The sequence below is a fragment of the Trichogramma pretiosum genome, unplaced genomic scaffold, assembly GCF_000599845.2.
Source record: "Trichogramma pretiosum strain Unisexual culture from Peru unplaced genomic scaffold, Tpre_2.0 scaffold43, whole genome shotgun sequence".
In the NCBI taxonomy this organism is placed as follows: domain Eukaryota; kingdom Metazoa; phylum Arthropoda; class Insecta; order Hymenoptera; family Trichogrammatidae; genus Trichogramma; species Trichogramma pretiosum.
Window position 1 is genome coordinate 1,342,174 of NW_019640864.1, and position 144,179 is coordinate 1,486,352.

A 144,179-nucleotide genomic window follows, 5' to 3' on the forward strand; every position below is an offset into this window, starting at 1 on the left:
TTCATTAATACGTGCGCCACATTGAATATATCTCGGAAATCATTGATTTCCAAAAAATCGCATCCCCAAGAGACAACACACTGCATTTTGTATAACACTCGTAAGCAGACCTTCGAATAACGTTTTTTTTCTTCGAGACTTTCCTCGTAATTATATGTAAAACTTGGGAGCTGTCACTAGCTAAACACGCACACTACCAAAATTACAATATTATTAACCTAAAAGTGAAGGAAATTTTTGGTCCTCCTAGAATTTGGTCATCAGTTTCAATATCTTTTTTGTATATTTTTATCTAATACCTATATTATATAGTATAAAAGCTATAGCTTTGACTTATACAATTATTTTCACTTAGTCACTTGCAGATTTACAGATATATAGATATTCGCCATCTAGCGGCGAAGACTAGCTTTAATTTTGAACAAATTTTTTTTAGTAGTTAGTGCAAAAAAATAAGTCTGTATAAAAAATATAATTTCCATTTTCAATCAAAATAATTAAAATGGAGTGTGAACTGCAATTTTCCATACACATATAGATTTTTTAAAAAGATTTCATGGAAAATTACTAAAATTCAGTATACTGATTACTTTAATTTCAATGTCCGATTTTACATTTAAATGTGCATTAAAATAGAAGTTTTTTAACGTATAACCGCAAAGTACGCCACACAGTCATCGTGAAGATCTCTCGCAAGCACATTGGCCGGGAGCTTCTTTCGCTCGACGCCGCCCTCTCTTGTCTTTCTATTTTCTTCTGAATTACTATGCATACCCTTTTTACGCGGAAATTTTAATCATTCTCGTGTACTATATAGCCAGCGCAGATCTGCATATACATAATATATTTTAAGAGTCCGTTGTTGTGTTAGGATTAAACATGGCTCGTGTTATATACGTCATCGTTCGTATAATATGCTTGTGTGAGTGTCTACGAGAATAAACAACTCATTGTGCAACATAGCAAGGCAGGCGCACTCGGTGAAAGAGAGACAGAGGGACTTTACTTTGATGAGATTAACTTTGAAGTTGTCGTTGTTGTCTTTACTCGAGGCTCGTACGTAGTTTTTTGTATTATATATACGGCCGGGAGTTATTCTTTCTCTTTGCGACTCTCCGAGCTTCAACCCTGGAAAAAGACACTCGTGTCGAGGATTTTTCCATATTATTATAAGCGACGCGCGCGAACATGAAAATGTATAATATACATACAAAGTTGAAAAATTGTTGTTGCTTTTTTTTCTTTGATGCCTGCGTATATCCAAGCACAGCCGCACGACGCAATACGTATACACCGTCGAGCTTGCGCAAGCTGAGCTTTTGATCTTTGTTACACGCTCGCACACGCGTGCGCACCGGGCATTTAATTTACGAATTATGAGACGAGGGGTCGTCGAATGATGTGCTTTGAAAATCGAAATCGCGAGTAATTATTCCGTTGACACTTTTCAAGCAGCCGCGTAATTATATTCGTACTCGGGGATTGTGATATCTTTGTCCTGCAGTAAAACGAGGGAAGAACGCCGGAAGAAAAGCGTATGGGTGGCGCCGATAAGCCATCTCTAACGAAGAGAAAGAAAGAGAGAGACGGAGCGAGAAAGGAGAAGAAAAAGTAGCCCTCGAGCGAATAAAACCACGTAGACACGCGTAAAAGCTGCCGTTAATCGCGCGAGCGAGGGTAGAAGAGCTTGCGTTGACCCAGCCTTTAATCTCGAATTCCAGAAACAAGAAACGCGCAGCAGCGTGCAGCAAGCAGATTGTTCGCCATTAAATGAGAGAGAGAGAGACGCGACACAAGGGGGCTGCGTGGGAGGAAGAGAGAGAGAGCAAAAAAACGTCGGTGCAGAGAGAGAAAAAAAACAAAACGAGGAGGAAACAATATAAATTATATCGCAAAAGTAAATTCAATTAGCGGCCTGCAGCTAACACTACTATATTATACTCGATGCAGCATAAAATACCTATGTATGCCGCGCTTTGAAGCCTGTAGCGTCATTAGTGTAATGCACTTTTCGCGAGGGGTGAGTTTCCCGAAACGGGTGTATAAACTCGTTCCGCTTAATCATTAATTTGATTAATTGATAATTAAATTAATTACTCGAGTTTGATGCGCGACGTTCCGAAGTACGCGAGGGAAACAAAAGGTCGTATTACGTCCACTGCACTGGCTCTATACTACTTTTAGCACTGATGCGACGACAATACTTTTTGATCGTCTATAATAATCCACGCAGGAAGCGATTATACTCAAGAAAAATGTCAATCATGGTATATTTTCAGCCTTTGAATGCAAAATTGTTCCTCGTCATTGATAAAAATACCGATGAACGGTCTATTTGTAACCGTACTTCAATCACGATCCGAAGCACGAGAAAATTGACACTCGAATTAATAATTATATTTATCTCTCATATCCCATACATCCTGGTTCGATCGCCCTGAGTACCAAAAGAATTTCTCTAAAATATCTCGTACGGTTTTAAAAATGTATTTTCAATCGCGTGTGCAACCAAAATATAACGAAGACAAAAAAAAAGCGAAGAAGACACTTTTCCGCGATCGATCGGCCCAAACATGAAAGCTCGTTAACCTTATTATCCTGAAATAAAGCCTGCTCATGGACCGATTTAATACGCTCATTAATAAGCTTCTCGAATGCAACCGCAAGCCATCGATCAGCTCCTCGTATAGCAGCATGGCTCCGATCTAAAACAGAAGTAAAAAAAAAGGAAGGGGAGAGAAAGCCGATGTTGGGTGAGGTTTTTTCCTCCCCCTTGGCCATAACAAATTAGTCGGATCTTTCATGGCTTTCGCGAAGGTATTTATTAGTTTAAAGGAAAATTCAAAGCACCGTCCAGCGTCCATCGTATGCTGATCGTGTACCACTGCGTATGTCGAAAAGAAGCTGCCTCGAGTGTGCGATAACCTGCTTAAACGTAAGCTGCAGCGGTGCACAATAGGAGTATACACGCATGCACTCATATAAATTACGGCAAAGATGGATCAGATTGGAAGATGAGCCAGGACACGGCTACCGTGCTGGGCGTCGAGCGACCTCCGTCGCGACCACCACCGACGGCGAGAGAGAGAAAGAGAGAAAACAGCTATAGCTGCACGCAGGCCAGATTAATCCTCCGCAAGGAGTAATTCACACTGCCGACCGACCGGCCGGCGAGATTACCAGGAAGAAAAAAAACACGCCCGCACGGCAGCAGCAGCGATTGTGTTGAATGTATAGCAGTACCAGTGTATATAAGGGTTTGATAATTCTATTTTATATAGCATGCACACAAGAGTCTGCGCGCCGGCAGAAGTTGATCGTTTAATCACTGTAAAAAACATATTAGCTCTCCTTTGCCCTCGCGCGCGAGGAGAGAGCTTCCGAGAAAAAACCAGAAGCCGAAAACACCCGAGGGTAAATACACTTTGTATATTATAAGGACGTATCATACTTATATGTATGCTACCGCTGAAAAAGCTCGCTCAGGATTGAGCTTCTAAAGTTACACTGCACGAACGCATTATGTGCACACTCACAAACATACGTATCCACAATCGGCCTTTTAGCTAATAATAATCTCGAGCAGTAGCTCGAAAGTACAGCAAGATCTCTCGGATACTTGCGTGCCTCTTCTTTTTCCGATCCTTCTCTCCTAAAGGAGTATCAGGTTTAACAAAAGAGGAGAGCGTCATAACCCACACACGTACACATATGTACGCGCAGACGTACAGCCATGCGGTCTGTTTAACGCTGAGCAACAAAAGCGCGGATCGCATCATATCACGGCATCGGGATCAAAACAAGAAGCTATGCTCATAACTCACCGATATATGCGCTATATATAAGGCTGATGTACTATATATGTTGTAGTTCTATCTCTCGTGACCTAGCAGCAACAGTAACAACAACAACAACAACAACAACAGCAGCAGCAGCAACAACAAAAACATCGCTGCAAAAATACAGCTTTGGTTTACATTATGCCGTTGCTGCCACTGCTGTTCGGCAAGTCGAGAAATAGATGTCGAGATTCTTTTGACAGGACTGTGTATATATATATGCGGGAGCAGAAGAGCATAAAAGGCGGCCGCGCGATGTGTATTATGAATAAAAAAAAAAAAAAAAAAAAGAAAGAAGAAAATTCTGCTCCGCGCAGTGTATTTTATGTAGAGCTCTGGACTGCGCGCACCGAACAGCGCGTGGATGCACATAATGCTCTCGACCAGAAGAGCAGCTAGAGCTCGCCTTGCGAACAATGTGCTGCTGCTGCTGCTCGCATGGGCGATCGTGCGCCGCGACCTTCTTGTAAGTCTCTCTCTGCATACAGACGTATAACGTACACGTATATGTACGATACAGATATTTAAAAGGTAATAATCGGTCAGCTGCACATACGTGTGGGTATATGAAATTGTCGAAAAGAGTACGTGCACAATGATTTTTTTCTCTTTCACGTTTATAATCGCATTAGGCGTGCGTTCCCGATTATGCTCACCTAAAAAAGGCCAAATGAATTATGAGCTTCTGCCCGATGTCTCTCTCTCTCTCTCTCTCTTTAGCTGTTAGCAGACATAAATTTCGCCAGAAGAAGCTGGTGCGCATATATTTCTCGAGCCACCCATGCACTCGAGGCACGAATTATAGGGAATTAGTCGCCGAAGGAAGACTATTATGATACGTCCGGCCAAACCTGATTAACGTTTCAATCGTATAATAATGTGCTACTGCTGCTGCTGGTGCGCGCCTCGAGCTCGTAAATATTCCAGCGTGCGCGCGTCGCGGCGAGGAAAATTTCAGTTCCAGAGTAGCATAAGGTGTAGGTATGTTGTACGGTCGTGAATCACTTGCGCGCGCTCGCATGGGTGGATGCCTCGAGCGGGTTAGAGCGCGCGCAAGCTCCTTCAGGTGTACCCAGTAGGTCCTTTTTAAAGGATCAGCTTTGAGTGACTGAGCTTTAATTTTTCACTGCTAATCTTGCTTGATATACTTTATTTAGTTTTTTTTTCATTCATTAGCTGCAAGCTCGAAAACGACACGTACACCAACACGAATTTTTTTTCAAAGTCGAGCACGTGTACAACCCGCTCATATTTACAAGACGTATTCTCTCCTTTTTACAAGAATATACTGTACGAGGCATGAGATTCCTCGTAACCCGCGCTCGTATTTCAAGATTAAGACGAGTCGCAAAAATATGTATATTATACACGTGGTTATGTGTCTGTGTGTGTGTGTAAGAAGTGCGCGAGAAGATATTGGCTTCTTTGAAACGCCTTGTTATATACTACACCAGCCCCAGCTGTGCGCGAAAGCAACAACGCGCCACGCGTCGGAATATATTAATTTGTCGCCACGAGACGTATAGAAAAGTGTATACATGTACATTTGAAAGCCGGAGAGAGAGGACGACTTTGACGATGCCCCCGCGCGTAAAGGACTCGCATATATAGGGCCAGCGTATATGTTTATAAGCAATCCGATCAGTTGTACAGACGTTTGCACACACACCCACACAGCGTACACGTGTGTGTGTGTGTGTGTGTGCGAGTGTATATTTCTACTAAGCTCACTCGAACGAAATGAGACTACGCCGGAATAGGTTGATAAAAGCATGTAGGGGGGGTACATATAGAGAGAAAGAGAGAGAGAGAGATACTCGAGAGTAGCAAACAACATCGGCACATCGCTTGGCAGTCTCTCTCTTTCTCTCGAACACGACACAGACATCGCTTATATACCAGGGCGCGCGCGCACGAGCATGTCTATATAGCCGAGCTGCAATATAGCCAATCTAAAAGCAGTAAGAGAGACGAATCCCTTGTCCGCTAGTGCGAGGTTTAATTAACTCCGGACTGACTCTCAATGTCAATATTTTCACCACCCCGAAGACTCTTCTCTCTCTCGCTCACTCACTCGCTCACTCCCTCGCGTACGTACATACACGTGTGTGCCATACATGGCGCAGGGCATACATGTGCAATACTCGGAACGTAGCTACGTATCTGTATGTACAATACAAGCGCATGTATACCTCCAACATCGATACGCATCGTATCTCTCTTGCTCTCTTTCTCTCGTGTCGCGCTGATATTCCTATATAGTATTCCAGCAGAGTGTTGTGCCCGGTATTGTACTGCCCAGTACTGCGCCTGCACCGCTGCACATACACACACGACGCGAGTAGAACGTATTTGTAATAAGCTTGTGCCATTGCTCGTGAGTCCGCGCACAAAGTCGTGTATAACGTGTATGTATATCGAAACAGCCGAGAGAGAGAGAAGAGATATATATGCAGCAAGATGAATTTATAAACCGACTCGGAAGTTGGAGAACACTCGCTAAAATGGAATTGACATGTATGTGAATGGAAATCATAGTTGGCTTTATATGCGGCTGCTACACAGTGGCGATGTTCCCGTATATATATGATGATATGAATGAACTTGTACAATGCAGCGGGCTCGTTTTAGATCATGACCAATCGATGTCAATTCGACGAGCGATACGTACACCAGGACTGCATCGCAAAGTACAGTGGGAGTTATGTAAAAAAAAAAAATGTTGTTTGCACATACTGAAGCAAACTATTTTCATGAACCGCAACCGATTCATTGCCGAGAGCTGCCTTCTAAACATGTGTTTCGTCCTATTTAGAGGAAAGAGAAATCTATTAATTAACATGGTAATCAGTGGTAATTAGTAGTAATCTTTAAAAAAAACTCATTGACGGCCGGTCCGGAAAATTTTAATGAAATTTGGGGGCATGTTCGATACGTTAAGAAGAAAGACTTTTTATCCAAAAAATTGTGGCCATTAGATTTCACTGATAATTGTCCATATACGTGTATAAATTAGAAACTGCACCGGAGTATACTTACCTACGCTAGTTTTGCGTATGCATCAGTTGTGAGGAAGAAAGGCAGAAGGTTAAGAATAATACTTGCTTCAACTCGAGGATTAACTAAATATGCTCATATTTTAGTGCATGAAAGGCGAGCAGAAGGTTTTTCACTATCACGAAAAAAATAATAACAGTTTTTAATTTTTTATTGTTTTATGCAAAACTGCAAGGTATTTATTTGAAAGATTTTTTAACATTTTGTAGCAAGCTTATGTAACTGCAGAAGACTTCAATATGCTCAAATGTCTCTAGACATGGCACACGCTCTCAGAATTATCTCACATAGGCCAGTCAAATTAGCGAAAAAATAGGTGATTTTTGTCACGAAAAATAGCAGCAAACGGGTTGTGCCATTCGTTTCTAGGGTTAATAAGGATGAAAAAAAACAAAAATGCCCCCTCGAGAAATTGTCCCATTTTGTTTAAACAATGATTATATGCAAAAAATTAGCGCATGTTTTCGTTTTTCATGAATAACTTTGAAACGAAGACAGCTACAGAAATGCCCCCGGGAGATAAAATTTAGAGAATTTAATTACCTTTAATTTGAATTTTTAAGCGACCCGATCGGATAAATATTTTCCGAGAAAAATGCAAAAAACCCATGAAAAACGTGGTTTTTGCCTCAAACTTCAAAAATTCATAACTCCCTTAGTTTTAACATTTAAGAGCTGAAATTTTGCAAGAAAGTAGTGTTTATTATATACAATAACTGTGCGAAACCCGAATTCTGTGCGACTTATACTTTACAAATTATTGCAATTAACATTTTCGCAAGCGATTTTGCGAATTTTAGTGTATCGAGTACAGCAGGCGAACCGATGAAGTTATCGACTCGTTTTCAACGGATTTAGAAAGTTTAAATAATTATCTTGAAAACGTATATCGCATTTCTTTGTTTACGATAAATTTACTATGATAAAAACTCGATCGAAAGTCACGCAAATATTGCAAAAACTCGCCCACATGCCGCGCGCGGTCGGAGTGGGGGAAGCCTGCGGCAGGAAGGGGAAGCATGTGGGCGAGTTTTTGCAATATTTGCGTGACTTTCGATCGAGTTTTTATCATAGTAAATTTATCGTAAACAAAGAAATGCGATATACGTTTTCAAGATAATTATTTAAACTTTCTAAATCCGTTGAAAACGAGTCGATAACTTCATCGGTTCGCCTGCTGTACTCGATACACTAAAATTCGCAAAATCGCTTGCGAAAATGTTAATTGCAATAATTTGTAAAGTATTAGTCGCACAGAATTTGGGTTTCGCACAGTTATTGTATATAATAAACACTACTTTCTTGCAAAATTTCAGCTCTTAAATGTTAAAACTAAGGGAGTTATGAATTTTTGAAGTTTGAGGCAAAAACCACGTTTTTCATGGGTTTTTCGCATTTTTCTCGGAAAATATTTATCCGATCGGGTCGCTTAAAAATTCAAATTAAAGGCAATTAAATTCTCTAAATTTTATCTCCCAGGGGCATTTCTGTAGCTGTCTTCGTTTCAAAGTTATTCATGAAAAACGAAAACATGCGCTAATTTTTTGCATATAATCATTGTTTAAACAAAATGGGACAATTTCTCGAGGGGGCATTTTTGTTTTTTTTCATCCTTATTAACCCTAGAAACGAATGGCACAACCCGTTTGCTGCTATTTTTCATGTCATCAAAAAAACTAAATTGACTGGCCTAACATGCTTACTGTTCTGTTTATGTATTTTCTTTATGTGAATTTAGAGAGTATATGCTTGCGACCATCAGATTAATGACCCATATCATACTCGAAGAATTTGTTTCGATATTGTACTCCAAGCGAGTTTTGAGGTTTTTTTGTCCAAATTATTCGTCACAATTGCGACCATCGTTTATTGCGACCATTTATGGCTTTTATGTGAGATTTTAATTTATCCTTGCAGCTGTATGACTTCTGACATATCTAGCACTCGAAGACTTTTTTACAATCATGTACTGAGTTACTGTGTTTATCGAGGTTACTCTTTTATCTAAATGATTTCCGATAAATGTCACATTCAAACGACCGGCTTTACAATTGTTATGATTACTGACTAGCCACCTTAATTGTGTACTGTATCTATGTGAGTTATGAGGTAATTTTTGTATCCGAGTGCTCTCCCCCCCTTTTTTATGAGGTGAAAGGGAAATGAAAATAAAAGTAAAAATGAAAATGTATTCATCATTATAAGATATGCTCGATCCAGATCAAATGGTCAGTCGTGTCTAGTCTTTCAGTGGCAACAGCTCACACTGTTTTCTTAAGAATTAAGTATTATTTAATTGTGATTATAAAATAAGTCAAGAAAACGAAAAACAAGTTTGTAAATCGATAAAATAGAGAAAACCTACAGGTGTACCAGGAAGGTAAGTTTAAATAATTCAAATAATTAACATTGTGGCTATTTAGGTTAGGTTTAAAGTATCATTTTTCTTAGCTCTATTCTAAAATATGCTACTTGATCGCTACTTTTAGGCTTTCAGAAAAAAACTAGTATTATCAACTGGTGCATAAATGTTTATTCATGCTATCCCGTCCAAAATTAAGTTTTTTATGGTCACGCGACTGAACAAAAAAGTTAATTTGTGCTAGAGGACTGATGAAAAATAATATCCATGAAGCGAAAAAAAACTCAGAGCACATGTCAGTGTAAACAAGCTGTAAAACACATGGCCCAAGCGATGCCGAAGCCGATAAACACGTGCTCTGAGGCTTTTTTTCACGGCATACGCTCGTGCGCTAACCTCGCTTTGCGGTACCAGAAAGTGCGACTCGTGGCTCGAAAAAAAGGACATAATTGTAAACTTAGCACAATGCTATAAAATGTTGTACGATACTCTTACCATGGGGACACTTTTCGGCACGGCGTAGTTTAGGGCCCGAGCGCAGCGAGTACTTATGGCACTCATATCGTAAATTAATATTTCATATCCAGAGGCCCGAAAATCGCTATTCCCGCTTTGCGCAGTGGCAGGGAAGTAGTCATTTTCAGGCCGCTGGTATGAAAAATAGTATATTTCTCAAAGGGTGCCCATAATTTCTAAATTTCAGCCTCAGTGGCAAAAATAAACATGTTCCTATCCAACGATATGGCCAATATTGTAATATGTTCATCGATACGCCAAAATACAACTTCTGATAAATTTTTATCATCGGTAGACAAACAGACTTCATTATTGACCTTCATATGTGTCAATAAAACATGATTTTTCTCTAGATTTCCTCTATTTTTGACACATATGAAGGTCAATAATGAAGTCTGTTTGTCTGCCGAAGACAAAAGTTTATCAGAAGTTGTATTTTGGTGTATCGATGAACATATTACAATATTGGCCATATCGCTGGATACGAACATGTTTATTTTTGCCACTGAGGCTGAAAGTTAGAAATTAAGGTACTTGGAGTTTATGAATATGATTTTTGACATCAAATTTGAATTCCTTATCAAATTTTCATAAAAAATCATGTTTCAATCATTTTTTCATATTCACTCTTGGAAAGCAGAATAAAATATGAAAAATCAAATTACATCTCTGATCCAGGGGGGGGGGGGGNGGGGGGGGGGGGGGGGGGAAGTTGACGCGATATAGCCCATATACCCATGAAGACAAAAATGAAAATTTCAAAACACATGTTGGTGCCATATGCTGTGAGATTTTTTAGTTTTTTCGCTTTCTAGGCACCCAATTTCTATTTCCGCTTCGTATGGAAGTACGGATCCCAAAACTTTTGCTGTATAATTGTTACAAATTATTAATCCCCTTAGTCAGATAATCTTTCAACAATATAAAATCCAGAAACTAATTTCTTTGCATTGAGTCGTTAAAAATTCTCGGTACGCAACTTATACGAACGGCATGACATTAACCCATTAACGCGCAAAAGTGCAATTTTGTGCATGAATTTTCCGTTGTAAAAAAATTATGGATAAAGTTGAAATATTTTCTTGAAAATCCATACCCAGGGGTTTTTGGGTATGCTCTTTCAGTATCCGGTGTTATTTTTGCGATAAATAAACATTATCATCGTTTATTTTGCCATTAAAAACAAAAAACGTGATTTTTTGACTCACAATTTTTTTTCAAAGTCGATTTTCTACCTTGCCTTGCCTTCCGAGGGTTCCCATAACACCAGAAATCGTGCACTTTTTCTCTGAACCTTCAAAAAATGCGCTGCCGCGATTTTTATCTTGCCCCTATATTTCTAAAATGGCTAATTTATACTGAGCAGCGATATGAAAATTGCCTTATTTTTTATTTGTAAATTATTGACTTTATAAAAGAAAGTCATACAATGAAAAGCGTTCAAATTTGTTCAAAGAATACATGTGAATTTTTTTCAGAATTTTTTAATAATTTTTTTCAGAATTTGTCAGATTTTTTTGGAACATTTTGGATTTTTTCGACAGGCCGGGAAATGGTTGTATTTTGCAAAATTTTCAAAGTGTTCTGAAAAATTCTGAAAAAAACACACGTATTCTCTAAACGATTTCAAATAAGTTTTCACACTCCAAATTGTACTTTTGAGTTCATATTTAGCGCATGTAAAATAGGTTCTGAGTAAAAAATGAGTGAATTTTTATACCACTGACCGGTATAAATTAGCCATTTTAGAAATATAGGGGCATGATAAAAATTGCGGCAGCGCATTTTTTGAAGGTTCAGAGAAAAAGTGCACGATTTCTGGTGTTATGGGAACCCTCCGAAGGCAAAGCAAGGTAGAAAATCGACTTTGAAAAAAAATTGTGAGTCAAAAAATCACGTTTTTTTGTTTTTAATGGCAAAATAAACGATGATAATGTTTATTTATCGCAAAAATAATACCGGATACTGAAAGAGCATACCCAGAAACCCCTGGGTATGGATTTTCAAGAAAATATTTTAACTTTATCCATAATTTTTTTACAACGGAAAATTCATGCACAAAATTGCACTTTTGCGCGTTAATGGGTTAAGAGAAAATAAACGCTTGGGTATAATATTATGATTACATGTATATTATGTATTTATAGTGAGCTACTTGCCTAACTCTGCAATTGTATTTTATAAATCTTATCAAGTATAAAATGAAGATAAGATTAATTATAATATAAATTATAAAACCATAAAAATTTCAGATACATTGAAGCAAGATGCAGGACCAAAAACAGCAGCGATATATGAAGAGTTTTAATGCTTTGAAAAAAAAACTTGATGAAATTTTTGAGGAAAAATCACATTCTGGATTAGAGAAAAAACCAAAAAAAGTCCTCGATTGTCTTAAACCAGAAAAAACACTGAAATTTATGAATTCTGAAAAAAAATCTGATGTTGAATGTAAAAATTTTGAAGAGTTGCAAAGGCGAATTCAGGAATTACAGTTGCAATACGCTATCCAGAGGCAAAATGAACGTCAGCAAAAAATACAGAATCAGCATCCGCCTGGTCTGTTACAATCAGAGTCGCTTACTCCGAACAATGAACGAGTTCAACTACAAAGTTCGGATGTATTGCAGTTACATATTCAGGAATTACAGCGGCAGCATATGGCACAGAGACAAAACCAACATCAGCAACAGTTACAAAGTCAACATCAACTCGACCTGTTACAATTGGAGGGTTTCACACCAAACAATGAACAAATTCTATTAAAAAGAATAAAACAGACACAGTTACAAGTTCAGAACTTACAGCGACAGCATATGACACAGAGGCAAAACCAAAACCTGCAACATTTACAGAGTAAGCAACATCTAGATTCGTTACAATCAGGGTCGTTTATTCCGAACTACGAACGTCAACAAAACATACAGTATCAGCGTCCACCTGGCCTGTTACAATCAGGGTCGTTTATTCCGAACTACGAACGTCAACAAAACATACAGTATCAGCGTCCACCTGGCCTGTTACAATCAGGGACGTTTATTCATAACTACGAACATCAGCAAAAATTACAGAATCAGCGTCCACCTGGCCTGTTACAATCAGGGTCGTTTATTCCGAACTACGAACGTCAACAAAACATACAGTATCAGCGTCCACCTGGCCTGTTACAATCAGGGACGTTTATTCCGAACTACGAACATCAGCAAAAATTACAGAATCAGCGTCCACCTGGCCTGTTGCAATCAGGGTCGTTAACTCCGAACTATGAACGAGTTCAATTACCAAGTCTGGATTCATTGCAGTTACAAGTTCAGGAATTAAAACGGGAGCATTCGAGACAGAAGCAAAAGCAATTCAGGCAAGAATTACGGAGCAAGCTTCAACTTCATCAGTTGCAATTGGAGTCGCTCATTTTAGCCCATTAAAAATTTTATGTAAAAATATTATAATTTTAATTTAAAGAAATACCAATAAATGAAAAAAATTTGATGTCGTTTTATCTCAACTGCGTCTTAATATATGTTAATCTAGCCTAATTTTCCATCCGTCTGTATCACTTAGCTTATTATCTACTTATTCTCTTTGTAAATTGTTATTACTATTGTTGTAACCTTTACTGCTAATTGCCATGCGGTCCTTCGACCTTGGCAAATAAACTGTTTAAATCAAATCTCATGCAGTGTAAGAAAGTTTAACCGAATGTATATGAAAAGACTATGAGGAAGAAGAAATTTATCTTCGAAGCTGAATCAAACTGGGTAGAGGAATTGTCATGTCCCTCTAACGGATTTGTATCTATTTAAATTGTATGGTGAGTATGTTAAAGTAGCACTTGCTATTTCGGCCTCTGATGGCGCTTCCCAATACTTTTTTATTTTCAAGTTTATGATTTCAACTGTTTCGAGTCAAAATTCTGTTGAGCAATCAGGAAACAGTTTTTAATTGCGTGTTGTATCATGCCATGAAAATTTAACAAATACAGATGGTCACGCACTAAGATTCATACTATTAGATGAGTTGAAATTTCACAGCTTACATCACACATGGTATTATTGTCTTTCTTCGTCGATGCGTAAGGTGCTAGAGAGTCTCTAAAATTGACGTATACTTCGGTACATAGATACGCGCGGAACCAATGGGAACTAGTTTTGCGGTTTCGAGGACACTGGTGTTCAACCCTTCTGTTTCTTCTTCGTTCTTCGTGTGGCATCTATATGGTCGTCGGTCACAGAGCGTCGAGACTGACCACACCTTCTCGACGCGCATAATAGCAGCGAACGCCTGGACGAGGCAAGTTGTTCGCGAATAGTGGCTTGTTTTCAGACGAGCGAATTAGATGTAGAGGTCTTGTCTGAGTCAATGCCACCCGACGACGTTGTCTCTCGGCCACCGTTATATACGGCTCGTGTGTCCATTATTAACTCACCTCCACCTCCTTCTCCTACATACGTGTTCTTGCGTCGTTCGAATTTCAAATCAGTCTCTTCGGCGTGAGCGTGAACAAAAAAAAAAAAACAAAAAGAATAAATTTCGTTGTGTATCCTACTTCAATTAAATGCAAAACAACATACTAGAGAGAGCTCTGCGCGCGCAAGGCATACGGATGACAAAAAAAATTTCTGAAACATAGTTGAAAAAGAAAAAAAAATCGATAAGTCAGCGTTTACCGCGCGTTGAATAATTCAAAAGGGCCTATATTTGCGAAAAAAAAGGAAGCCCCGTCATCAAAGCACAAGGGGGGGCTCGCTTTTTTTTCATTACTCGCGAGTAGCACATTCGATTCTTATTGCATACGGAAATCAGGATGGCAATAATTGCGATATTGCTTCTCGAAAACGCGCTCGTCTCGATATTGCGCACGGGCATTCGTACATAGACGAGCGAGCGAGCAAGTAAGCGCATATAGACACGTTCTTCTCTCTCCTTCTCGCTTTAACAATGCATTAACATGCATGAGGCTTGCTCTATATACGGGGGTTGATTGTTTTATCCTATATAGAATTCTCGCCCGGTTAAATTCCTTGCTAATCTGCGGCTCGAGACGGAGATTTTCTTCGCGCGTGAGCTTCCACGAATCGGCGCGATTGTACGAGGACCGATCGTACTTGTGCGTGTGTGTGTTTACGTGGATGCGAGAGTTCTGTGCCGATGTATAGGAAGATCGAGATATTTCTGGGGTATTGAAGCCGCGAAGGGTGCCTGGCTGCTTTTTTTGCATACATAGCAGGCCGCGTACGCTTTTCTCTATATTATACGGCTATGTATTGATTACAATCTCATTGATTTTGTTTGCGTGATATTTAAATTTATATGAATGAGACGTCCGCGAGTGAGATATCAATTTTTGCCGCTTATGGTTTTATGCGATAGTATACATGAATTATAAAAAATGTGACTCTGCATATGCACGATTATAAAGTATTCAAAACGTCTATCTATCTGTTTTTTTCTCTCTCTCTCTCTTTTGCTGGTACGGAGAGACTTTTTCGCTACGTGAGTGAGTGTGTGTTTGTTTGCAGCAGTGGTAGGCAATGTCCAGCTACGGCGATGCAAATTTAATGCCGAATAACGGACAGTGGCAGTAGATGCGGCTCCTCTTCTTTTTTGTCACTCAGCTCTGTAATGCTCTCTGTGTATGTATATCTGTATATCTCGCTCTCACTTTGTTCGTATGTGTGTGCGCACACGCATCTCTGTTTTTCTTTTTTCTTTTTTTTTATTGCAAAGCCTCTCGCATGTCTGGCGATTTTCCCGTTCGACGCGTTTGTGTTTCGAAACGAATGAAATTTTCAGGCAGCCTCGCGTGCGTCGATTTTCGGTGTGCTGCGGCCGAGGCTACTTCGACAGCTGCAGTCAATCTCGAGAGCGAGAGAGAGAAATGCTCTTTGCGCGCGGAATACGGGGGGTGTGCTTGTACGGATGAAATTGAGAGGATGCCTCTATGTACGGAATTGAATTTTTATTTCACCGATAGAGACAATTGTCCGTCAAGCTTTAGATAGAAAACTGAATTTTTGTACTTGGTTACACATATCTATTTTTTATTTTTTTACTTTTTAAACCAAGTGGCAATTGAGATTTGTCAATATTAATGCTTTTTTGAATTAGATGCATTTCATTGAAATAGTAAATTGATTTTGAAATTATTTAATCCCAAATGAAATCTCTACGTACAGGTAAGTAAATTATAATTTTGTCGAGTTCATCACTCGAATGGAGTGACGATAAAAAACTAATTAACCTACAGTGTAGCGATACATCGACTCCAAGCAGATAGACATATGCTTCAAACGAGTACACAACTTCAGCAGTAAGGCTATAACAATTAACGGATCGGCTACCAGAGAAATATACAAAGATTAGACATATGAGTATGATGTACATGCAAAACGACACTAATTACGAGCAATACATTTAAATAATTTAATTTTGTCGAGTAAATATCCAGCATCGAATGAATCGACGCAGATTTTCATCTCGAAAACGCTTCGGACGAGATTCGATCAGCGTATTAATTCTTATCAATGATTTTATCTCAGATTAATCGACGAATACACGTCTCTTGACATACGATAAATGTGTGAAATTTTCGACGAATAAACCTTCGATTTTTCTCCTGCCTGCGAGTACGCGCTGCGCGAGGAGAGCCTCGAGATAAAATAAAAATAAAATTTACCTTTCGAATCGGTCGCCCAGACGCGCGGAGGATTTCTTCACGCAAGCCACACACTTGCGGGCTCGTTTATCGGATCATATTAAATGATTCCACGTGTGTTTGTGCACTGCTTACTGTTTTTTTGTTGTTTTTATTTTTTTTTTTGTTTTTCGTCTCTTTTTTTCACTTCCAAAACTTTTGAGCGTTCGAAGTTTCATCGGTAATGACTTTGACGTTCGGAGGCAAGGCGTACACATTGGGCATACGTCGTTGCTCCTTTGATCCACACCGCGAGAGGATTTTTTTCGGTCTCCTTGTAAAAAAAAAGAACAACAACGAAGAGCAGAAAAAGAAAATGTATATACTGTCTTCTGGGCCAACGCCACGAAACTCTGTTACTCCTTTCCTGTGTGTCTTGTCGCGCGCGCGCGCGAGTGAATAAATATTTGACATGTTTAACAGGGTTCTTTAATGCTCGTATATAAACTTTTTAAGTATAAACCTCTTTTTTTCGACGTTAAACTATGTAGACGCATATTTTTGGAGTAATTTCCGTAGCAACCGAGATCTCCTTTTCTCTCTCTTTCTCTCTTTCTTGCTCAAGTGTACCAGTTACGTATATTAAAATGTGTCGTAGGCTCTTTGATATATGCTTCTAGTATGTACTTCAGATGATGTGTTCGACGATTAGATGTCAAATATTTGTAGTTCAATAAATCATCTCTACATTAATATGTTTACTGGAAAGTATAAATTTGTTCTTGAAATGCGTCAAAGCGCAACCGCGTTCACACTTTCGATGATCTAATTCACGTGAATTAGTCTCGTAACTACCATAAAAAAAAATTATTACCTTTTACATTCCGCAGCATATACCGCATAACGACATCGCGCAGCGACTCTAATTCCATCATCGAGATGAGACGTGCCAAGTGTTTTCATATACGAAAGCGTCAAAGCAAATACTTTTTCCTCGGCATTCGTATGTGATAAAATAAACAAGCCAAGTGCGACGTACTGTAACGTGGCTGAAAAAACATCGCATCTGCAGAAGCAGCATCGGCAGAAGCAGCCACCGCAAAGGAATTAAAAATTCTATTGTCAATTTTCAACAGGGTATTAGGCCGCGCCATCGCTAACGATATATACTTACGTCATAATATTACGAAGAGTAAATCTTGTATATTACCGGGGCGTCGGCTGGAGCGTATACCTACTTCTTCGGGCTCGCGCGCTCGACGTTCCTTTTGTCAAATTAGTCATGTGGCTCGGGCTTTTAAAAAGCCCTGCAAAATACCGTAGCAGAGCTGGAGCAGTCGAGAGAGAAAGAGAGAAAAAATAACAACTTCATTCCGGTCGATCTCGTCGAGGTGTGTGTATGTACGAGATAGAGAGAGACAGAGAAACGCATCCGATTTGTTAGCTGGCACTTATACATAACCAGACGCGAGGTACGATTCGGTTTTTCGACGTTTAGCGTCTATCGCTTGTATGAAAAGTGTTTATACATCGTATATATATACGCGTATATATGTACGAATGACGTATGTATTCGCATTGTATAATAAGCCAGTTTCCGCAACATACTTTGGCTCGAGAGGGAGACACATAGATACAGAGACAGAGATAAAGTAAGGAGGGGCAACACCCATCGTGTATGCGTACGTTAAATACAATGTCGTGTTATATATAGCATTGTTAGCGAGCGCATCGCGTTTAGCCAAGAGTCTAGCCGTTCATTGGTGCACACGTGGGCCAATTTTCACACGGATGTTGAACAGCGCAACAAGCGCGACACCGGTATATAGGTATACGTGTACGTACCTACCGAACGATGAAAGAAGATTTCGGGGACGGGATCATGCAAAAAGGGGAGTGGTAAGCGGCTAGATACAAGCGCACGCATATAGATGTACAGATATATAAGCAGACGCGCGCGCGCATCGAGGCACAATTAAAAATCATCGAGAGCACGAGCAGGCCGAGGGGAGGGGAGCGCGTTAAACTGGATTTTTAGATTAGAAGTTGGACAGGGCGTGGTAGTGCGCGCGGCTCGTCGCGATGATGTCTCTTTTGTCGTATCCATGTGTACGATTGCGTGTTGCACGGTGGTTTCGGTCGTTTAGTACTCAGCGTTTGCCCCTTACTCGGTGCTATCGATCATTTTTTTTTCTTTCAATGTTTTAATGTCACATTTCTTTGTACTGGAATATGGCCTGTACAATGTTCATTGTTAATTAGTATTGTAAAATGACATGATTTTGATTCTTTTGGTGTGTAGCATAATTTACAGAGAAATTAGTCGTTAATCAGATTCGAATTGTAAGGAAATGCTATCGAGTAATACTTTTAACTAGGACATCACGTAATTTTTATTTTATCGCGCTCCCACTATCCGCGAAATTTGCATATACGCGATTAGTCGAATGCAACACCCCTCTGTATTCGTGATTTTAAAACTCGCGCAATCATGATTTATATCCGACGATGTTCACGCCATAAATTGTTATAAATGTTTGGTTACAACATTTTTGTAAATTTTTAAATTTTTTAGTAGTGTATAACTTACATTTTAAGTCATGGCTCCTGAGAATAAAACTATTCCATGCAAAAAACGTAAGAAAAAGTTATGGATGGCGCTAAAAAATTGATAATCCTGAATGTAGGTATAAGATCTTTGAGAAGTGGTATCTGCCGTCGCTAAAAGATTTCAGGTTAACGAGTCGACGATTACATCAATTCGAACAAATTATATCTATCTATGAAAGTTGCAAACTGATGAGTTCGCACCCAAAAGTTTGTAATATTTTTGGACCAGATAATTTAATACAAATGGAAACTATGTTGATTATTGGGATACAAGATCTTATTCAGAATATCCCTCAGAATGTATAGTATTTCAGAACAAACCAGAATACTTCAATTTCATCTCTTGACGACCGATCAAAATACTTTTATGAAAACTGAATTAAAATGCTAACTATTATACAATCAGTGATCTACAAAATTATTCATTTGACGGGGGCACTTTACAACCAATCAAGTCGTTTTAAAACTGCTCGCATTAAAAGCTTGTCACACTTGTATACGAAGACTGTAAAAAAATGAATTTTTACTCGTCGCGATCGTCGGTGGGAAAAGTTTCGGATAATCTCAAGAGTTGATAAATTATGCGATACGAAATCAATTGCATACCGTATACATTTCGCCTCATATGGTTTTAATCCAAATCTCATCTCGCACCAAACGATCGGATCTCGCGATGGGCGCCCTATTATATGCGCACGCGGCCCAATTATGACTTTACCTTTTGGATGTCACACACATGTACGAGTATATGCGTGTGTTTGTACACACATGAATGCTAACTCTACGTACGTACGTACACGCTCAGCCTTTTGGACGATCGCCTCGATTATTTTGTGTATAAGGCCAACATAATGGCCATTGCGAGGATACACTAAGTAGGTAGCAATGAGCGTTGCACGAGACAATGAGCGTAGAGTGAGAGAGAAGGATAGAGATCGAGATATAGAAAGAGAGAGAGAGAGAGAGAGAGAGAAAAGGAGACGACCCCCGGTATACATATAATAATATATATATTTTGACTTTTTGACAGATGGCACAGCAGCTACACAATCGAGCTTGGAGAGTATCCCGCTGCTACCCGAGCAAGAGCCTTGAGTCGAATTGAATCCTCTTTTTCTATCTTTCGAATACGTACTGTATAAGAGCATGGGATCAGGTATAAACACAGTGTGTGTGTATGTGTTTTGACCGTCAGTCACAATAAGCATCGATGATGACTTTTTCCTTTAGCGAGGCCCTTTCAGGGGTGTCGCGCAGCAGCAGCAGCAGCTCCAGCGTAAACGTCTCATTTTAAAAGTACTTTCGACGAGAGAAAGAGAGCCCGTGCGCACCATCGCCACCATTTACCTTCTATATAAATTCACGCAATGGCATAGGTCATACGAAATAAATACGACAATCATGACTTCGGAGAATTTCGAAATTGGATTTGATATATATAATAACGTGAGCAGTCGAGATATGATACATGGTGTACGCGCGCGCGAGTTAGGAGGTATATGTATAGCCGTGTGGGCCTTGTGTTATATATGATCGCTGCTAAGATGTGGGCGATTTTGGGTCTTGATAGATGCAATGCGAGCATTGAATCTAGACGACGACGACGACTACGACGATGAATATCGCCCGCGAGGCCTTTCATTCGCCAAGCATCCCCTTGTACGTATCGCAATGACTATTTTTGACAAAGAGACTATAAATGCGCGGACAATTTATAAAAAGAAAATCCCATAAATGCATCCGTACGTAATATAAAATATTTCAATGCGCACCCGCGACTGTGTAGACACGCGAAACGATCCGATGTTTTACTCTCTCGTTAAGCTGCACGTATACGCGATGCAGCGAAAAATATATATTTACAATCGTCCGCATTCTCACGCTGTTATAAAATTATATTATTAAGAAGATCAAAAAATTTAAACCCGCATAAATGCTGTATCGGTATAATCGTGAAAATTCGAATCGCCGTGATTCAGACCTCGAAACGTTACGTACCTCGGATCGTAAAAAGTGCCGCCCGGAGAACTCGAGACAAGCCTCAGCAGTGTATATAAAATCGAGCCGTCCATGCTGTCCATTTAAAAGGTCGTCATCGCAGGACAATGAAAATCTCAACCGCAAGTTAAATAATGCCACTAACGAAAAGGTAAATAGCCACACATCGTCGTCATCATCTGCTCATCTCTGACTGCCCATCAAGGCCCATACCCACACACACACACACACACACACACACACACACACACACACGTATACTGATGATTTTATAAATGTGTATACAATATATTACGCATATATAACACTGCTCCGGAGTGTTGGTCTTTTGCCTGGCGTGATCGATGCCGCTCGAGCGCCTAAGAATGAGAGAGAGAGAGAGAGAGAGTCTCAAGCGAGAAGAAAAAAGCCTCGAAGATTCGTCGTCGTCTACGAAGTCGTCCCCCGACCCTTCTGCGTGTGTCTGTGTCTGTGTTTGTACGTGGGGGGATAAAAGGCGCAAAGACAGGCTCGCCCGCTGCGTGCGAAGGAACTTTTCGCACTCTGATGAATAGGTTTTGAGAGGTAGCTCTGCTTCTGCTGCTGCTGCTGTTTGCTGCACGGAGCATCATGACCACCGTCGCTGCCGCCGTCGCCGCTACTGGGCCGTGATTTATGAGCCACACAGTTCGTTGGTGTAAAAGAAAGCCTTTCATTCCGTGAGGATGCCCGGCAGTGGACCTATATATACACGGTATATAACCAAAGACGAGGCCATAATGGTTATAGAGTGACCGAAAAATTGCGTGCGACTCAGCGAGGATGCGGGTGATGGTGAATGCAATTCCTCGATAGGTTTCGATTTCTGGATTTCGCCAATATATTATTTATGTATATGGGACGGTTCGCCGGCACACCTGCCGTGCCGGGACTGGCTTTGCTCGAGATGATGTCTCGATCTGTAATACGTGTTGACGCTGCTGGCCGCGGGGAGCTGAACGGCTAGTTTGCACCCCGCGTAGATGTATACGTTCGACGATCAGCGATCAAAATGCGCTCGTATACTTTTAAATTATTAGAAAATTGGATTCGTATGTATACAGATGTGCCATAACCGCAGAAACATATTATTGTGTCATACGAAAATACGCATGGGTCTACGTGTCTACAGGAAGAGCATCCCTCCTCCTGCGTATGCGCAGGGAATAGAGTATAATAACGCGCGACGGTAAGCGATCACACTTGGAAAAGCTCGCGCCAACTATGTGCGAGTGTGTGTATACGATAATCGCATCCCTTTCTAAGGATACGCCACGTTTCGTCTCAATATAATACATAATAAAGCATCATATGCACAATCTAGCAGGGAGAGAGAGAAAGAAAAAAGAGCAAAAGTCAAAGCTTACACCTCTTGTGCTGCTGCTGTTGCATGTATATATAGCACTTATAATGCGTTCATACAAAAAGCATCTCTCTCTCTCTCTCTCTCTCTCGGGCGTGCGCACATAAATTCCCCGATGCCTATCGCAGACCAGAGTGAGAGAGAAAACGCTTCTGCACAGCAGCTCTTTCTATTCAAAAGATTTCGCGCGCGGGTGGCATCTCACTCATTGCCGAGCTCTCGCCTCGCGTCTCTATGTGTGTAGTGTATATATGTGTATATAAATGTATATAGGAAGCTCTCGTTGGTCCCCGAACGAGCAGCAGCTCTCCTTAAAATCGCATTTGCCCCCGCGATTCCCATTGAGACGTCAGTCAGCGGCAGCAACGTTACGAGCCGCACACCACCGTCTTTTCGCTCGCTCGCGCGACGCGGCTTTTCACGCGTTGTTCCCTTATATACGTCCTCTATTGTAGCCCCCCAGCTAGAGGTACCTTATATAGTTTATGTATTATATACGAGGCCCCGAGCCTCGCCCGCGTTTCAGAATAAGGCTCGAGCTTTGAAAAAGAGATTAGTGCGACGACGACTTTTTTTCGCGTCAACTCCGCGCGCGACCAAGACGACGACGACGACGATGACGCGCGAAAGAAAATTTTCCGGTTGTAGATCGCTGCCACGTACACAAAGACGGTTTATAAGAATTATATTTTCTGCGCCTTCGAGGGCTGCGAGAGTAGAGAGAGAGAGAGAGAGAGAGAGAGAGAGTGAGACGATTTTCATTGTCGTGTGTATAATGTAAGCTTCCGTCAAATTTTAATGCTCGCGCGTCTGGCACGCTGTTAAAAGAGCGAGAGGGAAGGAGAGCGGATCGTAAGACATTATTATTGGACGTTTCCTAGGTTGCTCCTGCTTGCCTATATATACAATATATATGGATGCTCTCGCGCGCGATTACGAAGACATTTACGAAGCGCGAGTGAAATACATATTATCAAGAGTCTCGCGCTCGTGACGCGTTCTATAAATTAACGCAAAATTTCATGGGAAAATTTCATTATCTCATAAACTTTATGAATATTGATTTTTCTAAACTGAGCATTGAATTGTAACAAAGGGCTACAAGTGAGCATTGGATAGAATCAATCAGAATCAGTACTGGCATGCTGACCCTACTCGTCTAGCCTCTACAGCGTTATAAACTTATTTTGATTTTGCTACTTACAGATTTATAGGCAATGGTACTCGCCATCTAACGGTGGAAGCTGGCTTTTACAATTTGAGCATAGCACCATACGTAATTTTCTTTAAAACCATGCGTTACTTATACAAATGTATTTACTTTGCCACTTGCAGTTTTGCAGTTTATCAGTTGGAAGTATTCGCCATCTAGCGTTGAATACTGAAAATAATATGACCAAATTGGAAGTGATTGAAAACTGGTCTGAATTTTTCGATCATCAAACCATTATCAATGTTGACGTTTCTACTTGGGTAATAACCTGTATGAATATCTGTATGAAGTTTTTTGCATTTCACTATAAACTGAGATGCTTATAACAACGGAAAAAATAAATAAATGAGCAATATTTACACAATTAAAAATTAATAATAAAATTATATGCAAAAAAACTGACGCCTTTTCAAATCCTAAAAATGGGAAACAAATAGCGTTGAAAAATAATTAATCTTCTGCGTATGTACCGTCAAGCGCAGCTTTTATTTTGGCAAAAGTAAAAACTGCCAGGCGAATTCGATTTAAGTGCTACAAACGCATACTTGGCCTCTAGCTACGAGCACGCGCGCGAGAGAGGGAAAGAGATTGGTCCCTTTCCAAGAGATGATGAAAATCCGCGCACTCGCAACGTCCGACGAAAAAAAAGGGAATAATATCGAAAACAAATACGCACTATACCCTGCGTACGCCGCTTCTATGGCTGCACGCGCGATAATCGTCGAGTTGAGCCTATATATGCTATATGGTATCCAGCAGGAGCAGCAGCAGCATCCGTCGGCACTGCAGCAGCAACATTTGACGTTGTATATATACAGGAGAGCTCGAGAGCGTCAAGCCAAAGAGAAAGAGAGAGAGAGAGAGACAGACGGATGGACAGCTTTGACTTTGCATGAATGCGCAGATACGGGTGCAACAGCTTGCGTAACGCGCTAGACACTCTTTCGCTCACTCACACCCACCTACGCATCTCTCTCTATACATATACGTCTATGACGAGCAGAGGGAGACAGAGAGAAGGGGCTATAAGGCCATATTGCAGCCTGTCAATCACAGTAGCGCGTCACTGGCCCGTCATATTCCTAAAGCACCGCTGCTGCTACTGCTGCTGCGCCCATGACGAGGGGTGCAATTAAACCGTATATGGATACATAGCGCGCGTACACACACTCACGCACCACCGAGAGAGAAATAGAGAAAGAATTTTTCAGCTACACATATAACGTACGCACACTTGCCCAGAGGCCCCGTGACTTTTTGCACACACAAATGCTTTTTCGACTTTTGGTCCTCTTTTTTTTTTTGTTTTTGGGGGCAACTCGCTGCAGCACCAGCAGCCGTCGCCAAGCGCAAATAGTATATAGTACATATATACAGTAGACGCGATGCGCTACTGCTGCGCGTGGGGATATGGTCGACGAGCTAGCTGGTGACGGCAATTTCGCACCGACTAAATTTCGCTACACGCGTGAAAGGATTGAAGCTCTTAGGCTTACAATTTTTACCTTTTTAGATCGTCAATTTTTAAATGCGCGCCGCCAGTTTTCTCGCTGCGAAGCGTTGGCGCGCAAGCTTCATATTATCTCTTTCTCTCTCTCGGACGAGCTGAAAAATTCCGAGTTTGCATTATTTCCGACGTGGATGTTGAAAAAAACAATAAATAAATAAAATGAAAATCTGCATTATTATTACACCTCTGAAGAATATACACACGCTATATATTATATACTCTCTTGGATTACACGTATCGTAGACGAGCTCGTCGCCAGGCATTTTGTACCTAGCGAGTCATGAATATATCGAGCCTGCAGTTGCTTGCGTTTATTTATACATCGATATATATGTATAGGCAAAAGTGCGGGAGAGATATAGGTTTCTGTGTGCGCGCGCGCGCGCGAGAAAAGCGTCGACTACAGAGACTCGAGCTTGCGCGCGCGCGCTAACCGCAAATACACCCCTTTTCTCGAATAAATACGAATGTGTTCCAGCCGCTACTTGCTAAAGGCTCCTCGTTTGATAATATATTGCATCGTTTTCTCCCTCCGCTTTCCCACTAACTCGCATGAAAAGGACTCTCTATACGTATATATATAACACGGAGACAAGCGCTGTGCGCGACCGGGAGGACGAGGAGAGGACTGTATACGGCATTTAGTCACGATAGTTTGGCGAATAAATCCTCCAGAGGGTCGATTCTCGAGGCTTCTTCTTTTAGGCTGTTTAACGGGGGAGGGTGAGAGAGAGAGATCGTATATATTATATGTACGCCGTAGTTTTACGAGAAAAATCCCTACCACGCGACTCCGAGAACTCGATCGAGATTTTCTATTTTATACGTAAAATAATTTCATTTTCTCGTCGAATATCTTATCCCAACGCATGGACGTAAAAATATTTATACGCGGTCGCTCCAGATGTAGTTTATAACGCAAAAAAGGCCATAAAGGTATTGAGAGGAAAAACAAAGAGAAATCTTACGGGGACGCGGCCGTTTATATGTATTATACAGCGAGCGTAGCGCACAATGAGCTATTGAATGGAAAGAATCGGAGCTTTACAAGCCGATCGCGGGTATGCGACCAGTGAGAGAGAGAGAGCGTAAGAGAGCCGCTTAATTACACGAATACCGCAGAGAGGCAAGATTGGTGCGCGCTGCTGCACCGCCGCTTAAATATATATATATAGCAGCTTATAGTGCATGTACATTTACAAACCAGTTCGTCTTTCGGTCGACGAATAGAGCCACGCGGGCAGTCCCACGATGTCACTCGATTGCCATCGATACAGCCAATGGCGCGACGACGACGACGACGACGACGCGCGGCATAGAGAGGACTTCTTCGTTTCTTATTCTTCTGTGCTTTTTTTTTGTCTGTTCAACCCGTTCGTTCACGACGATCAAGACGACGACGGCATGAGGCTCTCGAGAAATCGGTAGAAGGAGTAGGGGGAGGAGGAGACGGATGATCAAACGAAATCATCGACGTATATATATAGCTCGCGCGACAACAACGACGCGAGATGCACTCGGGGGAACGAGGCGATTTATCGTTCATAAGCTATGCTTTATTTACGCTCGAGCACGAAATGATCAACCTCGAGTCTTTGATGTCAACGACGAAGACGACCACGATGACAAAGATGATATGTTTACCTATAATCTAGCTCGTTTCGCGCTTGTATTTATTATTAAAATAAATGTTTTCACAGATGCGCTCTTGCTCTTGTGGACCGCGGCCATTACTTTTACGGAATATAATTATCGAAGACTGCTACGCGCGCTGCAAAGCTCGAAACGTATTATACGGGTGAAAATATAATAAAGATGACAAGCTCGCGATCAGCACGGGGCCAAGGCTGTAATATCGATGTGCATCTCTTTCGAATATAAAGTACTTTATCGTGTTTATTATTTTGCTTAGAAATATTTTGCCTAGCGTGCGAGCGCTCGATTATAATTGCATATATGCGTTTGCACGGATATCGTCGATAATCCCAGCGTCCAGGCAATTATTCATTGAGATGCATTGCGACGATAAATAGATTATGGCTTCCGTCCAGCTGATGGAATCTTCTTTGAAAAACTTTTTGGATATGATATTTATCGCCACAGAGTATAGTGGCGAGTGCTCGATTTTTGAAGTATATTCGTATATTGATTTATGGTTAACACGATCGCTACGTGTGCTCCCATATAAGAATGAACAGATTTGATTTGAAAAAAAACTCGTACTTATATAATTATTTTCATTTATTTTGTTACTTGCATGTTTACAGATAAGGGTACTCGCCATCTAACGATGAAGGCTTAAATTGATATCATATTCAAAGAAGGATATAATCGAAAAATTGCCAAAACAATTTTTTTAAACTTTTATTTTCTTTTAAAAAATTGACCACTTATTTATGCACTGCTCGATCATCAGTTTGTTCCCTATGATTAATTATAAGCACATGAATTATTTCATTAAAATTTCATTTATAATAACTTCCAAATATGTACCTCGCTGAAACCTTTTTTGTCAAACTTTTTCTTGAGATGATAAGTCCGTAATTCTATTATTTACCGTAAACACTTCCGGGCACAAATTGACAACGCCCACCCGAACATACTCTTCGATTTTCTCTTTGTCCATAGGTTTCAGCAACAAAAACCAAAGCGACAAAAATTAAAAGTACGAACTTCATCTTTTATTCGATTAACTATTTTTGCGCAGAGAATCGCGGTCGATCGCAGTTTTAAATGATTTGCCATTGCACGTTTATAACCATTTTTTAATTAAAATTTTTCTTCTCCTTATCAATCAGTTTTATTGAAAGAATTAATCGTCAATTTTAATTAACCATGACCGGTGTTGACTATAAATGAATCATTAAATGAATTATAATTACAAGTATTTTACCATATCCTACAAGATAACTTGAAATAAATTTACTCAACACCTTTAAAAAAAATTGCATTTCATGTGCCGATAAAATCGTAATTAAATTTTACATTACAAAGGAATAATGCAAGTGACGAGAAATTTGATTTTTATGAATTTTTCGTCCTCATGATAAATCAAACGTCAAAGTCTTCTTGATTGGGTACACCTTGAGATTTATTTTCATTATTAATTTTGTAAGTTATCACTAAAAAAAAAAAAAAAAGAAAAAAAAAGATTACAGCATAAAAATTTTACCACAATTTCACTCGACAAAAATCAGATTTTTTAACTCACGCAATCTCTTATACAAATGTAAGCATTACATTTACGATATTGAACGTGTCCGATCATACCAAAACAAACATGTCTCTCTTCTTCTTCATACGTTTTGTCTTGTTTCACATAACAATTTTCATGCTTTGACAAAAATCTTATCAATCCGGCTTCGTTGAGTCTCGGGCGAATTATGTAAGAAAATTAATCTTTTTATCTCGAGTTGTACCAAGAGTGTTGCGTTGTCGATCCATCATCGTAGCACGATGATAAATGTCCGATGCACGAGACAGCTCTCTCTCTCTCTCTCTCTCTCTCTCGACTTCCCTCCGAAAATGACGAAACGTGAGAAAAGAGCTGATAATTCCTAGACACGCTCGCGCGTAACGCAACGATGTGTACCGAGATCTTGGTGCACACTTGGGCCTCTGCTGGGTGTTCTTGCGAGAACGAGCGGCCGTCGCAAGCAACGATCGTACCAGTGAGCTCCTATAGCTTATAACCCAAGCAAGAGGCAGAAGAGGAAGAAGAAAGAGATTATACAACATCGTGTCCGTATACCTCGCGGGTGCCGTTAATCATCGCTTGGGCCGAGAGTCGCAGTTATATATACGCATAGCTTGACACATGTGGCTCGACGACGAAACGATATATAGACCAAGGGGGTGATATGCGCGAAAACCAGTGGAATTCAAATCTATAAATGCAGTTATTTTACGTGTGTCCACAGTCGAGGTGTCTATCTCCAGAAATACGATATGAATTAGTAATTTTGAACGATAGCCCACGACGTTCATGTTTAACGTTATCGCGTATAAGAGAGGTATCCTTCCAAGGCGATCTTTGGCGTTTTTCTTTTTACGCGCATGACTCGTGTGCATATTTTATTATCTTTCGACAGATATACAGGCGCACTCACAGGCAGTCCTGCATCTCGTCGCTCTTCTCGTGCGGTGCGCCCGCACAGACGACGACGACGGCGACGACGAGAAATCCCTCGAGTAACCAGATGACGGACACGTTGACTTCATCTTCTCCATTTCTGCGTCTTTTTTTTTCTTCCTTTGCTGTATAGTATATATGATAAATAATCGCGAATACGGATCAACCAAAATACCTCCCGACGGGCGTGAATGACAGAAATTCTCTCTTCTCTCTGCGGCCAGTGCTCTCGCGCGACAAAGACGAATAATTTTTTTTCTCTTTAGTATGTTTGTTTTATGTATTATTTTGATTCGTTAGTTTTAATTGATCTTGAAGTAAAAGCGTGTATTTTAATATTATATCGAACGCACCATATATACGTATCATTGCACGCGAATCATTAAAGCTCTCCCGTGTACACGTATGCAGCGGGCATCGAACAACGAAGCCAAAGCAAGCGCAATGACTGCCCGAACGAAATGACCTAACTGGCAAACCTTTCAAGTACCTTATACATCGGACTACAAGAGCGAACGTGACTTTGCACGTACGATTTTCCTGGTATCCGATATAAAGCCACTTATCGAAGCTAGCACGAGAGAGCCCAAACTTAGCGACGATACTTAGGTATATAACCTTAGGCCAATTATGAAATGTCGTTTATCCATTTTCAACTGATTATAAGAGGGAGCTGGAGCGAATGGAAAATAAGAGGAGAGGGAAAATTTGATTATATATACGTTGTGTTGTGTGTAGACAACGAGGAGCTGCAAAGCCAACAAATGAAATTAAAACAAAAGAGAGGAAAAAAAGGAAAAAAAACAAGACGCAAAGAAGAAGATAAAGCTCTCGCAGAGCTGGGTTGAAGAGCGCGTGTTTATATATGCTCCGCAGTCAAAGCTCTCGAAAAAGTTAATCCCATCTCTCTTTTACCTCGGCGAGGCGACGCACCGTATATATACATACGCAGAGAAGTTGCTGCAGCACGGCGGTCGCGCGCGGACACAGGGAATTTTAATCTCGAAACACGCGAGGATCGCGAGTTTTGAATAAGCCGCGAGAACGAGAGAACAGCTGAAATGTTACAAACGTCTGTTGTGCTCGTTGTGTATATGCGATATGCGGAGCTCGCGAGAGTCTGCAGCCGAGTCCAGTCGAGTCGTGTCCGAATTAGCCCCCACGAAAAAGGATTTGGTCCAACGACGACGAAGAATTACATGCATTAATTTTAACTTTTCTCTCTCTCTCTCTCTTTCTCGCGACGACGATGATTGAATTTCTCATGCTCGCGTTGCTCGATGAGTATATTATACGTAAATGGAATAAAATTATAACGATGCGGAGCGCTACGGGGTCGTACTTTTGTAATTAGGACGTCGCGTCTGTTATCACGGCTACGAGACGTCTTCGCGGTCATTTTCTAATGCTAGATTGCACGCGCGCGTCAACGAGGTATGGTGGATCGTGTGCTCGTTAAAGTCATCCGCGGACTCGGCTCTGAGTGTATCAGGTTTCTTTGGCTGCTGGCCTGTCCTCGCACACATACTTACAAGCACTTGCGCATATATTGGTAATTGGTTCCGGTGTCGAGCATCTTTGGCAATTACATTTTAAGCCGCAGCCACTCATCGAATCGTACTGCTGTTGTTGGCCTGCTGCTGCTGCCGCTGTTCAGCACTCGCGCGACAATTATATGGATTGCTTCTTTGAAAGGAATTAAATTGTATAATCGCGCTGATGCATAAGTAGCTTTGTACGTGCGGGGTAAGTTTCTCAATAACGCGATACCAAAAAAACCTAGACTGTCACTTTTTTACGAGTACGTTAAAAACCGAAAATTCTAAAAACAGATGAATTTTTAATTCGTTCATTTTCAATGAAAAGATTGTCATATTACTGTGTAAATACCATATTCGTTGAGATTATTATCGCAAATTTCGAATTTTGCGTCAAATTTATAACCATTTATAAGCTACATTTATTTAAACAAATAAACGTGATTTTTCGAAAAAAAAAAAATGTCTAACAGTCTCAAAATAAACAAAAATAAATTTAATGCGATACTTAAATTTAAACATTTTAAATTAATTTTTAAATTAATTCTTTAATAGTGATTTGGTATTTACCTTAATTGCACAAAAAATTAATCAAAATTCAATTATACTTATAAAGTCAGACTGTACCGCTACATGGCAAATACCTTTACGTGTAAATCAGCAAGTGGCAAAGTAAAAAAATTGTATAAGTACAAACAGAAGATACAATTCTGTACCCAAAGGGAAATTCATCGAAGCATTAAAAGTCCCGAGGATGCGCGCACGTTCGCAATACCAATGCCCGATGAGCGGACAATCAAGATGATGTTTCATTCTCACTCTTTTGCTCTCTCTGAGCTGTCTGTCTGTGCAGCAGCTCCCGAGGGACGAGTGTACTACCACGCCACTCGCACACGTACACACGGAGTAACACTCGACCTTTACATTTGGCTCGATCGGAAAAGGCGCGTGGACGATCCTCGAGCTGCCTTTTACCACGATCATCCACCAGGCCACACACACCACTACATACTTGGACGGAGTCGAGCGTCGTAATATACACGTCGATAATCCTCCGAGTCTAATTGGAGCGCCGCACATATATATATGCTGCGTGCGCCAGCGCCATATAGATGCTTATCCTTTATAGGTTTATACATAAGCTCGAGCGCGGCAGAGACAGCTGATGATTGCGCGTCCTCGAGTAACTTTATTGAGTCCAGGTGCTGGAGTCTTTACGGCTCTTCGGCTAATTGATTTTTCTTTCCCTCGCGGGGCAACACCTACGTACGAGAGAGAGAGAGAGAGAGAGAGATTGACTTATTAGCAAGGAGAAGGAGAGAGAGAATTTCTTGCTCAATGTGTCGTTGGCTGTCATCGAGTCGAGAGACCTAATATTTTCTATTAATAAGTTTCGTTTTGTTAACGAAAGCTCTTGGAATTGTCATCGATGGATTATAGGTAGGATTTAGGATATAAATCCGAAGGCCTGTTGACAATTAATCGATCCGAGAAAAATCGAGTGGCGGGGTTTAATCAAGCGACAAGATCGATACATACACATGCTTATACGTACGAGCTCCGAAAATTTCTACGTATAGCAGCAGAAGCCGTTCCAGATGGTCAATTACCCGTTGACAATAAAGTCAGACGTATATATGCGCGCAAACTTGACGCATATCATTCTCGTGTACGCACGTTACAATAAATACATACATACGGTCCCGAGTCTAGAATTCATTTCGCCTTTACATATTATAGCGATCTCCGGGTATACTATATGATGATATAAGCTCAACTCTCGGGATTTGCCTTGCCAAACATGGTATATACATATCAACGCACCTCGACGCCGCAGTGACAATGCGGCGAGTTCGCAGCTCGTACACGCAGGAGTCGAGTGCGAGCGTGATACAGTTGATTCTTGATTTGCGTGTATATGCATGCATATTAAATTTACGCACCTGCATGTATGACAATCATATTGTACGCCCGATCGCTGAGTATTTCCGAGTAAAGAAGAATTAAATTTATCATTGCTCTACAAAATATTTTCGTTGAAAGCTTTGAAAACCTGATTTCAAATTCAATGGAATTATACTTTTTTCTATCGCCGCAAAATGAATATGTTTCTCGTGAATCATATACGCATGATTGTACACGTACAACAATAAAATTTGGCTTAATTGAAGCTGATTCAATGGGACCCTTGGGTTTTTCATGAGAATCGAAAAACTTTATTGTTTTTTGCATAAGCGTAAACCTACGAACAATTTTGAAACATCTTCATTTGAAATATTTCGGAACCATCAGACGACTTTTCGAAATCGTCGAGTTCCGCTCTTGTACAATATTTATCGCTAAAAAGTATACGTACAGCAGAAACACTCGAGCATTTCTTCCAGCAGTCGAGCGTCGTTTTCTCCGAGAGAGAATCGCGACTTTACACGCACATGCAAGTATATATCTATAAAAGCTTATAACAGACACACACACACAGCCATTTACTTGAGTTCTTCGCGTCTTCGCGTCTGTAGCGACTTTTTCTCACCGGGTTAAAGTAGAAATAGTACGTATATATACGGTAATAAATGCATAGAGGCAGCAGCAGTAGCGAGCAGCGACGAGTCGCCGAGGGAGGCATCAGAAGAAGAAACTTGTGCAAACGAGAGCGATACGCTCGCAGCCCTCTTGGCTACTTATGTAAATATACAGCGCGCGAGCTAGCGAGTCGCGTGTTTGCCTCTTTTTTCTTTTCTCTCTAGCTACTATTGCTCTCTCTCTCTCTCTCTCTCTCTCTCTCTCTCTATCTCTCGGCAAAGTACAGTTATTATATGTATCGTATATATAGATATACACCTCCGCTCCGACTCGATGTGACGAGTTCTTAATTATTCATATTCAACTTTGCGCGTGCCAAGGCAGCGAAATTAGAGACAATGTATGCGCGAGTGTGAGTGCGAGCGAAGCGCAACGGCGATGTTATAACTTTTGACAGGTTATCCGCGCGCGCGTTCGCTTAATGCACTGAGCAAACACACATTTTGCCAGCCGTTAACGAGAGATAAGAACGAATAGAGGGCGTATTATATAAAGAAGTTGATGCAACAAATTATTCCACATCTTTCGCGTCCGCCTCTCTCTCTCTCACTCTCTTTATGATAATAAATGAGAATATTTCGATTTCACCGCGAGGACTTGCGGGTTTTGCCTTGAGACGAGACGAAAGCTCCTTCCGCGAAAACTTATAATAAATACGACGTGAAGTGTAAACGAGAAAATTCTTCGCTGACCGACTGAAACGAGTAGAATATAGGATTCACGTCGTACGGAGAACATATATAGCTCTTTGATTGCACCGAGTGAATTTTACGAGCTTATATCGAGCTTTTTTTTGGTACGCTGTTATTTTCGTGCGTGGGAGGTCCTACGTGTACGATATTTGGGTTCTACGTTCCGCAATATTCGTTATATTCAAAAAAATCAATTTGCCAGAGGCTTTCGGGAGCTCTGTATAGCCATAGCACAAAATTGAAATATCACACGCAACGGCGCGCACAATGCCGCCGCACTGCGTACCTACAGCGGGCGCATCATCGCAGCAGCAGCAGCAGCAGCAGCAGCAACAGCAGCAGCAGCAGCAGCAGCAGCAACAGCAGCAGCAGTCGTGTGTCAGTCTCAGCGCGAGATATATACACACATACACAGGCGCACAAAAGCTCCTTTTTTTCTCTCTTGCACTCTCTATCTATCTCGCCCCGCTGCTCGTCCTTTTTATTTATGACTGCGTTTAATCTCTAAACGGCGCGCGCGCGCGCGAGTTATAAGTTTCTTGTGTTATGTTTATATCTGTATTATGCTACACATTCATATATACGCACGCGCGCACGAGGCGAGAAAGGAGAATCGAGCGAGAGAGAGAAAAGATACCGGCTGGCGCGCAGCGGGATATCGCGCGAAAATAAAAAAAAATACAAAAAAAGGTGCAACAGAGAGAAAGAGAGAGATATTCGCGCCGCTCTCGGCGACGTTTCGGGGTATATCTAACGAGCTGCTGCGTGCGTCTTTATCGCTCACTAAATGGTTTTGTTAAAATGTTTTTCGACTACCGAACTTTCGTCGGTATTATAATATACAACGTTTACCGGTGCGGCTATATGAGTAAGTTTTTTTGGAAGACCTATTTATTCTGTTATTTATGTACGCAAAAACTTGGAGACGAGGAGATTAGAGACGTAGGTACGGAACGATATTTTTACTTTTGGAAAATATATGCTACCAGTACGTGGTGTGCGCGTGACGCGCGTAGGTCGTAAAATCCATCGGATGATACGATTACCATTATTATTACCTTCTTTCTTTTTCCTTTTTTTCCCCCATTTCATTCATTTCATTCGTCGGCGCGGGGCCGCGCATGGGCGCATTAGCCTCGTAAAAGCTGCTTTGCGATCTCTCTCTCTCTCTAAAGCCCGCAGTGATGCAGTAGTTAAGTATTGCATGGGCGCTTAATATTATTACACAGACCAACAGCAGCAGTAGCATCACTAGTAGTAGTAGTAGTAGCAGCAGTAGTAGTAGTATAGCAACTGCACAGCACGACGGCGCGGCAGCCGACACGCCGTGTATATAGCAGTCGAATATAATCGAATGATCAATTACGCTTCATTATTCGCCTTGGCCGACAATACAAACGAGTTTTGCCATCTCTTTTAATGCCTACATCTTTTTTACTTTCGTCGATGTTCCCCCCTCCCCTCGTCTCTCTGATCTTTTTTCCCTCCCTCCCCCTACTCTCTTTCTCTTTCGAATAAGCGAGATATTCTTCTCGTTTCGTCTTCTATTCATGATATTCAACTTTCTCTCTCTCTCGCTCGGCCCTGTCTGTGTGCTCTGTACCAACGTGCATTTATACCATGTACCAAAGTGTGTATAACCATTGGCCAAACAAAATGGCCCGCTGTTATATTTCCCATATCCTCCATTGCTTATATTCTTTCTTTCCTATTTCGACTGACTGTACTTGCACGAGCGCAGCTCCTTAACCACCGCAAGCAAGCGCCATTCTTCCTTTTCTTTTTTGCTGCTGCTGCTGCTGTAGCTTCTGCTACGCCGTTGTTGCCGTTGTTGTTGTCTGTAATAGCTCTTTGCTCGTTGCGTGTATGCGTGCAACATCATTTATCTTTCTTTCTCTGGCGCGTGAAGCGGACACGCACGCATGATCTCTTATTATTATTATTAATATTATTATTATTTTATACGTGTACGTATAAAAATGACGGTGTATTATTGTGCGAAGCTACAACCGCCACGGCCATGATAATGTATAAATATCCGTCATTTTGGTTTTTTTTTTGTAAGGGTGACTCTAAATTGCTCTGTAATAACGTCGTTAAGGGGCATTTTTTTCTATATCTGTCTATTTTTGTTTGTTTGTTTGTTTGTTTGTTTATTCGTTTATTTGGAGGAGGGATCGCTAAAGGGATTTGCAAGCTTTTTCGGGACAGTCTGAAGCTGCTATATGCTTCGAAGCTATCTCTGCCTGCCCGATCTAGGTCGGGTAGGTAATTGAGAAATGCACGGAAAAAAATCTCACGGGTAAATCCAGTAAAAGTGAACAGCTGGATCAGAAAAAGATATTTTGTTGCAACAGTAAAATAATTTTGCACAATTTAGCAGCCGAATATTCCTCTCTTAAAATAATGATAACCCTAAAAGTGAAGCCAATCTATTCGGCCTCTGATTGGTCGACTGACTTTTGACTCGAGTCGAAACGTAATAAAGTGACATCTACGGTCAAAATAGCAACTTTTTCGAAACTGGCTGAAAAATGTACGCGCGCGAAGCGCGCCTGAAAGTCACTAGTAGTCCAATAATTCTGCTGTGTCAGCAAAATATCTTTTTCTGATCCAGCTGTCCACTTTTGCTGGATTTAAACCTAAGATTTTATTCAGTGTATATTTAACTCACGCGTAAAATAGGGTTGTCAAAATTTCTATAATTTCGGTTTGTTCCATTTGTAACTGCAGCAGCTTTTACACAGGTGTGCATTTGGCATAGTACTGCGACAAAGCGACCGAGAGAAAACACCACTTCTACCAGCTATAACGAACGACGTGCGAACCAACCAAACTCCGAGTCAAAAGCTAATAATAAAAAAAAGCGACACATTGAAACGAGAAGAAAGAACGAAAGAAAGAAAGAATTAAACGCACATATCATACTGCTCATCTCGCTTCGATCGCACCTCGGTGAAAAATTATCATATACACGCATATACGTACGTACGAATTCATATCTGTATGTGTGCGCGTGCGAGCTGCCGAGTTAAAAAGGACCGCATCTCGTTTCGCACATGTAGGATACGTGTATAGTGCGAGCGACCTACCGCCGAGAGCAGTGCAGCGTGGATGCGTCGCGTATCAAGCTCTCTCTCCCGAGATATATCCCGCTGAGTCGCTTTTGCAAAAGTGGCAGTAGCAACAGCAGCAGCTGTTGGTATTTATCTCTCTCTTTCTGTATATTGCAGTTTGGATAATGTCTCTCTTTCGTTTTTACTTTTCTCATTATACATACGTACATACACACACACGCGCGCACACACAAGCCACGGAGCTTTGCCATTGGCTTTGAAAAATTTGTAACGCTTCCTCGCGCGCGCCCGCCGCAGATCACCGCATCAATGGCAATTGTCCTGTGCAGTGTGTAGCAGCACCAACTTATGTATGTATGGAGCGAGCGAGCGAGCGAGAGAGCGCCATATCGCTTTCCAATATAATTTACAACTTATATACGCGAGCATGGAGAGAGACAGAGTTTCACGCGCTCTCCTCGCGACTAGTAGTATTATAACACAATGGGCCTCGACGCGCCGCTGCTCTCTAAATGGCTTTGGGAATTATGGGTGGAGTTTTGGAGCTTGTGCTGCTGCTGTTTATATACGCAAAAGCGCGTGTATTATAATAACGCGTTGGGCTTTTTTTCCTGATTGGTCCTGCGTGTGCGTGGACATCTGCACCTCATTAAAAATTCATAATCACACAACATAGATATCGCAGAGCTCTCGATAATATATTCTGCTATTTTTCATCGATACCGGGTGCGATTGGGTACTTTACGGGTGCGATCGATGCGCAACTCGACTCGATTGAGCCCTGTATTTATATATCAGACAGGCAGAGTAGACAAGATACAGATATAACGAATGGAGATACAAGCGCAGGCAAATTAAAAGTAATGATTTGTAGAAATGTGCATATAACGCCAAGCCATGCTCCCAGGCTTTGAGAGAACAAGAAAAGAGAGAGAGAGAGAGTCAGTAGCCCATTAGTGGATACCTAATGCCTCATCTGTTACTTGGTCTGCCTGCACCCCTACAAAGAGCGAGCGAGTAAGAGAGAGAGAAAGTAAGCTCCTTTGGGGCATGCTTACATTTGCTCCATTCATTTGCCTTGGACCCTGCGTACGTACGTTATGTATACCTCGACTAACATAATATGCTCGAGTGTATGTTAGTGTGCATATGTCTATGTGTTGGAGCTCTAGACTCGTTGCTCCGTACAAACACAGTGCGCAATATTACGTGCTACATCGCGTAAGTACACGGAAAAGTTTCGCGCGCCACTTTGCAATTATGTATACCTATATGGCGTATACCTCGAGCTCGCGTGCAAGCTCTTTTATACAAAAAAATATTCGCTCGAGTGTCAACTCATCCGACCAAAAAAATTTCCTTGTATCTGACATGGTGAATGCATTGTTTGATGCGCCAGTAATCTGAAATTGTAAAGAAGTTTGTGATATTGAATTTCGGTGCTCGATGCTTGAATGTAAATCCAAGTCGTACCCTACTTTTAGATCGATATTGCAATAATTTAAAGAGAAACAATAACTTCATGAAGTACAATTTATCGTGAATTACAACAGCTTTACAAAGTCAATTATTCTTATAGTCTTTCATTATCATAAAAAATCAATTGTTATAGAAACCATTATTATTAACAACAATTGAGAATAACATACATTTCAACTTTCTATGACTATGAGGTATATTTGTTTCCTACATTCAGTCATTGTAACATTTAACGCAGAACCTTTCATAAAAGAAATACGAGTATTTTCTAAAAATCCAGAGATAAAAACGATAATGTTAAAAGTACACCAAAATATAGATGATTCAATTTTTGATAGCTCTGCGTACCATATAAATAAGAAGTACTTGATAATAGTTGGTGCCTGGCCTTACCTCACTCCAGGAAAAAGAAAACTCATGTGGCTTGCCATTAATTTGGCCTTATTTACCGTCTGGATACCTCAGGTAAATAAGGTGGCTCGCAATTGATTTATTAACTATTTGCCGTCAACAAATTTTTATGTTGTAGTTGATTCACATCATTGTCATAATCGATAGAAAGAAAGAAGTAATCTACTGTTTGATGACATATCTTTGTGCATCTATGGGTTTCAATTCATCGGTCAATGGCCTCCTGAACAATGGCGCGGTAAAAGCACAATAAAAAGATAGCGAGTATCAATGAGTAACACGAACACGACATTTTTAGCTGAAAAAATTGTTTGATTCCTTGAAAGAGAATTGGAATGATTTACAGAGCGACGATGAGAGGACAATTTTTGCGACGTATGCTAATTACGGCAAGATGTTCACCGTCGGCCTATCAAGTATAGATATATTGTCACGTTTATCGCACAATAATAACATTTTCATTTGTTAGTCAGCTACTATTTGGTTATTCTGTCTTATATCGTATCGGCATTGATGCCCTCGATGCTGCATTACTACTTCACGGGCAACTGGACTATACCCGAGAGAAATATCTTTGAGGCCGAGTTATTCGTGGATCCCGTCGAGTACTACTGGCCTCTATTTATTCACGGGATCATAATTGCCTTTGTGGCGATTTGGATACTTTTGGCTTACGACTGTTTTTTCATCATGATAGTGCTCTATTGCTGTGGAATGTTCTCTGTCTTGCTGTAAATTTTGTTTTTAACATTCTTGCATGCTCTAATGGCCTGGTGATAAAAAAATAATATTAAATTAAAATTGAAATACAGGGTTCATTAATTGGCTAATTTTTGGCGACTTTTCTATAGCAATTATGTTACAATTATTGAGCGCATTTTAAATAACTTGAAAATGACAATTTTATTGTTTTCGAAAATTTACCAAGCTTATGCTACCACTAGATAGCGAGTACCTTTTTCTGTAAATCTGCAAGTGGTTAGCAAAACATATTTGTATAATTGACAAATTTAAGTGAACGAAGATATATAAGCGATAATTCTTGCATAATATGCCATAATTTGATTCATTTCTGCGTAAACTTTTTTGATTAAAGTTAACGGTAATGTTATAACATTTGAATTAACGAATGCAGTTTAATTGACCTTGTGTAGTTTTAGTGGCTTTCTTACGTTCATGAAACTTTTTCATAGATCAAAAACTATAGCCATAAAATGTTAAGCATTTTTACCAGGGCAATGACCTTTGAATTTTTTGGGAGAATTTCAGGCACAAAATCGAGCAAATGGACACTGAACTTTATAATTATTCCTATGATCAGCAGTTGGCTTTGGAAAAAATTGAGGAAATTGTGACGTACCATCTTAAGTGTCTTGAGTAAGTTTGTTCAATTACTATACTCATGCCATTCCGAGTTTTTATCAATCCAAGCTTTTAAAACTCAGATTTGCACAAAAAGTCGAGGATTTCTTTTGCATCCAGTATGTAATACAGCTATTGATCAATACAATCGTGATAAGTGTATGCGGATCGCAGGTGAAAAATCAACGATATTGGACCAAGCATATTTTACATAATTTCTTAGCATTTCATTGCATTTGTAGGTCATAAATATTGCAGATGAGTCTCCACTAGACATATTCAGGTATACTTATGTGGCCGGTTCAGTCATCTTTCGCCTGAGTTTAACCAATGTTTGTGGACAAAGCGTACACGATCGAAGCCTTCGGGTGTATGAACAATTGTAAGTTAATCATTTCCAAATTCACACGCAATTCGAAGAATCTGTATCATTTCAGAATACACCGCAATTGGTACGAGTATCCAATACAAATAAGGAAACTATTCATAGTCCTTTACAATAGAAGCGTCGAGCCTTGCAATCTGACGGCTGGTAAAATGGTTAACCTAAATCTTGAAACTTTTTCCAAGGTATTTGAAATTTCCTATTAATCTGAGACGAATTTATTTGAATTGAAATTTTTCTTTTCAATACATTATTATTTCAGCTAATGAAAACAGCGTTATCTTATTGCATGATGATTATCCAAACTCAATAAAATTCTTTTTATCTCAAATATCTAAAACTTACGTCATTGTCATCATATAGAATAGTCAGGACCATACCAGAGTCATTGACAGTTGAAGGAAACAATAAGATCATTATAAATTCTTCTTATGCATTTGATAATAAATGAAATTTGAAATAAAAGTGTTCAATTTTTTATTGCAACAGTTTAAAAGTAGTTACAAATATGAAACGTAAATATAATAACCTGTAAAATAGCCGTGACACCTAATTAGTGGTTTTGTTTCCTTTATGATTGCCGCGTGTTATAAGATAAATTCAACAAGAAGTTGAATACAATTGTTCGATAGATTATGGATTTTTATACAGGTAAGTAATTATTATATTCACTGTAAGGACTGCGTATTCGGGTGTGACAAAAAAACAGATATAGGAGGAGAGAAGGAGAAGAAAAAAAATTATTCCAATGTGCATATCGTAGCGGGGAGCATTTGAAAAGCTCATCGATGCACATTTATACACAATGCGAATGGCAGCCTGGCGCAAGCTGCAGCACAAACTGCGTACATACATACATACGAACGAGCGGTAATCAAATAAAGGCGCGCGCGCGGCAGAGCTTTTATCCTATATACGTCGAACAATGTCTCTCTCTCTCTCTCTCGTTCGCTTGGCGAGCGCGCGCGATCCACGCCGGGAAGCTCCGACGACAGAAAGAGCGAGCGAAAGAGAGAGAGGAAGAAGCCAACTCAGCAGCGGCAACCCGCCCGTTCCTTGTCGCGGACACACCCCTGCCGTATAACCTAGCCCTCTCCCACTTCTCTCTCTCTCTCTCTCTCTCTCTCTCGTTTCGAGGAGACGAGCTATCCTCTCTCTCTTTTTTATATTTATTTTCAAGTCCGCGTGCGTGTGTACGTGCACGCCACTTTTTTCAGTAAGTTCGTATGTGCTGCAGCGCTTGTACGAGCGCGAATCGCATCCTCCGCGCGCGTACGCACTGGTTGACGATCGCGAGGTTGACTTTTTTTTTATAGGTGCGCGCTCATGGCGTACACGTATGTATACGTACGTATCTACGAGTTGCAATTCTACCCCCCAGAGCAAACGCGTATACATATAGTAGCAGGAGTATCTTTGCTGCTGCTGGTACTTCGGTCGACGATCGCTCGACATTTTAACCAGAAATCCGAGAGCTATAGCTGCTCTCGAGCTTTTTTTTATTTTTTCGCTTCGGCTTTTCGAAGATAATATTGAGATATATCTTTACATTCTTCCAAGCCGAGCAGACGCTCGTTTGTTTTTCTCCGATTTCCAGATTTTTTTTCTTGAAGCAAAAGATTGTCGAGCCTTTACGAAACCCAAAAGTTTGGCTCGTCGCAACGATCGTGTACGTAGGTTTATTATACAGTAAACTTGCGCACACGCACAGCATCGAATGAATGAAATCGTCAAGACGTTGTCTGGCAAGACGGATGTACTTTAATATCGTCGGACGACTTTTCTCGACGCGGCTCTCGCCGACATTCTCACCCTCTCTCTCTCTCTCTCTCTCTCTCTCTCTCTCTCTCAGGAGAGACAAAACGCGAGGACAGGCCGAAGCAAGAAGTTTCTCCATCACGTCCGCTTATACTAATATACTATGGCCGTTGACAAATGTCCGTCTGCTCGTATATATCCCTCTCACACGCTGGGGACTTTGAGTCGTCGTCGTCGTAGTCGACGCCGTCCAACGACGAATAAAGAGAGGGAGTGAGAGAGCTTTGACCATTATACACTCCCTCGACGAAGCCTTTTTCTCTCTCTCTTCTTCTTTCTTTTTTCTGTCGTCCGTTCTGTCTGTCTCTCTCTCTCTCTCTCGCTCGACTATGCTCGTTTGTTCTTCTGGCCCTCATACACACTCGCCGTTTTCGAAAGCTGCAGCACAGGAAATAAAAAAGAAAAGACGATCCCTTCGAAGGGCCATTTCTCCGATGTATATTATATAGATTTCATTTCCATACAAACATCGAATCACCTATGTTTAGCTGTAAAGCTTGCGTATATCTACTGAATTATCCGCAGACGACGATACTATATGCAAAACGCTATGATATCGACTCGATGTGGACTGCGTCCGGGAGATTTTTTCCAAATAATACATAATATACCGTGTGCTATGGAACCCTCCGAGAGCGAGGAGGAGAGAGAGAAAGTCAACTTTTCCCTGCGCTAGCTCCATATTCGCATAACACATGAGCATAAAATACCGAGCGAGAATAAAGTGTCTGCTTTTGGGATGAATTGTGCGAGATGGGCGCACATGCGTATTATAGCATAGCATGAAAATCTCACGCGCGACATTCGCCCTGCACAACCACCGATGCTCGACTCTCTCTCTCACTCTAACTCTCGAGTCCAGAGAGAGAAAGATATGTTTCGAACGAGAGGGTCTGAAGCGAAAAATCGAGTCGGCTTTAACGCGCCGACTGAGAAATCTATTTCTTTCGATTCGGAGACTCTTCGCTGTTGGGGGGTGGGTGGTTATAGAGGTATGTTTGTATAGGGAAAATTCGATAAGAAGCCAAGAAGCAGTTGTCCATATCGTTTTTATACGTATATAATACGCTTGAGCCTTTCCGATATCTTCGCGACTCCTATATACATAAGAGAGAAGCATCGATCCTATACTGGCTATACGCATTTTAGATGTTTCCCATTGTTTCTTCACTTCGATGTATAGAGATCTCTCGAACTCACCGAGTTTTCGAATACGCTCGGGAAATATCAATATGTTGTTTATATGAATAAACGATAATTTTATCTCTCTATCCCTTACCAAAAAAAACGTGTATAAATCATTATGCATCACATGGACCTATTATATGTACCGGCCGAGCTGTTCCATAATTGGCGCGTATACACATATGACAGCACAATTTTCCTCGGCCTGTACACGAGTGGCGGACTATAACTGGAACAATGGCTCTTCGACTGCGTGTGCGTGCGAGCGAGTACAGCCGGTCAGCCGCAATAATAGCAGATAATTAGATAATGCCGAGGGCGCATGGAGCTTGCGAGTACTCGTTTTAGTGAAATTTTGTAAAGGGCACGCAAAAAGCTCCCCCCGTCCTCCTCTATCTCTATTTAATGCGTGTGTGCTGCTCGACGACGACGACGACGACGACGAGCGTCCGACGTCCGAAAACCACAATATCACGCCGAGTCTGAGAGACTATAATATCGTAGCTATATGTAGCCGCGCTCGCGTCATGCTCACATACACGTATAATAGTAGTAACTGCGGGCCTGTGTGTGCTATATGTATACGTTTCGAGATACAACCTTGGGAACAACCTTCGGTTATAATAGTCCGGCGTTGCCGGGGCCAAAGGCTCCGAGAGTGTGAGAGAGAGAGAGAGAGAAAGAGAGCGCGCGCGGTATCCCGATAATCCGACCATCGAGCGTATAACGACCAGCTCTCTGTACTCTCAGGCTCGTGTACGTGTGTAAGCGCGTACGAGGGACTTGACAATTTTCTGTGCCTGTCTATGCGATACGGAGCAGTGCAAGCTCGAAAGAGAGAGAGAGTCAGCCGATATAAGCTCTCGAGTCCGAATTAATCGCGTTTACTTTTATACAAAATTTCCATCGCACTGCGTCGACAAATAGCTAATATGTATGTATGCACGACGCTCGCCTCTCTCTCTCCGTATATAGCGGTAGTAGCGTACACTAGACACGTATCTACGTATACATTATATCTTTCAATCTCGGAAGTCTGTTACGAGCTCGGGTGTGTGTATTTATTGTATATAAGAGAGAAAGAGAGAGAGGCGTGTCTCCATCTGGCTCGGTAATATTTTAATTAATTGCGACGTTGCGCAGACATAAACGGGGCGAGTTGCCGAGCGTCTCCTCTAACAACGAGTTAATAAGCAAATTGCCGCACACCACCACCACCACCACCACCACCGTCACTGCCGCCTCTCTCTCTCTCTCTCTCTCTTTCTCTGGGTGTACTAAACTGCCCCTAAGAATTCACTTGTACAGAGTATATATAAGAGAGGCAGCTCTTTGCCTGTGAGCACCGCGCAAGCACACACACACACACACATCAATGCCCCCTCCCTCCACCACCACCGCATCTATCCCTTTCCTTCGTGATACATTATATACTTATATACGAAGCCACAGATGTAGTTACTTTTTTTCTTATCATGAATTTTTTGTAAATCAAATTTTTAGAGTAAAAAATGTAAAAATATATGTTGAGAAAAAGAAAACCTTAAGAAGTATACAAAGTATCCATGTTCAAAAAAAATTTCGTGAAAAAGACTTGGAAGACTCTAAGAATTAAACGAATACATTTAAAATAGATTTTTCTGACAGGGAGGATAAACGAGTCGAAGTTGATTTGCCTACTTCAATTCAATAGTTTCCATTTTTGGCACATGCCAAAGAATGTCCGCTGCAATAAACTGGTATTCAATTTCCGAAATCCTGTACGTAAATGATATAAATGATTTTATTTGTGGGTATAAAATGTTATTTAGGTAATATATACACAAAATATTACGACTTTATTTTAAAAATTACTGTTTTATACAGTTGAGTATCGCAAATCGAAAAACAAATCCAGAATGGTGAAAATTCATAATACCGTGGTTATTCGCAAAAAGGATATCTCCACATCGTTGATCCATTAACAAATTCGCTCTCTTCGAAGTCCAGCGTTCCTGCGCCTCCGCCTTTCGTTGCTGCTTCGATAAAGTCCAAATAAGACGAGACTCTAGTGTATATGGACAATATTCCACACTGTTCCGTAAGAGTTGTACTGGCGACGCCAATCAGAGTATTTATTGTTTCATCAGTGAGTGGACCACCGCTGTCACCCTGATATTAGAGTAAAATTCGTATTAAATTCGAATGTATTGTTTTTCATAATTAATAAAAAGTGTAAGACCAACGTACCTGGCATACGCCACCATCCTCACCTTTCCTGTTCGGATTCCAGGGTGCGACACAGACTTCATTGGCTGTACATTGATTTCCATAACCTGTTGCCAGGGTGTTGATCTTTCCATAGCTGTACTTTAAATATGGACTAGACCCTCCTTTTGTTATCTTACCACTATATCGGTTCACAGTTTGATTGTAAACGCCGAAGCCACTCATGACGGCGAATGGGTAGTTCGGTGCCTTATATCGAGAGTCGTCTGCAGGTAAATTAATTGTCCTTATGTTTGGATGGTCAAGAGGTAAGGGCTGATACAACTATTGTTGAGAGGTAAGACGTCAAAAATTTAATATAAATTTGATGAGTATTTTTCTATGAAAATTTCAAGCGACTCACCCTCAAAATTGCTATATCGGCGTTTTGTTGTCCAAGAGGGTTACTCGTGTAAGATTTAGGTATGAAGATGTACTGGACGTCGCGATAAATGCCAGAGGTTTTGTCACGCAGATTTTGCGTACCGGCCACGACGGTAATCGGTTTATTATCTATCTTGTGCGTGACATTGTTAGTGACGCAGTGAGCGGCTGTGACGATGTGCAAATCATCGATGATGCTGCCACCGCAAAAATGATGAGTGCAATAACCGTTGAGTATTTGAAGAGATACTTGATGCAAGAATCGGTCGGGTGAAGCATAATTGCCGCGGACTATTCTTTGTACTATTTTCGCCGATACTAGATTTTTTTGGGTAGAAAACAGTTTATTCCAATGTAGCGTATAGATTAAACAGGGAAAAAAAGAAAGAAAACTCACCATCGCTCACTGCAATACTCAAAATCAGTCCTACGAGAAGACCCAACAACGATATTTTCAACATCTTGATCAAGCTTGAGAGTATTAAAACTGATACAACTAGACGGAGGCTTTGACCTGCCCCATCAAAGCTTCAGAGCCGTTATACTTTCAACAATCGTCATATTTAGTATTTATATTCTCTTTTTGTTTCAATTTTCCTTCGCGGTGGGATTTTATTTAAATAAAATGCAAGTAAAAATGAAAGAAATGTTGACAAGTATTTGTAATTAATTTTAAACAATGAAAGAAGCTTTTTTTTTAAATGAAATTTCGTACATCTGATTGAACTTCTGACAATAGTTCGCAAAAGATGAATTCAAAAATCTTGAACATAACTACTTATTGTGATCTATAATCAATTTAAATTGAAAAATGAAAAACAATTACATTAGGTGATAAGCACACCTGAACTGATGACAGTTAATTCAGTTGTACTGAAATACCTTGCACTGTGATCACGCATGAGTAAGCTTGTAAATTTTTCATTACGATTGTATTTTTCGAGCTCAACCCGTACGCAATTAAAATTTATCTTTTTATTTCGAAATCGTGATTGTGCGAAATCCATTTTAGCACGAATATTACACTTTCACACTCGCAATACCATCTTGTTTCATTAATCGTTGCCCCAGAAGGTGAGATATCATTGTTAGAGTTCAATTTGATGTTGCGTAGCAATACACGAATAATTTTAAAAGAATAATAAGATAAGAATAATTCGTTTTTACAATACACGCGTACACGCATTTTCATCCCTCGTGCGCACGAAGACAGGCGCGGCAACAGCGGTGGACTCGAGTCACGTATACGCAGTCGCGCACGAGAGAGAGAGAGAGGAGAGAAGTACTTTTTATTGAGGCTCGCGCGCACAGCTCGTAAAGTTGCTATATACGCGTATACTGGTACTACTCGACGTTTTAATGTCACTCATCCCGCAGCAACAGCAGCAGCAACAGCAGCCAAGCTTTCTCGTTATACTCTCCAAAGTTATTCACCCTTATTAAAATGTCGACGCGTTGCGCCGCCGCTGCTGCGCTCTGGGCTCGCCTAACGCGTCTCGCGCGCGGGTTACGTAGCAGTATACACGTCGAGGAAAATCCAAAGGCGTCATATTGCTACTGCCACCGCCGCCGCTGCTGCTGTGCATGCCTGGGATACTCGTAAACAACTTGTCGCAAGTGTTTTTGCGCCCGAGGCTCGAGAGCTGCTGCCTACAGCTACTACTACCTACTACCCTCTGCTACTGCTGCTGTGTTTAGTCTTGGTATTAACGTAAGAGAGAGAGAGAGCGGCTGTTGCTTATCAAATTTTCATTATTTCGCGCACTCGCGCAAAAGGGCTAATTAGAAAAGATCGCGGCGGCTGTTGCTGCTGAGCTAAAAGGGGTGCACGAGTATATCGCTCACGCGTAAGTGAGCTTCTTACGCATTGTAAAAGTCCCGCACGCGATTGACGCGCGATTAAACGATCGAAGGATCCTTAAGTACCATCGAACCACGCGTGCGTTATATATACCACGTAGACTCAATGTTTGCACGGATCACTTCTGGGTAAAAGTTATTTTATATATATATATAGTATATATAAACCGACGCATCGTTTCCCGCAAAATGATCTTTTATACATTACACCAGCCATATACGTACGTGCGTGAGCTTTCGTTGACGACGCCATTAAAATTTAACGTCGCCCTTACGGTTATTTATATACGCTCTCGATCTCTCGCCGTATTATAGCAGCAGCCTGCACGCTGCAGATTGACCACGGCCGTATATTATGTATCAGCTAGCTGTGTTCGCTCGCGCATTATCGCGCAGGACTTTCACGAGCATCGTCGTCGCCGAGAAAGCCATTGCGCGTATGCGCGATCGGTGTAGCACTTGGGAGCGCACGCGGGGCCTCGCGTCAATGAGTTGCAATTTTCCGTGTGAAAAGCATTTACGCACGCACACCTCTAGTCGATGAGCGATCGATATTTTATATATATATATAATGCGGTATTGTCGGCGCGTGGAAAGCAGAAAAAAAAGAACACCTCGCGTTCGAGGAGACCGGTACTTTCGATTCATTTAGGAATCATTACCGAGTGTGATCGCAGCACAGCGCACGCAATTTCTCAAAGTCTTCTCGAATCTTCGGAGGGTCCTTGGTAATATTTTTTGCTAATGCACGACGATATTACAATAGACACAATGGAGCGAGCGCTGATCTCTTTGACGTGTCTGTGTATACAAGGCACAATACACGAGCTAATCTATCGAATATCATACATAAACATGCGAGTTGGCGAGTCACATCGTGTATTATATAATAAAGCACCGGCAAGGCTCTCTGAGCTCTCTCTCTCTCTCTCTCTCGCACATATCATATACAAGTGCAAGTTTAATCAACAATAGGCGCTCTCTCCATACATCGAGGCTCCCGGACTATGCGCGACTATTATACGAATCGTACTCTGCACACATAGACGACACCTACTCCACGATCGTCTCCGAAATACACAAGTCGTACAACGTGCCGATGCTGTGCATGTATCACACGTAGGGCCGAGAGTAGAGCAATGTAACAATGGCTCGTGTCGCGCGCGTATCTATCTGTATGTGTGTGTGTGTGTAAAAGCCGAAGAAGCCATCGGGGAATGACAATAATATAATACACGAGCTCTCGCGAGCAGCAGCAGCACACTCGTGTGCAGATACTTCATGCAAATCCTTTAATATCCGTTGATGAAGCCACTGGATGCCTCTTGCGCGCGACGCCACCCTCCATCCCTCGAGATCTCTCGGGGGCCAAAGAGAGAGAGAGAGAGAGAGACGGTACGCGCATATCCCCCATTCGAGCGCCAGCGCACCGCCTCGCGCGCCCGTCGACACTCGCTACCGCTGCTGCTGCTGCCTGTGTGTGTACCATTCGAGCTGACACTCTTGAGAAATGATGCTCTTCATTAAAAGCCGCATACCAGCTCTTTCTCTGTCTCGCAACTGTGTGTATGTATGTATGTGTGTGTACGCCTATATCAACGCGCAGGAACTATATATTATTATACGTATGTACGCGACCGAAAGGTGACGCTTTTTTCCCCCTTCGGTTGCTCTCTGTCTGCCTAGCATACATATCTATAGACACCCACGTAGCGAACAGTAGTCAGCACGTTGGTTCTGCAGTGTTATCAGCAGCAGCAGCAGCAGCAGCATCAATGCAGTGGACAGGAATTAATGGTCGTGTCATCGTGTCGATGATGTTTACTAATTGTAAGCTCTGCCCTCCCGCTCGCTCGCGAGCTTTTTTTGTTTGCTTCCACGCGCTCAGGCTCCAGTCTCTCTATGTATGTAGGTACGTGCGTGTGCATCTGTCAGACAACGTTATAAAACATCGCTGCGCTGCGCGCATGACTTTTTGCATATACTACGCACACAAACGAACCGTATACGGACTCTTCTCTATGGGATTTATGTTATCAACAGCACACGTACACGAGCTTTCGCAGCCGCAATTATAGAGTCGCGCGCTCTGCGGCCTCGACTCTCCGTTTTGTGCGCGTACCACACGGCCGCGTGTACGTATCGATGTAATAAATTGCGAGAAATGACGATGACGCTCTCGCGAGCGCGCATGTTTTGCCGCGGTACTTTTTGTGGCTGGTGTATACCGAAAAGGCGCGCGCACAAGCCAACGTACACACCGCAGAAAAACTATATGCAGGCAGCTACGAACGACCCCCGGGTGCCACACATCGTGTACAGGTTTTTTGCATGATTTTCGGCCTCGTGCGTCCGTCAATTTCGCTCAAGTGAATTATGCTTCGAGTTTTGTTTTTTTTCTGTTCCTCTCCTGCTGGCTCTCGCTGATTCTCCGCGCGTGTTGTACGCACTATTTTCATACGGCAATAACGGTATCCGTTATTCAACGTCATCTTCGTCCACAAAACTGTGCAAATGTGCTGTTCACTTCAAAAAATATGCGCGCTCATAATGCTGCTCTCGCTGGAGACCGTGGTGCCAAAGTAAACGCCTGATTCACAAAGTACACGTGCTAACACTGCTACTACCACCAGGTACAACTACTGCTGGGCCTCGAGCGAGCATATATTATAATAATACAGAAATCCTGCTAGTCAAGATCTACGTAACACAGCTCGTACGTGGTATATGGTACATAGGTGCGCGCATCGGTGGCTTATATGCGGAAAGGCAGAAGGGGTAATTAATTAAAGCGCTGTTCGACCGTGTCAACGGGTCTAGCGAACAACGACGGTAGCAGCAGCAGCTTCTAACTCGAGAGGAGCGAGCGAGAGAAAGAGAGAGAGAGAGAGAGCTAGTACTGGGATTTGCAGTAACCCAAGAGGAAGAGCTTGTCTCGTGTATGGTGTATAGCTGCCTGTCGTCGTAGCTCGTCGTACCACGTGTAATACCTAAAACGTACATTCGTTTCTCGTTTATACATAGCTTCGACGAAAAAGATAAAACATATTGATCGTGACATTGAAAGTAACATTATGACAAAATTTAATTATGGAAAATTTAGATAAATTAGGAATACATAACCGAAGTTGATTTATAACACTTGGGGGATTTGGATACGCCGTCTGCAGTCGAGGAACTAACTATAACATCTATAGCACGATATATCGTGAAACTAGATGAGCTACGCGCATGAATATGAGCAATACTGTCAAATAATCCGTAAAGTAAAAGGCCTAAAATTACGATTGGAATTTTTGTCACTTGACGCATGTAGTGGACGTTGATAATCGTCACAGAAAAAAATGTAAAAAATGTATTGGTTTTTTTTTAATTCAAATAATTTTCATATAATGATTAACATTCAAGGAACTTATCACATAGTTACAAATGAAAATGTTTAAATTAATCTTCAGCCTCGAATTTTAAGGATTTTTTATACGATGGCTCATACATGCGTGCAGCTCAGAGATTTTTCAAGCTACAGATTTTGTAGTTAGCACATCGACTTCAGATGTCGCATCCTCAACCTCCAAGTGGCAAATCGATTTCAGTTATATAATTATTCATCGTAGATATCGAAATTTCATAATGTTTCTTCACTTCTGTTGTTCCTCAGTAGACGAGAATACGGTAGAGATATGTGATTGAGAAATTTACGAGCGGCAAACGAGAATTAATGCAAATGCGTATAACGTAATTGCGAGCATTTAAGTTAGCAGATTATACGATATAGTTGCAGCGCGAGGGTGAGATTGAATAACACAGCTAAATATATGTAGAGAGAGAGAGAGAGATGACTCGCGTAAAGGGATGCCAAGAGCATATATACACTCACACACGGACGCCTGCCAACAGCCACATGGCTACATATAGCGTATACAATATAGGCTGACTCGCGGTGAAGAGATAGATTAGGTATATAAAGGTATACGCATAGCGCGGCAGAGTCCCTTGTACGCTCTCGAGCAGCACTACTTTGCAGACACTGCTGCCTGGGCGCTCTGACTTTTTTCCCTCGATTTTCTCACTCTCCGTCTCTGTCTCTCTTGGGTGTATATAGACTCTCGTAAAGCTTAAATAAAGATAACCGAGGCTTAGAGAAAGAAAGCGAGTGAGCCTGATATCACACACACAGACCCGGAGCCCTTGGGGGGTGGTCGATGGGGTAAATGGGAGGCGTTACGGCTGGTTGACTCAACGAAATCAATTTATTCTATACGTATATGTATACTAGGCCGAGGCACTTGTATCTGCTTTTCTCTCTCTCTCTCTCTCTCTCTCTCTCTCTCCGTCTTCTTTCCCAATTCCTTTTTTTCGGCTCACGCCAACACGCGCCAGACATTGTGTTTAATACGTGTGTGCGATGAATCTAGCAATGCTTCGCTCGTATGTACTCGAACTTGATATTGTGTGATACGCTACGTCAATTCTCTAATTAAATTGCATGTATATATCGCGCAGCGCATTATATGTATCGGCAGTCGCCAAAAGAAAATCGTATATACATAGTCGTAATCGTCGAAACTCACTCGACCGCGATTCGAACGCAGTCGTTTTAAAACTCGTGGAATCCGTATCATTCACGCGAGTATAATGCGATATTTATATATGTGGTATTACGACTTACTTATTCTCTCGTGTACGTATACTTCAAGGGGATGAATCCGAAAGATTCGCACCGCGCGCACGCCAAGCAGCGATAGAAACGAAGGCACACACAGTCGAGTAGAAAAAAGTGAGCGTGTATGAGAGAGAGAGAGAGAGAGAGAAGGAAGAAATCGGAAGCGTAGAGGCAGAAGAAAAAAAGGAATAAGCCCGAGACGTGAGTGCAGGCACAGCCCGAGTCAAGCCGCGCCAGCCAGTCAGCCAGCCAGCGACTTGAAGCGCGCTGGAAGGGTGGCACGAGCTTACTTTTTTAAATGCGGGATATGCATTTAAACTTGCTCCGTGATTACATATAAATGAGTTTTCAGTTGAGCCGCTAGCAGAAGCAGTAGCGGTAGTAGCAGTAGCATGCCAAAAAGCAAAAGCCACAAGGTCTCTGTTTAATTTAGTTTTCGAAACGAGCTGGATTTCAACCCTCCTCCTTCGCTTTAGCTCTTCCCTGTTATAGCATTGCTGCTGCTACTACTTTCTTCTCTTTTCAGCACTGCGCGTGCATGATTCCCAAAGTTCATCGTGTCTCTCGCGTACACGGCTCTCTTTTTCGAGGTAAAAGAAGTACACCACGCGATCGCGATCGTTCGTTTTAATACCCGCGCATGCACGCATTGCAGAGCTTGCAGCGTATATAGGAACAATAATAAAACGAACTCGAATCGTGGCTGCGTGGCACGAGGTATTTGTACTCTCTTAGTCTGAATTATTTTCAGGAAAAATCGAGTCGATTTTAAAAGCACAAAGAAAGCCAAACGCGCTTTCTTTTGCTCGGGTGAAAAAGCTCGCGCGTGGTTTCGAAATCGCAGCTTCGAATTGCGTCGCTCGACACGTGGTATAATCATCATCTGCGGTTATACCGTATACATATAGCTCGAGAGATAGAGCCCAGAAAGTAGGAGCTTGCGCGAGCTTTGTATAATACAAACTCCTGCAGCCGCCGCGCGAATCATGTGTACCGCCAGTGGTAAACCTATATACTATATACGTACGCGCGTACAGCGTAACACACCTTTAGACCATAGCCATTTCTTTTCTCCGGGCTTGGCGGGCTGCAAGCTCTTTACGTTAAGCCTTTATCTCTTCTCGTCACTTATTTCCATTCCTTGGGCTCTTTTCCTCTCTCTCTCTCTCTCTTTTCCTCTTTTCATCGACGATGTCATTTCGCTGCTGCCATCGCCGACGACGACGACGACGACGCAGTTCCGCGTACGTAGCAGAACCAGCAGCAGCGGTGTACTCGCACTTATACCGCACACCATTACCAGCGAAAATATCGCGCGCTATCTACTGGCTAATCCCGAGCCTCGGCAAACGAGAGAGAGAGAGAGACTCTTTTCTCTTGCCCGAAGACTGTCGCGCGGATAAAAAGACCTCTCTGCGCGCGGCTGATCTCTTTCGACGCTGTGCGTGTGTATTAAGCGAAAAAGCTCGAAATCGCTCGAATCGACTAGTCACCGTTTCAACACGAGCGTGCCTATTTTATCCTCGAGCTCATATTAATAAAAATATAATTTTGATTAAAGAAAAATCGATCGTATTCTTGTATAGTTGATACACATATAACTATAATAACATACAAAGATCGACTCGTGTCCTATCCATATGTTGGAAAAGCGCGCGGGGCCAGAGCAGAAAGGAAAAATATGTCCGACGATTCGATTGACCGGAACCAGTAATCCTCTGTGCTGTGCAGCAGCAGCAGCAGTAGCAGCCCTTCGTGAGAGTACGAAACATGAAAAGGGGATCAAGGAAAAGAAGAAGTACCGGTGTCGAAGCGAAAGAGAAACGTACGTATAAAGAGCGAGAGAGAGACTGAAAAAAAAGACGGAGCAGAGAGAGAGCTTGGACCAATATGAACGTACACGTACGCGCGCGGGCATGGAGCTCACTCGCTCGTTCGGTCAATCGGATTTTGTACTCCTCCCTACTGTAAATACTCTTGTGAGCTACCCCGTATATGGCTCTCTCGACTCTGTCCACTGCTGCTGCTGCTGCTACTGCACCTTCGAATATGTTATATCCGATCTTGCACGGATATTGGCCGTCTTTTTTTCTTTCTCTTCTCTTCTCTCGTTTCTCTCGTCCACCGTCTGCTGGACACGGGCTCACGACCTTCTTTTTCTTGCTTCGCCCTCGCCAGGCTATCTATGCAGCAGCGAGTGGATTCTATATTATATCCCAATGTTATGTTCCGCAATCTTTTACGTGCGTATATATAGAGCCCTGTACGTTTCAAAGGGACACACATGCTCGGATTCGTTCGAGATTAGGCTGGACACATTTTTTTACTTATCGTCTCAAAAAGGGACATTCACCTTATACGTGCGCGGGAACAGGGAGAGAGGTAGCCTGGATTTTTCAACGGAAGTCGTATTATTGCTTTTGTAAATATAGTCTGCAGAGACAAGACGAACATCAACGAATACATAATTTTTCATTCAACTATGAACAATGTGGAATCTTTTGCATAATATGTGCATGATCAAAGTTCTGAATATGTAAACTTATGTATTTAGGATTCACGAGACCGCCTCGCCATGATATTTGAACGACCTTATTGATGAAATTTACAAAGGACGAGACTCTAGTGAACCAGGACATTTCTCCGCACCCTCTCTTAAGGGTTCGACTAGTGATACCAATCAGGGTATTCGTTGATTCATCAGTGAGTGGACCACCGCTGTCACCCTGAAATTTCAGTGAAATTTTTTGAATGAATTGTTTTTCATAATTAACGTCAATAAAAAATATAAGACCAACGTACCTGGCATATGCCACCATCCTCACCCGGCCTACGCTGGTCCAAGGCCGTAACACAGATTTGCGTAGGTAGGCAGTCGTTCCTGACCACGTTAATCCTTCCAAAGGTGTACTTTAGAGTTGGACTGGTCAAGCTTTGCTCTTTTTGGCGAGTATAAGTATTCCATCGTTCTTGGAAAACACCGAAGCCACTCGCGCTGGCATATTGTGTATTAGTATAGCCTGGCAGATATTGATTGACAGCAGGTAATTTGACTGCCCTTATTCTTTGATTACTTTGGTGTTCATCGTTGAGAGGCAACGGTTGTTTCAACTATTGTCAAAAGATTAGAAATAAATACTTTAATGCAAACTTGATAAGTTATTTTTCTTTTAAAGTTTCAGGCGACTCACCCTCAAAATTGCTATATCATGAAAAGGAGCGTTCAACTTATAAGAGGCAGGTATGTAGGTGTACTGGACGTCGCGATAAATGCCAGAGGTTTTGTTACGCAGATTTTGCGTACCAGCCACGACGGTAATTTGTTTATGGTTGAAATCGTGAGTGACTTCGTTAGTGAGGCAGTGGGCGGCTGTGACGATGTGCAAATCATCGATGATGCTGCCACCGCAAACATGAAAACTACAATCCCCGTTGAGTATTTGAAGAGACACTTGATGTAAGAAACGTCCGGGTGGAGCCTCCAGGCCGCCAACAATCCTTTGCACTATTTTCGCCGATACTAGATTTTTTTGGATATAAAACAGTTTATTCCAATGTAGCGTATAGATTAAACAGGGAAAAAAAGAAAGAAAACTCACCATCGCTCACTGCAATACTCAAAATCAGTCCTACGAGAAGACCCAACAACGATATTTTCAACATCTTGATCAAGCTTGAGAGTATTAAAACTGATACAACTAGACAGAGGCCGCGATCTGCACCATCGAAGCTTCAGAGTCGTTATACTTCCAACGATCATCATATTTAGTATTTGTATTCTCTTTTGTTTCAATTTTGCTTCACGGTGGGATTTTATTTAAATAAAATGCAAGCAAAAATGAAAGAAATGTTGACAAGTATTTGTAATTAATTTCAAACAATGAAAGAAGCTTTTTTCAAATGAAATTTCGTACATATGATTGAACTTTTGACAATAATTCCCAAAAGATGAATTCAAAAATCTTGAATATAACTACTTATTGTGATCTATAATCAGTTTAAATTGAAAAATGAAAAACAATTATATTGCTAACTCGAGGTGATAAGCACACCTGAACCGATGACAGTTAATTCAGTTGTACTAAAATACCTTGCACTGATATCACGCATATGTAAGTTTGTAAAATTTCAATTACCATTGTATTTTTCGAGCTCAAACCATGCTCACTTAAAATCAATCTTTATATTTCAAAATCATGTTTGTTTGAAATACGTCTTAGAACGGTTATACGAATTGATTTTGTAAATATAGTCTGCAGTGATAATTTATTTTAAAAAAATTCTGACGGCAATCCATGAAAAGTTTGAACAATTTTAAACAAGTACGAGAATCTGGCTCTATCTTGATGGACGCTTATAAGGGTAGATTTTCGTCTTTTGCAAAGTGGAGATCACTGTCCGAGCGGCCGAGCACATCCCCTAGACTTATGTCAACGTCTTCTCTCTCTCTCTATCTCTCCACATGTGTGACTGCGCGTGTTAGTATGTATAAGAGAGTTAGAAAATATTAGCTTGTCAGAAATAGAGAATGTCACGCTAGTAGCCAGCAGTGGTCAGTCAGTTTGCAGAAGCAGCAGCAGTACGCGAGGGAGTTACCCAGCGAATATATAACGGGGATGTAAATATTGAGAGTAGGTAGAAATTCTCGAGGGGATTTAAAAAAATCTTTGTACGACGAGGACCTTATTGATGAATTGAAAATTTTATGACTTTCTAGTTCAGAGTGTGAATTATTCATTGTCATGAAGTTATAAGAATGATGCGCTTATATTGTGCTAGCATTAAAAACTTGTCTAGAAATATCTTTACATTCATCAGAGTTTTAGGAACCTTTCGAGTCTTTGTTTTAAGACCTTTGAAGTTTAGAAAAGACGATTTATCAACATTTTAAAACTTTTTATCGTAATACCCATTACCAAATAACATGACTTTTTATGTAATGCTCATTCCTACAAATATGAACGTACATTACCAACAATGGTATTGGTTTAAAAAAATCTATCTTTTGATTCAGATATTTCATAGGATAAATTAATTTTGTATTAATTAAAAAGGTCGTGGCCAGCGGAAATCTGTATGATGGAATCTATGCTTTGAATTATACAATTATTTTACTCTGTCACTTGCAGATTTGCTTATAAAGGTACTCGCCATCTAGTGATGCTAGCTGTAATTATGACTAAATTTCATGAATTTTGTGCAAACTGAATCCAAATGTTCCAATTTGAATATAAAATCAAATATTCTTTGTTTATTTTTGCTTTCAAAAGATTGCATAATATTCGGTGGCGAATTATGGAGTACGTGATTCATGTCATGGCGTGGGCCAGCAAAAAATAGCGGCAGCAATTTTCGAATGAATTTTACAAATTTTTATCATTTATAATATATTGTGTAAAGATCTATATTGACTCGATATTATAGGAAGTTTTTTGGAAGTATACTAAGTTTTGGAAGGCTACAAAAATTCTTCAGAGAAATCATCACCAAGTTAGATTTTAAAAGTGGTTCAAATATTGTACGGACAATATATAAACAAATGAATCGGTACCTCAATTGTAAACAATATGATCATTATAACGATTTTTACATATTCCCGCGACACATTGATCGTATTGAAAGTAAAAACAAATTAGTTTGAATGTTGTCTTTCCCGATGTAACAGATCATAAATTCAAAAGATACATTACCACTCGTTCAATTACAGTGGCACTGAATACAAGAATCCATCGTTTCATTCAGGCACCAAAATGGATAAAAGCGAGGAGATATTCGAAATAGCTGTCCCTAAAGATAATTTAAGGAACTACGACATTGCAGTTTCAGACGACAAAAAAGTTATTTTCGTTGTCTTTAGAATTTTAATACCATGTAAACAGTTTTTCAAAGGAAATATTCGACAATCAAAGTGTAAACCCACCTTTAGCTTGCACATAAGTCAACTGCGCATGCCGAAACTATTCAAAAGTGTACTATTGTTATGATGATCATAGGACTTTAATTAATTTAAAACTAAAAATCTTTAGTATATTCAAGGAATATTACCATATCAGTGTATCGTGAAATAGAGTATCGCGGTTACTTTCATTTTCAAGTCTGATTTTAAATCAAATATATATTTAATTTAAAGTGTTTTAACAATATAGATAGAGTCATAGGGATTTAATAAACTCATTATAGTGTACATTTTATTCAAAAACTTACTCAATCAAATATGGACTAAATTTATTCCATCAAAATATCATAAACAATATAATGTAACAGGTAACAATATATACAAACAATTTTTAGACGGTTAAACTGTAGGCGAATCAAGGACCTTACTTTTCCGCTCATTCATATTGACATTAACATATACGTTTGATGTACACATATTTTACTCAACGTGTTAGTATAAGATATCACAGCAGATTTTTATTCAAGTTCAAGCGAGCATGCAATTCAAGCCTCATGATCCAACTGGCGTTTGGCTCGCAGCCGTTCGCTTCGCCGCAACGGATATTCTAGATGATGTTTTTCTGTCAGCTTGCACAAACGAAATAGTTCTTCGTAATCCATATTTTTGGCAACTTCGAGGCAACAATCATAGGGCAAATTCAATTTGCAATATTCCGTCATGAACAGGTCTGCGACGAACAATTCCAATTGCGGCCTTATCCAAATATTTGCAATGTGTCTTTTTACGGTTAACTGAAAGTGCTTCAAGGCGTGCAAAATTTCATTGGGAATGCACCAACTCTTTGCATTTTTTAAAATTGAATAACCCTCGTTGAAATTCATTTTACAAATTTCGTAGAGCGAGACATCTTCGACTGGAAAAATGTTACTCAATATCTCAATTTCAGTATCACATTCAGAGGCGAGATCGGGGAAGCTCTCACGCGAGAAATCCTTCGTTGGTAATATGGATGGATCTTTAAGGTGCTGCAAATATAATCTTGTCTTTGGTTCCATATAAAAACGATATTCACGAAGAATAAATACGTTGCTGGGAATAACTCGGTAAGGCGAATCCTTTTTATATTCTAAATAAGACAAAAAAAATTAGTAAAATTGAATGCAAATTGTAATGATTAAACTTGTATCATTTAATGACTTACCAACGAATTGCGTAAACAAGAGGTCGATATCGTTTGCGCGTATTCGCATCCAACATTTTAGCATCTTGAGTCGACTGTACAGGTCGAGCCTGTGGCCAGCCGCCAACAATACCCTCGTCGTCTCGATGACGTCCAGCGTGAACGGATAGTTGCGCAGTTCGAATTTCGTGAATCGCGCGTCGAAAATCCCGTCCTCGCTCAAAGCGTCCAGACTCGCGCCGTGCCTCAGTAGCGCCCCGACGAGCTCCGAGTCGAAGTGCGCCACGGCCGACTGCAGCGGCGTGTCTCCGCGACGATCGCGCGCTTCCAAGTTCGCTCCCTTCTCGACGAGCATCCCGACGATCTCGTCCACGGGTTTTCTCTCGCCGCAGTACTTCAAGTTCGTGGAGCAGTCGCACGGGCAGCGATAGGCGAGCGCGTGCAGAGGTGTCGATCGCTCGTCGCGGTCCGGCTGATTCGAATTGGCTCCGTACTCCAGCAAGACGTACACGATGTACTTGTGCCTGTAGCGGGCGGCCAGGTGCAGCGGCCAGCGCCGGTACGTATCGATGTTGGCGCATTCCGCCACGAATCGGAGAACGGTAGTTTCGTTGCCGATCATGCAAGCCGCATGAAAGTACGTGAAGCCATGCGCGTCTCGATGATTCTCGTTTGGATTTTTCAAAAGTACATCGATGAATTTCTTGGTATGTTCGTGAGAGAGATGAAATAGATCTCGGTTCTCGAATTCGTCGCATAAATAATGAATCGCCGATCTTCCATCTTCCAATGCGTACTCGTGGATATTTACGTCGTTCGCTTCGAGCAGGTACATTGTCCGAATAGATCTTTTCCTCGCTGCGTACTTAAAAAAATAATCTATATCATTTAGACTGGGAAAAAGACTTTTACAACCCATCAACTGTATGAAAACGTTCCACCAAAGAGTCGGCTCACAAAGCCTACCTCGGTGGCTCTCGCAAAATTGTTGACGCCTAGTGTCTACATTATCCATTCGTTTGAAGTAGCTTTCCCATTCTTCGAAGGAACTGCAACAGCATGGTTTGACACTGATGACATTGTTATTTCCACTCTCCATATCGGAACAAATTGTAAATAATGATATTTTTTTTATGATAAACTACAAGATCGAAACTAAACAGTAACCACGTGCGATAGAAACGAACGATGGACCAATACTAACCGTATAGGTCACATAAATGAGTATAGAAAGAAATATTTTCGATATGTGTTTTAGAAAGTAAGGAACACATGTGCACCAACCAACAGAAGAAGATTCAAATAAGTTTTTGAATGCAGGATATTTGAGACAATTTTTTTTCAACTTTACAGAGACCGAGTGTATTGATTTTATGCAGTATAAACTTTTTTTCTTTCGTTCGGTCAACGCGCATGCTCAAAATCAAAATTCAAAATTTTACTTTCACTTTTTCTACATTCAAGAACGGTCAAGTAAATGCACTCGATTACTTAGCTACGTATTCGTACATCGTGAAAACGAGAGAAAGAGAAAAAAAAAGAAATCAAGCCAGAGGTGGACGCAACAACACAACACATGGCCAGAAAAGCACGGTAGCATTACAACGCGTGTGAATGAGCTCTTGCTCTTTGCTCTCTCTCTCTCTCTCTCTCTCTCTCTCTCTCTCTCTCTCTCTCTCTATCTCTCTTTCTCTCCAATTGCGATTCTTTTGTCGTCGAGTTACGTGTGTGTGTACCGTGCTTATGCTTTGAATTCGAGGAGTCAGGCGCGTGCATGCCATTATTTATTCCGTTCTTATTTTTTTGTCAAGAGAGCTCGGGGCGAGTGTATAAGAGAGAAAGCACCACCAGCGCCACCCACTCAGCGATATGCCTTCACTTATAGTGTACGAGTGTGTGTTTGTGTTTGTGTGGGTGTTGTATATGTAAACGGACATAAGTCAGCGAGCAGCAGTAGCTGAGAGCCGTGCTACTGTCATTTTTATCGCCTCGGACTGAATTAAGAAGGTGGAGTCGTCGTCGTCGCCTTTTGCCGCCGTTAGCTAGCAAAGCCATATTCTCTGCTTTCGAGTCTCGGCTCGTGTATACGCGCGTTTGTATATGCGCGCTGTATATATACTTTGTACACCGGGAGTTCTTGGTTTTAACCCCTTTTTATTTTCATCGCCACGACAACGTTTTAAAGTTTTCGAGATCGCCCAGGCTAATAGTTTTTTTTTATTTCGGCGCTGCGACTGCGTGATTGTACGCTTATTTCGAACCTCTCTTTCGTTGTGTGCTCGCATGCGCTCTCTGGAGCGGTGCGGGTCACTGCGCACTCATGCTTCTGTTTGTAAATATGTACATATTGTTGTTAGTCCTAATTTAATTGTTGTATATAAATCTGTTGTCTTGTTGTATATATATTTAATTGTTGTTGTTGTATCTTGTATTCATCTGCTAAAACTTGCTATTATTATCAATATGTTAAATTCTATTCTTACTATCTGTATCAATCTACCTCGGGGCCGTATGGGGTTTATACCCCACGGTCCCAATAATAAACAAATTAAATAATCAAAATAATCAAATAATCTGTTTTTTCTGTTCGCCATACAGAGTCAACAGCTAGTCGTTTTCGTCGTCGTATACATATACTTATAGAAACGAGAGAACGAGCCGAAGTTGCAAAGCTTGCAGTATCATCGACGTTGCTCGTTGGCCATTACTTATCAGCCACATTCGCGTACTCCTCTTGTCTTTTGTTCTTCCTTCGAGTGAAAGAGAGAGAGAGAGAGAGAGAGAAAGAGAGAGAGAGAGAGAGAGAGAAGAGAGAATTGGCTTCTATAACGCGCTCTGCACCGCGAGCATATAAAAACCATTTCCACAAACGACGATAGAGAGGGAGATGCTGCTGCTGGTTCTCGAGCTGTGTACTCCAACTTTTCCTCCTCCCTCTTCGCCGCGTGCAGCTGCTGCAGGGGAAAAAGGCCTTGAGCTCTCTCCTCTATATAGCCAGGACGCGCTCGTATTTTTGGCCGACGCTTTACATCTTTGTTCCGCTGCCGTGTAACCGACCGTAATGGCTCGGGCGTTAACAAGTGCCCGTGCGCGCACTCGCGCTCTCGGCTCGGTGATTTAGAACATCGCCACGTAGCGTGGTACCAACGCTCTATAGCCAAACCGAAACCGAAGCAAGCTGCTGCTGCTGCACGAGAGCTTGCAAGCTCCTCGTTTATGCGCGCGTAAAAATTGTTACCAGCCGCGCGCGCGTGTGCTGTAGCTTGTTGAAAAAAAAGAGGGAGAGAAAAAAGAGAGAGAGAGAAAGAGAGGATAAATTTTCGAGCCTCGAGCAAAGGCAATATTACTTGGTTTTTCGCAATTGTCGAGCATTTCGTATTCAAACTGCGCCGAGTATAAATCGTAAACATCGAGTCTCCACTTCGACGAGCTTCAACAAAAGTCAAATCGATACGTACATGTAAAATAATATATTACGAGCCGAGCGATAAAAAAGGAAATCCAAGAACGAGTTCGATCGCCATCCTACAAGATTAAAATTTGATCGCGTTGCAAGAAAGAGCGAACGAACGCTCACAAAGCGTCGGATAGTCCCTCGCGCGCGTGTATTATAATATTTCGAGCTTTCCACAGAAAATTAAAGTACACACCCGTGTGGAGCATATTCGCACGTACGTGTTTTTACCGATTATAAATACGTTTTATAACAATGTGAGCGCGAGGTACTTTTGCGGGCTGCACTCGCTGCCGGGAATCGGTATTCGATGTACGATTTTAACGGCTTGTAAAACGCGCAACGCAATTGTATGTACGGCAATAATGTTACTCGCCGTCGAATCTACGAAAAGTCACACACATACTCGCGTATGGTACACCGAGGAAAATATCGTAGCATTTAAACGCGGGCGATCGTGTATGTATAAACTCGCTCGCTCGCTGCACTTACTGCCGCCGCTACTTCGCTGTGCGCGTGGCCCGTGATTCGCAAATCGCGTTACAGGCACGCAAAGCTCACGGCGACCAGTGCAGCACGATATTATAATATAATAATCGTTCGTCGAACTCTCGGCACTGCAGCTACGATTACGAATCGTTAATGCTCGTGTGGAATGTGAGCATGCAATACACGCACGCATGCACGCACAACGTTGTTCTCCGTGTGTTTTTGCGTGTGTATATGTGTGCGAGTGTCGTATATATGTAGAGCTAAAGCCCCGAGAATAGTCATCGCGTATGTATACACGCGTATACCATACGAGTATATAGAAACGCGCGAATCTAGCGACCGGGTCACGTATGCTTAATCCGCGCCCATCTATATACACGCACTCGGTACAATAGGCCTGGGATGTGGTACGATCTCCCCTCGCTGTATACGTATATAATGCAGCGATCGGGTCAAAAAAAGAGCATCGTCCGCGGACGCGTCTCGAATTAATAATATTATATGTATTATATTATATTCTTCCCGAATTATCGACTAATAGCTATTATCGAAGAAAATAATTTCAAACTTCTTTGAAGCGCGGGAGTGCGGCTGTTGTATTATAAGCTTCTCGATGTATAAACTGCTTATTACGGACAAGTGAAGTTTCTTGAAAATCGCGAGCTGCCTATAACTCACAATTGCCAGCGACGCGCGCACAATAGGCCGACGTTTTGTCGTTGTACAATGTGTGTACGCGTCAAAGAGCGCGTATACATAAGTAATAATACATATATCGCATTGACACGCGTCTTGGCGCAGCTCGACACCTTTTCGACACAACTATACACTATACTGCCGATGCTGCGTGTCTGCCTCGTTGCTGTTGTGACGTCTGCGCGTGTGTATATGAAATACGGTGCACGCAACCCCTCGCTCGCTCGCGCGCGTCACCGCTGTAATATTGCAACGCGAACGATGTATGCGACGCGGCGCATCATCTCGTCCTCGTCGTCATCTGGCAGCTATTGTCGGGAGCGAGCTGCTATACTACTAATCGGATTAACGCGCGTCCAATGCGTGCGCGTGTTTTGTATGTATATCGTGTGTATGTGTGGCGTATAGCACACATCGAGTTTTCGGAGCGCAGCTAAAAAGAGCAAACGCGCGAGGCGAGCCAAAATCGCATTTCGTATTAGCCCTGAGCGCTGAATGAGTCGTAAATATTTATGTTGCGGATACTCCGATCCTCTTATGTACACTCCGAGGAGGTCGCGCGTATATACTGCACGTACTGCTGCTACTACTGTCACTATACCGTACGTATACCTGCTCACGAGGATTATATACCGCGACTGATTTTTCCCTGCCGATTCTTCTCCCCGTACGTATACAATAAATAAGTGAAATATATGTTCAAGCTTCTTTATTTATTTTTTTTATTCGACCGTGACATGTAGCGCTTCGTGGTTGGACGGAAAATTGTCATTGTGTCGTCCAATGGGCTCCTTTCGTGAGAGAATCGATATTTTGCGGTGGCGAATTCGCGCCATCTCAATGCCTCAAATATGATATGATTTTGACCATGCTTTTTATTAAGGAGGCTGCAGCGAAAATAAAAAAAACTTTAGATCGAAGTGAAATTTTAACCCATGATAGTTTATCAAATTACAAAATTTTTAGTTCAAAAAAATTTTGGGGTTTTCATGCAAATGTGAGCTTTCGATTGATATAATTATATCATTGTTTCTGTTTCCAACCATTTTTAAAATATATTAAGAGTCTAACGCATTTCCCCTATGTTGTACCACGTAACGATGTGCGCTGCAACGCATTTATATAGCTTTCAATTATAGAACCACCTGGCATTGCTACAGCCGACGCCGATCACAAGAGGACCACGACCAATTCAAGGTTTATTTTACTATTAATTTGAAGCTTTTCTTTGGTAATTTTAATTTCTCCGAAATGATTTGAACATCGTGTATTGTGTATACCATGTAAACGTAGCGAAAATTGAAAAACTCACGACTGTATACGCGATCCGTCGCAGAGAACGCGCACAGGAAAGGAAACATCAACAACTTTGGTAATCCCGTTTTTTTTCGTTACTCGTGAAACAACGCACACAACGTCGCACGATCTGTGCTTTTACGACGACGACGAGCTGTTGTTCGTTTTCAACCTGCAACGTCCGAACTTTGGTACGTTGTATACAGGATCGAGCTCGAGCTCGCAAAGTCCAAAAAAAAGAGAAGAAAAGTCTGTAAAAGCCGGCTGCGCACGGTGTACGGTAAGTAGTCGCGCATATATACAGACCGGGGCGCCGCGTCGCAGAGCGAAGCAAAAGAACAACCTAGTCCCGGCGAGCCACACGGCACAAAACGAAATTTGGCCGAGCTGTATATAGCTCTACATCGACGTATATACACGCCCGTAGCGAACATCCTACTTTCGTGCTCGCTTCGTGTCGCTTCGCGTTCATTTCGTTCCCTACAGATATATAGCATTAACATACACAGGTAGTTTGGCAAAAGCTTTTCCCGTAGTACAAACGCGCGAACGAGTTGCTACTGCCGCGCGCAAGCTATAAGCTAAGCTAGAGGCAGAGAGAGAGAGAGAGAGAACACAGCTTCGAGGCATACTGCACCGTCGAAACATTATCCGAGCTGCTGCTGCTGCTACTGCTGCTGCCATCGTGTTTTATACAAAACAACCAACAAAAAAAGAGCAAAAAAAAAGAGGGAGTGAGGGAGTAGAAGAAGCCGAGAGGGAGAGAGAGGATGGAGAGGCTCGCAACAGAAAAGGGGGGTGGTTAGAGTCGCGCGGCAATCGCGACGTATATAAAAGACTCGACACCATACGTTATAATAAAGTCCACCCTTGAAGAAAAAGGCTGCCGCTGCTGCTGCTGCTGCTGCTGCTTTCGCTGTGTGCGTGTGGATACGTGTGTATAGCAGTGCCATAGAGAGACTCTTTTATTCCTTGAGCAAAAGACGACGACGACAACGGGGTGAAGGCATTACTGGCAGTCAACTTACTTTGTTCCCTGAACTTTATTAATTTTTCCTCGGTCTTACGCGAGAACAGAGGGGGTCGTCGTCGTCGTCATATAGTGCGCGTGTGGCCTAGGGGGTGGGAGTTCTGCTGGTATATATAGCTATACATTGCACCTATAACACGCAGAGAAAGAGATATCCTTTTCCTTGGCGGGCGATGGAACTTTTCAGCTACTGCGGAGTTGAATGCTGTAGTGCCACAGAATATAAGGGTTGTGCGAGCAGCAGCACACACATATACACACAGACTTTAACAACGGGAAATTTTAAAATCTGTCTACGCCGTGTCGAATCAGCTAGGGAAAACTTTATTATTAGCGGTGCCGACGACGACGACTAAGACGACGACACAGTTGCCTCGACGCGACGACTGTATAAGCGCGCGGCCAGGCGACGACCGAGCTCCGACCGAACGAAAAGTATTATAATCGTAGCTTCGGCTTTTAAAAGTCTGCGCGGAGAATAACGAGGGTAAAAAAAAAAGAAGAAGCGAAGTATTTCCCAGGCAAGATCGAGGTAGACGAGAGAAAGAAAATGCGGTCGCTTCTCTATAAAAGCAACGCCAGAGGGAGAGAGAGAGCGAGTTGAGTTGAGTCGCGCGCACAGCTGAGACGTATTAATAGACTATCCGCGCGAACGAAGCTCTCGAGCACTAGATGTTTCCGCTCTTTCATAGCTGCGTGGATCGCGCTTTTGTATAATCGATGTTCGCCTTCTACGCGTTCTTTTAATAATTTTCATCATTTTTAGCTGCGCGCGTGCAACATTAATGTGTATATTATAATATTTAACCGTATGCCAGAGCATAAGCGCGAGGCGAAAAAGTTATACGGGCGACGGTTTTCGCTATAAAAATGGTAATTTACTCATTAACGGCTCACTTTGGCAGGAAATATAACCACCGATGACAAGACATTGCCTTTATAAACTCGTTTACAGCTCACCCCTCTGATACAGGCTGATCCGATGCTGTTGCTGCTGCTGCTGCTACTGTGTATATCTATAACAAGTTGAAAAGAGAGTGAGAGAGATAGAGAGAGAGTAAGAGAGAAAAAAGTGAGCAGCAGTGGCGGCAGTGGCGCTGATGATACGCAATAAAGAGAAAAGGGGTTGCAAAAGCTGCCGGTGATTGATGCGACGACGGGCGAAGATGGCTCCTACCTAGCTCGAATGTGTATATGTGTGTGCGTGTGTATGCACGCTGCAGCCTGCAGCAGGCCGTCGTCGCCCGGCTACATGTGCGCGAGGCTCGATCGATATAAGCGGCAAATAATTAGAAGACAATCGCCGGCCCCGTCGGGTGACTCTTTTTTTTCAACTCAATTTCGCCTCGAGAGAGAAATCGATTGGCGCTGCATCGGTGCGCCTGCATTTTGCACGCTTGGCAACAAAAAACTGTACTTTATGTATCGTATTATATAGGCTGGCGCGCGCGCTGCACCGGGAGTAAAAATTCTCAAAGTAGTAAATGGCGCGTTCTGTTGTGGCAAGTGCGCGCGCCATTTCCAACGGCAGCTTTTATCTTTATCTCGCTCTGGTGCTTTCCTTTTCTCCCCCACGGGTTTTTTTTCTCTTTCGTCAAATAATTTACAATGCTCGAGGAGAATTTATATACAGTTCCGATCAACATCGATAGCTCTCCGAGCTATGTACCGCATCGTCGTCGTCGTCGTCGTCGTCGGGCGTTAATTCGTCTTGGACGAAGAGGAATTTTTTGTCGAGCGATCGTTTCTCTCGTTGCGCAGGTGCAGCTTGTGAAATTTTTCGTTATTCGCGATATCCACGTAAGCCTTGTGTATATAAATGCAGTCACCACGCACACAAACACATACATTTGCAGCTTGTCGCTTTCCGTACATCAATTCGTGATTCCTCTCGTTTCCCTCGATTCAAGCGTTCCCTCCAATGCTGCGAAGCTAACTCCTCTCTCTCTCTCTCTCTCTCTCTTTCTCTCTGTCTCATTCGGTGACGCCCGCCTCCCTTCGACTTGTCCTTCTCTCTCACTGGCGTCAGTGCCACTATGCGATGTATGCGTGTGTACGTATACGTGTGTGTATCAAGTCGAGCGCCATGCGTTTCGCGATTCAGCCAACGCTTGATGGACAGCGGCGCCAATTTGACGCTCGGTGGGCGCGTTTTTTTTTCATTTTTTTCCATCGCGTTTTTTTTCTTTTTCATTCATTTTTTCTTTTTTTTTACATATAACGTGTGTGTGCCGGTGCTATAGGTATATACGAGAGAGCCAAGCAGCGCTGAATATTGCATCGGTGGGTGGGCATCTGCTGCCGCGCTGGAATGCAGCGTCGCGAGAGTGATACGAGAAAACAACGAGCTCGAGAGCGAAAGAGAGAGAAAGAGAGACGAATCGTGACGGTCCGGGGGTGGGACGTATACTCTCTGGAGTTATGTCTGTGTGTGTGCAGGCAGCGCAAAATAAAGGAATTGATGGGAAGCGAGAGATACGCGAGCGAATCGGCTTTGAGCTTGTTTGCCGACGATGAAGCTCTACTGTCGTTGCTGCTGCTGCTACGACGTGGATTCAATTTGAGAGAGATTTTTTGGCCAACGCTCGACTCGTGTATGCCTATACATATAGAGGAGTAGTAGGAGTAGTAGTAGTGGCCGGTGGTGACTTTAGCACTGCTGCACGACGCCGATGGAATGAATACGGCCGCATACGACGATAGGATAGGTTACAGTACCTATACATAGGATGCGTTTCGTGCAATCTCCGGCTTTCCGGGCGAATTCGACATCGAGGATTAGAAAAATATGCAAATGTCCAACTGGACACGATCGCGTCGTCGCATACATATACGCATCGTGCGAGTGCAGCAGTAGCAGCTCCTCCGAATCATATCGACGCGCTTCGTATATTGACAAAGCAAATACGAATATCTCCGGGTCCTCGGCAGCGACGACGACGAAAAATATTTATAACGTAACTTTATCGGTCGACGCAGTGTGCAGCTAGTAGTGATCGAAACAATTGTGTTCGATGCCGGGATGCACGAGCAAAAACACATACACGAGACGCAGTGAAAATAAAGCTCGGTGGATGGCGGCGGGGGGGTGCTATACTTTGAGCAAAAAGTCAAAGAATACCGGCGTGCATGCATAGACGTATATGGGCGGGTGCAGCCTCGCAGAGCACTCGAAGTTAGTACGATCGCGAAACGCGAGGAAGAAAAAAAGCTCGCGAGCTTTTTCAACCATTGGCTATATGGGATCGGGGGCTGGTATATGTATGGGCTTTCGCATCCGTACGTCGGTTAAACATATCCACTCTGCAGCGCGTATATATTGGCCGTATATAGTAGTCAAGGGTCGGCGAGAGTACGAGGGATGCAACAAAATGTTCATTTCCAAAAAAGAACGCCCCGACATGCACGCGTCGCGCGATCGCCGCGAATTATTTATCTCTGAGAGCCTAGCAGCGGCGGCGGCGGCCAAGTTTCGACCCTCGCATGGACGGCCGCTGGGGCCATATTGACACGAGTTCCGCATGCGACGATTATCGGCGTTATACGTTAGCCCTCTCTCTGCGTTTTCTCCTTTTTTTTCACGTTCTGATCCTGCCTGCTACTCTTCCCTCTCTCGACGTTTTCGCTTGATTTCAAATTCATCGCGGCAGAGAGAGAGATGGGAAAAGCCTCCGCTGTCCGCAGCTCTCGTGCGGCAGCAGTATATAATATCAATTCGTACGACGAAAACAAAATTCGACCGTACGTAGGATTAATGCCTGGCTATATAAACTCGAGTTGTATAGCCGCGCATTATCTACCGCTGTATACGCCATCGAAATTTAATCAAAGAAAATTTCCGAGTATCCGCAGGATCGACGTGGCGATAGCCATCAGCCGCTTGCCGAGAGCTCAATGACGAGCTGCGAACATTAAGTCATCCTTGCCCCCGTCCGTGCTTTTGTCTAGTTAAAGCTCTCCTCTCTCTCTCTCTCTTTCTCTCCTTGCGCGAAAGGAAATAAAAGCCGGCTTCGGAACAGGACAGACTCGAACACGTCCGAATCTTCTATCCACGACACGTTTTCGTCGTTGTGCCTTAACTCGCTTGTGGCGACAACAGCAACGATATCGTGCGCTGCTGCTGCTGCTACTGCTGTAGCTAGCTCTTGCCTACAATAGCAATTCGAGCGGCGTACGACATTATAAATATAGCCGCCGTGCCAGAGATCCTTAGCTTAATTGAATCGCCTCGGCACAGGGATATATATACTCTCGGACGCGTGAGTGCGCGCGGTTTATATGCACTCGAAATTATTTTCATCGGCTTCCTTTTTCTTCCTCTTTTTCCTCTTTCTTTTTCTTTTCACGGTTGGAAATAATTGTCGAACTCGCGTGGATCACATACACACAAACACACACACACACATACATACATACGAGCGCGTTAAGTGCTATACAGATAGTTTCATTAACGATCGACACTGCGCACACACATACAGCAAGGCGAGAGGCCACAACAACATCGACTCTCGGCACCACCGCCAGCGCACGTGTAACGATCTGCTCTCCTCGGCATCCTAATCTTCTTTTCCTTTCTTCCGACACTTTTCCGCACTCACACTCGTACACGTACACACACGAGTTGAATTTCTATTCTCTCGAGAGTCAATCGGGTGCTTATCTGCTGGCGACTTATTGCCTTCCTTTTTTTCTCTCTAGCTCTCTTCCTTTTCGCCGCGCACTGAACGCTATGTGCAGATAACTATTATACAGGAGATGCGAGTATTTGCTGCTGCTGCTGCTCTGTGTTTGTGTAACGCTGAAAATATACGAGCGTGCGAGAGGCAGGAAAAAGTTTATTTTTCAAGTATATAGTAATAATAATCCGCTGTCCGCGCGGAATCAAGTATGTATTATAAAATGTATAATTATGATACTTTTTACGTTTCTGGTATTTAATTTCGAATGATAAAAAAAATGAAGTAAGAAAAAAACAACAACGAGAAGAGAAAGAGAGAGAGAACCCGTCTCGCAGGTACTTATATAGCTGATACAGAGTCCAAACGCTCGAGTCGTGAATGACAAGTTTTGCTCTCGCTTCGTGCGTGTGTGTGTTCGAGCCTCCCCAATAATCTTTCGTTCGCTAATTTATTTTATTGACCGGATTCGACCGTTATATACACGCACTAATAGGCAAGATCTGACCACCGTCGGCTTCATAATTGGGCGGAAAAGAATCGTATAAAAGAGAGAAACTTTCGTTCCGTGTTTCTCGCTCGTGCTTCTTATTTTTTTCTCTCTCTTTTTTTTTGTTTTTTGCCTCATTTTAGATCGTTTTGGCCTTTTTAAAAGAATCTTAATGAATTGGAAACTTAGTTTCGCCGCGCAATTACGCGAAGAAAGAGGAGAAAGATCGGCGAGCTTCGTGGTTCGATGTTCGTCAATCTGAATTTAATTTTTTGCCGATATCACATAATTGCGATCGTTGCGTTATCGGATCGCGTACGCTCGCCGATATATATATGAGGAAAAAAGGTGGAAAATTTCTTTTCATTAATTGTTTTTTTCTCAGCCGCGTGTTTTGCGGTGTGCAGGTATATATAATATCGTAAAAATCGCCGCGAGTAAAATGACAAAAGTCTGGGAAAAGAACAAAGAATTATTTATAAGAAAGAGTCGCAGCAGTAGTAGTAGTGGGTCACACGATTGAGAAAACGGCATCTTGTGCGCACGTCGAAGAAAAGGCCCCGCACAGACGCAGACGCGCATTGAGGTAATTTAAAGTTCAATACGATGTATCATCGTATAATCAAAAACACGACGTGTACTGTACACACACACACACACAGAGAAGACCATCCATTATGAGGGAAGAAAAGGATACAATTCTGTATCTCTCGATGCTCCCTCTGTGTGTGTGTACATAGTATAATATAATATCAGACACGGGCGATCTTGCGAATCACGTTCCCATCGACGACTCCCGTATCTTGTAAAACCAGCAGGTGTCCCACCTTTTTCTTTGCTCCAGGTCTCTATACATGCCTATAAGTACTAGCGCGCAGCGTAGGATGATTCTCTATCGCCTCGACAACGTATATAAAAATTCACCCCCTCCCGTGCAGAGTACGTACTACTACTACTACTACTACTACTACTACTACTACTACTAGCTTCACAAGCCGCCCACACGAACTGCTGCTTGCAGAATAGCTTATACATACATACGCAGCGAAGAAGAAAAAAAAGACGAAGAAGAAGAAGAAGAAGTAGAAGCGTGAAAAAGAGAGAGAGAGCAGAATCGAACACTGGTTCTGACTATATGCAATATCTAAGAACATGCTATTCGACAAAAGTCATGTGCATACAGCACACGTACCACGGTATCCAAAGATCGTACATAGACTCGATGTCGCGCGCGCGCGCGAAGAATAACACCTTCCATCGTTTTCTTCCTTCTTTCTTCGCGTTTCTTCTTCTTTTTCTCGCTCTTTTTTTTGCGTCGTCGTCGTCGTCGTACATACGCTCGTGTGTACGTATACAAATACACTCGTTACTCGTATGCATGTGTTTGTGCGATCCACACAGAGCGTCCCGCTGCACATACACACCCGCGTACGGGGGCATTTTTTTCACGCCAATTCGAGCGCGTGCTATATCAATATTTAGAAATTTCGTTCTGTATACACTGTACATCACTGGCCACAGCTTCGTCGCCACGCGCATCCATCATTTACTCTCATATAATGAGAGAAACGTTGAATTCACTTGACTGGGGGTGCATATGGAGGCATAAAACGCACGCACACCTATACAATGTATCGCGGGTATGAGAAAATTTAGACTCGAGCGCGTGCACTACTTTTTCATTTTTATTATTATTGTTGTTATTGAGATGCAGCCAAGCGAAACGATCGAGTACAAGCGCGCGTATTACACGCACACACATTCATTATTATGACCGCACAACGAGCTGTTTTGACGCAGTCGACTCGAGGCTGTACCGACTTTTAATTTACAGCCACGCCGCACATGTACCTACCCGAGACGCGCCTGATCTCTTATGGACCTCGAGATATTCGTACGTCACAGTGTTAGGAAATAATTTACCGATTTTTTTCGAGTTCAAGTGTGAAAGATCCGATGGTCACACATAATCATATCTAAATCGTTTGTCCTTTGCGGTTCGTGATCGATTCGTGGGACTCGTTTTATTAAATCCAACCTTTTTTAACCCACAGCTATCAATCGATTGTTCTCCGATAACTCGTCTCCTCTAGCTTTGAAGCAAAAATTTCCATTTTAGCGCGTTATCATACTCATCGCGTATTTGAGATTTAAGCTAATTTGAGTCTTTGCGACGCTCTGTGTATTTTCGAGTTCTGCCCCTAGATGTCATTTCCAAATCCACAGGTGAAAAATTCAAATTTCTGATTATTAAAGTTTGTTGTTACCTCGCTGGCAAACCTTTACTTTACCTGCGTGCCAAGTAACAAGCCACACGCAGTAACAGACGCACGCATATATAAGGCGACATGTCCACGTGTTTGCTCTATATATAAACCCTCGTGGCGTAATTTCGTTCCAGTTACGCCTACTCTAGACGCTACTCGTGTGTATGTATGTGTTTATAAACACACAAACGGCCTTTTTCTGTCGCGTCCAGTGCTATATGCACACATACATGACGCGACGGGCGTCGAGCGTGTAATGACGAATAATGGACCGCAGCGAGAGATGTCCCACATATAATATGGGATCGCGACAAAAGGGCAAAAGGGAGCCAGTCACCAGCAGCAGACGCGACGCAGCTCGTTGAAGAAAAGTGACTGATGAGCCTGGGAAACGGGCCCAAAATTTACTACTCCTATACTATATGTACATGCTACAATGAGCTGTGCTGCCTGGGCGAGCAACACATACACATACGCACGCGCTCGCGAGCAGGTAGATCTGCAGCGAACGAGAGAATACGCCTCGACTTTTTTTTCTCCATCACCCGTCTTTATACTCGCGTATTATGTATAGGAGTGCGTGGGAGGCTACCGTGTGGCTTGTTTTCAACTGTACGTGTATATAGCGTAATAGTGCGCGGGCCCGTGTATTCCGATCTATTCTCCCTACCATCGGCGCACGTCCTCGTTTTGTTGCCCATACACACGGACATGCTTTACAGATTATGAATTCGATTAATATCTCCCTCTCTCTTTCTCGATTAATAAAAACGAGTGAATCTTTGATTTATGTCCGTTGGCTTATTGTATGAGTTGAATCCGGGTCGCGCAAAGATACACACTTATGCGAGAAGGCAGAAAAAAATTATCGAGCAGAAGAGGAAGAATGTAAACAGTCTTTATTGTCGAAATTAACGTGTGACTGGTGACTTGGTGTGCAATGGATACTAGATAATTGAATCACTCATAATGAAACTTCAAGTAATTCATTTTTTCATCGCATAAATTTTTGTTTCTGGAACTTTATTTATTTTTTTTTTTTAACTTTTTCAATTCAATTTATAATTACTTAGATTTAAGGGAACACATACACCTTAAACTCGAAATTTTTTTATTGCTTTATTGAGTAGGATTTTTCCGTCCCTTTCCATTGCTTTTTTCGAAATTCCAAAATTTTGATTTTGCCCTGAGATACAGCTGTTTCCGTGAACCCTTTTCCTATACTTTACGTGTTAAATTTTTTCTTCTTTTGCGTTTTCTGGCGAGTAATGTTTTTGGTTTCGGTAAATGAGAAAAATGGAAAAAAATGTGTGCTTAACTGTTCAAGCAGAGCAATCTGCCCGTTCGATCGTCTCATCCGAGGTAGTGACCGTAACCATTGATGTTCTGAAGAAGTGTACGCGACCCTGGTGCAGAAAGCTCAATCGATACCCTCTGAATATTACGACAGGTGTCCAAAAACACTACTCGTCAGAAAACGCAAAAGAAGAAAAAATTTAATACGTAAAGTATAGGAAAAGGGTTCACGGAAACAGCTGTATCTCAGGGCAAAATCAAAATTTTGGAATTTCAAAAAAAGCAATGGAAAGGGACGGAAAAATCCTATTCAATAAAGCAATAAAAAAATTTTCGAGTTTAAGGTGTATGTGTCCCTTTAGATATTTTTATAATGATTTATTTTTATTACAATTACAATATATATAGCTGTTTATTGATTTTCGATTTTCATTCAAGTGAATAAATTTTAAATATAAATGATAAACTCATGGGTATGGAATTTTATTCACATAAAATATAAAAACGATATAATGAAATTTTCTCATCAATCGAACAGCAATGCCAAAATGCTACAAAATATCAACTTTTTAAATAGCAATAAAAAAATTTGATAATTCATTTCATTAAAAACACAAAAAAAATCAAAATAATATTGAAAAATCCAGGAAGATGAGAACTGACCAACACATCATTTGTTATAAAACTAAGTGCAATAAGGTAACTGCCCGACAATTTTTTCGTTATCAAAATTCTGATGAAGGATGCTAATGAAATTACGGTCCATCAATCCACCCGCCCTAACTTTGTTGATAAAGTCCAGGTAGGATGAGACTCTAGTGTATTTGGTCGTTCTTCCACACCATTTATGATTTGAATAACTGACGATGCCAATCAGGGTATTTGTAGATGGATCGATGAGTGGACCGCCACTGTCACCCTGTAATTTGAGTTAAATTAGCATTTAATTCAAATGAATTAAAAAAAAATGTCATCATTAAAAAATTCGTCAGATCAACTTACGTGACATGCTCCGTGCGAGTTATCGTTTAGGACGCAGACTTCCGCGTCTCTACAGCCGAACTGCGGTTCAATTTTGTTAATCAATCCAGTTGCAAACTTCAAACGTGGACTGAGCGGTCCTGACTCTATCTTGCCACTTTGTGCGTTCCAATTTTGTTTGAAACTGCCAAAACCACTTACGATGGCGAGTTTTGTATTCGGCGGCATATATCGATAGTCATCCGCGGGTAAATTAATGGCCCTTATTCTGCGACTTTCACTTTTGAGAGGCAAAGGGCGTTTCAACTATTTTAAAGATGTTGTAAATGAAAAATTAATTGTAAACTTAATGACATTTTCATATAATATAAAGTGTCTCACCCTCAAAATGGCTACATCGTCAACAGCACCCTTCGAAGTTTGGTAAGAGGTAGGTACGATGGTGTATTCGACGTCGCGATAAATGCCAGAGCTTTTGTTACGCAGATCTGTCATGCCAGCCATAATGGTAATATTATAATTCTGAAATTCTTGATTATCATTAATGACGCAATGGGCAGCCGTGATTATGTGGATAGCATCGATGATGCTGCCTCCGCATTGGTGAAAAGTACAATCCTGTCCAATCATTTGAAGAGACACTTGATGTTTGAATCTCCCCTGTGGAGCGTAATTGCCACCGACTATTCTTTGTACTACTTTCGCTGATGCGAGAATTTTTAGGGAAAAATAGCTCATTATAATGTGACGCTCTGATTACAAAGATGGAAAAATAAAAAACTCACCATTGCTGATTGCAATGTTCAGAATTAGTCCTACGAACAGACCCAAGAACGATTTTTTCAACATTTTGATCAAGCTTAGAAGTATTAAAACTGATGCAACTAGACAGAAGCGTTGATCTGCGCCATCAAAGCTTCAAAGTCGTTATACTTCCAGCGATTATTATATTGAATACTTATATTCTTTTTTTCGGCTTTACTTGGTTCAACATTGGATTTTTTTTAAATTAAATGCAAATATCATTGAAAGAAATGTTGACAAATAATAGTAATTATTTCCGAACAATATAAGTAATTCATTTTCAGATGAAATTTTGCACATCTCATTGAACTTTTGACAATGTCTTGGAAACGATCCAATCAAAAATCATAAACTTAAACACCTATTGCTATCTGTAATCAGTTTTAATTGAAAAAGAAAGGCCTATTATGTTATTGACTCGTAGCGATAAGCACATGAGCCGATGACAATTTAGTCCTACTGAAACAGATTTTATTGTTTTTATGCGTGAGTTATCTTTTGAATTCTGAATAATCATTACGTTAAGCAAGCTTTATTTCTATATAAACATTAAAAAAAATGACATAAAATATTTCAATTTTTTTGATTGTGCTTAATGAACTATTCTATTTTCGACCTATGACCACTTCCAAGCTAAATCATTCAAGCATATGCAAGGCGATCATTGTTATGGCCCCATTGAGAGAAGATGTACGAGGAGGCCGCGCAATAAAAATTCAAATTCGAATCGAGAAAAGAAGACTTGTGAGTACGACAGAGGGAAACAGAAACAGTGACTTTTACTAACTTCGTTGTTAAAAAAAAAACTATTCAACGATGTGGATCTTGAGTACGATGTTTATACGTATGCACTGATGTAAATTTTGTACGAATGATTCATTTGTCGAATTTCATTCCGTAGCTATCGATACTAAATCCGCACAAGCTCGCTATAAAATAGAACCAATGCGAGACAAGTTCTTCCTTGAAATTACTTACACAAAATCTGAATATTAAGGGATCGTGAGCTAGCAAGGTAAAACGCTCTTGATTGAATTAAAAAAGGTAATTAATTATTGAAAACAAGTGATAATCTAGAAATACAAATTTTGAAGAGGGTACAGGTGTATATAGATAATGTAATTTAATTTAATAAAGCCGTTTCCATGAAAACTTACAGCAAAATTTGCGCTACTATGTACTTGCGTTTGATCTTTGCGCAGTTGAATGAATCCTGTATATGAATAGTATAGGTTATTTATTCAAGGCTATAATTTTTTTCATTTGAAATATAAAAAATTAAATTTATTTCATTTCACAAATTAGCGAACAATTTGCTAATATTGTAATGCAATATTAATTCGTTTACATGAGTTGGAAACGGTAATCGAAGATTCTATAAATTCATTTTTATTAATGAAGGTACAAAACAAATTATGAAATAATATAATACAAATCCAGAACGATAAAGATTTACGAGTACATCAATATTCGGATAACTGATCACAATGAGGATACCTCTGTATAATTTGTTCATGTCTGAAATCCTGCTCCTTTTGATTCATAATAATGTCATCAGAGGAGAACCAACCACCTGCCCGTACTTTGTTGATGAAGTCTAGGTAGGACGAAACTCTAGTGTATTTGGTCGTATCTCCGCACCATGCATGACTTGAGTAACTTACAAGACCAACCAGGGTATTTTTTGATTCATCCGTGAGTGGACCACCGCTGTCGCCCTAAAATTGAGATGAAATTCGTGGTCAATTCAAAAAAAAAAATAAAAAAAAATATGTTAATTCTGAAATGGAAAAGGTAGGAGATCAACGTACATGACATGCCCCATGCGACTGAAAGTTTCGAACACAGACTTGCTTATCTGTGCAGGGAGGATAATCGTTCTGATTAATCCATCCAGCTGCGTACTTTAACTGCGGACTGTTCGATCCCGACTTTACTTTGCCATTTTCCGGGTTCTTACTTTGTGAGAAACTTCCAAAACCACTCACAGTTGCGAATCGTGTATCAGTATAGTCTGGCAGATATTGATTGACCGTAGGTAAATTGACAGCCCTTATTCTTTTGCGTTCATCGTTGAGAGGCAAAGAACGTCTTAACTATTGCCAAGAGTTAAAAAGTAAATCATTTAATAGAACTTGATGATTTTTTTTCTACTAAAGTCTCAAGCGACTTACCCTTAACAGTGCTATATCGTCATTAAACTGTCCGAGAAGGTTCTTCGTGTAAGAGGTAGGTATAATGGTGTACTCGACGTCGCGATAAATACCGGTAGTTTTGTCACGTAGATCCGTCGAACCGGCTACGACGGTAATCGATGCATCGTCTAGCTTGCGAGTGACATTGTTAGTGACGCAATGGGCGGCCGTGATAATGTAGTCCTCATCGAGTATGGCACCACCGCAAAAATGATGAGTGCAACCATAAGGGCTGATGATTTGCAGAGATACTTGATGTTTGAATCTTCCCTGTTGAGCTAAATTACCACCGACTATTCTTTGCACTATTTTCGCATTTACTAGAATTTTTGAGAAAAAACAGGTTATTAGCAATGGGGTGTTTGAATAAACCAGGTGAAAAAAAGGAACTCACCATCGCTCACTGAAATGTTCAGAATCAGTCCCACGAAAAGACCTAGCAACGATATTTTCAACATCTTGACTGAAGAAATCGTGAGTAATAAAACTGATGTAACTTGATGAAAACTTTGATTTACCACATCAAAGCTTCAGAATCGCTACACTTCCAATGATCATCAGATTAAGTACTTATATTCTTTTCTCGTATCAATTTTGGTCCAACGGTGGTATTTTTTAAAATGAAAAACAAACATAACTGAAAGGTATATTGACAAGTATTTGGAATTAATTTCAAACAATGGAAATAATTTATTTTTAGATTAAATTTTACACTACTCATTAAACTTTTGACAATGCCTTGGAAATTATCAATTCAAAGATATCAAATTTAAACACCGTGTGTCATGTGTAAAAATTTTTGATTCAAAATAAAGGTCGATCATGTTATTGACCCGCGGTGATAAACACACGTGTACCGATGACAGTTTTTTAGTTTTTTTATAATAAACCTTGTTTTTCATCGAACTAATTGACTTCAAACCCTACGTCAGCTTATCCATCGCCTCTGTTATTTGTTCAAAAACCGCGATATCAGTCGTCCCCTAAGCTGACGGTTAAATAGGAACGCCATGTTGATCCCTGGCGTACCATCAGCATAGCGATCCAGTGTACTATCGCAAGGTTGTACGCCAAGACGCAGCGTTTACAGCCTTTTCGCAACTTTTTAAAGTTGATTTGCAATTGAGCCGCCGAGCTTATGATCTGTAACACATCGCATTGAATTTTAATGATACAACGAAAAATAAAGACTAATTCAAGTTACTCGTACTCAAATTGAAATCTGTGACATCGTCGACTATGCGCGTGGAAAAACATCTCGCGAGCAGGAGCAGAAAATTTGAATTTCAAATATGCCTTTTTTGAGGCTTTTTCATAGGTCATCATTGAACTCTCAGGCGAAAAATACGTTGGATATGGTGTTTTCATGTTTACATACCCTTATTTCGCGAGATTTCTACAGGATACTATAATTTTACCCAATCCCTGGATGCAGTGAGTGATACGTTGATGTTTATACTGCTACGGACACATAATTCCTGTACTTTTCCGTCGGTATTTGGTTTATCATCGTCGTTTCCATATAAACATATCAAAAAATTTGTGCCAAGATAAACTTTTATTTTATTAAAAAAAAAGGGAAATTCAAAATTGATAATTGGATAAATCCAGCATATAAACGATACATTCAATGTGCCAAAGAGTATACAAGTTTATTTTTATAAGATATAGAGTGAAAAATATAATAAATTTATTTTCAAAAATCGGTTAGCATTGAATGAATGTTATTATACGTAATAGCCATTATTTTACACAACTAAGTATCGAAAATCGAACTATTTATAAATTCATTTTCATTATTGATAATACAAAATAAATTATTAAAATAATATCAAACAACTCTAGAAAGATGAAGGTTTACAAATACATCATTTTTCAGATTGCTGATCACAATGCGGCAATGTTGGCATAATTTGTTCATTATTGAACTTATTGTAAACGGTACTAATGTCATCAGAAGAGATCCAACCGCCTACCCGTACTTTGTTGATGAAGTCTAGGTAGGATGAAACTCTAGTGTATTTGGTAGTATCTCCACACCATTCATGATTTGAGTAACTCACAAGACCAATCAGGGTACGTCTTAATTCATCGATGAGTGGACCGCCACTGTCACCCTAAAAGATGAAAGTTGATGTTAATGCAAATGAATTCGAGAACATTTTGTTTTATGTTTTTAGTGATTGAAAAATGTATAAGATCTACATACATAGCACGATCCGTGAAAATTAGTGTTCCGCACGCAGACTTGTTTATCCGTGCAGGGGGGATTATCGTTCCGCCTGATCAATCCACTTGCGTACTTTAAACGCGGACTGGTTGGTCCTGACTCTACTTGGCCATTATATGGATTCCTATTTTGTTTGTAAGTGCCAAAACCACTCACGACGAGATTTTGTGCTCTCGCCGGCTCATATCGATTGTCGTCCCAAGGTAAATTAATTTGCTTTATTCGTGGATCTTTACCGAGAGGCAAAGGGTGTTTCAACTATTGAAGGTAAGAAATCCAAGAATTAACGTAGGCTTGATGATTTTTTTACAGTTTAAAGCTACTCACCCTCAAAATTGCTATATCGTCGTAATAATATCCAGGAAAGTTACTCGAGTAAGATTTAGGTATGTATGTGTACTCAACGTCGCGATAAATGCCGGATCTTTTGTCACGTAGATCAGTCGCACCGGCCACGATGGTAATCGGTACATTGTTTAACTGGTACGTGGATTTGTCGGTGACGCAGTGGGCGGCCGTGATGATGTGCATAGAATCGATGATGCTGCCACCGCATTGATGAAAACTACAACCCTTTCCAATCAGTTGAAGAGACACTTGATGCAAGAATCGTCGTGTTGGAGCGAATTGGCCGCCAACTATTCTCGGCGCTATTTTCGTTCTCGCCGATACTCAATTTTCCAAGAGAAAAAAATAGTTTATTGCAATGTGACGTTTGATTGAAACGGGTGAAAAAAGAAAGAAACTTACCATCGCTCACTGCAATACTCAAAATCAGTCCAAAGAACAAACTCAACAACAGTTTTTCCATATTTTGTTGGAACTTTCTAAAAATTACAGATATTATTAATACTCATAAAACTAGACAGAAGCTTTGATCTGCACTATCAAAGCTTCAGAGTCGTTATGCTTTCGACGATCATTATATTGAAGATTTATAATTTTTTTTGTTTCACTTTTGGTCAACTGGTGGGATTTACATCTCACCAAAAGTATTCTGCAACAATTAATTACACTTCAATAAAAATGTAACGTGCGCAAAATAATTTTTTTCAGAAGTGGCACAACTATGAAAAATGAAAAATGTATTAGTTACATGAAAAAATGTTTAATGAATATGTAACTTTTGCAAATTAAACTTAAAAAAAAAGGCTGAGTCGCCAATGTGTAATCGAAGCACATTACAATTTTTAAGGAATCACCATATGAACAAAAGTCGAATACGCGCACCTTACACTTTATTAATGGTGTTTTGCGTTGAATAAACTTTTCATAAAAAAACTATTTTAAAATCTAAAATAGTGCAAATGAAACACATATTTCATATAAAGAAAAAATGCTGCATAAATTTCTTTTAATACTTTCAAGAAAAAAAATTTATTGGCTTTGTCAGCAGAAAAAACACTTTATTAGACAAACAACTAATTTCCGTTAAATTAATTGCGACCGTGAATATTATAAAAAAATGTTTAAGGATATAAGCAGTGATCATTTGAATCAAATGTTTTATGTAAATGTAACTCTCACATACAATACCAGGGTTGCACAATTTTTAATTAACTCACTTTTAATTGATAATTAAAATTTAATTTTCAATTAAACTGCGTTTTAATTGAAAAATAAACTATTAACGCTCACAATGACGAAATTTTGCCTTACATTTATAGCGATTTTTTCATGTTTTGGGCCTTGAAAAATTTTGTTGATAAATATTTTGAAGTAAAGTTTAATTCCCTTTTAAAATCCTGGCTAAAATTAGAGACGTAAAAAGCAAATGTTCGTTAAACAAAAAAAAAGAAAGAAAATTGGTACAAAAAATTAACTTCAGCGTTTTCTTTCACAGTGTTACTGTAAATACGCCATCATTCATGTATAATCAAATTGTTCGGTTTCAAGAATAGTCCTCAAATTTTCAGAATTTTAAAGGACGATTTATACATTTGAAAAATAAGTAAAACGACGTTTTTTGAGTATCCCAATTTACGAATGAGCTTTTCAGATCCACTTGACTAATATTCCACAATAAGATTACCGTTGAGTTAACCCCGAAATCATATTTCATTGATTATACTAATGTAAATTGATACTTACTTTGCTTGATTGCTTTTGAGTAAAAATTGGAACGAAATAATACTTTACTACATAAGTGTCATAAGTGGCACTTCATCACCTGGTGCTTGCGCCATCCTATAAAATGGCAGTTATAACCAAAGTTTCGTATACCACCTTATATTTTGTGTGTTATTGATCCATCATTATGGTTTTTTTATAAAATTTCTTAAATAAATATCACTCGAGCGCGGCAAGGGTGACAAAAAGATTGGTTCGGGAGAAAAGGAAAGAGGAAAGAGGAGAGCTTGTGAAAAGCGAGGGAGCAGATCTAGGACTACAGGTCCTGATTGGGTTTGGGATGGAACTCGCTCACTAATAAAAATTCTATTTTTAGTTTTTTTATTTTATACAATAAATGAATAAAAATATTTCAGGTATAAAATCAAGTAATCTTCGATATTTTTGACTGCTAAATTAGCCAACTATCATTAACACATGCCTGTGGTTCTAAAAATTAATATTACTTTTGTCGCAAGATTTTCTGCCACCGACCACTTTACAATATCTAACTACATCATCAGAATTAAAGAATATGAAAGGCCAATTACTTTATTGATTCGTAGTGATTAGCACAGGAACGGATGACGGTTCAATCTTACTGATACAGATTCTACTGTTTTCACACACGAGTAAACTTATAAATTTTGAATACTACATAGCTTGAGTTTGATCTTTGTGCTGTTCAATAAATGTATATAAATGATACAGATAATTTACCGTAGGCTATATAATTTTATTCATTTAAAATTTAAAATGTAGATTTACAAATACATCATTTTTCAGATAATTGATCACAATGCTGATATCTCTGCATAATTTGTTCATGTTTAAAATCCTGTTCCTCCTGGTATACACTAATGTTATCATCAGCATAAAACCAACCACCTGCCCTTACTTTGTTGATGAAGTCTAGATAGGACGAAACTCTAGTGTATTTGGTCGTCTCTCCACACCATTCATGATCCGAGTAACTGACGATACCAATCAGGGTATTTTTAAATTCGTCTGTGAGTGGACCGCCGCTGTCACCCTGAAATTGAGGTGAAATTAATGTTTAATTTAAATGAATTCACGAAAAGAAAAATGAATAAATATTTTTTCGTGATTAAAAAATGTGTAAGATCTACGTACATGACACGCTCCATGCGACTGAAAGTTTCTGACACAGACTTGTTTATCCGTGCAGGGGGGATTATCATCTTGGTTGATCCATCCAGCTGCGAACTTTAATCGTGGATTGGTCGATCCTGTATCTACTTCGCCACTATATGGGTTCCTACTTTGGTTGAAACTACCGAAACCACTCACAGTAGCGAATCGTGTATTGGTAGAGCCTGGCAGATATTGATTGACAGCAGGTAAATTGACTGCCCTTATTTTTTGGCTTTCAACGTTCAGCGGTAACGGACGCCTCAACTATTATAAAAAATAAAAAAGTTAAAAATTAAATTAATGTAAAAACAATGATTTATCTTTCTACAGAAGTTTCAAACGACTCACTCTCAAAATTGCTATATCGTCGTAATACTGGTTGGGAGCGTTCGACTTGTGAGAAGTAGGTATCATGGTATACTCGACATCGCGATAAATGCCAGAGGTTTTGATACGCAGATCCGTCGTACCGGCCACGATGGTAATCTGTTTATAATCAAAATCGTGAGTCTCTAAATTGGTGACGCAGTGGGCAGCCGTAATGATGTGCAAATCATCGATGATGCTGCCACCGCAAAAATGATAACTACAATCCCCGTTGAGTATTTGAAGAGACACTTGATGCTTGAATCTTCCCTCTGGAGCTAAAGAGCCGCGGACTATCCTTTGCACTATTTTCGCCGATACTAAATTTTTTTGGGAGAAATCAGTTGGGCAATGTGACGTTTGAATAAAAAAGAAAAAAATAGATAAGAACTCACCATGGCTTATTGCAATACTCAGAGCAAGTCCTACGAAAAGACTCAACAACGATATTTTCAACATCTTAGCTTATAAAATTTGGAGTATTAAAACTGACGCAACACAATGAAGGCTTTGATCTTTTCAATCACAGCTTCAGAGCCGTTATACTTCCAACGATCATCATATTCAGTACTTATATCCTTTTTCATTTTTATTTTGTTCAACGGTGGAATTTTTTAAATTAAATGCAAATATGATTGAAAGAAATGTTAACAATAATTGTGATCATTTCTAAACAATGTAAGTAAATCATATTCAAATGAAATTTTACATATCTCATTGAACTTTTGACAATAGCTCGAAAACGATCAATTCAAACATATTTGAACTTAAACACTTTTTGTGATCTGTAATCAGTTTAAATTCAAAAATAAAGACCAATAATGTTATTGATGTGTAGTGATAAGCACATTTTAACCGGTTACAGTTAATTTATTTGACGACCAATAGCCGTTAGAGTTTCACATTTTAGGGAGCTTGTAGAATTGCAATTACTATCGAATTTGTCAAGATTTTTATATATAACATAACTTCAAAGCTACAGTAAACATAAAATTGATTTTCTCCCCACTCTAACCTAAAATGTGCAATTTTTCCGTAAATTTAGGCTTTCATGGAAAAAATAGCATTATCAACTAGTTTGGCTAAAAAAACCATTAATGCACTTATTGAAAAATATACTAATTTGAAATAAGAGTCAAACTTGATTTAAGGACGTTGGAGACCTTTAGGTCAAGATGGGCCACAAAGTTGATACTTCGGAATTTGATAGTTAATAACACTCATAATGTTCTCCCGAAATTTTAGCATCGATTGTCGAATGAATTTTTGTATAATTTAATTTCAAAAGTACTTTTTTTAACATGGAAATCATAGGAAAGCGCCAATTTCTCACACAATTTTAAGTGTAACTTCAGGTCAAAATGGGAGATCGTGACCAAATTTCGCATAATGAAAGATGAAATCATTACGTTTCAAATGGTATCGGTTATATTGCACATTCACGAGCTTATTTCAAAGTATTTTTATAAAAATAAAAAAATGTCGTATTTGTTCTATATGCAATCTAACTCGAGAGGTTAGCGGCAGACGAAAATACGCGTGATAACATATGTATTGGCTTCGAGCCTATGATACCATCGACCCACCTAGCCAAATCAAGTATCTACCTTCCGCTGTTTCTTGATAGTTGCTGATTTGAACTCGGTTGCGTCCCCAACGTCCTTAAATCTAATTTACGATTCAAAGCAAACTTCATAATCTTTATTTTTTCTGGGTTGTTCATACCCTACGTCGTAAAAGTAGTCCAGAATATATAAAATATTATTATGCAATACTAGGGCGAAAATATCTGTTTTCGCGAACATTTTAGTGTGCAAAGAAGGCTTTCGCACACTAGTGTACGGTAAAATGCCTTGTTTTTAATAACATCCGAAACGTCGTCAAGAACTCATTCCAGGGCTGCGACAATATTTTTTTCAATTTTTCAAACCCGAAAAATTTCTGGGTCATATGATCAAATTTTTCATAAGTATGTGTATAAGTAATATACACAATTTACTTAGGGATATAAAGTTTTATTTATATAAAATATACAAAATATAATGATTATATTTTCAAAAATAAACTAAAAATAAATCATTAACACAGACAATAAACAATTAATTACAATATTACACAACAAATTATATTTGTAGAACTAAATACAAAAAGGGGATTCCTGCATTGCTGGCCCATTAAAAAATTTGCTCTTAACAAAATCCACCTCACCAAATCCGCCTTTCGTTGCTACTTTAATGAAGTCCAAATAGGACGAGACTCTAGCGAACATAGACAATTGTCCGCACTCTTCAAGAGTTGAACTGACAATGCCAATCAGGGTATTGGTTGATTCATCAACAAGTGGACCACCGCTGTCACCCTGTAGGTCGAGTGAAATTCGTATTAAATTCGAATGCATTGTTTTTCATAATTAATGAAAAGTGTAAGACTAACGTACCTGGCATATGCCACCATCCTCACCTTCCCTGTTCGGATTCCAGGGTGTGACACAGACTTGATTGGCTCCGCATAAATGTTCATAACCTGGTAAAAGGGTGTTGATCCTTCCAAAGGTGTACTTTAATACTGGACTGGACCCCCCTTTTGTTATCTTACCACTATATGGGTTCACAGTTTGTTGATAAGTACCAAAGCCACTCATGGTGGCATATTGTGTATTAGTATAGCCTGATTGATACTGATTGGCAGCAGGTAAATTGACTGCCCTTATTCTTTGGTGTTCATCCTTGAGAGGCAATGGGTGCGTCAACTATTGTCAAGAATTAAGAAGTCAATAACTTGATGCGAACTTGATGATTTTTTTTTTCATTTTTCTTATATTAAAGTTTCAGTCGACTTACCCTCAAAATTGCTATATCGTCGAAATAAAACTTGGGATGGTTTTTCGTGTAAGAGTTAGGTATGAAGGTGAACTCAATGTCGCGATAAATACCGGAGCTTTTGTCACGCAGATCAGTTGTACCGGCAACAACGAAAATCGGTACATTATCTAACTTGTGAGTGGTAAGATCAGTGACGCAATGGGCGGCCGTGATGATATGATTTTCATCAAGTATGCTACCACCGCAATGATGATAAGCGCAGCCGTAAGGGGTGAGATATTGCAGAGATACTTGATGCAAGAAACGGCCGGGTGGAGCCTCTAGGCCGCCAACCATTCTCTTCACTATTTTCGCGGAAACTAGAATTTTCGGGAGAAAACAGTTTATTGCAATGTGACTTTCGAATAAAACAGGTCAAAAACGAGAAAACTCACCGTTGCTTAATACTATGCTTAGAATTAGACCTAAGAATAAATTGAACAATGGTCTTATCAACATTCTGATCGAGATTCTAAATTTATTATGAAAAAATATACAAGAAGATGGAGACTTCGATCTTCACCATTAAAGCGTCAGACTCATTATAATTCCATATTATCATATTCAGTACTTATATTCGTTTTTTGTTTTAATTTCGGTCCAACGGTGGGATTTTTTTTTGGAATAAAATTTGAAGATAATTGAAATAAATATTGACAAACCTTTTTCATTAATTTCAAACAATGTTAATAGTTCATTTTCAGATGAAATTTTGCGTGTCTCATTGAATTTTTTACAATGACTTGGAAACGATAAATTAAAAAATCTTAAACTCAAACACCTATTGTCATTTGTAACAAGTTTATATTGAAAATGAAAGGCCGATTATGTTACTCGTGGTGATGAGCTCACCTGTACCGACGGCAGTGTTAAGTTCTACTAAAACAGATAGTACTGTTTTCATGTGCGAGAAAGTTTGTAGAATTTTATTTATAATTACGTTTTTTGAGCTTTTTTCTACATTTACATTAAAACAAGTAAATAAAACATCTTGCTTCCTTTGGTTGACATTTAAAAATTATTTGAAATTCGATTTGTCTATATGCCCGTGATACGGTCATTGTCTTTGACCGTACGAGAGAAAATGTTTGAGGAGGAAGCGGGACGAAAATTCAAATTCAAATCGAGAAAAGAGGACATGTGCAGTGTACGTATACAAAGAGAGGCAGAAACGACGACTTTTATCGACGACGTTGACAAAAAAATAACCCTAAACGGCATGTCTCGATTTTTCGGGCACTTTTTGTTTGTACGCACAAGCATGAATCTTGCGCGAATGATTCATTTGAGGAGTTTTATTTCGTGGCTACCGATTTCCGCGTGATCGTATCAGATACTAAATTCATACAATGACGCACACGTGTGTTCTGCGTGAAGGTCGTTAAATAAAGTTGACCATGTTAAAGGTATACGCGTACATCTTGAGGACTATACCCATTGTAATTCAAATTTAACATTGTTCGTGCTCAATTGAAGACACTATTTGATAAGATATATCGACGCTAATTTTTTGGAAGATTCAAATCACAATGATTTCTTTTTGTTTCTAAACAATGAGTCAGTCTGACTAACTTATGTGCAGTTTTTGGAAGTATGCGAAAATCAATGTCATTTTCATTGCGTTTTTCCTCGCGCTATTTTCATTATATTTGAGACGGACGAAACAAAAGCCGAAACGGTAAATATAAAACCTCAAGCACACGCGTAGAAGTGTAAATACCCGTTAATCATTTCTTAAGCATACAATATGCGCATTATAAGTAACCCTCCTCCCGTCTCGTGCAAAGCAAAAGACCCAAATCACCATCGGCAGAGATCTGCGATTCTGCTGCTGCTGCGTCTGTTTGCCAACACACACAGACAAATGTACATTTATAAACGCATACACATAGTACATATGCAAGGACTAAATACGAGCAGTCACGCGGTCAACCATGGGGACCCCTCCTGTATTATGGCCATTATTCTTTCTCACGCACAATAGCACTCACTTTTGGTGCGATATATGTGTGCGTATGCGCGGGGACGATTCTCACGCTTGACATATTATAAACACACAGACGCAGGCCATATACACACGCGCCAGCGCATCAATTTCGATTTATTCGCGTTGCACAATGTGCAAACATCGAGGCGATTGGCCTTACAGCAATATATATATCGTCTCTAATTTCGTTGCTCTTTTTGGAGCCTTGATATATATATGCAACTTTACGTTATATTTTGTGTTGTTGGTTATTACAAAACGAGATTGCTAAAAAGAAGACGATATCGTGGCCCGCGAGGAGAGGTCGAGTAAACGCAAATATACGTATGTATGGTTGCGTTTTAACGTCTATTGTGTGGCATATTGTTCGCATTGCGTAACACGTACGATGTGTATCCTTTACGATTTATATAAATTTCAGTTCGACAGAATTGCCAATATGAACTTCGAGATATGACGAAGAGACTTGGCTGCAGCCGAGTCTCGACGCATTACACGACGCTCTCGCTCGATGCTAATCGTCTTTCGCCGCGAGTTCTCGAGTCCTTTTCGGGCTTGTAATACGTTTTATTCGGTATTATATGTAGCGCTTGTTTATAAGAGACGAACGAAAATACGATCGCATCTGGATTTCTTTCTTTTTTCATCTCTTTTCTACGAATTATATATATCATAATTTATTAAACGAAAATGATTTATATACGTATCCATGCGACTATGAGGCACAGCCAAAGTAGAGAAAGAGAGAGAGAATTATGCATGTTATGCAGGAGATTTAATCCAGTTTGATCGACATTAACCGTTGCTGCTCTCGTGTATAACCCTTTTCTTTCGTCGCATGTCGACATCAGGAATTATACATTTGTTATTATATACGCCGGGCGCGCACAATACACTCGCGCGCGCGCCAACAACGATGATTCCGAGGGAGAGAGGCACAGACAGAATTCGCTGTCGGATGTGCGAGATTTCGCGAATCTCACAGAATACGTACAAGGATGAATAATAATATTATATCGATCGCGTGTGTGCGTGTGCACACGAGGCCTTATTTTCCTCGTACACGCATGTCACACAGGCATAAGATATTCGGGAAAAATTAAAGGATTACGTTGCACCGGCGTACGGCGCACAATAGCGAGCTGGCAAAATAAAATCATGACCATAAGAATCGACGACAAACCTAATGCGATCTTGTTCCTCGAGCATAATACTTTTTATAGTTGCTTACATCGATGCGTGTCGCGGCTGAAATATAAGCGCGCGCGAGAAGAGATCGTGCTTGGGTCAGCGTATACTCGGCTCATCAGCAGCGGCATCATCGTCGTCATCGTGATTGAGCCGAGAAGGGTAAATATATATCACGGGGATAAGGGCGTAAATGAAAGTCAAATAGCAGCTGCCGAGGCGTGTTGTATAGAATACACGTCGCCGATGACGACGACGACGCGTGTCTACGGCCTGGATAGAAGGATTAATTAATCGAATCGGTTTTTTGTTTCTCGACCAGTTTTCACGTACAGCCTGGTGATAATGTGCCGTGGCGACGATAACGTCGAGCATCGAGGGAAAAATCAATGTTGTATTATTCAATCTGTAAGGTAAAGCGGGGGAATACGCCATAGCTAAGGAAAAAATTGGAATAAAAAAGTAATGCATGTATGATATCAAATCTTAAGCATTGAGGACAGTAAAAACACGTTCATGTATTATAAGAAAAACAAAAGCATCACTTTATATTGTTATTTTAATACATGTAGTTATAACAAATTTAGCGACTTGGTTCAAAAGTGCCGTTTTCCCCAAGCATGCAGGGAAGACGCCACCCCGATTGGAACAATATGCCCTTAATCTGAATACAATGAAAAAAATAAAATACTAATTCATTTTCGTGATCTCCTAGCGTAATACCACAGCCAAGCTTGGATGATGTATTTTCATTATCTAGATGTCGTTAACAATTTCCACTTAAACATTTCATTGAAAATTAAACGAATGTTTGCACATTGAACTTTACGAAAAATTTTGACACTTAAAAATCGACTGATAATAGCAGTAAAAAATCAGCTATTTCGTGTCGATATAATCGGATTATCATAAGGCAAATTCCAATAGGTCACTAATCTAAATTTTTTTTCTTATAACCGCGATAATATAGCAAAGTGGCGTTTTCCCCCACTTTACCTTATAATATAAATTTGATGGATTTTTACTGCATAAATGATCGTCTCCTCGTTCACTTGTACTTAAAAAAAATATTTTCAAACTAAATAAACAAGAGAAATCGTAAAGAAAATAATCAATCCGACACATCCGACTGACCATTGGTCATCGTGTTATATGGAGCATGTCATCTCGTAATACATTCATCCGACTAATGCCACTCGGCGTGCCTCGAGCTAAATACACACGCGGCACAACCCAGACGACGACGACGACATATACAAATACACGTTTCATCAAATTTTCCGGACAAACGCCAGCCCATATATGACGGCAGTTTATATAACTGTTTACAAATCTTAACCGCATTATACAGTCATCGTCGGATGTAACACCGTCGCAGCGTATATATACATAGTAGTGCGCGCGTGCGACAGCTGCTGCAACAGCAGATAATACAAGTATGCATACATATCGCGCTTATAATTCCCATACACCTTGTCTTTGCATTCACGCACCTTTCGGTTGTTGTGCACACGCGCACACGTACACGCTCGTACACATTTATGCATGGCTTGCGTATCAATTGTGGCGTTAGCATTTAAAACGTCGCTTATCGAGATGAGCAAGTTGCAAGTTGCAATCGAAAGGTTGACATTGACAGCGTCATAATTCGACTTTCCAACTTCGATGATCGAGGTATTTTTTATTTCGTAAATATAGTAAAAGGAAAAAAACTACAATCGACCTTTAATAGTACATCATTGAGATGTTGCTTCCTTCCGCATGACTTTCTTAATTTTTCTCAAGAGCTGTACAAATCTTTTCCATATACAACAATGCGCCTCCGTAGGCGCACTTCACGTGGATTAGCCCGGATATTTGTTTTTTTTTGTGCGATGTTTTCGATCCGTACAACGCCGGAAATAAATTTTTGGATAAATGGACGCGCGGATATTTACACTGACACGCTGAGGGATGAGACAAAAATCGATTCAAAAAGTGAAAATACCTCCCGCGTCGCTCTGCTCACGCTCAAGTGCATGACAGTTCCCTCCCGTGAATGATCCGTCAAGCGACAATGATCGTTGTACGTCTATTTACCGAGGAAGAGTCAAGTCGCACGCGCAGCAGGCGGAACCGATCGCGTGATTTGAAAAATAGTTCATATATCGTAGGCAAAGAAACGTCGAATGTCCCGAGCGACGACAAATTAGGCCTTGGTGCAGACGCCACGCTGAAAAGTGTCAATAGCTAAGATTGATAAAGACGAGACGATACACTTTTGTTCACATTGTTTGCTATATTTGTCTAGTGGGCGCGATTGGTTTTGTCATCGCTTCACGGCCACGATTCTCTACCTACATATGCGTTTAGCGTAAATTTGTATACCATATTTTTTCTACTAAACGACGACGGTAGAGGTGCGCGCGGCGGGACAGCAGCACAATATATACAAGTAAGAACGAGAGAGAATTCCGGTTCCGCGCGCGGTAGGCATCTCGCACGAGCAATAATAATATATATCGTGGCCAGCTTTCATTGGATCATTGTGCGCGCTGCGTCCTTCTTGGCTACTGTGCTGCGTGTGAGAATCGCTACCTGAAATATTTCCGAATACCTTCGGCCAATTATATTATAAATCCGAGCATGAAAAGCGCGTGCGGCGAGCAAAACCGGATGCTATTCACGCGATGACTAGGATGTTTGGGCCATTTAGTCAGTTCTAAACTGCTAATAGGATTCACGTAGAAATAAAAATGAGCAAAATATCGTAACAAAAGTGCTGGAAAAACTTTGATTCAATGTTGGTATTGGTGTCGGTTGTTGATTACATTAATGTGATTGATTTTCGAATAGAATGTTTACTCCGATAGAAATGCTCGGGCTGGTTTTTAGCCTACAAGAAAATTTCTTGAATTTGTATATTATATATGCGTCATTAGAACTCTACATGCATTACTAATCAAACGTTTGACCCTTTTTGTTGTTTTGGTTGAAAAGTAAGTTTTGGTGCAAAATCGAGCCGCTCACTGTTCGAATGTTCAAACTAATATTCTATGGTGTACTATCTGTTCGACTTATACAATTATTTTTTCTTTGCTACTTGTAAGATTTACAGATGAAGGTATTGACCACCTAGTGGCGGATGCTTAAAGTAGTATTATTGTATTTAACGTGATTGAAAACTGGTGTGAACTTTGCTGAAAAAATTGAAGTATTATTTAGAATACGTTTTAAAAAAATCATCCGAATTAAGTCGAATAATGGCAATGTTTTGTAAAACAAATTTAATGACGATTGTTTTGTCATTATTTAGGCCATTATTACGGTTCAACATATCTACCAAGATGATGACCTACTACAGCGCGAGTATAACTACTTCGTATTATATTTGAAAAGAGAGGATTAGGTGAACGTAACGTTTCAAAAAAAAAATTAAATACTTGAAAATAACTATTGACCAGGTCACTAGAACGTTTTCACCTGCACAATCATCAGTTCGATCCAATCTTTGGCCATATTAAAATATGCCAAATCAAAACTAAGAAACGAATACAACATATCGGTAAAGGCACGCGCGTTATCTCATTTGCACTACATTATATTATATTACAAACTCGCGCAGATGCGCCTCTCTCACTCTTACTCTCTCTATATTATAAGTATAAGTATTCGTCCGTTTGTGGGCTGCTGCTCGGCCATACAACGCAGCAAGCAAAATCGTGTCAGCTCGTTAGGAGGCTCTTTTCTCGGGTCGCGTCAGCTACTAATTCAGCTCGACATAATTGGAGGGTGTTGCTTTACCTGCAGCAGCAGCAGCAGCAGCGCGTACAGGTAGACTTTTTTTGTGTTTCTCCTTGTGTACGTGCATGTATGTGTATTTGCGTAAGTGTGTGTGCGAGTGTGTCAGTACGTGTACGTGTGTTTATAAGCTATGCCAGCGCTCTTTCACTCTTACAAGATCGTATAACGAGAGCGAGGAACACGGAAAACCTCTTCCTGAGCCGAGCGCGCGCGAACTGCGCCTCCCATCCCCCTCGATCTTTCTGGCCGATAGTCCGATGCTATCATCAACACGGGCACACAGACGCGCACACACACATAAACACACGTTTCAGAAAGGAGTGCGTCCGAAAGCTGCTTCCTTTCCTCCTTCCTCTTTTCTGCTTCTGATGCTGCTGCTGTTTCTTCTTCTTCTTCGGCTTCGTCCTCGGACCTCGTCGTCTTCTTCTTGTTCTTCTCGCCTGCTATACCTTTTTCACCTTTCTTTGGCTTTTTTTTCTTCCTTTTTTTTCCGTTACTTTATTCCGTCTGTGTATGTATGTGCTGGTGTTTGGCCTGCTGAGTAGTACTCCTTTCGCGTTGTTACTTGTGCATCATGGGTTTATATAGCCTCTCTCTCGCTCTCTCTGTCTCTGGACCAAAGCAAGAGAGATGCTGCTCTCGTGTTTTTGTATCAAGCACGTTTGCACACATATACACACTCGCTGCCATGGACTTTGAGCAACAGCAGCAGCAGGGCTTATAGTGTGAAAAATTCTTTTATTTCTTGCAGGCCCTCGACTCACTCCTACTGCAGTCGCGTCGGGATCGGTGTAAGAGAGAGAAAGAGGCCGATTTTTAATCCTCTTTGTTGCGCGATGTTGAGTGCAACTTGTTTTAGATGGCAATGTATGTGTTCTCGCTGCTCGCTGCCGATCGTATGTTTTTCTGCATGTTGCCAATGGGCCTATACACGTCCGATGGATACAGTATCTTACCGAGACCATTTGGTTCATTATTTTACCCGGTCGGCTCGTTTGAAAATAAAAATTGAAAAATTCTGGATACAATTTTTATTCGAACTTTTTTAGTAATATCGAGTTCTGAAAAATCAGCAACGTACAATACTGCCAACAAAAAAAATTACAAAAAGTATTATTTACGGACAAATTGGTAAATTTCAGCTCAACCTAGAGCAAGTTTTGAAAAATTAACTCCGCACGAGTGTAGCGATTGAACGTGAAAAATATACTTACTGTACAGCCGATTGAGCAATACTCCTTTCATATGATATCTCGAGTGTCTTTTGACTTGTCTTAGTTTGTGTGTCTGTTAGGGGTGCGCGCGGAAATATTATTCACAAGTATTCTACAAAAAGCCACCTAAAAAGATAATCTACAAGGCAGAAAACATATATTATAAATAAATTTTCTCAATCAGCTCGTCGACGTTTCTCTCTATCTCGTGTATTTATAAAGGTATTATGAAAGAAACTTCAGGCCCGCACCAAATGAAAAAAAGGCAATATCGAGATCCGCAGGACGGATTATGAGCCCAGCATCGAGTCTACGATCTCGACTCTCGCAGCACACACACACACACACACACAGACGCACATGGTACATACTTATATGACGTTTTTCGCGAGCCGCATGACGTCTCACATTGCGTAAGTATATAATATTATTTATAGAAAATAAATTCCCTTTTTGTAGCGGTACATACGAACGTATGTACGCACACATACTCCAGTGCGACGATCGAGCAAATATTAAACAAACAGAAAAAAAAAACAATATATCATGACATTATGCACGCGCGCCGCGCGCAACGGCACACAAGACGTTGTGCTTATGCTCGAAGCTCATAAATCCAAACGTTTCTTGGCGATCTTGATCGATCGGCGCGGCTCTCGAGCGAGGATCGCGACTCTACGTTTATGCACTGACACACACACATTTCCCAAGTGCATATCTATGTGTATTTTAACAACAATAACTACAACAGCTATTGTCAGTTTGTTATTATGATATGCTCGATGAGCATATTTAATATTAAGCTTGTAAATGTCTTCTTTTTTTCCTAAGCTTTGCCATCCGCAAACATACTTATATCAGACAGAATTAATTGTTGCAAAAGAAGAAAAGGATTTTCCACTTGACAAGGCCCGTTTTTATCTGTAGACTATATTTTCCAACCGCACCTTCGTCAGCAAACACGTCATCAGGCAGTTCCTTCGATTGGGGATTTTTTCGCGCTCGTTATATTATATGCCACGAAGCGTATAACACGCGTGTATATAATATAAACGCGGCATGCAAAAGTCTCTCTCTCACTCGATGTTAAGCGCCTAAAGAGATTTATTTACGCGGCCACGCGTGTGTACACGGCTCGCGTGTACGACAAGAAATTACCAGGCTCTGCGTAAAACTATTTCGAGAGGCCTAAGTGATTCGCCTTTTTACGACGTTGCAGCCGCAGCAGCAGCAGTGCGACCGAAGTGCATTTACGAGAGACGTTGATTTTTTCCACTCGGTGAATTTTTCGTTGTTGTTTCGTTTATTCGCGCGAAACTCGATATATTTGTATTTGGGATTTTTAATTCAGGAATTAATGATCATAGCCGAGCGAGAGAGAAAGAAAAGCATCGTGTAAATCGTCGTAAAAGCTTGAGTAAAATTACTCGTTATACGCGTGTCGCGTCGAGCCACTAAACCTTCAACATGGTAAAAAATCGCTATTATATACACCTCAGCCGGCAGGCTTAATCAGGCTTCAAACATTCAGCTGTGTAGTATTTAAAAAAACCTTAAAGTAAATGCAAATTCAAAATTAGTTATGATTGAATTTTTCACATAAACTGCACAAAAAATGTAAATGTAATTGCATACATTATTAATAATGCAAAATAAACGAAAAGGATTTAATTCTTTGATCAAATTTAAACATATTCTGATAAAATATCACTGTTTCTATTACACTGACTCATTTTTGAGTTGATCTGCGAATATAATCATGAGATTCATTCAAAGTTAAAGACATACCTTCACCGCTAGGTGGCATATACCTTAATCTGTAAATCTAAAAGTGGTAGAGGACAGATAATAGACTAAATTTATTGTTTTTATTTGAAGTGTACTGTACGTTTCTAGCTGCGATACCAAGTAAACAATATTATAGCCCCCATTGTCGCGTTGTTAAAATAATTTTTCATCATCTCGATCGACTAATACGCATGCATACGCACCTGCAAACAAGGTAAACACGTAGACACCTGATCGTTCCATGAACGATCGTCGATCTTCTGTACTGCACATAAGCGAAGTTTTTCGATATATTATATTCCACAAAAAATTACGATCGTTCGAGTGCGCGAATTGTCAGAAAAAAATACATATACGCACACGATTTCAAGGAGCTGCTCGAACGGCCCTCGTTTTTTCTCGCTGTCCCCGATAAATTATATATTATTATACGTGTCGTTGGGCTATTACAGAACTTCTCCAAGAGATTGACAATAATGCCAGCGACATGTTTTTACGTCTAGCCCCCGCTATTATTGCTCGACGAAAAAAAAAGATACCTTCCAACTTTCTTCGATGAACTTGTGCGTCTGCAACGAGCCTGGGAACCACCCACTGTGAGCGCGCGGGTACACACAGTACACATACACTTTATTGGATCGCGCGACCACTCGAGAAGAAGAAAAGAAAAAAGAAAAGACAGAAAATCTTCGATCAAGCACTCGTATACATCATGTGTGCTGTTGCTGTATGCTGCATAGAAAGATGCATTTGACATTACCCCACATAAGCAGCGATGTGTGTACGCTGTATAATACGTTCCACATTATTTAGCCCGTATTGGCGTGGATGCATTAGAAATATCCAGGCTCTGAATTCTTCCGAGAACGCGCCTGAGATAAGTACGCGGCTACTCGACTTCCAATGTAGTCGCGCACGCCGGGGGTGAGAAAAAAAAGGATCATCTCTTCATTGTCGAATCGGTCGTTTTTCCTTTGTTAGGCGTGTTTTTGGGCATCGATCGCATATATAACATCGAAAAAAAGATCGAGTAAGTATAAACCACTCGACTTTTTCGAGTGACTCCAATGTCTCTCTCTTTCTCTCCATATAATACACGAGTCGAGTATTATGTTTGTTTGCGTTCATATAAGTATACTTGTTTGTGTGTATGCTAACATAAGAGAAGCGATGTCGCTACACATGCTTCGTCGACGCAAGCATAAACTCTAACTCGCGCTTTATTATACATACGCACAAGCTCCGGCACTTCCTAGAAAACACACGTAAGAGCTGCGCGCGGCCGCACGCGTAAAAGGGGTATGCGGAGCACACACACACACACACACACACACACAATATATATTATACGCTGTTCGCGCACGTCTGTCATTGCTACTTGGGGTATATAAAACGTCTTTGCTACAGTACAGGGACACGAAGGAGAGAAAGATAGAGATGAATATCGGAAGTTGCGTGTATTTCGTCGGCAGTGTCTCCGGGCCGAAGCGACGATTGACCCAAGCCAAGGCTTGTCGTGCTATAGACCTTTGAATTGCACAATGGGTGGCTTTCTCTCGCCCATGCCCTTCAACGCGCCTGAGAGACAGAGAGAAAGATATAGCTATAGCAAGAGCTCGAAGCTGAGAAAATAACGTATCGCTCGCCTCGCTGGTGCAAAGTGTAGCGTCGTTGCGTTATGTATACACGACAGCTAGCTATCCAACGACAACAAACAACAACAACAGCAACTAGCCAACAACAACAAGCCAAAACGTCGTGGGTGGGTGACATATTCGAGCTCCGAGTCCCCGATTCGATCAAAATATCATTTCGTACTTTTTGACAAGGTGAGAATACTGCACCGAAAGCTCGGATTCTAGTAATAAGTTTTGCCCAATTCTTAAGTCTCGGTATTTATATGCAGTCAGTGCGTAGAAATAATAATATTATTGCTCTCTCTCTCTCTCTCACACACACACGAGTGCAAACTTTTACGCGAGACTAGTTCGAGAGATTTTAAAATTAGACACGGGTATATGCTTAGCCCGACTGCATTGCCCCGAGTATCCCTTTCGCAGCTCACTCGAACTGTGCTTCTTTCTGTCTCTCACTATTTTCGGAAGCTTTATAAGCTGGCCGTGCGCGAATACGCGCGGTCGCACGCGCGTCTATCTCTTTTTGAAATTCTGCTTGTAATATAAGGTGTGAAAGCGATTTTCGAATGTAAATTTGATGAATGATATATAGCTGTGAGTACGCGTGTGTGCGTATGTGCACGCGTGCTCGAAACTTATGCCAGCCAGCACACGCGTACACACACGCGCGAAACCGTATACGTATATCCCCGAGCTTAATTACTTGATGGCGTGTAATTTTATAGCCAGTAAAGGTCGTTGTTTTCCTCTCTTTTCCCGACTGGAGCGCAAGTATAGCCGACTTATACGCGCACGCGTCTGTAGCGGCAACACGTGTTGCGCGAGAGCGAATTATATACAGTTAATGCCGTAAAACACAGCGTTAAAACGTTGGAAAAATTCTAACGCTTTTATGAATTTATATCGATTAAAATTTGTAATTTCAATTGACGCGACAAGTCGGGACAGGAAATGGCTATAACTGCACATCAAATACAAATTTTAGTCGATACGAGCATAAATGATTAAAATTTATTAATATGGCTAATGGCAGTCAAAGTGGCTTGATTTAGTACACCGACGTTAAACAGAACAGAACAGGACAGAACCAGAGTATGATTCAAGTCAAACACAATATCGTTTTTCACCTCTTGTTGTTGTGTGCCGATTGTAAAAGAAACCGAAAATACTACTTTGCTAATTGGTATATAAATCTTTATAAAAGTAGTACAAAAGAAGACGACAAGGTGAGTGATAAGTGCCTCAAGTTTTTCCGCGAATATTTCCCGCGCTCGTAACGGTACACGTGTACGTACAACGTGACTCGCATCTGACGTTTTGAATTTACACGCTTTGGTTGAGCTTTGCAATATCGCGTTGCTTAGATTTACGCCTCAAAGATTTACAACATTGTACGATCCAGTTACGTAAACTTCAACCTTCGAAATTAGAAGAAATTTAACAAAGATGGAAAAACTTAGAACTCGTAAAGTCGTGGAGTCGAATGATTTGACACTAAACACCAAACAAGGGGGCCTCAATACAAACGGAATTTCCACTCTTATTAGTCTTATTATTTATGAAACTCGTATGTTTTGATTGCAATGTTTACAATATAGTTCACATAAGCCATCTCCTGGCTAGCATGTGAATCTACCGCTCGATCACAATTTGCCGGATCGTTTCCAAGTTCAGCAATCTTTCTACGACTTTTCTACGCATAGCATTAGAAAGGCCTTACGGATATCATTCATTGTTACAGCTAGGAGTTTACGCTGTTGCTATCGGGTGATTCTGGTTTCTGGAGCTTTTTTTAAAATTTTTCAATTACATTTATAATCGCTTGGATTTAATTTCTTCCATGAGGATTTATTGAAGTTCCAATTGAAATTGCTGTTCTTAAATAGCTGCTAATTGATTTTTGATTTTCATTCAAGTGGTTAAATCTTATACAAAAATAATAAACCTATGGATGTGCAATTTTATTCACATAAAATTTAACAAACAACCAATAAGGCATTAAAAAGTCCAAGAAGATAAAAATTTACATAGACATTAATTTTTATATAACTGATTGCAATGCGGATATTTCTGCATAATTTGTTCATGTTTAAAATCCTGATCCTGCTGATGGACATTGATATCACCGTTAGGATAAACCCAACGTCCTGCCCTTACTTTGCCGATGAAGTCTAGATAGGACGAAACTCTAGTGTACTTGGTCGTCTTTCCGCACCATTCATGATCCGAGTAACTGACAATGCCAATCAGGGTATTTGTTGATTCATCGATTAGTGGACCGCCACTGTCACCCTGTAATTTAAGTTAAATTAGCATTTAATTCAAATGGATTAAAAAAAAAATTTCATCATTAAAAAATTCTTGAGATCAACTTACGTTGCATGCTCCGTGCGAGTTATCGTTTAGGACGCAGACTTCCGTGTCTCTACAGCCGAACTGCGGTTCGATTTTATTGATCAATCCAGTTGCGAACTTCAAACGTAGACTGTATGTTCCTAACTCTATTTTGCCATTTTGAGGGTTCCATTTTTGTTTGTACACGCCAAAACCGCTTACAATGGCAACTTGTATATTCGGCGGTTTATATCGATAGTCGTCCCTGGGTAGGTTAATTGCCCTTATTCTGTGACTTTCGCTTTTGAGAGGCAAAGGGCGTTTCAACTATTTTAAAGATGTAAGAAGTTAAAAATTAATTGTAAACTTAATAACTTTTTCATATAGTATAAAGCGGCTCACCCTCAAAATTGCTATATCATCAACAACACTGTTCAACTTGAAAGAGGTGGGTATGATGGTGTACTCGACATCACGATAAATGCCGGAGCTTGTATTACGCAGATTCGTCGTACCGGCCATGACGGTAATCCGTAAATTTTTTATTTTGCGAAAGTATTTGTCATAGACGCAGTGGGCGGCTGTGATGATGTGCACATCATCGAGTATGCTGCCACCGCAAAAATGACGAGTGCAACGGTTTTGGAAGATGATTTGCAGAGACACTTGATGCTTGAACTTCCCCTCTGGAGCTAAAGAGCCGCCGACTATTCTCTGCACTACTTTCGCTGATGCGAGAATTTTTGAGAGAAAACAACTCAATATCATGTGGCGTTCTGATTAAAAAGATGGAAAAGTAAAAAAACTCACCATTGCTGATTGCAATGTTTAGAATCAGTCCAACAAAAAGACTCCATAAAGATTTTTTCAACATTTTGACAATTATCAGAGTATTAAAACTTGATGCAACTAGATAGAGGGCTTGATCTGCACCATCAAAGTTTCAGAATCATTATGCTTCCAACGATCATCCCATTGATTACTTTTTTTTCGTTAATTTTGGTCCAGTGGTGAAACTTTTTAAAATGAAAAACAAACATAATTAAAAAATATGTTGACGAATATTTTCAATAAATTTCAAACAATGAAAATAGTTTATTTTTAGATCAAATTTCGCACTTTTCATTAAACTTATGCCTATGGCTTGGAAATGATCAACTCAAAGATATCAAAATTAAACATCTATGAATAAATAAATAATTCCAGTAAAAAAAATGTAACAAAAAATAAAAAGTATATCTGACGTTACGTTTTTTGGGACTCAATCACGTAATAACCATTAATAGCATCATAGCTTCATGCTTATTACCATTCTGTCAGATGATCATGAATTACAAATAATAAGATTTTTCAAATCAATTTTCTCCTCTTGCACCTCGTAAAATGGGAAAAATCAGATGTGGCCTCGAGATTTTCCAGAGCGCGTCCCAGCCACGAATCTCCACGCGCAAACAAATCGCTATACGCGAGGGTGTCGGCAACGGGGTGCATTATGCGTCGTACGTATGTGTGTGCAGCCTCGTGCGATATACAAGCATGTGAAATTGTCGCTAAATGCAGCGCAGTGTACGCAGGCATATATACACGCGTTGTCGCGATAGGATTATACGTATAGCTGCAGAGCGCAGCCATCGCTACCTGTACGCAAACGCGTGTTTTGGACCAATGCAGGCGCAGAGATATCGGCCAGGCCGGTGTGATACGCACATACATATTGCTCATACAGACATTATAACACGCGCACGCGTAATGAAGGTGGTATACACCTACGCAACGATCGCAATTGCACCTCTATATACACTCGTGTATACGGGTGTCGTTAAAGCACCCACTGAATTTGCCTATACACACCCGAGCGCATATGTATACTCATTTACAGTCCGAGAGGACGCGAGAGTGGATAATGTATATCTACGCGCGCGAGCTGTATACAATGTACGTATAAATACGATTTTATCGAACGCGAGAGAGTAGAGTGCGTCAAGCGAGAGGTCAATTGCAATTCGCAATCGCGTTAACTCGATGGTACTTTGAATTGCATTTCGATCGCTGGAGCTTATAAACACTAATGCATGCGCGATTCAGAGTCGTTAAATCAAAGCGACGACGAAGCCCCTCTATATGTATAATACGCGCCACGCACACCTTTTTTCCTTTATGTATCGCAAGTACGCGTATACGTTGATGCAAGTACACAGATGCAGAGCGGCGAGAGTATACTATGAAGATCTTGAAGGCGAATCGGCGCGTCGGCCAAATCAAAGCTCCATCAGCGACGGCTGCTGCCGCTGCAGTATAGTACGTATTATAAGCTCTCTTACGAAGGCAGGCTACGTATACCGCCAGTCAGCGACAATTATAACAAGCTTACGTTTGAGCCGCGTCATTAAAGCCGGCGACGCGTTAATCACTTTTTCCTTGCCTCGTGCGCTTGATATACTATATGCGCGCAGCTCGCAAAATTTACGAGTATTTCGAGCTCGTACACTGCACACTGCATCCACGTATATGTATTTGTATACGTGTGCGTATACGAAGCTCGACGTGTACGTATACATTGTACACGCGCATATACGATCGCTTTTACGCGTGTGCTGCGCCGCACGGCACACGCTGGTTTCGCAAAAGCTTCACTCGCTCTCTGCCGTATATACACTCGAGCTCGTTAAACATGCGTCCCGTTTAGGCTCTGAGCTGTTGCTGCTGCTGCTGCTGCTGCTGCTGTTGCGACGGTGGCAGCTGACTATATATAACACGCAAGCAGTGCAATACATAACACCGTCGTTGATATAACACCTTCGAGTAGATCGTCTTTTGCCGTCGGAACGCCCAATTTAAGCGCGTCCGAGGAAGAAAAGATATAGTTTGACACCGCGCTGACAAACAATATAGTTAGGCTCGACGCGTGGACTCGATTTGTCGCGCAGCTATGTGTTGCATGAATTATCTACGCAGTATAAGCGCGTGTAAAACAAACGGATCAGAGATCGTCCGCGAGTGGGCTATACGTCTCTTTTCTGATGTGTACTTTCAAACAAATCCGTGTGCGGTGCGTATGATCATATCCCAGTCTCGAGCTTAACTATGCAACGCTCGCGACGCCCCGGATACATAGCAAGTATATATGAACTGCACAAACGAGGGATTTTCATTGATTATAAGGCTGTGTGCCGACAGAGACTCGGAGCTCTATTTTTATACTTTTGGGCGCGCGCGCCTCGAGTCCTCTCAGCTCTTACTCTCTCTGTAAGCGACGCGCAGATATGAGGCAGGCAGTTAGCCGACACGAGTAGTTCTTGTAATTTTTGCGCCCTACGCGCCTGCAGTAAGTGTGCTGCTGCAGTTGTAAGTCCCTGTTCCCGGGTATACTAGCTATACGTACTGTTCGTGCGACGATCTGCGTATGATTTACTCGAGCTCTTTGATCCTACAGGCATATATGAGCTTGCGCGGCTTCTTCCAACTCATTCTTCTTCTTCTTCTTCTTCTTCTTCTTCTTCTTCCTCGAGTAGCGCGCGGATAAATTGATGATTTATTAGTTGCGCTGCGCAATAGCAGCGATTCAAAGAACATATATAATACCGTACGAGCGTGTATGAGCGAGAAGACTCGTTAGAGAGTGCGCGCAAGCTCGCGGAAAATCGAAGGCGGACCTGAGAGCTGCTGCTGCTGCTGCTACGAAACGCGATTCCCGAAATTAATCATTTAATTGTCAGAAGCAATGTGCCGAGTAAGCTTGAATTTCCGAAACTGCGAGTGTATACGTCAACGTTCGGCTGGTAAACTATCGGCTATATAACCGTTACATGCGGCTGACGCACTATGCAACAAACAAAAAGAAAGGATGCGATATCGGAAAGAGGGTGGGTCCAGTCGCAAGCCTCGACTACGACGATGACGATGGGTAAAATACAACAAGTAAAACTCCCTGTCTCTCGCTCTCTCTCTCTCTAGCTCGTTCCGTATAGTATATAAGCCATACTACTAAATGGGGGGAGTGGATGAAGCGATGTTGAAAAGAGAATAGAGTGGATAGGTGTATATAAGGCCGAAGCCCGGTGTGTGTGTGTGTGTGTGTGTGTGTGTGCAGCAGAATCGAGCGCTCGCGCAAGCAAACTTTGTCACCGGCATTAAGTCACTCACTGTGGCGTTATTTATAGCTGCGCAAAGACTAGCCTCTCTAACTCGAGCACGCGTACAGAGGCCCTTATAGCATACACACGCGTAGCTAGTACAGTAGGTATACGGACACGCTCGCCTCGGGGAGTGTCGCTGACAATTTGGCCTTTAATGAAAAGTCATCCTAAATCTTGGCCTCTTAATTTGCGGGATATCACCGCCGCCGCCGCACCACTGCCGTTGTCGTAGTCGATGTGCTCAGCTCGCTACGCTTCTCGTTTAGTAGAGAGACAGAGAAGCTAACGAAAAATGAACACCTCGTACAAATGTGCGCTTGCTTTACGTGTCACGCGGAAAAAATTTAGAGACTGATATAATTATTTCGCTGTAATTAATGAGAGTATCTGCGTGAACGTATTATACGTCGATAGCACATGGACTGTAATATACATGAGAATATTACGGTCGCACCCTCATTTCCAGTCAATATGTGCATGTGCTCGAGGAAGACTTTTTTAACTTTTTTCATGCATCTAAATAACAAATAAATTTAATTACGTCACATATATCACGTAAAAAGGTATTACTTTCAAAAACCTCAGTCGAGATTCAAATAGTTTTCTAGTTTTGCAAGTAACTTATCAAATGAAGTGTATTTTTCTAAAATCGTATCAGGACTTGTCACAATTATTTTTACTTTGACACTAGTAGATGTTCAGATAAAAGTACTCACTATCAAGTAGTGGAGGATGTCTTTAGTTATAATTTTTTTTTTTTTAAATAGACCACACAATACATCATAAAGATGGTTGCACAAATATCTTCAATTTTTATACACGATTTTAATGTAATTTGAAATAACTTGGGTTTTTGTCAAAGTTTAAGTAGTTTATTAGAAAAATTTACTTTATTACCATTTGAATTTATTACCATTTTATTAGCAGTGTTTTTTTTGCATTTGTTCAGAGGCTTAATTAAGTGGCTGCGAAATGGACCAAAAAATTGTGCTTTTTCCTTCAACAAAAAGCGGATCCGATGGAAGGGAGCTATTCATGTTGCATTTACACGCACATACATTCGGATATTTTTTGGGAATTCGATCTAGTTTACAAATCTTCTATGAACTAAATTTTCCTACGACGCCTGGTTAAAAAGTACATTTTTGAGCCTATATCACAGAGCTTCCTCTATGAGAAAGCAAAAATAGATTAACTTTATAGCAAGATGCATTAAAAAATTGATCGTAATTAATTATTACTACACGACTCATAAAAACAAAAGAAAGAGAGAGAAAATAATAAAGTCTTGTCTCATAATTAAAACTATTCAATTACGCACTCGTAAATTTATATATCGATTGGCGCTCATATTCATTACATTGCATACGCCACGCGAAAGTAGACGAGCTATATTGCAATAAATTTAACCTTCGGTTCGGTTTCTATACAACTTTAAGATATTATACGAGTGAATCTCGACTCTATCTCTTTCTTTCACTCGCATATTCTATTATAACATTTAGGTTCGATCGGTTGAACGAAAACGAATATCGCATGTTACAAAGATCTGTTTCTTCCGTCGTCGTCGTCGTCGTCGTTACCACTGGTCGATGCCTTTTTTCTTTTGCTTTATCCATTTGTCCCTCTAGAAAAAACAAAGCGAAAGGTGCAGCAGCTCCAAAGAACAGACGTATACATGTGTGTGTTCGTGATAGCCGATCGTTTATTAACTGCAAGTGCCGGACTGTAAGTACTAAAAGTCGAGGATATGCGCTACGTATAAAACTTGCACACCGACACAAACACACACACACACACACACACACATACACACACATCCAAAGCTTATCTTTAATACACGATACAACGTATCCAGCTTGTATGCAGATAATTTTTTGTGCCCTGCCTTTTTTATCTCATTCATTTCGGCACGTAAATCGCCACGTTCGTAATTTGCCCCGAAAAGCTTATGCATAGTCTGCGAGAATCTTTTTTTTTTTTTATTAACTTTGATAGATCGACGAAAGGTTGTGAGAGAAAAAAACGAGAAGGTGGAAAAGAAGAAAAGAAAAGAGTAGCCGAGGAAGGAAGCTGAAGCGAGAACGAACAAAGAATATAAGTATATATAACTAACTATAATCGAGTCAACGATATGGAAAGCTCGAGCTTGAAAATTTCCTAACGGGACTTAATTAACGTCGTAGTAATAGTAGACTTAGTCGTAGTGGTAGTAGTATAGTAATTGTAACTCGAAGCCGGAGTTATATAGTACACCGTACGTGTGTCATCAGTTCCTACACACACACACACACACACATACGGCACGACTACAACTGCAACTACTTCTGCAACTGCGTTTTACGTGGCCAACGAGTCAAGTTTTCGACTTGGGTTAATCTCTCTTTCCGACTTTCTATATGTGCGCACGCAAAGAGATGGATCGGATGAGAGAAGCAGTCGAAGCGAGTCTATTTAGACTGAATGCTTCATTCATTTCTCGTAGTCGGATTTTTGATGAATGTATTGTATAGAATGTAAAATATGAAATGTAAGAAAGTATAAGGTTTTTGGTACAGGAACAACGACAAATTTTGATGCTATTCGATTATTATTTGAAATGAAAGGATTTCAATTGACATCTGAATGATACAGAGAAAATCTTTCCAGTCGTTTATTCGCGATTCAAACTCATTCACAGCAGTACACGAGCGTGCTTAATATTCTAATCTAGGTAAACATACATGTAAGCGCGTATTAGGTACTTCGCGTAACGAGTCCAAGCTCGTGTCAAGGTAGTCCTATACGACAACACATGCTTGGCTTCCTCTTTCTCTCTGTCTGTCTTTTTCTATCTCTACTCTTTTTCTCTTTCTTATTTTTATTTTATATGCATAATATACCGAGATGCGAATTGGTCAATGTATAGACTTACATACGAAGCTGTCCACAGCCGAGTGCCCAAGGCGGAGCGAGCTGCGGGCTACTACGATGTTCAACGACACAACTAGCCGAGTGAGAGAGAGAAAGTATCCTCTCAAAGAACGCCCACTGCAAGCAGGGGCAGGCACATACCATCGTATATACGTGTACACACGGTAAGACTGAGAGAGAGAGAGAAAGAGAGGCGCCAGTGCATTAGACCATATATGTATAAGAAACTCAAAGAAGGAGACGAAGAATATAAAAAGAGCAAAATCGACGAGGAGCAAAGAAGAAGAAGAAGAAGTAGAAGGAGACGAGGATAAAAAATAAATAACACGAGACCATCCGTGTGTTTGTGTATGCATGTGTAAAGGGTACGTCCGAATATGTGAGCGTGCGTGTACGTATGCATGTGCATACGTGAATGGATATAAATGCACAGTCTGTTAACAAGATGGTGTGCGGTGCTTCCCCCCCGCTGTCACCACTCACCGCCGTCGCCGTCCTCGGACTCCGTAGTCGCCGCCGTTGCCGCCGCCGGCGCCAGTCAGTTGGTGCGCCGCGCAGGTAAGCCACTGCTGCTCCTCTTTGGGTGCGCACACGCACGCACACACAAACACATACACGTATATAGGAGTACTACATCTAACATGGCTACGTTTCGTAGCGACGCTACAACCTCATATACTATATAAGTATAAAATAATACAGGTATACTCGTTGCTCGCGCCGTCGCATCCTTGTGTTTTCATTTAATAAATGCGACCATACCCCCGGTGGTAGACACTATTGTATTACCGCGGCGGTGCGGCTCTGCTTACACACTCACACACATACACACGCGCGTGTATCTAAGACGCTCACGTTTTCTCATTTATTGCCCAATTGTGTTGAATTTGATATTTCTACGCGTCGTACATGCGTCTATTATATGGGATACGCGAGAATCGCCAAGGCCGGAGCCATACGAGCGCGACTTCGATAAAATGACACAAAAAGCCTCTGGTTGGCCAAAAGTGACGTGTAATTACTTTGTGTAATACTTTGCTCATTATATATCCATCATAGCTGAATTTAACTGCTGAGGGTGTCGAAGATACGCCATCTGTAGTTGATGATCTAACTACAAATTGTATTCCGTATAAGAGATTGCAGAGTATGCTAAAAATCAAAAAATTCGAGCGTACAGTTTCTCAGGTAGCAATGTTTACTTTTACGTGGCCAAAAATCGTTCAATATTAAAAATGACCTGATGACCAAAAAATGAACATATGAAATGTCTCAGGTTTGTTTTTGACAATTTATATGTTACTATAATGTCACAAATATTAACTAGATTTTAAATGATTTATAACCGCGATAATAATACTATAAAGCTCCACCACTAGATGGCGGCCTACCTTTATTTGTAATTCTGCAAGTGACAAAGTCGAAATTATTGTCTAAGTCAAAGCACGGTTTCCAATACTTTTTGTTATGCTCATTTTTCATATTTTATTGGCTAGGCACTACCGCACCTCTTGATTAGATAAAGGTCGAGGTAAATAATTTTGAGAATTTAGACTCAAGGTACATCATTTATTTCGGCCAAATAAACTAATTTTCTCGTCGATTGGATAGCAAAATCAAATTGTACTGATTCTTCGTATGTGAGGAAGGAACTTTATACTATGCGACGATCGCGATCACCTAGAACATTTTTATGTATATATAGCCCTTAGTTTTCAAAACAAAAATATATTATGATAAAATATTTCAATGAAATATTTTCCACTCACTTATTTAATTGTACTCATTTCTTTCCTACTGGCCATGAAGGAGGTGGAGGAGGTGGCATACTCGCCATCGCTAGCTTGACGATCGCCAGAACGAGCAGCGGTAATAAGTACTTCATTTCAAATTCAAACGTAACGTTTCCTTGGTCGATCAAGACTGCATTTTTTCGGCCAATTGGTTGTCGGTTTCTCTTAGATCACACAGCTGTTTTTTATTGAAGTAGATATTTGGATTTTCTGTTCTCTCATAAATAACGTCTGCTCGATCATTACATATTGAATTTCAGGTTCTAATCGTCAAAGCAATTTAATGGAGGTTTTACAGTAAATGCAAAATTGTCAATGTATCTATTGAAAGTATGTTTACAATATGATCACATGCACGAACTTGATATGATAAAAAGATAATCATTAAAAAACATTATATGGCGATGAAATAATGAAAACTGCGTTAAATTTTTGGATAGTATAAGTTCAATTCTAGTGGTCCTTGTCAGCCCAAAAAACTTTTTCGTTGGCCAAAAACTATAGCTATAAAATGATGAGCATATCTACTGGCGTAATGCACAGATATTTTTCATATAGGTATAATTATATGCACGTGGGCAGCTGCAGCTACGAGCTGGCCCGTGAACTGCACGCGTTACACGCTCATATCTCTCGAAACCGGAGGCGCCGTTTCTGCGCCGCTTTATCAACGGAAACACGAATCGCGAATATATGATACAAGTCGGCGCTCGGCTACCGGCGCACATCGAGTATGGTAGTATATATTTCGTCGTTGCGATCGGTGTGCTTCGCGTCTTGAGCGACCAAGACAACGACGACGTCGACGAGGACGCGTGGTGCGTGTGCCCATATAATAAACTCCCGAGGCAGGTCCGCAAAAAGCACATCCGAGCAGATAATACTTATCTGCCGAGACACGTTCGATGTATGGCCGCTGCTGCTGTAGCACAAGTGGCAGAGTGAATTTACACCTCGAGCAATAGCAGCGGCAACATTTTCGAGAACGGGTTCCTCCTTTTTTTCTTTTACTCTCTCTCTCTCTCTCTCTCTCTCTTTGTTTTTTTTTAATGTAGAGTGCTCGCGAGTAGCAGAAGCAGCAGCTCTCGCGCAGGTGGAATTATATTATGTTATATATAGCTAGTTATAGAATCGAGGAAATTTTATGAATATTCAGACTCGTCTTTATATAAACATAAAAATCCTTTTTGCGTCCGTCAGTCGCCGCCTCTCTCTCTCTTTCTCTCTCTCTCGGCTAAAGTAAAAAAGTCCTTTTTTACTCTCGCTCGCTCACTCTCTCGAGGCTCGACACGGGACATAAAAACTAATTAAACACATCCGCTAATAAGCCCGGGCATCTAATCCCCATAAAATCCGTGCACGACTCCTCCGCTGCCGCTACTCCTCGTCCTCGTCGTCATCTTCGAGATTGCGCGGCTAGTAGTAGTAGGATGAAAAAAAAAATGAGATGAAGAAGAAGAAGAAGAAGAAGAAGAAATCTCATCTTGCAAAGTTGGGTAGCCACAGCAGAAGCAACCAAGCATAAAAATAACCCGCGCGACTCTGGAAAACTTCACTCCTTCGTGTCTTCTGGCTCGTAAATATACGATTTTAACGCTGTGCACGCGCGAGCTTGTGTCTGTGTGTATACGTCCAAGGGGGTAGCTGCTATATGGCGCTAAGTGTGTACCAGGCGCGGGGGAGGTGGGCAAGTTCAGCGCAAGAAGTTGAAACATTATTAAAAGTGTGCTGCTACTGCCGCTGGTAGTGGCTAGGCAGCGCATGCACGGCGGCAGCAAGTATAACACAGGCAGCTGAGGCGGCCACTGCTGCGGCTGCTGCTGCTACTCGAAGAAGCTACTACTACCCTGAGCTTCGGACGCAAAGTAATATAAAGTCAGCGCGAGCTAGCCCCGGTCATATCATCGCGCTCGTAAAGCAGCAAAGCTCGTCGTGGCTCGTCTATATATATATGGTGCGCGCGGGCCAGGGCCAAAGTTTAAAGAGCCTCTTCTCGCTCGACTCGGCAGCCTCTTATGCGAAGCAATTTACAAGAAGCTTGCTCGCTCGAGCCCATCATCATCATCGTCGTCGTCGTCGCCGTTCTAGCCTCGAACTAAACGCTGAATGTCGATGAGCCAAGGAAAAAAAATGAAAAGGAAGAAAAGACACGAGGTATGGTCGAGGTTCGAGCTCGCGGGTCAAAATGAACGAGAAAAATGGACGCGAGAGACTGCGGAGAGTCAGCTGGCGAATAAACGCGAAAAGCTCGTCGATAATTATCGTCGAGGGAAAAGTCGAAAGAAGAATTAGCCGCGAGCTCGAGAGCACCGGCGCTAAAAGATCAGCCGAGATATTATACTCCCTCGTGGCCACAGCCGCCGCCAGGAATGAATTCCTTGCCATGCGTGTGTATGTGTGTGTGTGTGTGTGTGCGCGCGCTCCGAAATAACAAGCGGTCAGAGATCGCCTCTTTTTAGGGGGCTAATTTATTCCGGTGCCTGCGTGCATATCCGTTGCCGCCGCAGCCCTGTGAAAACGTCCACGATCGCTGCGCGTGCAGTAATGCGCGAAGAAAGCGAGCGAGAAAGAGAGTATCCGCAACTAAACGAGTCCCACACTCACGACACGAGGTCTCGAGTGAGAATTGAAAGAATAAAAAGCAAGAGCGTACGCGGGATGGAGGAGGAAATGCACGGTATTTTAGATCTCGCAAGCGTGTGTACACGCAGAAACTTATATGTAATGAAAATTACAATTACAACTATAACTAATTGATATTAATAAAACTTTATATGAAAAGGGCAAATGATTTCAAGAATTTAGACATAAGACATATCATCTATTTCGATCATAGAAACAAATTTTCTCGACAATAGTACAGTTTAATAAAGTTGTATTGATTTTTGGCATTCATCAAGGCAGTTAATACTGTGCGACATTTTTAATCACCTAGAACATTTTTATACTTATTGACTTTATTTTCAGCAAAAAACATATTATGATAAAAGATTGCAATAAAATATTTTCAACTCACCTCTTTATCTTACTCATTTCTTTGCGTAAACAGGTGGTTTTGGCGTTGTTTTATGTATAGATAATAAGTCATAGGTCCAAGCAATAGGAGGAGGGCGGTTAGGGTCAGCATCAGGTGCGAGTGCAATTGATAGATTAGACATCGCAAGAACTAGCAGCAGCAGCAATAGTAAGTTCTTCATTTTAAATTTAAATATTTTGCCTACTTAGTAAACTCTCTAAACTTTTTCCAACACTGAATTTTTTCAGCCTATACTCGATTTATATACACGGATTATTTCCGCGTGCACTAAAATTGTAATGATTTTTATTTCGACGATAAAGTTTTAACGATTAATTAATTATTGATAGGTATCGCGAATCTATCAATTCTTTAAGGCCACCCATAAATTATGTAATCGAATTTTTCTGAAATTGCATCCCCTATAGCTTCTTCCATTCATGATTAAGTAAGATTTCGAAAAGGACAATCTTAGTAATTAATAGTACATTACGCAACGGAGACAGCAGTTTCTTAATCTTACTTCCTACGTTTTGGGCTGCAAACTTAACACTCGTGTAAGATTGATAACTACCTTCAGTTGCGTAAGTATTTTTTTGTCAGCTTGCAAAAAGTTTATATTGAGACTTCTTAGCATGCTGAGATAAAAGATAGTCTGCAGGACTGGACAACAAATAAAATTTAAGGCACTGGTTTAATTACACGTGCCCTGACACTTTTCTGTTTTTCGCGACTTAAGTTAGCAATAAAATATTAGTAATTTACCATTTCCCTTTTTTTTCTGTATCATCTCATCCTGTTATTCATTACTACAAGGATTCGAACGTCCAATGCACTATAGTAAAATTTCACCAGACACGTGAGCTAGTTGTTTTCGCGATCTTTTATGTATAAATAACGCGTTGCGAGTAAAAGTAAACATTTGCTACCTGTGAAACTGTACGCTCGAATTTTTTGATTTTTAGCATACTCAATCTCTTACGGAATACAATTTGTAGTTAGATCATCAACTACAGATGGCGTATCTCCGACACCCTCAGCAGTTAAATTCAGCTATGATGCATATATAATGAGCAAATTATTACACAAAGTAACAAAACTTGTTAGGGTGGCGGAACCAGTGAATGAAAGGATTCACAGAATTATGCTTATAATCAATTGATTTAAAATATAAATTTGCATTAGTTCCAAGCGTGCATTAAAATTTGTGTTTGTTGGGACTTATTTCATAAATAAAAAAATTGAAATACATGAAAAATAATATTTCATAAAGTTATAAATGATATAACTCAATAAAATGGGGTACCCCAGTGAATGAATGAATTATATCATGAGAGAGCATTGAGAGGTTGGGAATTTTATCGACATTATGTCCAGTTTTTTTCACAGTTTTTATTTTACGTTTACCTTTGTTCGTTTCGGTTTTAGCCATCTTTAATAACTAGTTTAAATTAAGTTAAAATTAGCCTACAATTAACGTAAATCTAAACGATGTACGCACTGCGCCCTGCGTGCATCGTCTGCGACCCAACCCCAAACGTTGGCGGGACGGCAAAAACATTGTCTTTTCATTTACTGGTATCGCGCCATGCCAAATCGCATTATCCCAGTAAATGAATATATTCATTCACTATCGACTCTATTTAAATTTTTGTAAAAAAGTGAAGCTAGTTTAACTAAAACTGATCATAGTACAGTGGAGGCCGGTTATAACGAGATTCACGGGACCATCGAAAAGTTCTCGTTATATCCGGTCCTCGTTATAACCGACATGAGCAGTAATTACAATATTTTTTTTGTTATTTACCAGTTTCATGTATTCATAGAATAAGATGAGATTATTATATATATTGATTACTTTTTTACATTGTTATAAATAATAATAATATAATAATCAGGTTACAAATAATAATTATAATATAGGGGATTGTAAAATTGGTCCATTGATGGGCACATTTTGACTTCTTTTCATAACAAACCATTTATAAAGGGCTGCATCAACATCTGGATTCTTACAAACACGTCTTTTTTTAACGGACCCGCGGCATTCTTCGAAAGATTTTATTATACTCTCACGCAATGCAAACGTCGGTATGAGATTTTCCGTTTTGCAAATCTTGAATGATAGAGTTTTTTTTTGGATTAAAATCTCCCATTTTCAAATTGTACAAAAAAGTACCAGAAATACGTTTTCCTTGCGAAAGCAACTGTAAAATTGATCATTAACTTGCTTAAAGTAAGCTTTGTGTACATAATTCTGTGTTATTGAGTTTGCGTACGAGTATCTAGCTATGAGTGTAAACACGCAATTTCTCGTTATAAACGTCAATTTTTCCCAAAATTTTTCCTAAATTTTGCTCGTTATACCCGACTTCTCGTTATATCGATCTCGTTATATAGATACAATTTCCTATACCTAATGCATTGGAACCAACCAAATGTCCAAAATCTGCTCGTTATAGCCGGTATCTCGCTATATCCGACCTCGTTATAAACGGCCTCCACTGTATTACAAACTTCAAGCATCAATAAAATAAAAATAATTTTTTGACTTGGGTTAAAATTTCCTTTCATATTTTAATTTTAATCTTTTCTTGGTCATTCATTCATTGGAGGTCATTCATTCATTGGTGCTGTCACCCTACGTCGCTTGATTATCTGAGCATTATTATTGTCAATTGTAGTAAAGATTTGAAGAAATTAAGTCGCACACAATGTTGTTTTTTTTGGTCGCCGGAATTTATACATCAATTTGATTCTCGTCAAATTAGCTTATTTTTGGAGTTTATTAATAAGTATAATACGCGATGCGTATACGATGTAGTATCACGCGGTCAGAAAGAAACCCAAGTACAGTCCGCAGGGCCGCGCACAAGGTGTAATCGGAGAGCTGGCGAGGCCGGCCGGGACACGCGTAAAGCTATATCCTAAACACGCGCAACACCCCAAAAAATGTCCGCTCCGATATGCTCCGGCCCGATTATTATACACACGAACGAGAAATAGCTCGGCCACGTCGAGGCGCCTTCGTATATAACATGGGCTCAGGTTGGGTCTCATCGACGCAACAACAACGACGACGGATCCTCGATTTTCGATCGGATTTACGCAAAAATAAAAAGGATTTAAAAAAAGAAGAGAAGTGAAGGAACAACGCAGCACATGTGATGTGATGTATATTTTATTATCATTATTATTATTACTTTTTTTTATTACGTTCGATGCATATTATAATGCAAGATCAGACAAGTAGTGCTGGTGTTTGGTGCTACGGTGTGCTATGTAAGTGTGCGTCGTCGGCTTCGATCAAACATATAAACGACGATCATCTCGTCTTTCCCACCAAAAAACACTGCGAAATACTTGCGAGAGTCGTCTTTCTCTCTCTCTCTTTCTCTTTCTTTCTTTCGCTCGCTCTTCCTCTCTCTCTGACTCTTTTCTGTCTTGGACCCGGACCATTATAGATTAGGGGATATGTCGCGCACGCACATTATGCAAAAGATAAGCCACGGAAACAGAACGACGAACAAAGTGTCTGTTTCTCTCGATACAAGCTCTCCCGCAGCAACGCAGGCTCACATTTACACCGCTGCAGCAATTCTTTTCTCGCTTTCTATCTCTCTCTCTCTCTCTCTCTCTCTCTCTCTCTCTCTCTCTCTCTCTCTCTCTCTCTGTCTCAGACTCCGTTTCTGTGCGCTCGTAAAAGGAGAGGAAGGAAGTTGGTTTAGTGTTACACAAATCGAATTTAGACCGAGATTCCGAGCAATCAACATATTTTTGATAAACAAGAGGAAGAAAAAAACGTGTATAGTCCCCAGAGCGGCCGGTACACGCGCTTTTATTAACGAGCACTATGGGGCCCATACACACACACACATGTGCGCAACAGACTGCTATATAATATATATAAGTGCTGCGGGGCCCCAACGAGCGGCGTATAACAATGCCATTATTGTAAACATGCGCAGGCTTTTGTACGTGTGTGTGTGTGAGTGTGTTAAAGCACGCGTGTGCAGTCCTATAACTTCGTCGTCGTCGGCGGCGGCGGTAAGTCCGATCGCATTCGAGCGCGCGACACACAAAGTCACCCGTGGACTGCGCGTGGAACAATATACATAAATGCTGCGGGTGTTGTATATATTGCACCGCACGCTAGCGGTATGCAATTAATGTCTGTTAATAATAAAAGCACAGTCGGTGCAGTGCCGCCACTACAGCCACACACATACTCACGCACGCGCGCACGACTGTTTAGAAAAGAACGCTTGCATTCGTCGATTACGGTGAGAGAGAGGGAGAACTAGAAAGAAAAAGAGGCGACGAAACTGGTGAATTGAAACTCGCAAGCGACACGACCACCGCACACGCACAAGTGCCAAGAGTGCTTATAATGATGCGCGCGTAAATTTAATATGTGCACGCTTTTTACTCGAATATATGCGCAATTTGCATAAACGCATTCTTCACGAAAGTATAAGGTATATTTACAACAGCGGACAGATCATATAGCTCTTTAACAAACAAAAAATTACGCGCGGGTGCATTCCTTTATTCGCGTGATCGCGAGAAGGTATTTATTATATCTACGCTTCGTCGCGTTACACCGCGCCGTGATTCGATGGTAATGGCCGCCGCCATCACCGCCACAATAGGCCGAGAGCTGCAGTAGTTGCGAGCTGCTACCGTCGATCGACGCGCGATTGATCGATGATCGGTAAGCGCGACCGGGAAAAACGTCTCATACTCAAGGCTCCACATGTTGAGGCCTATACTCGTGGAGACACTCGTGGATTACAGCACGCCTCGAACTCTTTTTCTCTCTTTCTCTCTCGAGTGGCTTTAATTTGACACGACTTTACCATCGCTCTTGCGGGCCGTGCGCGCAATTTTCAAAGCTGCTGCTGCATGGCTACTGCTATACTGGGGACTTTTGTGTACATAATAGTGTATATATAACGATGCAGTTGACTCTCTGGTCGAGTTGTTGAGCGCGCGGCCGGCAGCTCTCTGCCACGAAAGAATGCGAGAGTCGATTAAACAATAGTCCAAGGCAATTTCGCCGCTCGTACGTACACGTACATATATACGTATATTAAACGACGACGAAAAAAAGAAACGAAAACAAAATTCAAACTCGACTTGAGTAATGCATATTTAAGAATTCACGCGGTGCAGTGCCTATTCGCGTTGCAACGCCACTTTGAGAATGCACATAACGTACCAGTATCTCCGTCGAGCATACGCTAATATTATAGTGCAAGGAATCGAATGGCAATAATAATAGTTGCAGTACGCGTTGTTCTATACATATTCGCGCAATAGACACGTAATGTAGCTTAACACTCGTGCACAGCCGCCTACATCTGTCGGCACCCATAATCGCGTTTATACGCTCGAGCCAGCTGATACCGTTCACTTGCGCCCTGCAACGATATATATAACACACCAGCACCAGCATAGTACTAGTAGTAGCAGTAGAAGTAGTAGTAGTAGTAATAGTTGTGTAGCAGTAGTCTAGCAGGCAGTGTTAGTATGTGCTAGTAGTAGCTATAACACCAACTTGTATGCAAATTATATTCATGCAACGGGGATCTCTCGCCTCTGTCTCTCGCACTCGTGCATGTGTGTGTATGCGCTTACATGTATGGGCGATTACGGGGGCGCAAACGTTTACAGCCTCGCGCGCGTATATATATATAGTACTTAATATTACACATGCACTCTAGCTCGAGCGTCGTATGAACCTACAGCTATTTTGCCATACGTGTGTGTGTGCATACGTCTGCAAGTTCTGCTATTGTATCGAGTTTACCTTTTACATTGTATATGCTGCAGTGCACATGCGCCACCGTCTGTAGGTATAACACATATACACGTCACCGAATTCGAGACTTAAGGCTGCTTGAGAGATGAAAAATCCAAAGCGATATTGGAATGTGTTGATTGATGAGGGATCGCTACACTTGTATAATTGTTTAGCTGCAACGAGCGTAGGGCAGAACGACCTTTTCATTAAATTTAAGGGTCGGAGCATGATTTCAAGAATTTAGAGATAAGATATATCATTTATTTCGATCAAATCAAAATCAAGTTGTATAGATTCTTCGTATGAGTCAAAGGAATTTTATACTATGCGACGATCGCGATCACCTACAACATTTTTATGTATATAGCCCTTAATTTTCAAAACAAAAATATATTATGATAAAATATTTCAATGAAATATTTTCCACTCACTTATTTAATTGTACTCATTTCTTTCCTACTGGCCATGAAGGAGGTGGAGGAGGTGGCATACTCGCCATCGCTAGCTTGACGATCGCCAGAACGAGCAGCGGTAATAAGTACTTCATTTCGAATTCGAACGTAATGTTTCTTGGTCGATTGAGACTCTGAATTTTTTCGGCCCATCTCCGATTTATATATACGGATGATTATCACTTGCACTGAAATTGTAATAATTTTTATGCCACTGATAATGTTTTAACGATTGATAGTTAACGAGTAATTATATCGAATTCTTTGAATGATTGTCAAGGTATTTGGTCGCTATCATACTCGATCATAATATTTTGAATTTTGGTTCTAGTAGTCAATATATTTTCAAAATATTTTTTTATATTATACAACCTAACTTTGTGGATCTTTTTCCGAGTCAAGCAAGCGATGCGTATAATATACACTACAATACAACTTTCAGAATGCTTAGGTAGATTAAAATCAAACATATACAACGCCAGTTTTTTATGTTAAAACAATGAAAATTTTCTGTTCTTTTGTCTAGCGAATTTGAATGATTAATCGAATAACTTTCTAAATATATGAAAGAGTAACTAATATGAAGAATTTTTAGAAACCTTAAGCTTGGACAGTCAAATTCAACTGCCAACGGCCTGTATAAGTCAGGACACAAAATTCGCCTTTTTTCATAATCACCCATATATAGTTATGGCTCGCATCACGAGGAATTCGCTGGATGGAAGCGCAACTGTATAGAAGCCCAAGAGAGAGAGAGAGAGAGAGAGAGAGAGAAAAAGAGAGACAGAGAGACGAGCTGCGACCACGTCGTGGCTTAATTAGACGCCGCAACGTCGAGTCGTCGTAGTCGTTGTCGTCGAGGCGATGTGCAGCTTTTCCTCTTCACTATAATGGATATTAATTGCCTGAAGCTTTACTTTCCACGGCATTAAACATTTTCTCGACTTCTTCTCTTTCTCTCTCGAGCCTTTTTTTATTCCTCTTTTTCTTCTTCTTCTTATTCTTATTTTTCCCTGTTCTTCCCATACGCTGTGTGTGTGTGTGTGTGTGTGTGTGTGTGTGTGTGTGTGTGTGTGTGTGTTTGTATTTGTTACATTTTTCTCATAGTTAAAGACCTTCCATGTAGCTTGTATACCGATCGGTTCCACTGGACTTTGCCTATATTTGACTCTTTTTTTCGCGTCAGCTCATAATCTATCTAAATTTTAAGCGACGCGCCAAGCAGATCAGCCCAAGAGAGCGAGAGTTAAAACTTATTCCAACTTCTTGTGCGTGCTTATACCTGCCCTGCTCCTTATATAGGGTATACAACAGAGAAAAGTCGTCGTAGTCGTCGTCCTTACTCGCCTCGTCGAGTCGTTATGTATACATAGCTATAGCTGTTAGCTCGAAACGGTAATCCATTTAAATAATTCCCGTCGCATCAGAACACAGAAATTCTGCGCTCGAGCTGTATGTGTATAAGAAAGTCCTGGGCACACGCGGGGGCGTCTTGCGAATTACTATAAATGATAGCTCGCCTAGATGTTGCGACGCGACGGACTATCGCTACTACGGAAAAGATCAGCCGTAATTTATAACATTTTTTGCGTGCGCGTGTCTATTCAGGAAAGGCTTTGATGCTCGACTATCGCGACAGCCTTAAATCACGGCATCGAGTCAATTAGTCTTCGGTAAACACGATCCGGAAATGGTACATAAGTATGGTCCAAAAGCTGTAGTATAAAAGAGCAGCGTGTGAGGACATCTTCGCTGCACGCGTGAAGAAATAAAACTCCCAAGTCTCTCCGTATATACCTGTGTGCGGGCTTTTTTGTATTCTAACTAGAAGCCGAAACAAGCTCCTCGAGCTCGAGAACCGACGATCTTTTAGCGAGCTCTCGCATTGACGAATAGCGCAGTGCCTCGTGAAATACGACGAGCAAACGGGCATGAGCAGCAGCAGCAGCATCGCAGGGATACAAGGATGAAGGGAGAGCACTGAAAACGACCGCGAGAAAGAGAGAGAGAGAGAGAGAGCGAGACAGAGGAAGCGAAAAATCATGAGGACAGAAGCAGAATGAAAGACAGCGAGCGAAGAATGGAGCGATAAGTATACGCGCGCGCGCGCAGCCCGAGATGCTTATATTATGTATAAAAGAGGATTCGACCTGTACCTACTTTCGTGTGAGCAAGCCTTTGTCGTCTTTGTGTGTGTGTATGTATAAGTATACACGTATTGAATGTATAACGCAATTTACCAGTTTGTTCTTTAATAAACATAGATTAGTTTTTTTTCAAACGCAATCGAAAATGTACTCAATTAAGTCGCGAATTAGTGTATTAGAAAATTCTTTTTTCTTTCAAATACTCGAGTTTTTTTCAAGCACCCACATTTTTAGCGAGTACTCGAATATTTTCGAGTTCAATAACTTTGTTTCATAAAAAACTAATACGTTTCTATCAGTAAATTTGCAAGTGGCAGAGTAAAAATAATGGAATGAGTCAAAAGACGCTTTTTCAGTCATCAGTAAGTTGTTAATTTGTCAAACATGCGACTTCGTTAAATTCATTTCTAATTTCAAGTGTCAAAGATAATGTTATTAAATTATAATTCACAGATTCAATTTAATTGACTTTTTACGTCCATATGTCGCCCTGTCATGCCAGACGCGTGCAGCCGGAATCGTTCGATCCAGCAGCTATTAGAAAATGCAGGTTCTTGGAATTAGAGGCGATGCATATGCTTGACGGTGGGGTATTGTTACTATATCCACCTATGTTGTATGTACTTTCTACTTTAATATCTAGTAAATTTCACTTCACTTATCTCTCGTTACATCTATCTCTTTTTAGTTTCGAACATATGTTCCTTACTAGCTATGTACAACTCGATGTGCAGTCAGTAATCATTGGGAGGCGGCAGCGTAAAGAAGCAAAGAGCGCATCAACCGAGTGTTTTTCGTGAAAAAAAGTGACAATTATCTTAAATTATTCTGTGACAGTGTGACTGTGCGTTGTGTGCTGTGTGCAAGTGCGCGGAACGATGTACAGCACTCAAGGGCTGTGTAATACTGCAACCGATTATTTACCCAGTAATCATAAAGAACTCACAGATCTGGAAATATTAGAGAGCATACGAAATCAGTTCAATTTTAACATCGAAGAAGAGCGTTATAAATTTTTCCGCGCAGCGTATCCTTTGATAAAAAATTATAAATGTGGCGAATTGCCACAGATTTTTCATCCCGAATGGATGGAATATTTTCTCGTGGATTCTATTAATTGCATGCATAAACTCCAGTATTGGGATGCGGAAAAAATCATCAAGTTTGTGGCTCTTACCGGTTACAAGAATAAGCCCGCAATCGACAAAGAAGGCAAGACCCTGGTGAATTGTACCTCTGCACTCCATTATGCGGCTAGACTTAGACTATTCAGTACTTTCATGATCCCTGACCTGTTTATAATATACAACAGGTACGACGTGAATTACATCGACGAGGTTGGTCTCTCTCATTTTCACATAGCCTGTGAGGTGTCAGAATGTTACATCATCGTCGAAAGATTTTTGAAGCACAAGCAGGATCCCAATTTCCGCGTGCGTTCGACAGGTGATTCGGGACTTCACTTGGCTGCGTATAGGGGAGACCAAAAGCTGGTCAAGTTGTTGCTGGAAAATGGTGCCGATCCTAATTTGGCCAACAATGACGGCGAGACTCCTTTGCACGTAATTTGCAACAGATACGAAGATTATGAATTGACACAGCTATTCTTTCTTTATAGCTGCGAGATGAAGCAGACGGTGCAAATCGATGCCCAAGACACGTTGGGTAATACACCATTGCATGTCGCAGTAGATAATGGTCACCATAAGGTAGCTAATTTGCTGATGCGAAAAGGAGCTGACCCGAGTTTGGCCAACTTCGAGGGATTGACTCCTCTGCACTTGTGTTGCAAGAGAAAAGGCGATATTGACATGTTGAAAATGTTACTCCAGGTGAGCGCCGAGGAACAGCGGCCGTTGCAGATCGATGCTCGAGACCAAAAGGGTGATACACCTCTGCAGTATGCTCTCGCCCAAGGCTGCGGCAGACAAATAATCCGAGAGTTACTGAAAAATCGGGCCGATCCAAATGTGGCCAACTTCGAGGGATGGACTCCTCTGCACATCATTTGCAAGAAATACCGCGATTATAATTTTGCGAAGGTGTTTTTAGAAATCAACAGCAGGTTTAATCGGATTGTGCAGATCGATGCGAGGGATAAGTTGGATCGGACACCTCTTCAATGGGCCGTGGCGAGATTCTTGCCGGATGTGGTCGATGTTTTGTTAAAAAATGGCGCTGATCTGTCAAGCTTCGTTTTTCCTACTGCAAGTCACATAGACGATGCGTTCAAAGAGTCGAATGATGATACTTGGCTCCATTATAAATTGGATCCAGCGACTAGTGCTATGCTCCTTGTCGATCAACTTGCGGATGAAGGATACTATCTTGACCGAAATGGCGCCTTAACAGTCATGCATTTTTTCGCCACGAACGGATTTTTATTTTGTCTTTGTTTGGAGAGTTTTCAAATAAATGTGAATTTTACCGAAGAGGTAACGAAAAAAGCAAAAAGTATAATGGTGAATTCGAGTCTGTCGCTCTACGACTTGATCCAGTTAAGACCCGAAGAGGCCATAAAAAGATTGACATTCGCAGAATGCGTCGAGTTTGCGAACGAGGGCGATTATTTGGACCTCCCCGAAGGATTTGGTCAGGCCTGTACTGAGCATCTTTGTGAAAAACTATCTAGGCCATTTTTCCGGTCCTGGGCGATCGAGTGTTTCATGAAGTTGACGAGCTACAAATTGCCGTTCGAGTGCTGTGATATGATCATCGACGACTCGTTCATGAATTTAGATTTATACAATATTTGCTTGGCAGCGGCAGATCAAAGCTCGTGAAGTCGTTCACTATATTGTTTTTACTTCTGATGATCGTTACAATTGAAGAACTAATGATAATTATGCAATGTAATTCATATCATTCGAACGACCATAGATTCGTAAACACGTCGCAGCCGCATTACTGGTGTTATTAAATTTTGCTCAGTTTTATGTTATGTATAAATAAATTAATAAATTAATCGTTATTAATCGTTAAATTAAATTAGTCGTATTAATAAATTAATTAAAATAATAAGTTTTGATTTTTTTTATTGATAAGCATACAAATATTTTAAAAGAAAGATCTCAAATTATACATCTCATTACTTTTTCATTACCACAGCATCTCTTTGAGACCAAAGTCATCTGTACCGACATCTAACAATATAGATATGAATAAAATTATTGGCCCAAATTGAAAAAATTTCAATGCTTAAAACAAGCGTGAGTACAGTTGAGTTCGAGTATTACTCGAAAAATCTGGTGCTTGCACAGCCTTATATATTTACATGGGTTACTCTTACACGGGTACTTCATAAAATCCTCACCAACATTAGGAAAATCTCATCTTTGAAATATAGTTGTATATGTATTAGCATTGGAGCGCGATTATTACGGATGCCTGTACATAACTGCGGCTGATCTAAATGAACGGCACCGCTGCCGATGACATATATTCAAGCTTATATTATAATAATTGCGCGATGCAACAGCTGCGACGCATGTAATTATTGCAAAAGTGTACACTTTACTATGTATTCTGCCGCGCCAGAGATGCTATGCAGTAACTCATTTTTTCCTCGACTCTGTGTAACCGTTCGTATTTTTTGCGCAATAAGATCCATTTTATGGTACAATTATGGTATTTTATTCATTAAATTAAAATATTTTGGCTCGAATTTTTTTAACTCTTTTTCTTTGGCAAGATTACAAAACATTCACATTTCCTGATAGAAAGGTCTTCGAAATGATCGAGGGTATGTGCAATATGAACTTATTCTTCCGTTTAGAACAATATGGTTGACGTTTGCCGTATTGATAAAAATGTAAGACATCAATAGTATATTCCTGCTTTTATCTCTGCGGATTAACAACAAAATAAACATTAAATTGCTATCAAAATTGAACCTTCAATTAAACGAACAACTAAAATCGCTCATTAATCTCTGTAGTAATGTATAGCTGCAATAAATGTCTTTATGCGGTGGCTTTAAAATTACAATAAGCATAAAGTCGATTTGACCTCCCAATTTTTCAATATTTACAACTCAATAATAGTCTGATTATAAGACAAAAAAATTAAAGAAAAGAATTCATTAATTTATGAAAATTTAATTACTATTAAAGCCAACCTCCATTAACAGATGGCGAGTCTATTTATCTGTAAATCTGCAAGTGGCAAAATAAACAAAATTTTATAAGTACAAGCATAGTTTTTGTGACTTACATAGGTTCATTGTCATATTTAGCGGAAGTTGGATTCAATTAATTTCGATGTAAATATTTATAACAGTGTATATTTAATCATTTAAGTATGAATAAATGAAAAAATTTTAAAAATTCTTCGTCGTTCACGATCATTTTCTGTGCACTCAAGAATCAAATTTACGCAATGCATCGCCTCACAAATTTTATGTCGTAGCGATGCATTTTTCAATACAGGAGTGGCTGTAGCTCCACGTTGTCATCATGGTCGTCATCATCGTCGATCTGCATCGAGGCTGCAATGTAGTTTTTTACCGCTGAAAGATGAAGCTCGCTGCATTTACAGCTTTACAAGCGCCAGGCAATATAATACACAAGATATCCAGAGAGATGCAATCTGTATATGACGCTGCCTTTTCAGAATTCTATATATACATTATTAGAAAGTATCGACTTTTTTACAGTACGCGAGGTGCAAGGGAAGGGCGGAAGGGGGGAGAGAGAGAAAGAAAGGTAAAAAGAGCAAAAACGGGAAAAAATTCAGTTTTGCGGTAATTTCGTGGGAAAATCGACGGGGTCGAGCGAGCGAACGGCGGCGAATTGCGAAATGCGTGTTACACGGAGCTCGATGTACTTTTTCGAAATAAAATATATTAAATACTTTTTCGCGTTCGAGGATCTTATCGCGCACGTACCGTGAAATATGATAACGATGTCAAAGCAACTATCGCGTGCGATTTAACCGCGATACGCACATACAGACACACAAACCAATAGGTTTTTCCTCGATCGTATGATAATGCAAAGAATAGCCTCCACCATCGCAATCGCGAACCATATTATATTCCTCGAGTATCGGCGATGTATATGTATAGGATATGTATAAATCCGCCCACCAGCGGCAGATCTCAGGCTCCCACGAATTGTACACGAGGCACAAGCGCCTCTCGTATAATACATGAAAAATATAACAAGAAGACGAGAGAGAGAGCGAGAGAGGACCTCCCAAATATCTCACGGTTGCGCGCTGGCGCCGCCTCGACACGAGCATCGAGTCTCTGTTTCTCTCTCTTGAGAGCGAGTCCCTCCGATGGGGCCCTATAAGAGGCGCGAGTCCGCGGCGCCAAAAGGCCGAGCGCGCGCGCAGAGACCCGAACAATCCGCCTACTGTTTTTCTCTCTGTATGTAGTGACCCCCGAAAAAACGACAACGACGACGATTATGTATATAAAAGTACACGGTCGCGAGGCGCAGAGCGGCGGAGAGTACAGCCTGGAATTTGCAATTGGCAAGACAGTAGCAGCGGTATATAAGCGTGCAAAAAAGTGTACGTATACGCGACAATCGAGCCAGCTCTCCGAGCCGCGCATACATGTACCTACCTATAGCCGCGACGACGACGACTGACGCGGCGCCACAAGGGCGGCATCGCTACCTCGCGATCTCCCTTGCTATATACTTGCTGCTATACTTGCGCAAAAGGAGAGAAAAATCAATGGCGGAATAATGTAATGTGTGCAGGAATCGGGATTCTCTCTCTCTCTGGAGTGTACCAAGTCACTTGCTCGACTTTGCTCCTCTTTCTCTCTCTGTCTTCGAGGCGGCGGCGGCGGCGCGCGCATGGAATCGGTCATTTTGCAGATCGTTATAGCACTGCAACGCGGTGCAGTGCGTGCGTGAAACATGCAAAAAATTTATATCTCGCCTGGATCGCCGGGGACTGCACACGTTATACGTATAATATACAACGTGCGCGCATATAATACGGCCAAATGCAGAGTGCAAAAAAGCGGAAATGGGCCTGCTGCATCAGCAGCAACGATAAAAAAAAAGAAGAGAAACAGAAAAACGAAGAGGAGGACGAGAGAGCGAGAAAAGGAACTTTTAAACGAGCAACAAATAAGCTACTGCCGCGCGCGCGTATGTATAATCGCAGCGCACACGAGTCCCACACTTTGTAAAACGGGCCGCGAGGACACACAAAGGACACACATCTTAACAGCACGTACACACACACACACAGACACATGGACTACACAAGTGGCAATAAAACAATCGACGCGAGAGAGGAACCGTCGTCGTCGCGTCGCCAGCGCGATGAAAGGTGTTTAATATAATGTATTTTATAATGCGAAATTTCGGCGGACTTTTATAAAATTTTAAACGCGATTATCAATGCCGCGTAAATCTCGCTTTTTGGTGAAAGAGAATTGTATTTTTTCATAATTAATCGCAGCGACGAATCAACGTTATCATTCGTAATTCAAATGCATTTCGAGTGCATAATTATATATACAGAGCTCGAGAGAGTAAACAATGCAGATTATAACAGATTCGAGCCACCTTGCAGAGTCTGCTGCTGCTGCACCATTCGACACTGCACAATTAGACAAAGCGAGCGAAAAAAAGCTCATTATGAGGCCCGTATATAAATAGGCTTTTTCAAGCGCGATTCGCACAATGCCGAAAGAACTTGATTACGTCGAGCCTCTTGGTAATCTTTATAGCTGCAGATAACTTCTCTGTCTCTTTCTCTTTTCGTTTCATTCATGATTCAGAGTCGAGAGCGAGAAAGAAAGAAAAAGCGCAGCAAGAAAACGAGCTTTTAAAAACCAGAGCGCTCCTTTCTGTCGTTTTCTCTATCGCGTACTAGCCTTTTTTCACACACACATACACGTATACAGATAAACGACTCATAGGCCATTATGATACACTCAACAGCCATAATAAAACATTATAATGCCACAGGCCGCAGTCGAGAGAGAGAAAGAGAACAGCCGAGAGAAAGAAACAAAAAGCTCATCGCTAGCTCGGCGATGCGAGCGGCGCAATCAAACAATTCATTCTTTTCTATATAATATATGCCTCTTCACGGGCTCCTCGCGCACATACCTCATTGTCTGGGTGAACTGACAATTGTTCAAACGCGTGAAAATTCGCACCTCCGACAAAAAGCTCAAATAGACCCGTATAAGCTCGCACACGTACGGAGGCGGGGGGAGGGTGGAGGATCTAATAAAATAAAAGCTTTTATAAAATTAAACGAGCGCGCACAACCCCTCGCCTCGAGAGCAACGAGGTATTATAGGCATAATACAGCCGAAAGAACTAGCGCGATCTAGCTTATCGCTCGCGGGATAGATGCCATTATATAATAATCAATGCGGCGCGAGGGAGGCAATTTTCTCCTCGGCCGCCAATTGTGCGTATATCAGCCGAGTTTATGAATAAAAAAGAGAGAAAGAAGCCGCTCGCGCACGCGTCGAAAAGAAAGCGACTCTACTGCGAGCGGAGCTCTTTGTATAAATCACGCGTGAAATACATTATATACGCGTGTGCATCGTCGAGTCGAGAGGCCGCATGTAGGATGCGCCGTGCGTGAGTGTGTGTGTGTGTGTGCGTTTAGTATTTATATATTGAAGAGAATTCCTAATTCTCTCTCGAAAACAGCGTCGAGAATTCGCTAAAAAGCAAGAAAGAGAGAGGAAGGATCGTCTCTGCTCATTCACGGCGCGGCCATATCATTATAGTATATTGTAGGTCCTGGCCAGCTCGAGCTGCACCATATACGTACGCTCGAGCTTGAATGAAATGAGTAAAACCAGAGAGAGAAAGAGAGAGAGAGAGAGAGAGAAAAGGAGAGAGAACGTCACTTCGAGGACTGTTGCCGCTTTTTTTCATCCTTTTTATCTTCCGTTATTCCGTTTGCCCTGTTTCTTCTTCGTCGACGTTCTCTTATGCCAATACGTGTGTGTGTGTGTGTATTGCGCGACGAGCTATGTAAGGTACAGAGGCAGAGAGCGGAATATCCTCGAGCCGCGCGCGCAGCTATCTCGTCCCTCTCATCTTTATATACTTAGTATTCTTTTTTTTATACTTCACGCCTGTGTAAGTCTCTCACTTCCTCGCACCTTTCACAAGGAGGAAGAGCCAGAAGGAGAAAGAGATGGGAAGCATGCTTTTGATTCTCTGGGACTTGTTACTTTTAGGGCCAGTTTGGCAATCGAAATTGCTCGAGTCGAATTTGTGCTACAATTTTAGACAATGCCTGCCAGGACAGAACAAAATTCGGCCTTATTTTCACTCCATTTCACTGCTTGAAAGGTACTGCAAGAAACAGCAGTAATTTTATTGGCCTCATCGTTAGATAAATAGCCAGAGAGTATTATGCCACTAGCGAATTAGCAAGACTTCATCTGTTGACGAAATTTAAAAGCGCATAATACAATACGACACTTTTAATGCAATTACATTTTATTAGCTACAAAACGGATTCTGGAATATTAATCGAACATTTTTCTCCAAAAATGTAACTCATTTTTTAAATCAATAACCAACGATTTATACAAATACACTCTAATAAATACACATCAATATTGCAAATTCACGCAAACATTTACATGAATTTTGAAACATATGCGCAAACTGTGCATGGAAAGCTTCCCTATTGGTGGACATTATTACCGCACAACACATACTCAACGCGCCTAAAGAAGTTCCTAAAAATCTCAAAATATGGTGGTCGAAGCCTTTGCGGTAGTAGAATAAAAAGTCAAAGTTTTCCTCCCTCGATTTTTTAATATCATTACACAAACAAGTGTCGGACCTGCGCGAGAAGTACTAGCTTATATATACGCAGTATACTTGCTATATATACACGGAGAGGCATGCGTCGAGCTCGAAAGACAGAGAGGAAGTAAAAAACTCGTTCGCGCGCTGCCGAAGGATGCAATAATCCAGGCGTGCGGATCGCACCTCGACACGATCGCTTTTATATATCCTTCCGTAACTGGTTTTCTGCGTGCAGCTTCGAAATTCTTTCTGGAGAAACCGAGAGAAATACGCGTATATCCGCAGATATATAATATATAAAAGACGCATTTACTTCAGAAGCTCGCTCGCGCGAGAGAGAGAGACCCTATTCGTATCCTATACGATATATATACTTTAAAACGCAGCTCCTGCAGCACACAGTATACTCAGTGCACGTAGACGCGCGATTTTTTTCCATCGATGGTCGAAGGATACATTTCTCTCCTCATGCGTGACGATCCTCGCGGCTCTCCGCTGTAAATATGTAAAGCTCGGATCGCTCGCTGCGCAACGGTCATCTTGACTCAGCCGCGGCGCGCAATCGAGCCGGTGAATGGAGGAGCCGCGTACGTGTGTTTCTATAGTTGGACTGTATACTACGCGGGGCTCTATATTCGCGCCGCGCACAAAGGACTTGACTCGAGTCTCGGCCGAGAGAGTATAGCGCGCAGTGCAGTGTGCAGTTGCGTCGTGAGTTGCGAGAGTAATATGTGAATGGCCCGACGACGACTCGTCGCGAGCAGCAGCGGTAGCAGCGGCAGCTCGTTAACGGCTTCGGCCTTGGCGCCTTGAGATGTCCGTTCTCGATTGTCACCGCTGCGCACGTACGAGAACTGCTGCTGCTGCTGCTATTGCATGTAAGATTTAATCGACTCTAGCCGGCCGCCAAGGATCGTCATTGTCCACACGCGCGCGCGGCGGCAGCTATATGTATACCTTGGCTGCTGCATCAACTGCAGCACTGAAAGCTGCAATAAGCATATACACAACAGCTGCTGCTGAAAAAAATATATTATAAGCTCGGTACTATAATACGAGCACGGCGGCGGCGCGCGCGATCCGTCGATCGGTCACGTCGATTCGTCACGATCCGCGCGTAATTAGAGTAAATTTTCCAATGGCCGCGCTCGAGATATATACAAAGTCTGTCTGGAGTTGAAATATTTTTTTTTCTTCGCTTCTTTCTCCGCTGCGCATAGACACAGGATTAGGCGTGGTTAATGTACGCAAGTGGCGGATAGGATCTGTCTGATATTATTATAATATACAGTGGATTGTCTAAAGGTAAAAAAATGCACCATGAGTTGGCTAGGTTGAAAGTATATCGTACGTGTGAACATTAATTATATCGATCTCGCGCATAAGTGAATCGATGCTCTATTCGAGATAACGTAGTTCTGCAAGTGTGTGTGCATATGAAATATATGTACGTGTATGCTCGGCCTGGCGTCGCGCACACGTCGATTTCTCTCTCTCTCTCTCGTTGTTATAATCGTTTCTACATATAATCATATAATACGCCTGGGCAGCGCTGATACGGTCGGGCAATTCTCTCGCTGGCTCTCCTGCCTCTATATCTACGTATAACTAGCCGCCCCCCGCCGGATAATAGTATATTTTGTAACAAGTGCGCGAAGCAGTTGACTCATCCAGGAGTTGTTTTCACCCGAGCGTAGCGAGGGTGCAAAGACTCCTGGGTGAGTCAACTTCCTCGCGGACTAGTTGCAAACGATATTTTTTAACTCTGCTTGCGAGAAACTAGGGTTTTCTGACGATTTAAGGTTAGAAAGCCCGTGTTTCGCGCACGCAGTGTTAAAAAGTAGATATTAACACGAGATGATCCGTTAATGAAGCGTATGTTCGGCTATCCTGGCTACAGAGAGAGAGTGAGTGAGAGAGTCACAGTAGATTATATATATGTACGAAAGCCGCGGTTATACTCTCTCTCTCTCTCTCGCCGGCTATTACGCCGCAACCTTTCCTGTTATCTTACCCGGACACACTCAGTGCGCCGCACTCGCGAATTATATGTATATATTAAACTATACGCCGTGCAGCGGCAGCAGCACACGTCCGGCGCGCGACCCCAGGTCCCCTCTCCCTACCTCCCTCTGTTTTCTCCCGGTATTAGCTAGATGAGAGAGAGAGCCAATCTCAACCCCCGCAGATACATTTCCATTCGCGCGACGCTGACCTTAATTAGCCCGCACCGACTACTACTACTACTACTACTACTACTACTACTACTACTACTACTACTACTACTACTACTACTACTACCACGACTAGTAGTGTTGGACTACTGCTGCTACTACTATAGTGATAGCTTTATACGCATATATAAATACACTGAGAAAAAAATTCATTGATTCAATGAAACGTTTAATTGAATACAATCTATGAAATAATTTCATTGAAATAATCTTTTTTTATTTCATCCAACGAAATATTTAATTGTTTTTACCAAAGTTTCATGAAAACAATTAAATATTTTGTTGGATGAATGAATTATTTCATAGATTGTATTCAATTAAACATTTCATTGAATCAATGAATTTTTTTTCTCAGTGTATGTGTATTATAAGCTATGATACGCGCGGCGACAGCTCTCTAGTACTGATTGTACGAGAGCGCGATTCGCACGAAATAACTGTCGTAACTAGTTCATCCGCCAAGTTTCAACGATCGAGAGACTGCACTTCAAGAAAGTGTATACTAGAATAGGAATAGCTTATGATTTTTGCTATGTCGTCGTCGAGTTATTACGTTGAACGGATAGATTAACCAAAGGCTTCATCTGTATCGTATAATTACTGATCTTGGGGGTTTGTACATAAATAAAATAAAAAAATTTTCCCCGCCCATAATTATAAGATTAAACATAACACCTAGTGTGTAAGTATTCCAAGTCAAAAACTATGTTGTAATATCTATAAACTAGTAACTAGCAATAATCTTTCGATTCTGTGAGCCTCACAAGAGGACTAGAAAATAGCCAGAGTCAATGATTCAAAATGCGCAAAGAGGTTTTTTTATATTCTTTCCCTCTGTAAACCTACTTGTAACAGTGTATCGACCGTCCCTACGAAGACAATCACTAATGCGAATGCGGTCAAAAAAATCTCTCTTAGAAATCGGCGGCGAAAAAAACTCTCTTTCAAAGAAGCGGTCAAGAAAATCTCTTCAAAAAAATAAAAAAAAAACTAAAAAAAAATCAAAAAATTCAAAAAAAAAACAAAAACAAAAAAAAATAAACTTTTGGAGATATTTTCTTGACCTCATCTTCCAAAGAGAGTTTTTTTTCTCCGCAAGTTTTCAGGAGAGATTTTTTTGATCGCGCTTCACTGGAACGGTGATACTCTTCGTAGGGACGGTCGGTACAGCTTTGTATATGAATAAATCTCGTGAAATTTTAATATTTGTGTCAACCCCACAATATTCGTATGAAAACTTAAAAATAACCATTCCTCGCATTGTTTATGTAAAGTTTTCAACTTTTTCTTTTCTTGAGAACAACTTCCAGTGTGATCCAAACTTGAATTCATATAAAAAAATGCATTTTACGGCGTTTTCTATGCGTTTTGAAATTCAACGCAACTTATTTTTAATTTTCAAATTTTGATTCCCGATAGGCCCATCGAGCTTTTTTATCCAAATCATCGCCAAATAATCCCCGGAAACTATACTTTCGGATAAAATGTCACTGACTGGTGTACGTCGTTACCCGCACCTTCTACACTCTGAAGAAAAATTCAACTCGATTTTTAGTATTTTAATGATATTTATATATAATTCCAATATCCCAATAGGCCCTATCATGAATCATCACCAAATTATAGGGAAAAGTAATTTTTGAGTAGCAAAATCGAGTGGTATGTCTATTTTTGATGTGCGTGCTTTGTAATAGTTATTTATGTAACAAGTGCCCAAAATACGCTTTTGGGCGCGAGTGTGCGGAAAAAGACACGAGTGCCGGCTATGCCGGCACGAGTGGGTGTTTTTTCCGCACACTGTGCGCAAAAAGCTGGGCACGTGTTGCATACAAAATTTTATGCAATAGGAGACGAAAAATACTTTCATTTAAATGAGGCGTTTTACCGCACACCCGTGTCCAAAATGAGGCATTTTACCGCACACAAGTGTCCAAAAACGCTTTTTGCGCACTAAAAAATGTGCGAAAAAAGACATTTTTCGTCATACTATTGCATAAAAAAAGTTATATACGATATAAACATGGGCTTTGCCCGCGCCTATTGTTGATTTTCAGTGCATTTTAATCGAATTTTGCGATGCACATCAACAATTTTACTTTGAATGGCGCAATTTATATTACCCATTTTAGTTTTCGACATTTTGGAAAAGATGACGTTATGTGGTTTTTTTTAAATGTCAAAAAATCAAAATTTTAACCAAATTTAGAAGCAAATATTGTCTATCAATATGGTATAAAATATGGTTCATCAGCTTCAGTTTTAACATGTACTTTTTCAAAACCTCGAAGGCCCTCACTCAAATTTTATGGGCCTTTTTTTCAGGTTTCTGAATCACTTGTAAGTCCCCGAAAAAAATTTTACAAGTGTGCTTTGAAAAAAAAATTTTTTTTTTAATGGCAAAATATTAAAATTTCATGAGATTTACTCATATATAGATATATTTCATTAAAAGAACCCAAAATAACCAAAGGAATCGAAATTTTAAACGAAACTTAACTATTGATCTTTGATAATATCGTAGCAGGTTTTATAAAAGAGGGTTTGGTGGCACCTAGCGGTGGAATTGGTACTTAAATGCCGCTTGTTCAGCCTTCGGAGCAGGGATGAATTACAAAGCTTACAGTAGAACCTTGCATAAATAAATATAAATTTAAATGCCCGTCTTGTTCACAAATTCAATCGAAACAATTTTAATTCAAGTGTATAAATAAAATATTGCGCTTGAATTTTCCATTTTCTGCGATTTTTCAAATTTTCTCGTTCATTCGTGTTTTACTCAATAGCGCTTAGAGCATTCGTAAGAAGAAAAGATGAAATTAAATAAGCAGCAGTGCGTAGGCGTGAATATAAAAACCGACGTATAAGACACGCGAGATCTCACGCAGCTGATATCGCGCGGAGAGAGATAAATATAAGGTAAAAAGCTTACACACACGTACGCGTGCAATCGTTTAATGAATATAAAAGCTCGCGCGCGTACGAGTCTTCGTTGTATACATCAGTAGTAGCAGCAGCAGTAGTAAGGAAACTCGGACTGTATAGCAGCTCGGCTTCGATATCTGCGCCCGACGCTTTGTTCCTCCCTCGCGCGCGCAAACTCACGAACACGTACGTATCTATATTATACGCGCGCGCGTGTGTGTGGTTTGAAAAATTGATTTTCCTTCCTCCTTTTTTTCCATATCTTACATCGCGCAGGCATGTCAAAATGTTCTTTACCCGTGCGAATACATTATAGGATACATACACACAGACACACGTTTATGCTACGAACTCGTGTATGTATATATAGCTATTATCCACGAAGCAGCTGTTATATACACTCCTCGGCTCTCTCTCTCTCTCTCTTCCTTTTGGGCTCTCCTCGCGCTGGCCAGTGGCTATCCTGTGCCGCCGACGTGCACCGTATACATATCTATACAGCACACGTACTACCATCCGCACACAGAGCGTGGCCAGTCAAGGGATGGTGGGCTACAAGCTTTTCTACTTAGCCATCGCTCGCCTGGCGCGAGGCGAGCCCCAGAGCCGCTGCTGCTGCTGCCTGCCTGGCTAGCCAGCTCTGTAGCTCGTGCTTTCACCCCAAGGGGAGAAAAGGAAAGGAGAAAGGGAGGTAGGTAGGTAGGTAGGTAGGTAGTAGAGAGACTCGGCCGCGTCGCCTAATTGCGTCCGAGCTTCGGCGAGCTCTGTGTGCGATATGCCGCTGGACAAAGCAGCATCAGCAGCAGCGACTACTACATCAGGGTTGTGTACGTGTGTGTGTTCAACACTGCCGCGGGCCTCGTGTCCGGTTCCGCTCTAGCGCTAGCTCGACACGCTGTACTACAAAGTTTCACAGAGACTGAATAAACTTGAGGGGGACGACGACGAACGAGCATGACCTTACTCTACATGCATACCTCCTCTGTCCTTTATATACACGTTCTCTCTCGCGTCTTCCTTCGTGTGTTCGAACGACGACGCTATATATACGTATACCCAAGCTCGTTTCTATTCTCCGTGTGCCTTTAGTCTATATATATATACGCGATGTGTTCTTACGAGAAAAAGGAGACGAACCATATAGACGCCCGCGTCTGATAGGATGGGCTATAACGTACTTCGGACGCTTCCGCGCAAGCTGATTTTAAAGGGTTTTTCTCTTTCTTCCTGTAACAGCACTGCGCGCGATTTAAAGTAATGACTTTAAATTACAATAACAAAGTAAGAAAGCTCAAATATTGTACAATTAAATATCTTCAGTAATAGTAATCGTTGCAGCTTGATTGTTGCATCGGACCAGTAGCATCTATGCACTTTTGAGCTCTGCTTCGAATTTGAAATAACTCGAGAAAAAGTAATTTGAACTAGAGTAATTTCTCTTCTCTACAAGTATCTTTTCTCTCTCTCTCTCTCTCTCACATATACACTTCGTGTCCCGGGCGTATTTCCATAAAAAATGTACAGCGTACAAGAAAAAAAAGGAAGCAAAAAAAAAGTATAAGTAGAGAAGTTTACATAGGGAAATTGCCACCGATGCCAAGGGCGCCTTCTATCGGCGGTTAGTAAGCTTACAAAACGCCGCTGGTAAGAGAAAGACGAGAGAGAGAGAGACGGGAGATACATCCATATGGACGAGCCGCGACGAGAAAGAGAGAGAGAGAAGGGGCGGAGTTGTCCATTCGAGGCTTTGGTACCTGCGTTTATATACCCGCCTTCCGATACTCCGCTCATGCGCCTTTCGCCCCTCCCTTATTGTATACTAGAGCAGTGTACTTGCAGCAGTAGCAGCAGTGGCGGCGGCGGCGGCGACGGCGGCTACGGCGGCGCATACTCCAGTAGTGGTGGTATATAATACGATATGATAGTTGTACGAGTGTGTATGGAAGGTGGAGGCTCTCTCTCTCTCAGCTGCTGAGCTGCGGAGCTGCACTGCACTGTTATACTGCACAGGCAGCGCACCGCGGACATTCGCGTTTATTGCGCGGCTCGATGTGCGATGGCTCGTTTTTTTTTTCTTTTATATGTATACGATACCGTCGCACTTGTATGTATTAAATTAGAGCTGCGCGCGCGCGCGCGCACTAGGGCGTTTTGTTTCGACGGTTGCAGCAGCAGCAGCAGCAGCAGCAGCGCGCATGTGTGTATCTATATATGCGCACTCGCCGGCAATGCATTGCACGACGATGTGAACTTTCACCGGAATCGCGAGAAAATTCATCACACGCAAGGAGGCAGGGTCAAGATTTCGAACAAGGGGGGAAAATAGATACATGCATTAGAGTGCCCTTAAGTTTGTACGGAACAATGCAGCGATCTTCCGTTAAAATTTTTACTAAACAAGGTGAACGAGGTGTATGATTTTGTAGCCGGAGCTTCTTAGTTTTTTTTTTAAAGTCAATTCGTCAATCATGATTGTACACAACTCGCTGCTCTCGACGATGACAATAACGCTTCAAATAATTTGGATAAAAAAGTACTGTAACATATGGTGTTAATCGTGAACGGCAATTTCGGAGTTTCTACCCGAGAAAACTATGATTGCTAATATAATACCAGTCTCTACCACTAGATGTCGAGTACGTTAAACTTTAAACTTGTAAGTGGAGAAGTGAAAATTAATGATATATAAATTAAAGCTCGATTACTATTTCTATATGTCAGATCTCCGACGGTTGGAAAAGGTAAATGAACAAATTTAAGATTATTGTGTGTACGGTTAAACAAAATAATACTTATTGTAAGTCAAAGAGTAGTGAAAATATATATACATCAGAAAAAGCACAATAATTTGTATGTAAATAAATGAAGCTCATGCCAAACTTGCAACAGTCTCGCAAGTTATGGCCGATCAATCTTGACTCGTTTATAAGATTGATTTCTCGGCTGCGCAAAGTTTATTAACTGACTCTTGCTGCACGTCGCAAGAGTCGCGCTACCAAAAGTCTATGCTAGCTAGCACGACAGCGAGCCTGGGTTACCCCACGACCGTCGCCTCACAGACGTCGTCAGCGAGCCGAAAACGAGGTTCTTCGGCCGACAACACTATGAGTTTCGCAGCGAGCCAAGAGATAAATCTCTTCGACCGCGAACTTAAGCGCCCCTGAATTCTGAAAGTTTATCATTATCTTGTAATATTATGTATAATCCTGCAACAAAAAGCATTCAATATTTGGATTTTTCACACAAAAATGGCGGTTGTAAAATAACATATAATGCAGAATGAAATTCGCCCACTCTTGAGCTGTCCCAAGTTTTTTCATACCCGTAGGCTTTGTCAAACTGTTTATTTAATTTGAAACAGCAATTTTTTCTTTTTTTAATTTCTGAATCTAGATGGTATAAACATGATGGTATATTAATAATGGTAAACAGATAATATTCAAAACCTCATAAAATTGATCTCGGATATGAAATATTTGTGGAAAAAAAAACTAATCAAAAACTTTTATTTTTAATCCGCTGATTCTCCAGCTATAAACTTCAAAACGAATAACCACATTGAACCGGAATGAATCAATCGATGCATCGCTATATCGATCAAAATTGTACCCGATCACAGAATAATGACGTCGCCATACAGTACATAATATTCGAGTTGATTTGTTGTTGGTTGCGACGAGTTCTTACTTACAACTCAAGACTGCGACTCGTTATATCTTCAATAACAGAGTCACACGGCAATAAATACGTCTCTGGATGTACAATATCTCTCTCTGTATCAAACACATCCAAGACAGTTGACGGGGGTGTAGTCGTATTATAACTTTATATACTGTAACGTCGGCGCTCGGCGCTCGGCACACGGCGGCGGTGGTGGCGACGGCAGCAGCGTCAGCGTCGGCCGTGCGGCAGGGCGCGAAGATCAATAAAACAGGGAGAGTACTCTACTATACGGGCTCTCTCTCTCTTTCTCTCTTTCTCTCGTCGTCGTCGTCGCGCGCGCGAGCAAAGCGAAAAAAGGCGGGGAGAGTACGCGTATATACGCACGCACACACGTTAAAATATGCGCAGGGCTCGCCATGGAAAGAATATTATAGAGAGGACGTTGCACGCCAAGTTGCACACACGCATACGTACATACAAAGTGTGCGCTTGATTATATGGAGCCAATTCGAATTAAATTCGCATTAAGGATCTCTAGGCCGCTAGCCGCACTGCTCGGCGTACATACGCGATGCGCTTATATTAAGAGTCCAGTAGAATATACGCGACGGGAATTTCAATTAGACGCTGATCGCGTTGTTGCGTCTTTCGCGTGCATACATTTGTATATCACATATATTATACGCCTGGTACTCACGGCTAGAACGACGAAAAACTTTATATCAACGCTCGAACCTATAATTGATTAAAAATGAGTCGAGAAAAAACAAAATTTTCAATATGTTGAACGAGATACCTGGTTTTTTTTTAATTTATTTCGCAGTGACCGACGCACGCGAACGCGAATGAATGTGGAATACGTTTGCAATTATACGTTCGAAACCAGCCAGAGAAACGAGTTTGATCGATGTTTTTCGGCGTGGTGTATACGTATAGCTGCGCTGTACATCGGCATTATTATATTCTTGAAACACAAGCGTGCGGCTGGGCACGTAAAATGCTCCAGTAGTATACGAGCGGGCTTCTGCTACTGCTTTGCGTGGACGAAGGGGGTGGTGGTGATACAGAAATCGATCTCGAGAGATGAATAATCCCTTTGACTGACAGCTATACTTCAAATGAAAATTCGAGTGTTTGACTAATAACTCGGCTTGCTAGATACATCATATATATTGTACGTTTGCTAGACGCGCAGTTATACCGTATGTATAGTAATACACCGATCCCAGCTGTACGTAGTGATTTGCTCCGCTAGCTCCCGAGTCATTCGCAGTTCTTGTATATATATCCGCGATGCTCCGCAGCTACGTTTACGGGCGCGCGCGTCTTGGCAGGAGAATGAAAAAAGTTAAGCTAAAAATCTCGAGGCGAGGAAGAGCGCGGAGCGAGAGAGATAGAGAATCGCGAAATGTGTCTGCTGTGTGTGTGTCTGTGTCTATGTGTATACAAAGCCGAAGCTTTAAGCAGTTTAAACACGCGCTCCTTTTCCTCCACGAAAATCTTCATTGAAAAAGTTCCGAAAACTCCTTTTGGAGCGGCGCGCGCGAGTGAGACGAGAAAGAGAGAGAGAGAGAGAATCTCGAGCGATGAACATTATTTAGTGAGGCTGGATAGCACAGGGTATCTATCTTTCGCCGTTGTTTTTCTATCCTCCATAATGGCTTGTAAAGGAGCTGGATATTTTTCTTACCCCGCGCGATATTGGCGATTCTCGATCGCTGAAAAAAATGTACAATATTATACGTATACGCACAAGCTGAAATAAGAATTTATTATTCATTTGCACGTGTAATAACATGGCGTACGTGATCTTGAATACAATAATAGACCTAATAAACGCGTGCGGCGGCCGTTTGTAGCACGTATAATACAAAGTATGTTCAGCTTGTTCGCCGATTCAGACGTGTATCAAAAGCTCGACTGGCCGAGCTAATGCATAAACGTATTATTCCCACTTTTTCACCTCTACAAAGAGGAAGAAAGAAGAAGAAAAAAATACAACACGATCTCGCGAACTCCGGGTTGACAAGGTTGACGACGATGAAAGAGAAAGAAATGACGTACGAACACGACGCGGCACACACACACGAGGCAGTAATGTGTGAAAAATCGACACGCGCGTTATATAATAAGGCCCTTCAAAGTCGACGACATGCGTATCCTAGCTTCAGGCTCTCTGCTATGCTCCCGCTAACATGCCGTTGTCGCTCCTTTCATCCTCGCCGAGCTTTGGAGTGGTCGATGAGCGCGTGAGGTGTGTCGATCATCGATCGAAGAGGCATCGCAGCCCGAAGCAGCTGATGCGCGAACGCGTGCTCGGAGCACACACTTTATTATACATCCCAATACACACACAAACACACATGGAGCACGCACGCACACCCTTTGTTCGATCGGATCGAGCGAAAATTTACGTATTATTAGCCCAAAAACGTCGATGTCGGCGGCGATGCGCGAGGTGCAAAAAAAAGAGAGAGAAAAAAAGAAAGGGTCTCTCTCGGACCGGATGTGACAAATGAGCGCTCGCGTGGAGAGAGAGAGAGCGCTTTTACGTAACCACGCGCGGCTAATAACAATGGGATGGGATCTTATTTCGAGAGCGTATAGGGTACAGCACATCATAGCTGCTGCGCGAAGGACGATTCGACTTTTGCTTCCTTTTATTTTTTTCGCAGCCTTTTAATACGATTGCCGATACTATTGATGTTCGTGTGACTTTCGTATAATATTAATATAATACGATTGAATGAACGTCGATACACAGGCGCATTATTTCAGCTCTCATCCTCGTCTCGAAGCTTGAGTCTCGACGTTTTATCATCTTCTCGGCGTCGTCGAAAGCTCGGATCATTTTTATTTTTCCGTCGCTATTATATATAGGTTAAATCTCGCACACGTTTCTCTCTCCCTCTCACCTCTCGCGAGTCATTACCGAGAGACTCGGGAGTAAGCGCGCGCATGTGCATTGTGCGCGTGCGACGCGGGCGATAAAAAAAAATATATAATACAATACGTAAGCCTGTGCACGACCTATACGCTCTCGAGTGCATATTTACACTGTGACACGGCACTTTTCTATACACATATGATCGCGCGTGCAGAAATCAAATTTTATACAACAAAGCTTCGATCGGTACGATGACACTGTGAGCAAACATTGCACATTTGCTCTCGAGCGTTCGAGAAATCATCTCCTCGGTTAACGTCTGCGATTCGTAATAATAAAAAATTTCTTGACTTTTTATACGTATCCATCTAACAGGTGAGTTATCTCTTTCTCTCTCTCTCTCTCTCGAAACTGCAAGCACATTTCACCCACGTCAGCTGTGAGAACGGTATGATAAACAAATTGTGTCGATACACATGCCGTCTTCTCGCACACGGAAAAACCTAACTATGGGGCGCGTAATTGGTTTGTCATTGCAGCTTCGGAGGGGTATATACAATCGATTTGTTGGACGAGCAGCAGCGTAAACGAGCGTCAGCAAGAGGAGTATAGAATCGAGTGCGGGATTGACGTGTGCTGCATTGTGTCCGTGTATGAGTGAGCGAGAGAGGGAAAAAAATATATATGTATAAATTGAATAAGGTAGGTAGGTATGTATCTGTACCCGTCGAGGGAGATGACGGCTGGGATGCGCGTTCAATGGCTCGAGGAAGCTGCGAATATACACAAAAGTACCGTATACATAGCGCAGTGAAATTTATTCGTACAGTATACACGCGATAAGTAAAAATCGTTTCAGGTGATTTTTTGAAATTTTACGTTTCTGCTCCCTCTCCCTCTCTCTCGCTCTTTTTCCGCGTTCATTGTGTGTGAGAAGCAGCAGGAACAGCAGCAGCACCCTAGAGAGAGAGAGAGAGAGAGAGAGTCGATGCATTAAAACGCTTTTAACGAAGAACGACAGTGGTAATGCAGAATAATCAATTTGTTATTCAACCGTGAAAAAAAATCAATGCAATTCGACGCTTGTCGAGACATTACGTCGAGCAA

The 144,179-nt window shown here is 41.0% G+C and overlaps 9 protein-coding genes and 3 long non-coding RNA genes across 15 annotated transcripts; 1 reads left to right on the forward strand and 11 right to left on the reverse strand.

The window, feature by feature from the left end:
* Nucleotides 1-27,343: 27,343 nt before the first annotated feature.
* LOC106649629 lies at nucleotides 27,344-27,841 on the reverse strand. The gene is made up of 2 exons (XR_001339303.2): nucleotides 27,614-27,841; nucleotides 27,344-27,544 (listed from the first exon to the last, which is right to left on the reverse strand). It is a non-coding gene; the product is annotated as an uncharacterized LOC106649629 (long non-coding RNA).
* An 11,014-nt stretch (nucleotides 27,842-38,855) lies between these two features.
* Nucleotides 38,856-41,121, forward strand: LOC106649627 (odorant receptor 9a-like). Of its 2 annotated transcripts, none has more exons than XM_014367106.1 (9): nucleotides 38,856-39,083; nucleotides 39,148-39,267; nucleotides 39,328-39,445; nucleotides 39,499-39,760; nucleotides 40,299-40,406; nucleotides 40,475-40,565; nucleotides 40,634-40,773; nucleotides 40,829-40,961; nucleotides 41,039-41,121. In XM_014367106.1, exons 1-9 carry the CDS (start codon nucleotides 38,913-38,915, stop codon nucleotides 41,087-41,089), a joined length of 1,194 nt encoding a protein of 397 aa, XP_014222592.1. In that variant the 5' UTR covers nucleotides 38,856-38,912; the 3' UTR covers nucleotides 41,090-41,121. The 2 variants fall into 2 exon arrangements, with proteins under 2 accessions (XP_014222592.1, XP_014222594.1); XM_014367108.1 differs by having other exon boundaries at nucleotides 39,376-39,445.
* A 4,581-nt stretch (nucleotides 41,122-45,702) lies between these two features.
* On the reverse strand, nucleotides 45,703-46,871 carry LOC106649503 (mite allergen Der p 3-like). Its single transcript, XM_014366942.2, has 4 exons — nucleotides 46,808-46,871; nucleotides 46,391-46,728; nucleotides 46,009-46,311; nucleotides 45,703-45,930 (listed from the first exon to the last, which is right to left on the reverse strand). Exons 1-4 carry the CDS (start codon nucleotides 46,869-46,871, stop codon nucleotides 45,703-45,705), a joined length of 933 nt encoding a protein of 310 aa, XP_014222428.2.
* An 8,542-nt stretch (nucleotides 46,872-55,413) lies between these two features.
* On the reverse strand, nucleotides 55,414-56,596 carry LOC106649502 (chymotrypsin-C-like). The gene is made up of 4 exons (XM_014366941.2): nucleotides 56,533-56,596; nucleotides 56,125-56,453; nucleotides 55,736-56,044; nucleotides 55,414-55,659 (listed from the first exon to the last, which is right to left on the reverse strand). Exons 1-4 carry the CDS (start codon nucleotides 56,594-56,596, stop codon nucleotides 55,414-55,416), a joined length of 948 nt encoding a protein of 315 aa, XP_014222427.2.
* A 19,798-nt stretch (nucleotides 56,597-76,394) lies between these two features.
* On the reverse strand, nucleotides 76,395-77,539 carry LOC106649501 (chymotrypsin-2-like). The gene is made up of 4 exons (XM_014366940.1): nucleotides 77,476-77,539; nucleotides 77,072-77,394; nucleotides 76,712-76,996; nucleotides 76,395-76,628 (listed from the first exon to the last, which is right to left on the reverse strand). The coding sequence occupies exons 1-4, from the start codon at nucleotides 77,537-77,539 to the stop codon at nucleotides 76,395-76,397; spliced, it is 906 nt and encodes a 301-aa protein (XP_014222426.1).
* Nucleotides 77,540-78,957: 1,418 nt separating this feature from the next.
* On the reverse strand, nucleotides 78,958-80,147 carry LOC106649500 (chymotrypsin-1-like). Its single transcript, XM_014366939.1, has 4 exons — nucleotides 80,084-80,147; nucleotides 79,669-80,009; nucleotides 79,306-79,590; nucleotides 78,958-79,212 (listed from the first exon to the last, which is right to left on the reverse strand). Exons 1-4 carry the CDS (start codon nucleotides 80,145-80,147, stop codon nucleotides 78,958-78,960), a joined length of 945 nt encoding a protein of 314 aa, XP_014222425.1.
* Nucleotides 80,148-81,334: 1,187 nt separating this feature from the next.
* Nucleotides 81,335-83,405, reverse strand: LOC106649625 (chymotrypsin-1-like). Of its 3 annotated transcripts, none has more exons than XM_014367103.2 (5): nucleotides 83,281-83,405; nucleotides 82,670-82,746; nucleotides 82,247-82,590; nucleotides 81,899-82,177; nucleotides 81,335-81,806 (listed from the first exon to the last, which is right to left on the reverse strand). In XM_014367103.2, the coding sequence occupies exons 2-5, from the start codon at nucleotides 82,728-82,730 to the stop codon at nucleotides 81,558-81,560; spliced, it is 933 nt and encodes a 310-aa protein (XP_014222589.1). In that variant the 5' UTR covers nucleotides 82,731-82,746; nucleotides 83,281-83,405; the 3' UTR covers nucleotides 81,335-81,557. The 3 variants fall into 3 exon arrangements, with proteins under 3 accessions (XP_014222589.1, XP_014222587.1, XP_014222588.1); XM_014367101.2 differs by having other exon boundaries at nucleotides 83,150-83,405; XM_014367102.2 differs by having other exon boundaries at nucleotides 83,122-83,405.
* Nucleotides 83,406-84,803: 1,398 nt separating this feature from the next.
* LOC106649499 (chymotrypsin-2-like) lies at nucleotides 84,804-86,008 on the reverse strand. Its single transcript, XM_014366936.1, has 4 exons — nucleotides 85,945-86,008; nucleotides 85,532-85,869; nucleotides 85,163-85,447; nucleotides 84,804-85,061 (listed from the first exon to the last, which is right to left on the reverse strand). Exons 1-4 carry the CDS (start codon nucleotides 86,006-86,008, stop codon nucleotides 84,804-84,806), a joined length of 945 nt encoding a protein of 314 aa, XP_014222422.1.
* A 582-nt stretch (nucleotides 86,009-86,590) lies between these two features.
* On the reverse strand, nucleotides 86,591-88,869 carry LOC106649498 (chymotrypsin-1-like). Its single transcript, XM_014366935.1, has 5 exons — nucleotides 88,806-88,869; nucleotides 88,390-88,730; nucleotides 87,987-88,298; nucleotides 87,758-87,908; nucleotides 86,591-86,631 (listed from the first exon to the last, which is right to left on the reverse strand). Exons 1-5 carry the CDS (start codon nucleotides 88,867-88,869, stop codon nucleotides 86,591-86,593), a joined length of 909 nt encoding a protein of 302 aa, XP_014222421.1.
* A 13,172-nt stretch (nucleotides 88,870-102,041) lies between these two features.
* LOC106649497 (chymotrypsin-2-like) lies at nucleotides 102,042-104,598 on the reverse strand. The gene is made up of 5 exons (XM_014366934.2): nucleotides 104,487-104,598; nucleotides 103,152-103,357; nucleotides 102,744-103,069; nucleotides 102,384-102,668; nucleotides 102,042-102,299 (listed from the first exon to the last, which is right to left on the reverse strand). The coding sequence occupies exons 2-5, from the start codon at nucleotides 103,213-103,215 to the stop codon at nucleotides 102,042-102,044; spliced, it is 933 nt and encodes a 310-aa protein (XP_014222420.2). The 5' UTR covers nucleotides 103,216-103,357; nucleotides 104,487-104,598.
* Nucleotides 104,599-113,983: 9,385 nt separating this feature from the next.
* LOC106649631 lies at nucleotides 113,984-114,443 on the reverse strand. The gene is made up of 2 exons (XR_001339304.2): nucleotides 114,200-114,443; nucleotides 113,984-114,114 (listed from the first exon to the last, which is right to left on the reverse strand). It is a non-coding gene; the product is annotated as an uncharacterized LOC106649631 (long non-coding RNA).
* A 5,792-nt stretch (nucleotides 114,444-120,235) lies between these two features.
* LOC106649632 lies at nucleotides 120,236-120,584 on the reverse strand. The gene is made up of 2 exons (XR_001339305.2): nucleotides 120,437-120,584; nucleotides 120,236-120,349 (listed from the first exon to the last, which is right to left on the reverse strand). It is a non-coding gene; the product is annotated as an uncharacterized LOC106649632 (long non-coding RNA).
* Nucleotides 120,585-144,179: the final 23,595 nt, after the last annotated feature.

Coding starts and splice junctions, on each gene's coding strand:
- LOC106649627 (XM_014367106.1), top strand. CDS start 38,913: ATGTTAAAAGTACACCAAAATATAGATGATTCAATTTTTGATAGCTCT. Junction 39,084..39,147: donor TTACCGTCTGGATACCTCAG/GTAAATAAGGTG, acceptor TTTATGTTGTAG/TTGATTCACATCATTGTCAT. Junction 39,268..39,327: donor GCCTCCTGAACAATGGCGCG/GTAAAAGCACAA, acceptor CGACATTTTTAG/CTGAAAAAATTGTTTGATTC.
- LOC106649503 (XM_014366942.2), bottom strand. CDS start 46,871: ATGTTGAAAATATCGTTGTTGGGTCTTCTCGTAGGACTGATTTTGAGT. Junction 46,312..46,390: donor CCGATATAGCAATTTTGAGG/GTGAGTCGCTTG, acceptor TCTCAACAATAG/TTGTATCAGCCCTTACCTCT. Junction 45,931..46,008: donor AGGATGGTGGCGTATGCCAG/GTACGTTGGTCT, acceptor CTCTAATATCAG/GGTGACAGCGGTGGTCCACT.
- LOC106649502 (XM_014366941.2), bottom strand. CDS start 56,596: ATGTTGAAAATATCGTTGTTGGGTCTTCTCGTAGGACTGATTTTGAGT. Junction 56,045..56,124: donor ATGATATAGCAATTTTGAGG/GTGAGTCGCCTG, acceptor TTTTGACAATAG/TTGAAACAACCGTTGCCTCT. Junction 55,660..55,735: donor AGGATGGTGGCATATGCCAG/GTACGTTGGTCT, acceptor CTGAAATTTCAG/GGTGACAGCGGTGGTCCACT.
- LOC106649501 (XM_014366940.1), bottom strand. CDS start 77,539: ATGTTGAAAAAATCGTTCTTGGGTCTGTTCGTAGGACTAATTCTGAAC. Junction 77,395..77,475: donor GAACATTGCAATCAGCAATG/GTGAGTTTTTTA, acceptor TTCTCGCATCAG/CGAAAGTAGTACAAAGAATA. Junction 76,997..77,071: donor ACGATGTAGCCATTTTGAGG/GTGAGACACTTT, acceptor TCTTTAAAATAG/TTGAAACGCCCTTTGCCTCT.
- LOC106649500 (XM_014366939.1), bottom strand. CDS start 80,147: ATGTTGAAAATATCGTTGCTAGGTCTTTTCGTGGGACTGATTCTGAAC. Junction 79,591..79,668: donor ACGATATAGCACTGTTAAGG/GTAAGTCGCTTG, acceptor TCTTGGCAATAG/TTAAGACGTTCTTTGCCTCT. Junction 79,213..79,305: donor AGTCGCATGGGGCATGTCAT/GTACGTTGATCT, acceptor TCTCAATTTTAG/GGCGACAGCGGTGGTCCACT.
- LOC106649625 (XM_014367103.2), bottom strand. CDS start 82,730: ATGGAAAAACTGTTGTTGAGTTTGTTCTTTGGACTGATTTTGAGTATT. Junction 82,591..82,669: donor GAGTATTGCAGTGAGCGATG/GTAAGTTTCTTT, acceptor TGGAAAATTGAG/TATCGGCGAGAACGAAAATA. Junction 81,807..81,898: donor ATTTTCACGGATCGTGCTAT/GTATGTAGATCT, acceptor TTCATCTTTTAG/GGTGACAGTGGCGGTCCACT.
- LOC106649499 (XM_014366936.1), bottom strand. CDS start 86,008: ATGTTGAAAATATCGTTGTTGAGTCTTTTCGTAGGACTTGCTCTGAGT. Junction 85,870..85,944: donor GAGTATTGCAATAAGCCATG/GTGAGTTCTTAT, acceptor AAAAAAATTTAG/TATCGGCGAAAATAGTGCAA. Junction 85,062..85,162: donor AGTCGCATGGAGCGTGTCAT/GTACGTAGATCT, acceptor CCTCAATTTCAG/GGTGACAGCGGCGGTCCACT.
- LOC106649498 (XM_014366935.1), bottom strand. CDS start 88,869: ATGTTGATAAGACCATTGTTCAATTTATTCTTAGGTCTAATTCTAAGC. Junction 88,731..88,805: donor AAGCATAGTATTAAGCAACG/GTGAGTTTTCTC, acceptor CGAAAATTCTAG/TTTCCGCGAAAATAGTGAAG. Junction 86,632..87,757: donor AGCAACGAAAGGCGGATTTG/GTGAGGTGGATT, acceptor TGGTTTTTTTAG/CCAAACTAGTTGATAATGCT.
- LOC106649497 (XM_014366934.2), bottom strand. CDS start 103,215: ATGTTGAAAAAATCTTTATGGAGTCTTTTTGTTGGACTGATTCTAAAC. Junction 102,669..102,743: donor ATGATATAGCAATTTTGAGG/GTGAGCCGCTTT, acceptor TCTTTAAAATAG/TTGAAACGCCCTTTGCCTCT. Junction 102,300..102,383: donor ACTCGCACGGAGCATGCAAC/GTAAGTTGATCT, acceptor CTTAAATTACAG/GGTGACAGTGGCGGTCCACT.